Source organism: Hyperoodon ampullatus, assembly GCF_949752795.1.
Source record: "Hyperoodon ampullatus genome assembly, chromosome: 4".
NCBI lineage: Eukaryota > Metazoa > Chordata > Mammalia > Artiodactyla > Ziphiidae > Hyperoodon > Hyperoodon ampullatus.
The window spans coordinates 86,441,046-86,585,224 of NC_136917.1; the positions used below are offsets into that span (position 1 = coordinate 86,441,046).

At 36.9% G+C, this 144,179-nt stretch overlaps 1 protein-coding gene across 2 annotated transcripts; it reads left to right on the forward strand.

Annotated features, from left to right (window-relative positions):
• Positions 1 to 51,706: 51,706 nt before the first annotated feature.
• Positions 51,707 to 103,743, forward strand: PJA2 (praja ring finger ubiquitin ligase 2; the record flags this gene model as incomplete). 2 transcript variants are annotated; one of them, XM_079702358.1, is made up of 9 exons in its annotated part: positions 51,707 to 51,737; positions 53,065 to 53,265; positions 54,709 to 55,759; positions 68,054 to 68,239; positions 80,545 to 80,730; positions 86,468 to 86,579; positions 100,434 to 100,548; positions 100,922 to 101,043; positions 103,618 to 103,743. In XM_079702358.1, 9 exons carry the CDS (start codon positions 51,707 to 51,709, stop codon positions 103,741 to 103,743), a joined length of 2,130 nt encoding a protein of 709 aa, XP_079558484.1. The 2 variants fall into 2 exon arrangements, with proteins under 2 accessions (XP_079558484.1, XP_079558485.1); XM_079702359.1 differs by lacking the exon at positions 68,054 to 68,239.
• Between the last annotated feature and the right edge of the window lie 40,436 nt (positions 103,744 to 144,179).

Below are 144,179 nucleotides of genomic sequence, written 5' to 3' on the forward strand. Positions count from 1 at the left end.
AATCCTGGAAGCAATATGAAACTCAAGCTGTGAATCTGAAAAGGAATGTAAAGTATTAACAAGTACTATCAATGTACCATCATCATTGACTAGAAATATTTTCCCCTTGCTTCTGAAACATCATCCATTTTTATCTGGATTATAACAGCTCCTCTTCTGTCTCCCTTGTTTTGTTGGCCAGTGGAATAGATGAGTCATTTCACCATCTGGGCTAGAGGAAAAGGAGCTGTATTGCTGAATAAAGCTGAATATTATCTGCATAATGATGGCCCTGCAGTCCAAAATATCTCTCTTTCTCAGTGTCCTCATCTACACTTAGTCTTTCTTCAAAACAAAATTAAGGGGTATTCTACAAAAGCAATTTCTGGCTACTTCTTCCCATCTCTAAGTCAACATTTCCAAACTTTTGGCAATATAAACTCCAGGCAGCATTGACTTTTCAAAGGCTTAGTAATGGCTGAAAAGCCTGGATTAAATTAATTTAGCAAAACAAATACACCATATTTTTTGAGGTGCCATTCAAATTTCTTCATAACAACATTCCTCAAAAGCAAAGTCAGAACTTGAAGAGATAAATGTCAGTTTTTGCTTAAAGGTAGAATTAGGGTTGCCCAAATGTTGCAGGTTTTCAGTTCATCGTGTGTGTGTGTGTGTGTGTGTGTGTATGTGTACATTCATGTATACTTTGCTAAATGCCAGGATAGAGCAGAGAAAAGGAAAGACATATATCTTGTCTTCATAGAGTTTATAGAGGAGTGTGATCAAAGATACAGACTATCTACAGAATATATATATATTTCTAGGAATATAAGACCTGTGTTTAAAACACAGGTAATCATATTTTGTTTGTGTAAGATTACTTTCTTTTCATGAGTTAATGCAAGCCATATGGTTCATAGCTTTATATTGTTATATATATACATATATATGTTATGCTCTATTTTCAATTTTTAAAATACGACTAAGAATTTCAGTTATCAGAAGAAACAAGCCTACTAATAAAATAATAGCTTGAGTACTGACAAGCATTGCTGAGGAAATGTGACAAATGCTGTGAAGAGTCTGTTAAGTTATACAAGGTACAGTTGAGGGAACTGGTAATTTTCAGTATGAAAAACAGATGACATGTGTATACAGAATCTCAGAAATTTAGAGATAAAGGGGCTTTATTAAGATAATTTAATCCAAATATTTCATTTTGCAGAAAGAATGATATGGTAACTTCTTTTAGACTATGGAATTAGTCAGTGGTAGAATCAGGATTGCAACCGAAATCTCACAACAGTTCAGTGTTCTTTCTTCAGTTTCATTCTACATTTCCATGGCAGCTGACTTTCAGTTTCGGAAATGCTGTTATCATCATCATCATCAGTCAGTCAATCATTATCATCACTAATATTTGTTGAATGCTCAATCTGTGTTGGTTACTGATCTAAGCACTAAATTACTACCTTATACCTCATAATAACTCTCTAGGGTAGGTGCTGTTATAATCCTTATTTTTCAGATGAAGAAAATAAGAATTAGAGAGGTCACCCAGCTAGTAAGAAACAGAGTCAGGAATCAAATATTGGTCTGACTCCAGTAGTTAAAATAAAACTTTTAAGTATTGCACTCTATTCTGAATAACTAGAGTCATCAGATCTAGGACTCATGGGTGGATGTTATAAGAGAGAAAAGTTCATCTTACATGAGGAGGAAATTTCTAACATCACACTACTAACAAGTGCATTGGAATGAAACCCCATTTCAATGAGCTCCCTAAATACTGCAAGTGTTCAAATGGATCTTGGGGAAGGATTTCTGCATTGAGTAAGAAGCTGAACCATTGATATCAACTCTTTCTTTTAAATCTTCAGATTTTTTATCTTTCAGAAATCATTTGATACAGCATTGTAGATCTCACAGCCTATTTATCTCTGCATTTTGCTGTTACTATAATTAGAAGAATCTATTTTCTAAACATATTTAAGCATTCACATTTCTAAAAGTTATGCCGAATATTGGTTCTAAATATCAGCTATGTGCTCTGAGGAGACCATTTATTACTTCTTTTGGTTACCTGGAAACCAAACTTCTTTGCTGTTTGAGGAATTTCTTACTATACAAATCCTAAGGGGAGGCAGAGCTTCCCATTATAGTAGCAGAAAATGCCAGATACCTGATTTCCTACTCTCTACTGGCACATGGCTTAGGCTCTGGTAATCAGATGCCCCCTCCAGTGACTTTGACTCAGGAGCTGGTGATGTAAAGAGGCATGGTCAGGGAAGAATTCTTTTGGCAATAACAGCAACCAATTTTCAGAGGCAGAGTTGCCAATAGCAAAATCCAGCACTGGTGCAGGCTGTATCATCCAGTGCTCAATAGGGTGGCAGCAGTGTACTGATAGCACGGTTATGTGGCATATCTCAGGCTATGATTCTGCATGCCCAACCTCTATTTGTCCCTGCCATTTTCCCAAGCTTACTTCTCCAGTCTTCTATACATTTCTGGGAACTACCCAATATATATTTTTAATTGAAGTATAGTTGATTTATAATATTATATTAGTTTCAGGTGAACAACTTAGTGATTCTAATTTTTAAAGATTATACTGTATTTCAAGTTATTATAAAATATTGGCTATGTTCCCTGTGTTGTACAATATTTCCTTGTAGCTTATTTATTTTATGCATAGTAGTTTGTACCTCTTAATCCCCTACCCTGATCTTGCCCCTTAATCCTCCTCACTCCCCACTGGTAACCACTAATTTGTTCTCTATAACTGTGAGTCTGTTTCTGTTTCTTATATTCATTTGTTTGTTATATTTTTTAGATTCTACTTATGTGATAACATACAGTATTTGTCTTTCTCTGTCTGACTTATTTCACTAAGAATACTATGCTCTAGGTCCAACCATATTGTTGGAATGGCAGAAATTCATTCTTCTTTGTGGCAGAAATTCATTCTTTTTTGTGGCTAATATTCTATTGTATATATTTTAAAAACACATCTTCTTTATCCATTCATCTGTTGATGGACACTTAGGTTGCTTCCACATCTTGGCTACTGTAAATAATGCAGATCTGAACATTGGTTTGCATGTATTTTTTGGAATTTGTGTTTTCATTTTCTTTGGATATATACCCAGGAGTGGATTTGCTGGATCATATGGTAGTTCCATTTTTAGTTTGTTGAGAAACCTCCGTACTGTTTTCCACAGTGACTGCACCAATTTACATTCCCACCAAGAGTATACTAGGGTTACCTTTAATCCACATCCTCACCAACATTTGTTATTTGTAGTCTTTTGATGATAGCCATACTGACAGGTGTGAATTAATATCGCATTGTGGTTTTGCTTTGCATTTCTCGGATGATTAGTGACATTGAGCATCTTTTCATGTGCCTGTTGGCCCTATGTGTGTCTTCTTTGGAAAAACGTCTATTCTTGTCTTCTGCCCATTTTCCAATTGGGTTACCTTGGAGTTTTTTTTGATATTGTGTTATATGAACTGTTTATATGTTTGGATAGTAACCCGTTATTGGTCATATCATTTGCAAATATTTTCTCCCTTATAGTAGGTTAGCTTTTCAGTTTGTCAGTGGTTTCCTTTCCTGTGCAAAATCTCTTAAGTTTAATTAGGTCCCATTTGTTTATTTTTGCCTTTGTTTCCTTTGCTTTAGGAGACTGATCCAAAAAAAATATTGCTATGATTTATGATAAAGAATGTTCTGCCTATGTTTTCTTCTAGAAGTTTTATGGTTTATGGTCTTACATTTATATCTTTAATACATACTGTTTATTTTTGTAAATGGTATGAGAAAATGTTGTAATCTCATTCTTTTACATGTAGCTGTCCAGTTTGCCCAGCACCACTTATTAAAGAAACTGTCTTTTCTCCACTGTAATTCTTGCCTCCTTTGTCATAGACTAATAGAGTAAGCGCATGGGCTTACTTCTGAGCTGTCTATTCTATTCCATTGATCTGTATATCTGTTTTGTGCCAGTACCATGCTGTTTTGATTTCTGTAGTTTTGTAGTATAGTCTGAAGTCAGGAAGTATGATACATCCAGCTTTGTTCTTTTTTCTCAAGATTGCTTTGGCTATTCAGGGTCTTTTGTGGTCCAATATAAATTTTAGGATTATTTGGTCTAGTTCTGTGAAAAATGTCATGGGTGTTCTGATAGGGATTGCATTAAATCTGTAGATTGCTTTGAATAGTATGTACCTTTTAATAAAATTAATTCTTCCAATCCATGAACATGGGATATCTTTCCACTTATTTGTATACTCTTCAATTTCGTTCATCAGTGTCTTATAGTTTACAGAGTATAGGTCTTTCACCTCTTCGGTTAAATTTATTCCTAGATATTTTATTATTTTGGGGGCAGTTGTAGATAGGATTGGTTTTTTAAATTCTCTTTGTGATAGTCCATTATAGTGCATAGAAAAGCAACAGATTTCTGTATATTAGTCTTATATCCTGCAAATTTACTGAATTCAGTTAGTAGTTCTAATAGTCTTCTGGTGGAAACTTTAGGGTTTTCCATATATAGTATCATGTCATCTGCAAAGAGTGACAGTTTTATTTCTATGTTTCAAATTTGGATGCCTCATATTTCTTTTCCGTGTCTGATTGTTGTGGCTAGGGCTTCCAGTACTATGTTAAATGGAAGTAGCAAGAGTGGTCATTCTTGTCTTGTTCTGATTTTAGAAAAAAAGCTTTCTGTTTTCACCATTTTGATTTTAGCTGTGGGTTTTTCGTATATGACCTTTATTATGTTGAGATATGTTCCCTCTATACCAACTTTGATGAGTTTTTATCATGAATGGACATTGAATTTTGTCAAAAGCTTTTTATTCAACTATTGAGATGATCATATGGTTTTTATCCTTCACTTTGTTAATGTGGTGTATTGATTGATTTGCAGATGTTGAACCATCCTTGCATCCCTGGAATAAATCCCACTTGATGTTGGTGTGTGATCCTTTTTATATATTGTTGAATTCAGTTCAGTAATAGTTTGTTGAGGATTTTGCATCTATATTCATAGAGATATTGGCCTACAATTTTTTTGTATGTGATGTCTTTGTTTATAGTATCAAGGTAATTGTGGCCTCATAGATGAATTTGGGAGTGTTCCATCCTCTTCAATTTTTTGGAATCATTTGAGAAGGATAGTATTAGATCTTCTTTATATGTTTGGTAGAATTCCTCTGTGAAGCTGTTTGGTCCTGGACCTGTGATTACTGGGAGTTTTTAAAATTACAAATTCAATTTTACTACTGGTGATTGTTTTGTTCAGATTGTCTATTTCTTCCTGATTCAGTCTTGGAAGATTGTGTGTTTCTAGAAATTTATCTATTTCTTCTATGTTGTCCAATTTGTTGCCATATAACTGTTCATAGTATTCTCCTATTATTTTTTTTTATATTTCTGTGGTATTGGTTACTTCTCCTCTTCAATTTCTTATTTTGTTTGTGAGCTTGGCTAAAAGTTTATCATTTTGTTTATCTTTTCAAAAAAACAGCTCTTTGTTTCATTGGTATTTATATTGCTTTTTGGTCTCTATTTTATTTATTTCGTCTCTGATCTTTATTATTTCCTTCTTACAGCTGATTTTGAGCTTTGTTTTTTCTTCTTTTTCTAACTCTTTAAGATGGTAGGTTAGGGTGTTTATTTGAGACTTTTCTTGTTTCTTGAGGTATACTTGTATCACTATAAACTTCCCTCTTACAATTGCTTTTGCTGTGTGCCTTAGATTTTGGAAGGCTGTGGTTTTATTTTCATTTTTCTCAAGGTATTTTCTGATTTCCTCTTTGATTTCTTCATTGACCATTTGTTTTTTAGTAGCATGACGTTTAGTCTCCACATGTTTCTGTTCTTCTCATTTTTCTCTCAGTAATTGAATTCTAGCTTCATAATGTTGTGGTCAGAAAACATGCTTGACATAATTTTTAGCCTCTTAAATGCATTGAGACTTGTTTTGTGGCCTAGCGTGTGATCTATCCCAGAGAACATTTCTTATGTTCTTGAAAACAATGTGTATTCTGCTGTTTGCGGATGGAATGCCCTGTAGATATCTGTTAAGTCCAACTGATCTATTGTATTAATTAAGACCACTGTTGCCTTAATGATTTTATGTCTGGATGATCTGTCCACTGGTGTAAGTGGAGTGTTAAAGTCCCCTACTATTATTATATTATTGGCGATTTCTCCCTTTATGACCAATAATATTTGCTTTATATATTTAGTTGCTCCTGTACATATATGTTAACAAATATAAAATCCTCTTCTTGTACTGATCCCTTTATCATGATATAATGTGCTTCTTTGTCGTTTGTTATAGATTTTGTTTTAAAGCCTATTTTGTCTGATATGAGTACTGCTACTCCCACTTTCTAGTCATATGTTTGCATGAAATATCTTTTTCCATCTCCTCACTTTTAGTCTCTGTGTGTCTTTAGCTCTGAATTGAGTCACTTATAAGCAACATACAGGTGAGTTTGTTTTTTTTTTAATCCAGTCAGTAACCATATGTCCTTTGATTGGAGCATTTAGTCCATTGACATTTAAATTGATTATTGATAGTGCTTAATGTCATTTTTTAACTTGTTTTCTGATTATTTTTATAGTTCTATGTCCATTTCTTTTTGTTTTAGTTTCTTGCCTTGTGGTTTGATGTTTTCTTTAGTGGTACACTTGTTCCTTTCTCTATGGTTTTTATGTATCTACTGTAGGTGTTTGATTTGTGGTTACCATGGGGTTCATATATGTTGACCTAGAACTATATTTACTTGTTTTAAACTGGTAGTCATTTAGGTTCAAAAAGAATCTAAAGCATCTAAAATATCTACATTTTTTACTCCCCTCCCCTACATTTTGTGTTTTTGATGTCATATTCTACATCTTCAAGTTTATCCCTTCACTGTTTATTGTAGTTATTGTTGATTTACATTTTTTGTCTTTTAATCTTTGTACTATTTTATTTAAGTGGTTCATCCACAGCCTTCAGTATTCATTTGCTTTTACTGGTGGGATTTTTCCTTTCCTATAGATTCTTAATTCTTGTTGTAGCCATTTTTTTCTACTTAGAGAAGACCCCTTATATCTTTTAAGATAGGTTTAGTATTGATGAACTCCTTTAGTTTGTAATTGTCTGAGAAGTTCATTACCTCTTCTTCAATTCTAAATGATAATCTTGTTGGGTAGAATATCGTGGATTGTATGTCTTTCCCTATAGCACTTTGAATGTATCATGCCACTACCTTCTGGCCTGCAAAGTTTCTGCAGAAAAATCAGTTGATAGCCTTATTGTGGGGCGGGGGGGGGGGGGGAACGTCTCTTGTATATGACTCTTTTTTTTTCTTTTGCTGCATTTAGACTTCTTTCTTTAACTTTTGCCATTTTAATTATGATATGTCTTGGTGTGGGTTTGTTTGGGTTCATCTCTTTTGAGACCCTCTGTGCTTCTTGTACCTGGACATCTGTTTCTTTTTTCAGGTTCAGGAAGTTTTCTGTGATAATGTCATCAAATCCATTGTCTACAACTTTTTCTCTCTCTTCTCCTGGGGACCCCTACAATGCAAATATTTATACCCTTCATGTTGTCCTAGAGGTCCCTTAAACTGTAAAGTTTTTGTTGTTCTTTTTGCTGTTCTGAATGTGTGATTTCCATCATTGTATCTTCCAGATCACTTCTGCATTTTCCCGTATCACCCAGTCTGCTATTAATACCTTCTGATGTATTTTTTATTGCAGTTATAGTATTTTTCAGTTCTGACTGGTTCTTCTTTCTTTAGTTCTGACTGCTTCTTCTTCATATTTTCTAGTCCCTTGCTAAAATTCTCACTGTGTTCACCTATTCTTTTCCCTAATTCACTTAGTATTCTTATACTAATGCTTTGAACTCTTTATCTGAAAAATTATTTGTGTTTCATTAGCTGTTTTTTCAGGGGTTCTGTTGTTCTTTCATTTGAAATAAATACCGTTGTCCTCTCATGTTGACAAAGTTTCTCTTTCTCTATGAAGTTAGGTGAAATAGTTACCTATTGCAGTCTTGAAGAGGTTTTCTTATGTGGGAGTGTCCCTATACAGTCTTTGTGTGCCCAGTGACTTTGGTGGGAGAATTGGATCTGATGTGAGCATGAGTCATGCCCTCCCCCAGAGTGTGCTGATGGCAATCTCCTTGGTAGAAAGTGATGCCGGATCTGGAGGGACTAAAGCCAGAGGCAGGTGTGAGCCAGGGCTTCTCCTCTGCTCAGTGGCCAACACCACCCATCACCTTATGGGGGCAGGGTTGGGTCCCAAGTTGCTGGAACAGAAGTCTTGATGGTTGGTTCCAAGCTGGCTCTGTTCTCTGTAAGAGTGTGCTTTCCCCCATTGCAGCACTGACACTTTTGGCCCAGAGGGGAGCAATTCTGGAGCAAGAGCATCTGGAGCAGGTGCTCATTGTGGAACGGGGTGCAGACTGTGTCAGAGTCCTGGACTGCTCCTGATCTACTGCCTTTATAGGCACCAGCAATGGCCACCCTTACCCCATTCGGATGCCATTCTGGGTCCAGGCTTGTACTGTGCCTTACAATTCCACACTACCATCAGCTCTATCGGCCCTTACCTTAATGTGGAGCTGTGCCACAGAGCAAGTGTGGCCAGAGCAGGAGCTTGGCTCAGACTGGGGGCGGGGGGGGGCACACAGTGGCAGTCACAGGAAAATGGCCAAAGTCCTGGGCAATTTCCATCTGCTTCCTCCACCTTGTTTGGGGAGTAAGCAAGTGTTGGCTCACCCTTCACAAGAAGAGTCTAGGTTTCTAACAGCCCTTCCGCTAGTCTCACTGGTTTTCAAACCAGCTAAGCAAACCCATCTTCCAGGTTTGGATCTGAGGGCTGTGGTGCCCAATATGGGGCTCAAACCACTCATTCCCCAGGGAGGGTTCCCCTCTTCTTCTGTGTTCCCTGCCAAGTGTACAGGTCCTGACCTTTCTACCTATTACATGTGGATTTTTTCTTACGGCCTTGATTGTGCAAGAATCTTTCTGCCAGTCTCCACTTTGTTTTCAGTGAGCATTGCTGTACATATAGATGTATTTTTGATGTGTTCATGGGGGGAAGGTAACACCATGTCCTCCTACTCCACTATTTTGATCTCCACCCCAGTTTCTTTTTCAGTACTTTCACTTACCTCTTTAATTAACCACTTTGGGTTAATTACAGCCTTAACTGGTACAGTCCCCAACATAAGGAAACAGAATTCATCACTTTCAGTTTAAATATATACTCTCTTTCTCTTACAAGTATGGATTCATAAGAAATTAAATGAATCCCTAATGTTTTTAGTGCTCCTTGCCAGTCAATGCTGAGACATATCCGAGTATAAGATCCAGAGAAAGACTTCTAGGCTTGAATAATCTATTAGATCAAAGAGTATTTTTGAAACAACATGTTATCTCCTCTTCCTCTTGAATCTACATGAAAATAATATTTTTAAAAATTTATAAGTATAAACCCTAAATTATAAAGGTAATAAGAGGAAGGACATCAACACATGAGAGACTTCAATTAATTTATAGGAAATAGAAATCAAATGGAAAATGTAACTGATGGAACCAGTCAGAAAAAAGCTAAAATCTCAAGGATACTTAGAAGGAGTTATAGCTGATGTGGGAAATTAGCAAACTTAAAAGAGCTTCAGGTATACTTGGTATTCAGCAAGCTAGATATTAGAAGTACGAAAAGCATAAGTAAGATATGGAACTGAAAAAAGATCATTGAAAGCTCTATATAAATGCTAAGCAATAGAAATATACTTTGAGCCACATATATAATTTTAAATATTATAGTGCCCAAAGTAAAAAGAAACAGTGAAGTTAATTTTGATATATTTAAATTAACCCAACACATATCTGAAATACTAATATTTCAATAAGTAATAAATATACAAATTTTAATGAGTTTTCTTTTTTGTACTAAATCTTTACAATCTGGTGTATATTTTATACTTACAGCCATCTTAATTCAGACTAGCTACATTTCATGTGCTCAGTAGCCACATGTAGCTAATGGCTACTATATTGCACAATGTAGCTCTATATGAAATTCCATGGGGAAAAGTAAAACAGTCAAGTGTCCATCTCCAAGACAGAATAGTTAAATATGCTTTCACTCCCCTGAAAAAACTGAATGGCCCTGGAGCAATATTTTGGCATTTTAATATCTGTGATTCTTGCAGAAAAAGAGCTTCCTTCGCTTAAAGACAAATAAAAGGCTGTCTTCCAGTCAACAAGCTCCATTCATATTCACAGAACTTACAATTTACTTATTATTTTCAAATCAGAACACAAATCAAGGGTCATCATATATGTAAAGAAAGCTTGTAATAAAAGGGAGAGGAATATTGAGATTAAAAAATACTATAAATAACATTGAAGGAAACATAACAGAAGGGAGCTTTAAAAAAATAAAAGAAACCTTTAATTAGAATTTTTGGGGTCAGCAAGATGGCAGCATAGGAGTTTTCTATCATCATTTCCCCCACAGAACATTGATTCTGACAACCACCCATGGATAAGAGCACCTTTGTGGGAGTCCAGGAGTCCAGCGGAGAAGTTTCAGCACACCACTGGAACAAAAAAGTCCAAGAATAGATGCATTGAAGAAGGTACGAAGAATAGTTTCACTTTACCCATGATACCCCTTCCCCAAGGCAGCACAGCTCAGTGCTGAGAGAGGTCCCTTTAACCAACAATTTCTCCCACAGGGGAAAGTGAGAGCGTAGTGAATAAGTACCCACAGAAATGAGACAGATAGATGTATCTATCTATGGAATACTATTCTGCCTTTTAAAAACTTGCCATTTATACATGTGTGAACCTGGAGGACATTATTCTAAGTGAACTAAACTACACACAGAAAGACAAATACTGCATGATCTCATTTACTTGTGGAATTTCAAGAAGTCAACTCATAGTAACAGAAAGTAGGATGGTGGCTACCAGGGTGAGAGAATAGGGGAGATGTTGATCATAGGTACAAACCTTCATTTATAATATAAAAAAGTTCTAGAGGCCTGATAAATAGGCCTAGTATAATATATGGTGACTATAGTTAATAATGATGTATTGTATACTTGAAATTTGCTAAGAGGGTATATTACAAGTGTTCACACACGCACGCACACACACATAAAGTAACTGTATGATGTGATTACTATGCTAATTAGCTTGATTGTGGTAATCACTCCAAAATGTATATGTATAGCAAGACATCAGATTGTATACCTTAAATATATACAATTTTTATTTGTCAATCATACTTCAGTAAAGCTGAGTGGGGTGGAATTAATCTTTGGAAAAATTCAAGAAAAGATTACATCCAAAAAATAAGAGCAGTATTGCATAAAAAAAGAAGAAATCTTAGAAATAAAAAATATGATGGCTGAAAAAATAATTCAATAGGAGGAATTAACATTTACAAACTCTTAGAAAGCTGAAGAAGATTTTAGAGGATGAAAGAGTGAGAGCAAAGAATTGAAAGATATGTAGAGAGAGAGCAAAGAAAAGAGAGTGAAGGAAATTATCTATTATAATAATATTAAAAAAAATTTCCCTGTGCTCAGATTTGTCTTCATACCAAAACTTACCCAGTGCCTAGCACGTGAATCAAAATAGACCCACAATTTAGAACAACTTGTTGTAAAAGTTTAGAACACAAAAGATAAGGGAAATGTGCTAAAAGCTTCCAGAGGGGATAAACTACAGGTCACCTACTATATCATTTAAAAACAGTTTCAGAAAACTGAAATCCACTCTAGTAAAATTTCTTATATGATAAAGAATGGCTGGGAGGAAGGGCTGATGAAATAGGCTCTGATTTGCACATCCAAGAACTATCCACAAAGTCGCACTGAAAAGCTGGACCACCAAAAGAATTTCTGCCTTTACCATGAACAGAAAAAAGAGTATCAGGAGCTGTTTGGCAATTCAAAGAAATGATCACTTTAGTTCCCAGCTCCAGAACTGCCTCGTCTCCACCACAATTGACACCAACAAAATGGATATCTCACCTCCTAACTCTGGACTGCCACAAAACTTAAGAGCAGACACCAGGCCACAGCTGCTAGAGATAATTCCAATTCTTACAATCTGGGCTTATAGCAGAAATAAACAGAACAGTAGAAGGGTAGCATTGACTTGTGAGATTCACTTTCACCTTACAAATCTCACATGAGTGCATGTAATTGGCAGAACCTAAATCATATCTGGAAACTTAGCAGCAATAGAATCTAAGAAAGAGAGTTCTTAACTTTCCAGTTTTCAGATATCTCAGAAGGTTGTAAGGAAAGGTGAAGAGATCAATAATCATTGTCTGTCATACTACAGCCCCCACTTTCTTCTTTTCATACTTAAACTTTCACACAAAAACAGCTACCATATAACTGCATTTAGTCTTTCTAGGAAAGAGAACGAAAGTCATATCAGTCACTGCACCCACTTCTCAAACCAATATTGATGTTTTGAAACCCAGTGATTCTCAAATCCTAGCCTGCATTTGATTCACCTAGAGGGCTCATTAAGCACACAGTGCTGAACCTCACCCCCAATGTTTCTGATTCAGTAAGTGTGGGATACAGCTTGAAATTTTGCATTTTCAACAAGTTCCTAGGTGATGCTGTTGCACTTGTGCAGGTTCAATAGGTTGAGAACCACAGGTGTAAGATTTTTTTTTTTAGGTCTTAGAGCAACATTCATATTTGCTCCTCATAGTTTTTTTTTTAATTTTTTAATTTTACTTTATTTACTTTTTTATACAGTAGGTTCTTATTAGTCATCAATTTTATACACATCAGTGTATACAGGTCAATCCCAATCACCCAATTCATCACACCACCATCCCCACCCCGCCACGGCTTTCCCCCCTTGATGTCTATACGTTTGTTCTCTACACCTGTGTCTCAATTTCTGCCCTGCAAACCGGTTCATCTGTACCATTTTTCTAGGTTCCAAATACATACATTAATATACGATATTTGTTTTTCTCTTTCTGACTTACTTCACTCTGTATGACAGTCTCTAGATCCATACATGTCTCAACAAATGACCCAATTTAGTTCCTTTTTATGGCTGAGTAATAGTCCATTGTATATATGTACCACATCTTCTTTATCCATTCATCTGTCGATGGGCATTTAGGCTGCTTCCATAACCTGGCTATTGTAAATACTGCTGCAGTGAACATTGGGGTGCATGTGTCTTTTTGAATTATGGTTTTCTCTGGGTATATGCCCAGTAATGGGATTGCTGGATCATATGGCAATTCTATTTTTAGTTTTTTAAGAAACCTCCATACTGTTCTTCATAGTGTCTGTATCCATTTACATTCCCACCAACAGTGCAAGAGGGTTCCCTTTTCTCCACACCCTCTCCAGCATTTGTTGTTTGTAGATTTTCTAATGATGCCCATTCTAACTGGTGTGAGGTGATACCTCATTGTAGTTTTGATTTGCATTTCTCTAATAATTAGTGATGTTGAGCAGCTTTTCATGTGCTTCTTGGCCATCTGTATGTCTTCTTTGGAGAAATGTCTAAATAGGTCTTCTGCTCATTTTTGGATTGGGTTGTTTGTTTCTTTAATATTGAGATGCATGAGCTGTTTATATATTTTGGAGATTAATCCTTTGATGATTCGTTTGCAAATATTTTCTCCCATTCTGAGGGTTGTCTTTTCGTCTTTTTTATGGTTTCGTTTGCTGTGCAAAAGCTTTGAAGTGCCATTAGGTCCCATTTGTTTATTTTTGTGTTTATTTCCATTACTCTAGGAGGTGGATCAAAAAAGATCTTGCTGTGATTTATGTCAAAGAGTGTTCTTCCTATGGTTTCCTCTAAGAGTTTTATAGTGTCTGGTCTTACATTTAGGTCTCTAATCCATTTTGAGTTTATTTCTGTGTTTGGTGTTAGGGAGTGTTCTAATTTCATTCTTTTACATGTAGCTGCCCAGTTTTACCAGCACCACTTATTGAAGAGACTGTCTTTTCTCTGTTGTATATCCTTGCCTCCTGTGTCATAGATTAGTTGACCATAGGTGCGTGGGTTTATCTCTGGGCTTTCTGTCTTGTTCCATTGATCTATGTTTCTGTTTTTGTGCCAGTACCATATTGTCTTGATTACTGTAGCTTTGTAGTATAGTCTGAAGTCACGGTGTCTGATTCCTCCAGTTCTTTTTTTCCCCTCAAGACTGCTTTGGCTATTCGGGGTCTATTGTGTCTCCATACAAATTTTAAGATATTTTGTTCTAGTTCCGTAAAAAATGCCATTGGTAATTTGATAGGGATTGCTTTGAATCTGTAGATTGCTTTGGGTACTATAGTCATTTTCACAATATTGATTCTTCCAATCCAAGAACATGGTATATCTCTACATCTGTTGGTATCATCTTTACTTTCTTTCATCAGTGTCTTATAGTTTTCTGCATACAGGTCTTTCATCTCCTTAGGTAGGTTTATTCCTAGGTATTTTATTCTTTTTGTTGCAATGGTAAATGGGAGTGTTTTGTTAATTTTTCTAGCAGATTTTTCATCATTAGTGTTTAGGAATGCAAGAGATTTCTGTGCATTAATTTTGTATCCTGCAACTTTACCAAATTCATTGATTAGCCCTAGTAGTTTTCTGGTGGCATTTTTAGGATTCTCTATGTATAGTATCATGTCATCTGCAAACAGTGACAGTTTTACTTCTTCTTTTCAAAGTTGTATTCTTTTTATTTCTTTTTCTTCCCTGATTGCCATGGCTAGGACTTCCAAAACTATGTTGAATAATAGTGGTGAGAGTGGACATCCTTGTCTCATTCCTGATCTTAAAGGAAATGCTTTCAGTTTTTCACCATTGAGAAGGATGTTTGCTGTTGGTTTGTCTTATATGGCCTTTATTATGTTGAGGTAGTTTCCCTCTGTGCCCACTTTCTGGAGAGTTTTTATCATATATTGGTGTTGAATTTTGTCAAAAGCTTTTTCTGCATCTATTGAGACGATCATATGGTTTTTATCTTCAATTTGGTAATATGGTGTATCACATTGATAGATTTGCATATAGTGAAGAATTCTTGCATCCCTGGGATAAATCCCACTTGATCGTGGTGTATGATCCTTTTAATGTGTTGTTGGATTCTGTTTGCTAGTATTTTCTTGAGGATTTTTGCATCTATATTCATCACTGATATTGGTCTGTAATTTTCCTTTTTGTAGTATCTTTGTCTGGTTTTGGTATCAGGGTGATGGTGGCCTCATAGAATGAGTTGGGGAGTGTTCCTTCCTCTGCAATTTTTTGGAAGAGTTTGAGAAGGATGGGTGTTAGCTCTTCTCTAGATGTTTGATAGAATTAACCTGTGAAGCCATCTGGTCCTGGACTTTTGTTTGTTGGAAGATTTTTAATCACAGTTTCAATTTCATTACTTGTGATTTGTCTGTTCATATTTTCCAGTTCTTCCTGGTTCACTCTTGGAAGGTTATACCTTTCTAAGAATTTGTCCATTTCTTCCAGGATGTCCATTTTATTGGCATAGAGTTGCTTGTAGTAGTTTTCTTAGGATGCTTTGTATTTCTGCGGTGTCTGTTGTAACTTCTCCTTTTTCATTTCTAATTTTATTGATTTGAGTCCTCTGCCTGTTTTTCTTGATGAGTCTGGCTAAAGTTTTATCAATTTTGTTTATCTTCTCAAAGAACCAGCTTTTAGTTTTATTGATATTTGCTATTGTTTTCTTTCTTTCTATTTCATTTATTTCTGCTCTGGTCTTCATGATTTCTTTCTTTCTGCTAACTTTGGGTTTTGTTTGTTCTTCTTTCTCTACTTCCTTTAGGTGTAAGCTTAAATTGTTTATTTGAGATTTTTCTTGATTCTTGAGGTAGGTTTGTATAGCTATAAACTTACCTCTTAGAACTGCTTTTGCTGCATACCATAGGTTTTGGATCATCATGTTTTCATTGTCCTTTGTCTCTAGGTATTTTTTGATTTCCTCTTTGATTTCTTCAGTGATCTCTTGGTTATTTAGTAACGTATTGTTTAGCCTCCATGTGTTTGTGTTTTTTACGTTTTTTCCCCTGTAATTCATTTCTAATCTCATAGTATTGTGGTCAGAAAAGATGCTTGATATGATTTCAATTTTCTTAAGTTTACTGAGGCTTGCTTTGTGACCCAAGATGTGATCTATCCTGGAGAATGTTCTGTGCACACTTGAGAAGAAAGTGTAATCTGCTGTTTTGGGATGGAATGTCCTATAAATATCAATTAAATCTCTGGCCTATTGTGTCATTTAAAGCTTCTGTTTCCTTATTTATTTTCATTTTGGATGATCTGTCCATTGGTGTAAGTGAGGTGTTAAAGTCCCCCACAGTTATTGTGTTACTATCGATTTCCTGTTTTATAGCTGTTCGCAGTGGCCTTATATATTGAGGTGCTGTTGGGTGCATATATATTTACAATTGTTATATCTTCTTCTTGGATTGTTCCCTTGATCATTATTTAGTGTCCTTCTTTGTCTCTTGTAACATTCTTTATTTTAAAGTCTTTTTATCTGGTATGAGTATAGCTACTCCAGCTTTCTTTTGATTTCCATTTGCATGGAATATCATTTTCCATCCCCTCACTTTCAGTCTGTATGTGTCCCTAGGTCTGAAGTGGGGCTCTTGTAGACAGCATATAGATGGGTCTTGTTTTTGTATCCATTCAGCAAGCCTGTGTCTTTTGGTTGGAGCGTTTAATCCATTCACATTTTAGGTAATTATCACTATGTATGTTCCTATGACCATTTTCTTAATTGTTTTGGGTTTGTTTTTTTAGGTCCTTTTCTTCTCTTGTGTTTCCTACTTAGAGAAGTTCCTTTAGCATTTGTTGTAGAGCTGGTTTGGTGGTGCTGAACTCTCTTAGCTTTTGCTTGTCTGTAAAGCTTTTGATTTCTCCATCGAATCTGAATGAGATCCTTGCTGGGTAGAGAAATCTTGGTTGTAGGTTCTTCCCTTTCATCACTTTAAGTATATCATGCCACTCCCTTCCGGCTTGCAGAGTTTCTGCTGAGAAATCAGCTGTTAACCTTATGGGAGTTCCCTTGTATATTATTTGTCGTTTTTCCCTTGCTGCTTTCAATAATTTTTCTTTGTCTTTAATTTTTGCCAATTTGATTACTATGTGTCATGGCATGTTTCTCCTTGGGTTTATCCTGTGTGGGACTCTGTGAGCTTCCTGGACTTGGGTGGCTATTTCCTTTCCCATGTTAGGGAAGTTTTCCACTATAATCTCTTCAAATATTTTCTCTGGTCCTTTCTCTCTCTCTTCTCCTTCGAGACCCCTATAATGCTAATGTTGTTGCATTTAATGTTGTCCCAGAAGTCTCTTAGGCTGTCTGCTTTTCTTTTCATTCTTTTTTCTTTATTCTGTTCTGCAGCAGTGAATTCCGCCATTCTGTCTTCCATGTCCCTTATCCGTTCTTCTGCCTCAGTTATTCTGCTATTGATTCCTTCTAGTGTAGCTTTCTTTCAGTTATTGTATTGTTCATCTCTGTTTGTTTGTTCTTAAATTCTTCTAGGTCTTTGTTAAACATTTCTTGCATTGTCTCGATCTTTGTCTCCATTCTTTTTCCGAGGTCCTGGATCATCTTCACTGTCATTATTCTGAATTCTTTTTTTTTGGAAGGTTGCGTATCTCCACTTCATTTAGTTGTTTTTCTGGGGTTTTGTCTTGTTCCTTTATCTGGTACATAGCCCTCTGCCTTTTCATCTTGACTATCTTTCTGTGAATGTGTTTTTTTTTCCACAGGCTGCAGGACTGTAGTTGTTCTTGCTTCTGCTGTCTGCCCTCTCCAGGTGTAAGATTTAGAATAAATTGTGTCACAGTCTGTAATTGGTATATTATTTGTAGCCTCTTTTTCAACTACCTATTTCATTTTTCTTTTGCCCTCTGGGTGGTCAAAGTTCTTTTTCACTATTCAGCGGGGAGTCTCAAAACAAACTTGGAACACATGGTTGTAGATGACTCCGGCTCTTCCAGGATCGGTGATTGAAGTACAGTATAAAGAGGTACTTCTCCCCCATCCCCTTTCTCTCCCACCAGTAGGTGGTCCTTATGTCTACAGCAAATATCACTAGACTTCTCTTGACTTTCTCCATAACATTTTAGGCTTTATCTGTTACATTATCTAGTTTTGCTTAATTAATACAAGATTTCTTATAACAAAATATTGTAAATACATGGCACTGACCTAGCAGTTGGTCTGCAGATGGTAAAGTATCTGATAGTAGATGCTAGAAAAATGGAGATCCATGCTATGCAGTCTGAAAGCATTTGGTTAAAAAAGAGCTATCGGGCTTCCCTGGTGGCGCAGTGGTTGAGAGTCTGCCTGCCAATGCGGGGGACACGGGTTCGATTCCTGGTCTGGGAAGATCCCACATGCCGCAGAGCAGCTGGCCCCGTTGAGCCACAATTACTGAGCCTGCGCGTCTGGAGCCTGTGCTCCGCAACAAGAGAGGATTCGATAGTGAGAGGCCCGCGCACCGCGATGAGGAGTGGCCCCCACTTGCCGCAACTAGAGAAAGCCCTCGCACAGAAATGAAGACCCAACACAGCCATAAATTAAAAAAAAAAAAAAAAAAAAAAAAAAAAAAAAAAAAAAGAGCTATCACTGTGGTAATTTGGGAGGCAGATAAGGTGCCTGCAGAGTCTACAAAATTTTGAAAACAGAATGTTAGAGGTGTGTGCTGTTTCCACTGACAGTTTATCAAAGTATAAGATGAAAGAGATGAGCTCAGTCAAGAAATGGTTGTATGCAAATAGAAATAGAGAAGTTCCCAAAGTTTGGAGCTGCAAATTACTGGAAAAGTGGACTTCCACTCTAAGCTGTGAGATAAAAAGACTGAGAAGGGTTTTGATCAATACAGGCCAATTAAGACTAATCTTTAGTCTTTCCCACCCAAGCCTGATGGCCTCAACGTAATCACCATTAAATGGAAATAGAGAGGCATGGAGTTTAGAAAGCAAAGAATTAAACAAGGCTTGGGAATAAAATCTGGGAAAGAAGTCTTGATATGGCTAATATCACCTAAGACTGCATGGAAGAAAAAATGTCAAAAGTTTAATATTTGAAATGAATTTTATTGATAAAGAACCATGATTCTAAATGATGGTTCATGACTAAAAATGTGTTTCCTTGTTCAAACTTTAAAACAATCATCTCGTGTACTTCTGGTTGCAACCACAATTGATAAACATCCATCAGACTAACCTTCCCACTGAAAGTAATTATAAAAATGAGGAAAATATATAAAACAATGTTTGAAGGCATTGAAGAGGTACCAATACAGGTAGGAGTTAAGAACCTATGATTCTTGAGAGAAGTGAAACATATGGGAAGCTTCACATTCATCCTGGATTTTTCCTTGAGAGCATTTATCATATTGTGGTTCCAAGTACTAGAGTTCAAGCCAAAAGTGGCATTCTTAGTACACAAGGAGACAAGAAGTCAGAAGACAGAGGGCTGTACATAAATGATATTATTACCAATGGTTTACACAATCCAGAATCAGCATTCCAGGAAAATAAGATGGGTTATAAGAAAAAAAAAAAGGTGTGAAGAATGGAAATGCATTTTGTTAAAGGGAAAAAGGGTAGTTTTGTTATAGAGCTGGTTGTTTCTGAATGGAAAAGAAAATAGGGGACGGATTAATATGGTTACAGAAAGTTATGGAAGGTTTGTGGAAGAGGAACACTGAGGGAGTTTTGTGCTTGGTCAGGATTGGCTAAGATAATATTGAATTTAATTAAGAAACTGGATTTTAAGGTAAAGTGGTACTAAACCTGAATTTGGTTTTTCTCTAAGAGGACAAAGTTTTCTTAAAATATTGAACTGCTTTTGATAATAGGTTGTGTGAGTTTCTTTGTATTTAAGTGATTTAATACAACCTTTGAGATCTTTTATTGTCACTTTGGTTGAGTGAATGGATATTGTTTCACATTGATTTATGATCCTATTTGACCAGGTGTTTTAAAACGTTTTGATATTTTTGACAAAATTCCCAAACATCAAATTTTAAATAAAGTTCATTTGACTTCTAGCTAACTTTGAGGTTTTCCAAAGGGTCCCTGAAACACCTGAAAATATTTGTTTTTTTTCTATCTCAGAGAGAAATATTAAAGTAATTAAGCTTATTTGGTATGTTGAATTACATAGGAAACATTATTGAATGAGTGATGATAAAACTTCTTTGGTTGTATCATGTGGGTAAATGTTATTAACATAGATATTCTAGAAATTATATGGAACTCCTAAAATTCTGGTATGTCCTGGTAAAATGTTCTCAGTCATATTTCTAGTAATTATCTTAAATTGCTATATGTCATAGCAGTAGCCAAGTTTCTTTTCAATTGCATTGTAATCAGTTCTTTAACCTTGACTTTTTAAGTCTTTTGACATTTATTGTTCTACTCTGATGCTGTTGCAAAAATGCTTTATCTTCAAGAAGATTCATAGAAATGACTTTTTGACAAGTACAGGTTTCTGATAACTTTCAGATCATACCCCTGAACTGGGTAAGGAATTAAAGAATTCTAATGGAAAACCTGATGACTTCAAAAAAACTATTAACAGAAGATTAAGATCAAGGATAAGTTACATAGGACTGAACAAACTTATGAGTATGATTATAATTTTTCTTTCTGTCTGAAATATCACTGTTTTTTAACCTGTGTTTTCCAGATATAAGGAAAGCTTTAAATTATACCTCAATAAGTTGAATTGAAACATTTATCTTTCCTCTCTACCTGATCCCTCCAGAATTTGGAAACTCTTAAGTTCCCACAAGCTTTCTCAGGCATAAGGAAGGCTAATTTCTAAAAGGTGCCAGAATCTCAAGGTATTTGGCAACCTCCAGAAGAGAAGAATTCACCCAAATCCATCACCCAAATCTATAGATATCACAAGTGGAATCTATGACACACCCCTGGTGTGGCTTTCCTGGCCTTGAGAGTTTTTGTTTTTTGCTTTTTTAAAGTTCAATCTGAGATTACTTATGAAAAGTTCCAGCACAGCCAGTTTGAAAAAGCCTATGTCATCAATTAACCAGACTTATTTTACAAACAGATTAGTCTTAATTTGGCTATATTTGGTAGAAATGAGGATAATTTTAGGGAGAAAAAGATTATGTTTTAGTGAATATTAAATTCTAGTTTTGTTAATTGAGGCCTGTATTTACTGGCTAAGACCCACTTTCTAGATAGCTCCTTGTAAGTTTAGTTATTAAAAAGGACACTCTAAGTTTGTTTCTGAAGCTTATCACGGTGATCTAACTTTGGCTGAAGGTCAGATTCACCATGACCTGCAACCAGGAGATTATGCATACTGGAAGAGATTTCACATAAAGGACTCTCTACAGCCACCTTGGAAGAAACCATCTCAGGCCTCTTCTGGATGAACTGCAACTCCTGTTTTTGACACTTGACTACAACTAAGACCAGCACTACCAGGGGTGAGAAGAAGATGACATCTGAAGTATACAGCTAACCCAGGACATTGGACTAGGCCTGTATACCGATTACTTTGACAATTGCTCATGCTTTTGCTTATAAACCAAATGTATTTCTTCTTTGTACTCAATCTTATGCAAGTTTCAGAAACTAATCAAATTGCTGGGTTTATGGCCAATTACCTATGTCCATTACTCCCTGTTTGCCTTGGTGGATTTCTCCTCTCCAGGGCTCTCACTGGATGGCTCTTAGAAATTTTTATTTTAAAGGAAAGAACTCTAGCACCACTCAAGCTAATGTTACCACCAATATCACTGAGACCCTCTTACCTAGCCAATTAATAATGCCTATTCTGAACTTGGCCATAAATACTCATTTTCATTAGATATTGAGTATTGGGTGGCTCCTAACAGGACCTAATGGATTTCTGGAACAAGTTTATGATCTTGGCTCTCCCCAGGTTGCTTAGGAAGTTATATAATTGGTGAAACAGCCCCTGCCAATCTGCCAATCTGCCTTTAATGCAGGCACATGGGGCTTGATCAGTTTTCCAACAGTATGATCATTTGATCTCAATATTTGTTCCTTCACTTGGAATAGAAGATATCATTATTCATATAAAGGCTTTAACAAAATTCACTCAGCAAGATTTGAACGATAGTAATCAAACCATTAGCTGCTCAATTTGGAAGTCTCCATGATGAAAAAAGCAATCTTACAGAATTGCATAGCCCTCAATATTTTAGCTACTTCCCAAGGGGGAACTTGTGCTGTAATATGTACTGAATACTGCATCTTTATACCTGACAAGTCTTCAAATGTAACCAGTCTTATGACCCATATGAAGTGTCACATTTCTACTCTGAACAATCCTCTTCCCAGTTTAGGGGAAACATTAGGAAAATGGTTTGATTCAGGAGGATCTTGGCTTAAATCTTTGCTAATGATGTTGTTGATCCTACTGGCAATTTTAGTTACAGTTTGTGGAACTTACAAGGTAAGAGTTTCTTGCCTTTCACGCTATGTGTCACTTGCTTATACTAAGATAATGATGTCTAAATGACTTGAAACTATAGATTACACCAATAGTTCTCTATAAAATAATGGACATACACAATGCATATGTGAGAAAAATTGGCTTAAGTCCTACTGGACAACCTAGAATTGACTGTCAGTCCTTGCCAAACATTCTGCTATTATAATTCCCCAAAAAACAGAGAAACAGGCCATTAAGACTTGGCATCGGGACTTCCCTGGTGGCGCAGTAGTTAAGAATCCGCCTGTCAGTGCAGGGGACATGGGTTCAAGCCCTGGTCCGGGAAGATCCCATATGCCGCAGAGCAGCTAAGCCCATGCACCACAACTACTGAGCCTGCGCTCTACAGCCCGCAAGCCACAACTACTGAGCCTGCATGCCACAACTACTGAGCCTGCGTGCCACAACTACTGAAGCCTGCACACCTAGAGCCCATGCTCCACAGCAAGAGAAGCCACCGCAATGAGAAGCTCATGCAGTGCAACCAAGAGTAGCCCCTGCTCTCCACAACTAAAGAAAGCCCATGCACAGCAACCAAGACCCAATGCAGCCAAAAATAAATAAATAAATAAATAAATGTATTTAAAAAAAAAAGACTTGGCATCAAGGGACATGATGACGCAGTGCAGGCAAGCAACCACCCCAGAAAATATTTGCTCACCTACTGCTTTCTATCAAAAGGTTAATGATCAAAAGGGGGAAATTGTGAAATAAAATTCATATTTTATGACAAGACAAGAAACAGTTAACCATAAAAACATTTTTTTTCTTCTCCCTTTGGCTTCCTTTCTCCCCTCTACTGTGCATTATATATTGACCAAACCTCCCCCATCAGCAGAAATATCTGCTCACCCATAAAGAGCAACATTTTCCTGGCATCAACAAGACAACTCCTTAAAAGATAACATTGCCTCTTGATCTTGTAAGGGACCACGATGATACTTAGATATGGATTATGTAAACTGTCAATAACACATCATTTAATGCACAGCCCTGTCTCAAAAAGCTTATATAACTGTGCCTTGAATTCTAATGGGCAGATTATTCTCAGAGCTTTCTGAGTTGCTGTTCCCGGGGTTATAATCCTCAATTTGTCTTGAATAAAATTCTCTATTTCTTTCTTATATTGACTGATTAAGTTTTCATCAGCAGTGGTGTGTGGCCATTGATGATTCCATTTGGTTAGCTTCATGCTCATCTAATGATTAGACAGAGATTTCCTTAGATGCCTTGAATCAGTATGTCTCCCAGGGTTTGTTGAGGGTATGTGTGTGTGTGTGTGTGTGTTTTGGGCAGGGCTTCAACACCAAGCCAGGCAGTTGACAGTTCTCCCTTAACCTTCACTTCTTGCTTATGCAAAGCCTCAAGGTCAGCCTTGGGTGGATGTTTAGGGCCTTCTCAGGTCTTTCCTGAGCTTACGCACTGCTTAGCACAGCCCTGGGCATGTGTATGAGTTTCTGGATTCTCATGAATATGTTGGAGCTTACAAAGTTCCTACAGGCAAATCTCCAGCTTTCCTTTTAAGCTTTTTGGTTAACCTATTGTCTGCCCCAACCTGTTTCCACTGCCTAAGGTGTGGCAAAGTTAATCAATTCCCTTTCATTGTGTTTTTTTGTTTGTTTGCTTGTGTTTTTTTGGTGTTTGTTTGTTTTGTTTTGTTTTTTACAAACACTTCTGGGGAAAAGGCTTTTCCCCAGAAAACCATTGGTTTGGCTCTGAATCAAATCAAATCAAGATAGGCTTGCAAGTGAGATCTTCTGGGGAACCACCAGGTAGGTTAAATGATGACTCTTCTCTTGGAATTAGGCTTTGGAGGAGTTCCAGCCTCATTCTGCCTTGTCTGGTAATTGCCAGGCTGCTCCTTTTCACCATGATTGTTAACTATTGTTTTTCAGTGCTATAGTGGAGTTGGAGATGATGGGATTAGATTAGAACAAGCCAAAACATTACAAACCTTGCTCTTCTTACTGAGATTCAGCTATTTTCTTGAATAAATGCTTCCTGGGTTGCTGCAAGCCCTTGGTTGATTTCCACAGTTCTGAAAAAGTTGACTGACAATTTTGCCAGTTTTCTCATTGCTTTTACAGAGAAAATAATTTTCAGAGGTGCTTACATCTCCATTTTTGCTGATGTCACTCTAAGGATATAATTTGAATTTAGGTCCTCTCACTCCTTTACCAATCCTCCGTTACATCTGTGGTTCTCCAACTTTGCGTGCATCAGAATCACCTCAAAGGCTTGCTAAGATACAGGTCGCTTGGCTCCACACCTAGAGTTTCCAATTCAGGTCTGAGTTTGGACCTACCTGAGAATTTGCATTTTAAAAAAATTCCCAGGTAATGCTGATGCTGTTGGTATGGGGATCACTGTTTAAGAACTGCTGCATTACATCCTGTGGTACTTTCAACTCATTGCCTTAGGGAGTGTTTCCCACCTCTGAAATCAATAATAATACATATGTCATTAATATATATCTCTCTCTATATATGTAATAATATAATACATAAGCCAATATAAATATTTATTTAGTACATGCTAGGTATGACATGTTTCACATTTATTAGGTTATTTAGTCTATAGTACAACAGGTCATGAGTAGGCTTTATTACTTTCCACATATTTAAACTGGAAATTGAGGCCAGAGATGTAAGAGTCCAGAGGCACTCAGCAATAAATGTGGGAGCTAGTATGAGAGTATAGTCTTTTGATTATGGAATACATGCAATAAGCCTCCACAAGAGTGTTTCTCAAAGAATAACATAGATCACTTCTGGTGCCTTGGATAACTTTAGTTGGGACATGCATGCAGGATTAAAAACAATGACTATTTTTCTATCCTTTGATTACGTCATGATAAAAATGCCATTTGCCTACCTGCTTTTTAAATGTTTCTAGTGCTTAGTAACGCTCCCTTTTTACAGGGAGTAGTCTTTAGGCTGAGAGACCTTAGTAGAAAAAATACTCTCTATTCCCAGAATTTAAAGACATTGTTTTATGTTCACTTTTCTTTCAGTTACTTTCAGCTTAGGAGAGGTGACACAGGTTTTCCATTAACAGTAATTTATAAAGGTTTTACTCTTAAAGAAATTGAAGGAAAGACACATTTATTTAAAGAAAATAATAAATACTACTGCGAGTGGTATACACAGATATGGTATGAAAGAGATTGAAATTTGGGGAAACCCTGCCCCAACAAACTGGTTAGTGTACCCAATTGAATCAATATGCAACAACCTAAAAGGAGATCAAGGAAATGTGATTAAAGTATCAATTCCCTTTCAAAGAAGGGGAGACTTGGATGGAGAAAGAGCCACAACTTCTAGAGCAACATGTGTAAAGCAGAGAAATATCAAGTGGGAAATGGTTTCTGGGTAAGAAATGTACTACAGGAGTGGGCTGAGAGTTAGTTTGGCTTCACAAAATGCCAAGCAAATTCTCATAGTCCAAGTTTTATAGGAAATCTGGGATAATTTGTTTTCATCAAAAGCAAAAAAATGAGTCTTGGTTCACTGGCAGGAGATTTCGCAGTTGCCAGGGACAGCACAAGAAATGGGGTTCTTAACTCTTGGCGGAGGGGATGCGATAAATATAACTTGGACATTGGGCATGTGTGCGGAGGGGGTGAAGAGGTGAAGAGAGTTGGGGGTAAGATGGGAGGAGACTGGTACTGTAATCAGAGAAGCGGACACGTTCAGGATGAAAAAAGAGGACATATGCAGGACGAAGAAACAATTTAGCACCAGTGACATGACTGACTAAACTGTTACCCTTGTTTAAATTAAGCAAGGTGTCCAGGGACTACAGCTGTTGTTATTTATTTTGGTTGCATGTGATGTTACTTCCCGGCTTGACAACCCATCAGCCCCAAGGTGCAACTGGAAGGCTCTGGTCAGGCCATGGCTATACAGAGGAAACGCAGGCATCCCCTATAACCCGACCCCACCCCCAAAAGAATCAGAAAAGAAGGGGCAGGCGACTGACTGGGAAACTGCGGAGTGGGAGGGGAGAAGGCTATATAGTGCGCAGGCAAGGTGGGCAGGGAGGAAGACCTGCCCTTCCTCCGTCTGCTATTTTCTCTTGGCCCACCCATATCTGAACTGCAAAGGTTTGAACTTTATGCCAGGAGACCCTAATCTTGTTAGTTAGGTCTCCAGTCAAATTAGGATTGATTTTAACGCCTCCATGTTGATTGTTGCTGTTGGAATTTCTGAAAGCCTAGCTGCGCCAGTTCTTCCTTTAGCTCTCCGCACCCGCTTCCCTTTCCCTGAGACCCCGCCCTTTTCTCCCAGCCCAAACCACAAAAGGCCTGCTGTTCCAGCTCTAGCATGGTGCCCCGCCCCCGCCCCCCAACGTCGCAGTGCTGCAGGGAAAGGAGGCGGGGCCAGGCAGGGGTGGGTTTCGTCCTTCCGCTCTACGGCCAATCGGTGAACTTGCCCCTGGGCGAGAAAGGGGGACCAGGGTGTAAAGACAGTCTAAGTATATTTCCCTTTTTCTGCCACGTCCCAACCATTGACGTGAGCCCACTCCTCAGGTTCCGATTGGGTATGTGGATTTTTCCCGCAGAGGTCCTTTAAGCCTATTGGTCGACTCTGTTTTGGGGGCTTGGCTTGCGTTCCCTCCTCCTTCTCCTCTACCGCGGCGCAAGGGGCGGGACGCGCCACGGCCGCTTCTGCTTCCGCCGCCGGCGCCGCCGCCGCCGCTGCCGCCGCAGCCGCCGCCGCCGCCGCGAGCCGTTGCGCGTTCGGCGGGGGAGGAGTCGGAGGCGGAGAAGAAGGCGGTGGTGGCGGGTGGAGGATCGAGCGCTGTTCTCGCTCCGGAGCCGCTGCACAGTTCGGTGAGGGTTTTTTTTTTTTTTTAATCTGGCTTGTTCTCATGTTGGGAAGGTGAGGGACAAGGCGAGGAAATTGCTGCCTTCACCTCCGTTTCTTAATTTCTGTCCTCGAGAAGGAGTGGGGCCTGTCCCTGGCCCGCCGCGCCGGCCATGGTGGGTGGGGTTGATGGCTGGGAGAGGCCTTCTTCGCCTTCTGGGCCCTGTCCAGCCCGAACCTGGGGCCACGCTCTTGTCGGTGGCCGCAGCGCCCGCTGCCTCCGGCGATGGCATAGACTGGTATCGGGGTCTTCACCGGCCGCTCTTTCTTGCTGCCTCTTCTGCTGTCCTTGGTGCCTTGGCCAAGGACCCCGCTGCCTTTCTCCCTACAATCGCGACTGTGTTAGAAGAGTGTGTCCCCTACTAACACCTCTCACCCGCCCTCTCTGCCCATTTCCAGTCACCCTGTGTAGAGCTGATCCATATTACGCCACAGGCCTGCATCAACACCTCTTCCCCGAAAAACCTTCCGTTGCCGTCGCTCTGCTGACTGTATTTGCATTTTTCCCGATTGTCACCGAGGCTCTGTCACCCAGACACCCTGTACAGACCATAACAATCATTCTTCTCCCGATATTAGCACCATTCCATCAATGCTTCTCCCAGTTAGCGCTGTCAGGTCAGAGCACGCCTCTGGCGGATGCACCTTCAGTTTCGGCCTCCCTGAGATTACTGCTTGTTAATCATTTTGCGCACATTCAAAATGGTGAGTTTAAAGCCGCTCAGACCAAGTTGAAGAAGAGGGGAGGAGGTAGTCTTTTTTACTGAGAGGAAGAATCTATTTAGGAGACTTAACCTCTCCAGTCATTTTTTTTCTTCTTCTTCTTCTTTTTTAACATACGCATAGGCACTGCTTTGAGTCTGCTTTGGTTCGGGGAAGTTTATGATTTTTTTAAAGGCTTAATATGATTTTTTTAAAGGCTTAATATGTTGTTTTTATCATAACTGGTAAGTTAGATTTCTTTACATTGGTAGCCACCTCTGGTGAAGACTATAGATCATTTGCAGAGTATGTAAATAAACATGAAGATAAACGTTTTAAAGATTTTTATAAACGTTTAAACTATTTTTTCCCATGTCCTCTGGAATTTATCATTTTTATATGAAATAACTTTAATTTTAAAAAATTAATTAACAGACATACGAACTAGATGTAAAATTGAGCAATACAGAAAATGAACTATTAAGTAAAATGTGAACATTTCCTTTCATCCCCCAGTCTCATTCCACTGTCTAGAGTTAACAGTATTGTACTTCTTTCTCATGTACACTTTTAAACGCATATGCATACATGTAAAGTTGGGGGAGTTTGGTGGGGTGTACCAAACACATTATATCACTTGCTTTTTTCACTAAGTTACACATCTTGGCCATCTTTACTTGTTAAACCTGTCTCCCTGATACCTTTTAAAAGCTAAATGATATTTCAATAGCTTCAATGGGCTGTAATTTACTTAACCATTCCCTTACTGAAAGACATTTGAATTAATTAGTTTCTTTTTCCTATCACAAATAATGCTTTATTTGAAGCCAACTTTTACATTTATTTGTTTTTAATTACAAACTTTAAATCTTAAATTTTAAAACTTCAGACAGTATGGAAGACTGTAAGGTAAAACGTATACCTCCCACTTCCCCTTCTAGTTCTACCTTCATCCTAAGAGCTGTTCAGGAAACTTCCTCTTTATGTGATTATTTCTGGAGCATGGATTCCTAGAAATGGAATTGCTGGGTTAAAAAGAGAATGTGTATTTAAAATTTTGATAACCATTTCTCCCTCCGTATTACTCTTTTTGAAGTTATTCTTGACTCTTATGCATTTCTTCTCCAAGTGAAGTTTAGACTTGTAAATTAAATTAAAAAATCCTCAGGTATTTTGAATGAGGTTATATTGAAATTTTAGATTAATATGGGGCAAACTGACCTTCATGATACTGAGTCTCTCCCCTCAGAAATATGTGTATGTATGGTATGTCTCTACATTTTATTCACACCTTGCTTAGGGAAAGTTTTATAGTTTTATTCCCATATGTATGACATTCCTTCTTAGTATTCCTAGCTATTTTATGATTTGACAGCTCTGGTGGATGGAAACTTTCTAGTAACATTTTTTCTCTTTTTTTCCCCCTCCAGTTACATGAAAACTTTTGAATTTTTTTCTGTTTATCATGTATCTAATCACTTTATTGAGTTGATTATCTGAAAATAGTTTTGTGGCTTTCTTTTAAGTTTTATAATTTGTGTGTTTTCCTCATTGCTTTTGCTATTATACGTTTTATATAATGTTAAATAATAGCAGTGATAGTTCAACTTGGTGTTGTTTCAGACTTTAAGGGGATTGTTTCTGATGTTTTAGCCATCAATTATGATGTTTGCTGAAGCTTTCTGATAAATGGAGAGTGTAATAGGTTAAAATGTGTTCTTGTATTCTTAGCTTTCCAAGATGATTTTATTGTTGTTTTTCATTTCTGATGACATTTTAAAAAACCATAAGTGGGTATTGAATTTTATTGATGTTTTTGATATCTTTTGAGTGGTTGTATAGGGGCATCACCAGTATTCCCTGGTTAATATTTTCCCAAGAGAGCTTTTTTTTAAAGAATCAACTTTATTGAGGATAATTTACATACAATAAAATGTACAGCTCAGTGTGTTTTGTTTGTTTGTTTGTTTTTTTGCGGTACGCAGGCCTCTCACTGTTGTGGCCTCTCCCGCTGTGGAGCACAGGCTCCGGATGCGCAGGCCCAGCGGCCATGGCTCACGGGCCCAGCCGCTCCACGGCACGTGGGATCTTCCCGGACCGGGGCACGAACCCGTGTCCCCTGCATTGGCAGGCGGACTCTCAACCACTGTGCCACCAGGGAAGCCCTCTTTTGCCCATTTTAAAACATTGAGTTGTTTGTCTTATTGAGTTGGAGGAATTCTTCAAACATTTTTCTATACAAGTCCTTTGACCCACACAGGTGCATATACAGAGAGTGCAGTCTGAAGCTTACCTTTTCATTTTCCTAACTGTTTAAAATAGAGGGGCTTTTAATTTTGACTAAATTCAGTTTTTCCTTTTATGATTTGTGTTTCTGTGTTCTGTTTGCTCAGTGCAAAGTTACGCATATTTCCTCTTATGTTTTCTTCTACAAATGTTATAGTTTTTATGTCAAGGTGTATCATCTATTTTGAGTTAATTTTTGTATATGGTGTGAGATAAGGGTCAAGTTTATTTTCCCAATTCTAGCACCATTTTTGGGGAACACTTTCCTTTCCAACATTGAATTAATAACTTACTCAAAAATCAGTTGACTGTGTATGTGAGTCTGTTTCTGGACTGTCCCCATGATCTTTGTATCTATCATTTTGCCAATGCCACATTGTCATGATTATTGTTGCTTTATAGTAAGTTTTAAAATCAGGTAATGTAAGTTCTTCAGCTTTATTTTTTTCCAAAATCATTCTGGATATTCTAGTTATTTTGCTTTTCCATACAATTTTTTAGAAATGACTTGTTGGTTTCTATAAAAAGTACTGAGGGGATGTTAATTTAGATTATATTGAATGCATGGATCCATTTGGGAAGAATTGACATCTTAATATTGAGTCTTTCAATCAATGAACACAGGATATCTCCATCTATTTTGTTTTAATCAAAGATCTTCATTTTCCATCATTAGCATTTTATAGTTTCAACATACAGATGTTGTTCATATTTTGTCAGATTTATATCCAAGTATTTCATCACTTCTGATAGTATTATAAATATAATTTTCCTAAATTTCCATGTCCAGTTGTTCACTGACAGTATTTAGAAATACAGTTTTGTATACTGACTTTGAACCTGGCAACCTTGCTAAACTCACCTATTCTAGTAACTTTTTTTTTTTGTAGATTCTTTCGGATTTTCTCATGTAGATAGTTGTATCATTTGTGGATATAGAACAGTTTTGTTTCTTTTGTTTTCAGTTTATGTGTAACCACCTCCCCTACCACCCTTTCTTTTTCCTTATTGCGCTAAGCCCTCCAGTATGATGTTGAACAGGAGTGGTGAGAGCAGATATCCTTGTCTTGTTCCTGATATTAAGAGAAAAGCTTTCAGTCTTTCATTATTAAGTATACTAGGGCCTTTTATCAGGTTTTATTATATACTACATATTATTATATTAAGTATAATAATCCTTTTATCAAGTTAATGATGTCCCCATTCTGTTTCTAGACTGATGAGAGTTTTTTAATCATGATTGTACATTGTGCTCAAATGTTTTAACTGTACTTATTGAGATAATCTTATGGTTTATCTTCTTTGGTGTGTTAATAAGACGGATTACATTGATTTATTTTCAGATGTTGAATCAACCTTGCATTCTCTAGATATGCTTCACTTAGTTGTGATGTATTATCATTTTCATAAATTGGTGGATTAGATTTGCTAATAAATTGTTGGGTATTTTTTGGTATCTGTGTACATGAAGAATACCTTTTTGTGTAATATTTTTGTATCAGAATAATGCTGGCCTCATAGGCTTAAAGTGTTTATTCCTCTTATCTTTCCCGAAAAATCTTGGATAAGATTAGTATTATTTTATAAATGTTTATCAGAGTTTGCAAGCTAACTCATCTGGGCCTAGTTTTCTTTGTTGAAAGGCTTTAAAGAATAAATTTAATTACTTTAATAGGTATAGGATGGTTAGGGTTATCTAATTTTTTCTTAAAATCTTTCAGTCTTTGACTATGTGAGTCACCTACTATATGAGCTTTAGTAGTTTGTATCTTTCAATGAATTTGTCTCTTTCATCTATTAATTGCCATGAAGTTGTTTCTTTATTGTCCTTTTAATGTCTATAGCATCTATAGTGGTGTCTTTTCTTTCATTCCTGATATTGGCAATGTGTCCCCTCTTTTGTCTTTATTAGTTTGTTTCCACGTTTATCAATTTTGTTAATTTTTCCAAAGATCCAGCTTCTTATTTTATTACTCAAAAATCAAATGTTTTCAATTTCATTGATTTCTGCTCTTTACTATTTCTTCTTGTGTGCTTTGGATTTAAATCCACTCTGTTACAATTTTTTAAGGTATAAGCTTAGGCTATTGATTTGAGACCTTTCTTCTTTTCCTTCTAAGCACCACATTAGATGGTCCCACAATATTTTTTTAAATTATTATTTATTTATTTATTATTTTTGGCTGTGTTGGGTCTTCGTTGCTGCGCGCGGGCTCTTTCTAGTTGTGGCGAGCGGGGGCTACTCTTCTTTGTGGTGCGCAGGCCTCTCATTGCAGTGGCTTCTCTTGTGGAGCACGGGCTCTAGGCGCGTGGGCTTCAGTAGTTGTGGCTTGCAGGCTCTAGAGCACAGGCTCAGTAGTTGTGGCGCATGGGCTTAGTTGCTCCGTGGCATGTGGGATCTTCCGGGACCAGGGCTCGAACCCATGTCCCCTGCATTGGCAGGATTCTTAACCACTGTGCCACCAGGGAAGCCGTGGTCCCACAAATTTTTATGTTGATATTTTCTGAGTTCTTATGTCACTTTCACATTGACCCATGGGTTGTTTAGAAGTATGTTGTTTAATTTCCAATTATTTGTTGATTTTGCATATCTCTTTCTATAATTGATTTCTATGCTTAATTTTGTTTTAGATGGGAAGCATACTTTGTATACTTTTGTTTGAATTCTTTGAAGTTTTATTACTCAGAATATGGTAAGTCTTGGTAAATGTTCCATGTGCAATTCAAAATAATGTATATTATGCTGCTTTGGGGTGGAATATTCTATAAATTCTACATTCCGTATTAAAAACTAAATTATATATTTATATGAAATATTCTGTAAGTGTCAGTTGACTGGTGGTGCTTGTTAGGTTTTCTATTTCCTAACTGAGGTTTTGTCTACTTGTTTAGTTGGTCACTGAGAAGAATTGAAGTCTCCAAGTATAGTTGTGGATTTGTCTATTTCTCCTCTTTGTTCTAACACTTTTTGCTTCATGAATTTTGAACCTCTGTTGTCAGATGCATATATGTTTAGGATTGTTATGTCTTCTTGGTGAATTGACCCCTTTATCATTATATAGTATCCTTCTTTGTCTCTGATAATATTTCTTCTTCTGCAGTCTACTTTATCTGATATTAATGCTGCCACTCCATCTTTCTTTTGACTTGTGTTTGCATGATTAAAAAAAAAAACCTTTAGAAGTATTTATTTTTTTTTAAAAAAGCACTTTAAAGGCACACATAATATGAAAGTAAAAAGATTGGATAAATATTGTTTGCAAACACTCACCAAAAGAGAGCTGATGTGCCTATATTAATATTGTACAAAATAGACATAAAGGAAGAAGTATAAGCAATAACAGGAAAGTATCATAATAAGTAGGTCAATTCATCAAGACGATATAATAATCCTAAGTGTGTGTTTACCTAATAACATAGCTTCTGAATATAGAAGTTAATATAATTAGCAGTAAAGATAGGTATGCTTTCATAGCTGGAGATTTTACATATACATTTGATGTAACTGATAGAACAATTATATAAAAATATCAGTATGGGAATAGAAAATTTGAATGACATGATTAATCAACTTGATATAATTGACATTCATAGAACATTTTATCTAAAGACTGAAGACTACTTTTTTTTTCAAGTGCACTTGGGACATTTGCCAAAATATTCTGGTCCTTGAAGTATGATCAAATTTCACAGAATTGAAATTATACAGTACATGTTTTCTGATCACTGTGGAATTAATTACAACTCAGTAACAGAAAATAGCTAGCAAAGCTCCAAATGTTTGAGAATTAATCAAGACATTTCTAAATAGCCCAAGAATCAAAATGAAGTCACGATGGAAATTAGAAAATATTTTGATCTGAAAAACAACAGAAGTATTACATCAGAGCTTGTTGAGTGTAACTGAAGCAGTGCTTTGAGAGGACTTTATTGCTTTTTATAGGCACGCTTCGTTTTTATTGTGCTTTGTTTCATTGCACTTCACAGATACTCTGTTTCTCTACAAACTGAGGTTTGTGGCAACCCTGCAATGAGCAAGTTTATCGGTGCCATTTGTCCAACAGCATTTTCTCACTGATAGTTAGCACTTTTTTGGCAGTAAAATACTTTTTAATTAAGTTGTGTCCATTGGGTTTTTTTTAACCACAATGCTATTGCATGCTTAATAGACTACAGTATAGCAAAAATGTAACTTTTATACACACCGTGAAACCAAAAAAAAATTTTCTTCCTTTGTTGCACTGTTCACTTTATTTTGGTGGTTTGAAACTGAACCCACAATATCTCTGAGGTATGCCTGTATGCATATATTAGTAAGGAAGAAAAGTTCAAAATCAGTGGTGTAAGCTCACAACTGAAGGGAGCAACAAATCAAACCCAAAGAAAGCAGAAAGAAGGAAGTAGTAAATATAAAAGTAGAAATCAATGAAACAAAAATTTACAGTTTGTTGAGAAGACTTTTAAAAAATAATAAACCTGTAGTGACTGATCAAGAAAAAATTGGGGAACAACAGACAGTACCAATACTAAGAATGAAAAAGTGAAGCATCACTACAAATTGTATAGATATTAAATTGTTAAGGAAAATTATGAACAATTTTATGTTAGTACATTTGATAACTTGAATGAAAGGTCATAATCTTTGAAAAACAAATTGAATTTATTAAAAACTTTTCCATCAAGAAAACCCCAGGCCCAGATGGCTTCACTGGTAAACCTCTCAAACATTTAAATAAGATATAATGCTAATTTTATACAGACTTTTTCGAGAGCTGAAAAAGAAAACATTTCCCTGAACATTTTATGATTTTCGCATAATCTTGGTAGGAAAAACCTAACAAGAACATGAGAAAGAAGAGATAAGTACAGACCAATATTTCTCAAGAACATAGATACGGAGATAATCCAGTGATATGTAAAAAAGATATCACAGATTTGTTCCAGGAATACAAGGTTGGTTTGTTTTACAATTAATCAATGTAGTCCATCTCTTTAACAGTGTAGAAGACTCATACAATCATCTCTGTAGATAGAGCAATCATTTGACAAAAGTCACCATCTGTCATGTTAAAAAATTCTCATCAAATTAGGAATAGAAGAAAATATTGTTAATTTTCTGGAGTATCAACAACAAAAAAACCCCTACAGCTAATATCATACTCAATGAAAAACCTTGTTTCATGTCCCATATCTTTTTTTCTATTTAACATTTTGCTGGAATTCTAACCAGTGCCCTCAGGATAAAAAAAAGTTAATTTTAAAAAATGGAAAAAAATTTTGAAAGTGTTTACCAGCAAAGTTTTAGAAAAAATGAATTTAGCAAGGTGACTGGATACAAGGACAACATGCAAAAATTAATTGTAAGTTGTGTGCTAGCAACCAAAAAGTATGAAATAAAATTAGAAAAGTCATTTAGAATAGCATCAAAATATGTAAGATACCTAAGAATAAATATAATAAAAACTTGGGCAAAACTTCTACACTGAAAAATATAAAACAGTGCTGAGACATTTAAAAATACTTAAATAAGTGGAGAAATATTCCATCTTTATATGGTAGGAACTCAATATTGTTAAAATGTCAATTTCCCCCAGGTTGAGTTATAGGTTCAATAAAATTTCAATTAAAATCCCAGAATTTAAAAATTTTCATCAAATGGATTCCAAAATTTATATCAAAATGTAAATGTCTCAGGACTTGCTATAAAGTTACAGTAATTAAGACAGTGTTATATTAGAACCAGGTAGACAAAAAGACCAATGGAAGAATATGAGTGTCTAGAAATAGACCTTCACATATGTCGTTTCTTGGTTTATGACAAAAGCTCCACTGAAGTTAAGAAAACATTTACTTTTAATAGTGTTAGATAAATTGGATATTGGATATTTGGGAAAAAATGAACCTTGATTTTTACCTGATACTATATTCAAAAGCTCATTTGAGTTGGATCATGGAACTAAATGTAAAAGCTAAAATTATCAAGGTTCTAGAAGAAAACCTAGAAGTATATCTTCATCACCTTGGGGTAGGCAAAAATTTCTTAAATAGAACATAAAATTGATAAATTAGACTACAATCAGTTATGAATTTCTATTCATGAAGACATCATTAAAGAAAAGAGGCAAGCCACAGACTGCAAGAATATACTCACATTAAGTAAATCTGGTGAAAGACTTGTATCCAGAAAAATATAGGTAACTCTTAAAAATCAAAAAGAAAAAGGCAAACAACACACTTTTTAAAATATGCAAAACAGGCAGATCTTCACAAAAGAAGTTATCCAAAAGGCCAATGTGCATAGGTAAAGGTGCTCTACATCAGCGGTCCCCAACCTTTTTGGCACCAGGGACTGGTTTCGTGGAAGACAGTTTTTCCATGGACCCGCGAGAGGGGATGGTTCAGGCGGTAATGCGAGCAATGGGGAGAGATGGGGAGTGGCAGATGAAGCTTCCCTCTCCCGCCGCTCATCTTCTTCTGTGCGGCCTGGTTCCTAACAGGCTGTGGACTGGTAGTGGTCCACGGCCTGGGGTTTGGGGACCCCTCCTCTACATTATTACTCATCAGGGAAATATCACAATGAGGCACCATCACTCCCCTGCCAGAATGGCTGAAATTAGAGACTGACAATATCAAGTGTTGCCAAGGATGTGAAACAATATCAAGTGTTGCCAAGGATATGAAACAACTGATACTCTTATATATTGCTGGTGGGAATGTCAAGTTGTTTCAGCCACTTTACAAAACTGTTAGTATGTGTTATAGCTAAACATAGCTCTGTACTGTGACCCAGTAATTTCAGGTTAGATGTACCCAAGAAAGGTAAACAAAACAAAACAAAACATGTACAAGGATGTTCATAACGGCAATGAATCCCAGAAACATTGTGTCAAGCAAAAGTAGACAGACACAAAAGAGTTCATGATGTATGATTCCACTTGTATGAAGTTTAAAATAGGAAAAACTAAACTGGGGTAATAGAGGTCAGGAGAGTGGTTGCCTTTGGTTTGTGAGGAGTCAGTGTCTTGGAAGGAGAGAGAGAGAGAGAACCCTCTGAAGTGATGGTCTATGATTTACATCTTGACGTAGGTGGTAGTTTTTCAGATATATACCTATGTAAAAATTCATTGAATTGTAATGTATACTTGAGTTTTATACTTTATTATATGTAAACAATTCTTCAACGAATGATTGCAGAGAAAAAGAAAATAATTTAAAAGTTTTTATCTTGAAAATTTCCAAACAAATTTCAATAGAGTACAAGGAACCCCCATGTACATATCATCTTGCTTCAACATTTTGCCATGCTTGTTTCTGTATCTCCCCACCCCCATTCACATATGTTCCTTTTCTGTTGTTTTTTGGTAGTGCTCACATCTAAATGTCTGTCACAGATACATTAATTTATTCTGAGCATATTTTGTATTTTTTAACATCAGATGAAATTTGCTACCTTTTCGTATGCATAACATTTTATTTTTTATTTTCCTTATTTCCTGTTCCCTTGTTCTTTCTTTTCGTGGCTCACTGACATGAAAGTAAATCTCTGCAGCTTTGTTTTTTTTTTAAATTGAAGTATAGTTGATTTACAATGTTGTGTTAGTTCTCTGCAGCTTTTTTATTCTGAGCTGATTGACTTGCACATCTCAAAAGAGAGTAGGTTGAGCAGCATCCTTATTTGTGACACATTTGAATCAGAGATCTTCCTATCTAAATGAGAGGTAAATTTGAGGAATGTTCTTCATCTTGTTTTTTAGTGAATTGATACTATATTTTTTCATCTTACTTTTCTTTTGTTAATCTTTTTCCCCCTTAGCCAATTACGCTTCCAGTAAAACAGAGAAAATATTGTTCTAGTGTGTTGGGTATTGGGTGTATGCTCATTCAAGTCTTTCTTCAAAGATTGCTGTTAATAGTCTTTAAAAAATACAGTATTTTGTTAACACTTTTTTTTTTTAACAGAATGACAAGTTTATAAACACTTGGTGAAATAGAGGGTTTACCAGAACAGAATTTGAAAATACAGTTTTTTACCTACTTAAATATAACATTTTTGGATTATTTGTTTCTGATTATGTATATTTTACATTTGAGTTATGTTTTGTAATGTAATTTTCACTGTACCAATGCTGAGTTTACTGTTCCTCTTTTACAGTGGTTTACAAAAAAGTTTTCAGAGAAGAGTAGTAGTTAGTTAATCAAGTATAGCCTTCTATCAGGTTACCTCTTGTAACTAGGGATAGCAAACCCATTTCATCTTAGAAGTTTAACAGTTGTACCTTAAAATTTCTCTCTGATTTAGGTATTATCATTTCTACAGCTGTTCCTTGCAGAATTTGCCAGTCATAGCCTGGAAGTTTGCTTGTGTAGCAGCTTGTAACTTTCAAGTCTTGTGGTTGATAATAGATTACTTGATTTACTGCAGTTACTTTTAGTAATGTGTCCAGTTGCTTACAGTGATATATGGGAGTAATGTCACCTCAATCCTTATTTATTGTTTACTAGTTAGATGTACTGAATATTTTGCAGTTGTATATATGTATAAGCAACCATTTGTGCTTGTGGATAGAAGACAGGAAAAATCTAGAGATATATTAAAAATAATATGTAAGTGCGAAATAGAATCAAGTGCAAGCTTACATTGTTCAAAATAGATACTTTATTAATCTCTTGGGATATTTACTTTGCCTTAGCAGCTGAAAGTGGAACGACGAGATAATGTTAGGAAGCTAGGTTTCAATGTAATTGGTTCCAACATATATGAAACAGCTTTCTAGTGGCATTTGTCAGAGTTTGTCATAAACTCATTTTGTCATGAAGTGTTTATTTCTGAATATATAGCTCAAGTGTGGTAATAATTACAAAATTTTGTATGACTAAAGAATTATCTTACTAAAAGGAAATGCAGGCTAGATAATTATAAAAGTTTGTTTTAAGAGGAATTTTAAGAAACGTTTCTAGGGCACTTTGGAAGCATATATGTAAAGCTAAATACGGGAGAATATAAAATAAATATTCCAGTGGGCTTGGAAGAGTAATCAAGACTTCCCTCTTCAAATAGTTGGATCAAATTGTATTTGTTTCTGAACTAACTTGTTGTTTTGTTCTGTTTTCTATATAATAGTATCTGAGTTTTCGGTGTCCAACATTATGATTCAACATCTGTGTTCATTACAAAGTGATCATTACCAAAAGTCTGGTTACCATTCATTACCATATATTGTTGGTGGGAATATAAATTGGTGCAGCCACTATGGAAAACAATATGGAGGTCCCTCAAAAAATTAAAAATGGAACTATCATCTGATCCAGAATTCCATTTATGGGTATTTATTTGAAGAAAATGAAAACACTAACTTGAAAAGATATATGCACCCCATGTTCACTGAAGCATCATTTACAACAGCCAAGATATGGGAACAGCCTAAGTGCCCATCAGTGGATAAATAGATAAAGAAGATGTGGTGTGTGTGTGTGTGTGTGTGTGTGTGTGTGTGTGTGTGTGTATATAAATGGGATATTAGCCATTAAAAAGAATGCAATCTTGGTATTGTGACAATATGGGTGGACCTTGAGGGCATTTTGCTAAGAAATCAAACAGAGAAAGACGAATACCATGTGATCTCACATGTGGAGTCTTAAAAAACCAAAAAACCCAAACTCATACATACAGAGAACAGATTGGTAGTTGCCAGAGGTGGGGTTAGGAGCAGGCAAAATGGATGAAGGGGGTCGGAAAGTGCAAATTTCCAGTTATAAAATATGTAAGTTATGGGCATGTAATGTACAGCATGTTGACTAATAGTTAATAGTTAATAGTACTATGTGGCATATTTGCAAGTTGCTAAGAGAGTAGATTTCAAAAGTTCTTTTCACAAGAAAAAAATTTCATAACTCTGTATAGTGACACATATTAACTAGACTTGTGATTATTTCACAATATATATAAATATTGAATCATTATGTTGTACACCTAATACAATGTTATATGTCATTAACATCTCTTTTTTTTTTTCCAAGTGAGTTTTTTTCTGGCTCCCAGCAAATGGATCACAGTGGTATAGATACAGGCTTTCAGCTGAAACTTTTCCTCTGGAAGTTCAACTGATTTCTCTCTCCTTCTGCCTAAAACTTCATTTAAATTATTTAGATGTAAATTCTAAAAGTAAGTGTTCCTGATCCAGTAGCTTTTCAGTGAGTATCTACTAGGTGATAGGTGGAGTGTAAGTGCTAAGCAGCAGTTCTGACACTGTCAACAAGCAAAAGACCAGTATAATTCATTTTGGTACTGTTATCCCTAACATGGCATTTTCCAAGCTGAGAATAAGTAGATATTTTAAAGGGAGAAAATGTACTTTCATGAGATGGTATTAGAAAATCTTCGTTCTGGTGATAGGTGGAAATATAAGAAAATTCAGAATCTAAGTACCCATAATTGAAATTGCTTGTATTTATCTAATACAGGATAATTTGTTATGCAGCAATAGACCTAGCAGCTCAGAACATTTATTATCTCATAGTTTCTATGGGTCAGAAATTTAAGAGTAACCTGGCTGGGTGGTTTTGGATCAAGGTCTCATGAGGCTACAATCAAGGTGTAGGCTGGAACTGCAGTCATCTGAAGCCTTGACTGGAGCTGGAGGATCTGCGTCCTAGGTGGTTCATTCACATGGCTATTGCCAGAAGACCTCAGTTTCTTCTGGCTTTTGGCAGAAACTGCCAGTTCCTCATCACGTGGACCTTTCCATAGGACTACTTGAGTGATCTTATGGTGTAGCACTCTGGCTTCTCCCAGAGAGAGTAAGCCAAGAGAGAGTAAGGAGGAAGCTACAATGTCTTCTGTGTCTGAATCTTGTACATCACACACTGTTACTTCTATCATTTTATCTTCATTAGAAAAAAGTCACTAATTATAGCCTACACTTAAAGGGAACAAAGTAGGTTCTGCTTTTTGAAGGGAGAGGTATCAAAGAATTTGTGGACATATTATAAAACCAGCACATTATTCTAACAGAGGTATGGTGATGTTACTGAAGTGAGTGGGCTACATCGCAAAAATAATGACAATAAATGTGTAAGTTTTAAGTATTATACAAGCTGGTCTATTAGTTGACTACTCAGTGGTGTAGGAGAACTATGATTCTGAAGGCAATTCAAGGTGTAGGCTTAGTATGTATCAACTTCAGTGTATATTGTGTTCACTTAGATATATGAACATTCATTATTCTGTTTGCTTAAGTCTTTTGCTTTATTACTATTTTATTTAATTTATTTTTTAACATATTTATTAAAGTATAATTGCTTTACATTGTTGTGTTAGTTTCTGCTGTACAACAAAGTGAATCAGCTATATGTATACATATATCCCCATATCCCCTCCCTCTTGCGTCTCCCTCCCACCATCCCTATCCCATCCCTCTAGGTGGTCACAAAGCACCCAGCTGATCTCCCTGTGCTATGCGGGTGCTTCCCACTAGCTATCTATTTTACATTTGGTAGTGTATATATGTCAGTGCCACTCTCTCACTTCGTCCCGCCTTACCCTTCCCTGCCCTGTGTCCTTAAGTCCATTCTCTACATCTGCATCTTTATTCCTGTCCTGCCCCTAGGTTCTTCAGAACCGTTTTTTTTTTTTTTTTTTAGATTCCATATACATGTGTTAGCATACAATATTTGTTTTTCTCTTTCTGACTTGCTTTACTCTGTATGACAGACTCTAGATCCATCCACCTCACTACAAATAACTCAATTTTGTTTCTTTTTATGGCTGAGTAATATTCCATTTTATGAATGTGCCACATCTTCTTTCTCCATTCATCTGTAGATGGACACTTAGGTTGCTTCCATGTCCTGGCTATTGTAAATAGTGCTGCAATGAACATTCTGGTACATGACTCTTTTTGCATTATGGTCTTCTCAGGGTATATGCCTAATAGTGGGATTACTGGGTCATATGGTAGGTTTTTTTATTTTTAGATTTTAAGGAACATCCATACTGTTCTCCATAGTGGCTGTATCAATTTACATTCCCACCAAAAGTGTAGGAGGGTTCCCTTTTCTCCACACCCTTTCCAGCATTTCTTGTTTGTAGATTTTTTAATGATGGCCATTCTGACCGGTGTGAGGTAATACCTCATTGTAGTTTTAATTTGCCTTTCTCTAACATTAGTGATGTTGAGCATCCTTTCATGTGTTTGTTGGCAATCTGTATATCTTTGGAGAAATGTCTATTTAGGTCTTCTGCCCATTTTTGGATTGGGTGGGTTTTTTTTTTTTTTTTGATATTGAGCTGCATGAGCTGCTTGTGTATTTTGGAGATGAATCCTTTGTCAGTTGCTTCATTTGCAAATATTTTCTCCCATTCTGAGGGTTGTCTTTTCATCTTGTTTATGGTTTCCTTTGCTGTGCAAAAGTTTTTAAGTTTCATTAGGTCCCATTTGTTTATTTTTGTTTTTATTTCCATCTCTCTAGGAGGTGGGTCAAAAAGGATCTTGCTGTGATTTATGTCATAGAGTGTTGTGCCTGTGTTTTCCTCTAAGAGTTTTATAGTGTCTAGCCTTACATTTAGGTCTTTAATCCATTTTGAGTTTATTTTTGTGTATGGTGTTAGTGAATGTTCTAATTTCATTCTTTTACATGTAGCTGTCCAGTTTTCCCAGGACCACTAATTGAAGAGGCTGTCTTTTCTCCATTGTATATGCTTGTCTCATTTATCAAAGATAAGGTGACCATATGTGTGTGGGTTTATCTCTGGGCTTTTCATCCTGTTCCATTGATCTATATTTCTGTTTTTGTGCCAGTACTGTACTGTATTTATTACTGTAGCTTTGTAGTATAGTTTGAAGTCAGGAAGCCAGATTCCTCCAGCTCCATTTTTCTTTCTCAGGATTGCTTTGGCTATCCAGGGTCTTTTGTGTTTCCATACAAAGTGTGAAATTTTTTGTTCTAGTTCTGTGAAAAATGTCATTGGTACTTTGATAGCGATTGCATTGAATCTGTAGATTGCTTTGGGTAGTAGAGTTATTGTCACAATGTTGATTCTTTCAATCCAAGAACATGGTATATCTCTCCATCTGTTTGTATCATCTTTAATTTTTTTCATCAGTGTCTTATAGTTTTCTGCATACAGGTCTTTTGTCTCCTTAGGTAGGTTTATTCCTAGGTATTTTATTCTTTTTGTTGCAGTGGTGAATGGGAGTGTTTCCTTAATTTCTCTTTCAGATTTTTCATCATTAGTGTATAGGAATGCCAGAGATTTCTGTGCATTAATTTTGTATCCTGCTACTTTACCAAATTCATTGATTAGCTCTAGTAGTTTTCTGGTTGCATCTTTAGGATTCTCTATGTATAGTATCATGACATCAGCAAACAGTGATAGCTTTACTTCTTCTTTTCTGATTTGGATTCCTTTTATTTCTTTTTCTTCTCTGATTGCTGTGGCTGAAACTTCCAAAACTATGTTGAATACTAGTGGTGAGAGTGGGCATCCTTGTCTTGTTCCTGATCTTAGAGGAAATCATTTCAGTTTTTCACCATTGAGTACTATTTTGTCTGTGAGTTTGTCATATATGACCTTTGTTAATGTTGAGTTAGGTTCCCTCTATGCCCAGTTTCTGGAGAGTTTTTTTAATCATAAATGGTGTTGAATTTTGTCGAAAGCTTTTTCTGCATCTACTGAGATTATCATATGGTTTTTATCCTTCAATTTGTTAATATGGTGTATCACATTGATTTACAAATATTGAAGAATCCTTGCATTCCTGGGATAAACCCCACTTGGTCATGGTGTATGATCCTTTTAATGTGCTGTTGGATTCTGTTTGCTAGTATTTTGTTGAGGATTTTTGCATCTGTGTTCATCAATGATATTGGCCTGTAGTTTGAGAAGGATAGGTGTTAGCTCTTCTCTAAATGTTTGATAGAATTCGCCTGTGAAACCATTTGGTCCCTGGGCTTTTGTTTGTTGGAAGATTTTTAATCACCATTTCAATTTCAGTGCTTGTGATTGATCTGTTTATATTTTCTATTTTTTCCTGGTTCAGTCTTGGAAGGCTGTACTTTTGTAAGAATTTGTCCATTTCTTCCATGTTGTCCATCTTATTGGCATATAGTTGCTTGTAGTAATCTCTCATGATCCTTTGTATTTCTGCAGTGTCACTTGTTACTTCTCCTTTTTCATTTCTAATTCTATTGATTTCAGTCTTCTCCCTTTTTTTCTTGATGAGCCTGGCTAATGGTTTATCAACTTTTATCAATTGTTTATCTTCTCAAAGAACCAGCTTTTAGTTTTATTGATCTTTGCTATCATTTCCTACATTTCTTTTTCATTTATTTCTGATCTGATCTTTATGATTTCTTTCCTTCGGCTAACGTTGGGTTTTTTTTTTCTTTCTCTAATTGCTTTAGGTGTAAGGTTAGGTTGTTTATTTGAGATGTTTCTTGTTTCTTGAGGTAGGATCATATTGCTATAAACTTCCCTTTTAGAACTGCTTTTGCTGCATCCCATATGTTTTGGGTCATCGTGTTTCTAGGTATTTTTTGAATTCCTCTTTGATTTCTTTGGTGATCTCTTGGTTATTTAGTAGCATATTGTTTAGCCTCCATGTGTTTGTATTTTTTACAGTTTTTTTCCCCTGTAATTGATATCTAGTCTCATAGTGTTGTGGTTGGAAAGGATACTTGATATGATTTCAGTTTTCTTAAATTTATCAAGGCTTGATTTGTGACCCAAGGTATAATCTATCCTGGAGAATGTTCCATGAACACTTGAGGAGAAAGTGTATTCTGTTGTTTCTGAATGGAATGTCCTATAAATATCAATTAATTCCATCTTGTTTAATGTGTCATTTAAAGCTTGTGTTTCCTTATTTTCATTTTGGATGATCTGTCCATTGGTGAAAGTGGGTGGTAAAGTCCCCTACTATTACTGTGTTACCATTGATTTCCCCTTTTATGGCTGTTAGCATTTGCCTTATGTATTGAGGTGCTCCTATGTTGGTTGCATAAATATTTAAATTGTTATATCTTCTTCTTGGATTGATCCCTTGATCATTATGTACTGTCCTTCTTTGTCTCTTGTAATAGTCTTTATTTTAAAGTCTATTTTTCTGATATGAGAATTGCTACTCCAGCTTTCTTTTGATTTCCATTTGCATGGAATATTTTTTTCCTTCCTCTCATTTTCAGTCTGTATGTGTCCCTAGGTCTGAAGTGGGTCTCTTGTAGACAGCATATATACGGGTCTTGTTTTTGTATCCATTCAGCCCCTCTATGTCTTTTGATTGGAGCATTTAATCCATTTACATTTCAGGTAATTATCGATATGTATGTTCCTATTACGATTTTCTTAATTGTTTTGGGTTTGTTATTGTAGACCTTTTCCTTCTCTTGTGTTTCCTGCCTTGAGAAGTTCCTTTAGTATTTGCTGTAAAGCTTTTTTGTTGGTGCTGAATTCTCTTAGCTTTTACTTGTGTGTAAAGGTTTTAATTTCTCCATCAAATCTGAATGAGATCTTTGCTGGGTAGAGTAATCTTTGTTGTAGGTTTTTCACTTTCATCACTTTAAATATGTCCTGGCACTCCCTTCTGGCTTGCAAAGTTTCTACTGATAGATCAGCTGTTAACCTTATGGGGATTCCCTTGTATGTTATTTGTTGCTTTTCCCTTGCTGCTTTCAATATTTTTTCTTTGTATTTAATTTTTTATAGTTTACTTAATATGTGTCTTGGAGTGTTTCTTCTTGGATTTATCCTTTATTGGACTCTCTGCATTTCCTGGACTCGATTGACTATTTCCTCTCCCATGTTATGGAAGTTTTCAACTATAATCTCTTCAAATATATTCTCAGTCCTTTATTTTTCTTTTCTTCTTCTGGGACCCCTAAAATTCGAATGTTGATGTGTTTAATGTTGTCCCAGAAGTCTCTGAGACTGTCCTCAATTTTTTTCATTATTTTTTCTTTATTCAGCTCTGCAGTAGTTATTTCCACTATTTTATCTTCCAGGTCACTTATCCGTTTTTCTGCCTCAGTTAATCTGCTGTTGATTCCTTTTAGAGAATTTTTAATTTCATTTATTGTGTTGTTCATCATTGTTTGTTTGCTCTTTAATTTTTCCACGTCCTTGTTAAATGGTTCTTGTATTTTCTTCTATTTCCAAGATTTTGGATTATCTTTACTATCATTATTCTGAATTCTCTTTCACATAGATTGCTTATCTCCTCTTTATTTGTTTGGTCTGGTTGGTTTTTACCTTGCTCCTTCATCTGCTGTGTATTTCTCTTCTTCTTTTGCTTACCTTACTTTGTTTGGGGTCTCCTTTTTGCAGGCTGCAGGTTCATAGTTCCCATTGTTTTTGGTGTCTGCCCCCATTGGGTAAGGCTGGTTCAGTGCGTTATGTAGGCTTCCTAGTGGAGGGGACTGGTGCCTGTGTTCTGTTGAATGAGGCTGGATCTTTTCTTTCTGGTGGGCAGGACTGTGTCAGGTGGTGTGTTTTGTGGTGTCTGTTAACTTATGATTTTAGGCAGCCTCTCTGCTAATGGGTGGGGCTGTGTTCCTGTCTTGCTGGTTGTTTGGCATGGGGTGTCTAGCACTGGAGCTGGCTGGTCGTTGAGTCAAGCTGGGTCTTAGCATTGAGACGGAGATCTCTGGGAGAGCTCTCGCGGATTGATATTACGTGGGGCCCGGAGGTTTCTGGTGGTCCAGTGTCCTGAACTCAGCTCTCCCACCTCAGAGGCTTATGCCTGACACCTGGCTGGAACACCAAGACCTTGGCAGCCACACGGCCAGGTATGTGGGGAGTTTCTTGCCTTTTGGGAAGTCTGAGATCTTCTGCCAGCGTTTAGTAGGTGTTCTGTAGGAGTTGTTCCACATGTAGATGTATTTTTGATGTATTTGTGCGGAGGAAGGTGATCTCGCATCTTAACTCCTCTACCATCTTGAAGGTCTTCTTTTATTACTATTTTAGATTTTTAGTTTTCTGAATTAGTTCTACTACCACTAGCTTTCATTTAATGTGTGTAAGTATAAGAGTTGGAGTTAGAATATAAGTATTCCCAACTCTTCGTCTCTTTTCATTATATTTTCATATTTCCATCAGAGAAAGGAGCACAGAATTGCCATTCATTCATTCATCCCTTTTTTCACGACTGTTTAAATTCGTATGTTGTAGAGAATGTAAAGACAGTGCATTTAATAGACATAACGCACTTAAAGCAAGGTCTTTATCTTTAAATTCACCACAGTCTTTCAATTCTGCTGTGGGAGGTGTACACCCCATACCCATGCCTTTCCTTGTATTCTTTTGAAGGTTGTTTCCATTGCCTATCTAGAGCTGCTGGTGTACTATACTAGTTAAAATGATAAATGATGATATCTAGGTAAATAACTGGAAGATCTAGAATTAATACTTCCCTGATTAACTCCTTTAATTCTTAGACAGCATATTTATGGAGTTTTTTTGTTTTTTGGTTATTTTTTTTCGTTTTTACAATTAGGAAGACGTATATGAAGATTCCAAAGCATTTGAGATGAATAATCGTCACAAGTAGAGAGAAATCATATGTTACTTATTAAGTGAATAGTACTAACAAAGGAAATGTTTCTTTAGAGAAAACTCAGAATCCAAATGTTCCCAATAAACTTTAGATACAAATTTGGCACTGATGAATTAATCATTTTAATCTTGACACTTTAATCTTTAATCTTAAAGGTCTTTATTCTTTATTATTTATCGTCTCCTCCCTGTTTTGCTTTGTTTTCTCTTTTATACTTCAGAGATAGGAATGAGTTACATTTGTCTACATAGCTGGCCTCAGGTAAAATAGAGATAATTAGTGTCTACAGAGAGATTCTAGTCTACATTTTATTCGTAAGACGAGCCACTATTGAAAATTATGATGATGATGATAGAAGAAGAAGGGAATAAGAAAGTGCAAGAAATTTTAAAAATTATTGTAGAGAATATTGGAAGGCTGGAATTTAAAGCAGATGAAAGCTACTGTTCCGTAAATTGAAAATGAGAAAGAAAAGTTTAGAGACAAAGGATTAAGCTACGTGGGCCAAATACAGTGAGAATAGGAAGGAAAAGAAAAAAGGACATCTTTGAGACAATCTAATGAAAGCCTTTAAATTAAAGCAGCCCTACTAGGGCTATGCCATAGAAATTTTTTAAATGGCCTAAGAAAGTCCTTGCGAAATTATAGAATACTGTTTATTAAGAGAACATCCTAATTATTCCGAAGAGAAAAATTGGTTTACCTAGAAAAGGATGAGAAATAAACTGGCAGAACAGTTTCTTAACAGCAACATGGGATGCTTAGAAAACATTGCCTTTTAGAGTTTGTAAAAAATGATTTTGTTTTGACCTATATCCAAAGTGTAAGGGAAAGATGAAAACATTTTGACATGCAAAGACTCAGTGTTTGCCTCCTTACATAAAATTCCTGAAATAATTACTTGAAGATCTTCTAGTAAAGACAAAACAAACAAATGCACACCCCTTCCCAAAACAAACAAACAAAAGAAAGGAAAACATGGGTTTCAAATCAGGGGACCTAACTCAGAAGTACCATCAAAAGTTAGCACAGAAGTAGTTGGATCTTGAAAACAAGTAGACTAAATTTATATCAGGATGTTGGAGGGCTCCAAAAAGAATCTTTTAGAAGGAAGTGGATTCATGTTGAAGAAAAGTATGATTAAGAAACAGCGATTTTCATGATTTTGTACTCTTAACAGCACTCTCTCTTAACAGCACATTCTGATCAGGCATTTATACCCACTGTTCTACCAAAGGTGCCCCGTCTCAAGAACTCCAGTAATCTTCCATGTTGCTAAGTCTAGTGGTCAATTATAGATCCTTGTCGTACTTTACCTTTTAGCAGCATTGGCACAGTGGATCAATTCTTTGGTCTAAAGCACTGTCTTCATTTGACATCCACACTCCTGGATTTTTTCTTTTCTCTCACAAGCCCCTCTCATTGGTCGGTTTTCCTGATACTTCTTTTTCCCTGGCCTCTTAATTTTGGATCATCTCAGGGTTCAGCCCGTGAACTTCTTTCCTTCTCCAAGCCTACTTAGACATCTCTTCCAAGTTCAAGCCCTTTTGAATATTGTCTATATCCTGATAACTCCCAAATTATACTGGCAGTTCAGAATTGTCCAGTGAACTCCAGCATCCTATTTAACATTTCTACTTGAATATCTAATAGATATCTCAAATTTAACACATCCAGAACTAAACTCAAGATGCTTTCTCCAAACCTATGTCTTCCACAAATTTTCCTGTCAGTTAATGGCAACTCTGTTTTTCTAGTTGCCCAGGCTATAAAACTTAGAGTCAACCTCAAATCCTTACCTTCTTTCATAACCTATATCAGAAAACTTTGTTGGCTCTACTTTCACAGTATAGCCAGAATCTGACCATTTCTCACCACCTGTTTTTACTCTGGTCCAAACCACTGTGATCTCTTGTCAATATTTCCATAGCTTTCTAGCCAGTCTCCCTGCCTTTGACCTTGTTCCCCTTCATCTAAACACAGTAGCCAGAGTGTTCCTTTTAAAACAGAAGTTCTCTTCTCAGAACTGTTTGGTGGTTTTCCCTCTCACTCAAAATAAAACCTACATTTCTTCTATTATCCTGTAAAGACCTATGTAGTCTGTTCCACCTTACTCCCTTCTCCCTAATTAACTTTCTAACCTCATCTGTTACTTTCTCTCTTCCTCATTCCATCCCAGACTTCTTGCTAAGGTAAATTCTGGAAATTCTTACTTCAGGATCTTCTTTTTATTCTGCTGAGAATGTTCTTTCCCTAGGTTTACACGTGGCTCTCTCCTCACAGGTGTTTGCTCAAATGATCCCTTCTCAGTGAGGCCTTCCCTAACCACACTACTTTAAACTGCACACCCCTAGCAGCTCTTTATTCTCTGCTCTATTTTGCTCCATAGTATTTATTGTCTAACATATCTTTATTTTTTACTTATTTGTTTAATGTCTATACCCCATACTGCAGTTTTAGGAGGGCAGGAATATTTGTCTATTTTGTTCATTGTTATATCCTCAGCACTGAAAATAGTGCCTGGAATATTGCCTTATTTCAAAGAAAAGACTTTGGGTAAAATACTCATGAACTTAAATCCATGGCCAACCTTTGAGTCTGCCATGTATTATACTGTGAATCTGTGAAGATTCAAGTTAATTGTGGATTATTTTTCTTACTATTAAAACAATATTAATCAGAGCTTGTGTTTTTGCCAGTATGGTAGAATTATTTTCTTGATATTCCTTTACCCTTTAGCTATTGTTAACCATCTGACTTGATTTAGCTATATTAGAACATTACTGTACAACCTGTTGCTGAATTTATAATTTATATGGGAGAATGTGTGTACTTTTATGTATGTTAATTTATAGCTATACATAGCTAGATAGATAACATATACAGTTAAACTAATTTTCAGAACTATCATCTTGTAACAACTTTAAGTTGGTGGTAGGCAGTTTAGCAATAGCTTGTGTTTAAGTAATTAAAGTATTTAATTAAAAAGCTAAGCTCTTGACAAACTTTAAAAAAAGCACAGGTTGCAACTTTTAAAATAGTAAATAAATGGATTAATTTCAAAACAGATGAAGTCATTTTATACTTTGCACGGTAAATTTTAGTTCTTCTAATTTAGAATGGGTTTTTCTTTGGGATTAAAATATCTGAATGGTCAACTGACTTATTGTAAAGAACAAGTGTATCATTTTTATACACATTAATTATTAATTGTCATAAGCCACTATAGTATACCATGTATACTATAGTATACCACTATACATTTTTAAAATGAAGTTTGTATTCTTAGGGTTAACTTCTTTTAACAATGCCAGGGCTAAAGGAACTTTAGTGCTTGATGGAGAAGCAGATAGTGTGTAGTAGACCCCCAAGCAGTTTGGTCACATACCCCAATCAACACTTCTCCCAGTATATTTGCTTATTTACTTATAAATTATTTGTGTGTTATTATCATTGTCAATCTTAAGGATGATATATACTTAAGGCAAGGTTTTTCAAGAGGAGGTCTAAATCTCTTTCAAATAGCCATGTTCATAGTTTTGAGGTTTTTTGATTGACTTGACAGATCCAATTGTGTTTTTCTCTGTTATTATGGGCTAGCTAAGAACTTCACTAGGAGAAGTAGTATTAGTTTTGCTATTTTTGTTTTGTGCCTGTATTATTAATATTTTGTTTAATCCATGGTTTCTTTGTAGGAATCTCCTGCAGCTTATCCATTGTGTGAGTAAAAACTAAATCACATCCATAATTCCACTGAACTGGGCACACAAAAACTGCCATATATGTCACAGTATACTGAAAAAGAGCCAGCAGGTAAGCAAGGTGTCTCTCTCAGTTCCTCTACATTGAGAACTTCATATTTTTCCTTCCAGATTCCTTAAGTACCATACGTGATGTGTGATCATGGTCTTACTTAAGGCTAGTTTCAATCCATGTGTTGAATATTTATAAAGCTTAATTTCTAATTTTTGATACAAAAATGAGTATAAATAGAGACTCATATTTTCTTTCCATACCCCCTTGGCATCTATTGTGCTTTTCACTTTGGAGACTATTCTTTTGGAGGTGTTGTTAAGGGTACTGGTCTGGAGTCAAAATATTGGGTTATTGGACAAGTTTCTTAAATAATTCATTTTAACCCTAGTTTTTTATTCTTTAAAATAAAATACGGTATCCACCTCAACAGGTTTGTGAGGGGATGAAGTAACAATGTAACACTTGGTATCATATATTATAATGTTATAAATACAGGTTTGTTTTTGTGCTTAAAAGCAATTATATTTCTTATTCTAATGCAATAAAACAAAAATGTGTAACTTTTTCATTTATTGACTATTCCGTAAACTGTGAGAAAATATTTTGTTTAGTTCCTGAATAATATATGTAAAACTCAATTGACTAAGCAAACTTTTGCTATATGTATATATGAGATAATGTCCTACTCAGTAAAAGATGCTACTGTTGCTACTATATATCCCTCAGGCATCAGAACTTAGTATTCGAATTGTTCAAATGTTGATGGCTTTTTCTTTTCATACATACCATATGTATACCATTGGTAGTTTTGAAAAGTTTGACTTGGCTCACCACTATTTTCTTTTGGAGAATTTTACCTGACCCTGATCTTTGGGATATATTTTATTGTGGTCCCGTTAGTTCTTTATAATAGTACAGATACCATTTAAAGAAATTACTTGTTACCTTTGACTGGAATTTATTCACTTTTAATGTAATTGAAACCATCGTATCATGTACGTGTGAATAATTCACTCAACAAATATGTATTGAGCACTTATACATAAGGTACTTTGATAACTTGGAGAATCATTCTCCAATCCTTAAGGAGCTTTTACAGTATAGTAATTTGGCAAGTGGAAAAAATTTGGAGTAAGTAACCTTATAAAAATCTGAAATACCTTAAAGGAACCAAACTTTAAAAGATATTTTGGGGGATAAGGGGGTCACGTAACTCTCATAATGTAGTATTTCATGTTTTCTTTTCAAGTATGTTTTATATTACTAGTAAGGGGCATTCGATGTTCAGTAGCATATGATTTGGCAATATATGTTGAAACATCACCCCAAATGTCAGAATAAGAGTCATTGCTGTGCCTCTTTTATTTTTAACTCTGTTCTTCAGCAATGGATCAAGAATCCAGCAAGGCGGCCTGGCCCAAACCAGCAGGAGGATACCAGACAATCACAGGCAGGCGATATGGCAGAAGACATGCATATGTCAGTTTCAAACCGTGTATGACCAGGCATGAAAGAAGCTTAGGTAGGGCTGGTGATGACTATGAAGTGTTGGAACTAGATGATGTTCCAAAAGAAAATTCCTCAGGTATGCAACATGGGATTATTTAAAAGCTATTAATAACCATGTAAAAATTGATCTTGTAATATTTGAAATAGTGAGTGGGTTTTATGTGTGTCTCTGAGTATAAATGCTATACATTTCCCATCAAGAAATTAATTTCAAAATTTTCTATTAACTTAATAGTGTATACACTTAAACATAGAAAAAGATAGAATGTGGCCAATCATTAAACTATAACTACATTGTCATGGCAGTGATTACGTGTTGTCACATCCTTCAGCCAGAGGAAATCTTCATCTTTCAATCCAAAAAAATTTTTAATGTGAACTGAGTATATTTTTCTCTGCATATTACATTTAAATAGCTTTTTGTTGTTTTATTTGTATCTCAATAATTTAACTTGGTTAAGTTGATTCTTTTAGAATCATATAAAATATAAATGTCAAGTAATATATAGTTATTTAATTAAAATTTCCTAATTATTCATTAGTTTGAAAAAGTATTTTGCAGGTATCCATGTACTATAACTACACATTTTTGGACTGGAATGTCATCTTCCTCTTGTCCTGAGCAAACTTGATAATTCTAGGTTATTGTTTTTACTGTCATTTATATACAAGAATCTGAATTATTAGCTAAGGTCATTCTGTTAAAGCAGCCTTTTTGTGATATGACAAGACTTCCCTTCAGTTATTTATAAATTTTTGTTCCAACAGGTCTTAGCATCTTCATTTTTTGTTATTACATTAGTGGTGGTAAAAGATACTCATGTTTAAAGTAATTTGTAGAGTAGATAGGATTTTACTCTTGTCTCAGAATTCTGACAAACTCTGACAAAGAGAATCAACATATTGACTCTTTTGTTGTTTTTCACTGATAGCTGTAACATAGTTAAAGTTAACTCATTCTAGATATATTTTAACAATTCATTTTGGGGATAGAAATCTAATATTATGTGTCTAGGGACTGAGAGATAATCTTCTGAACTGACATAAAACACAGTAGAGTCTCATTTCTGTTAGATCTATATATAGCCTGTTCTTATATCTATTATAACCACCTTTTAAAAAATCTACATGTAATAAAGTAATTTAAGTCTGAATTGCACAGTCCAACAACTGGGAAGGCAGATTGGTTACCCTGTGACTTCACTTATGCCTCTCATTGTTAGTCTCTCATTAGGTCTTTTACAGAATGTTTTAGGTATTAGGATTTAGGTGAAAAACCTACAGAAGACATCTGAGGGAGAGGATATTAAGAGGCTACACAGTGGCATAAATGAACTCATAGGGTAACCAGTCTGCCCTCCCAGTTAAGTTAGGGAGCCTAGAAGCACCTGTCAGAGAAATTCACTCATATTCTCAAATAAGTAATAATTGGTATGATTTCTAGTTAAAGAGTCATTATTAAATAAAACATTATCTAAATTAATCCCTCTAAATATGTTTTCTTTTGTTCCCTATGAAGGTTCCTGTCCATTGGATCAAGTTCATTCTTCTTTACCCAATTATCCTTTATTTGAAAAAACTGAAGCAGAAATTCCCATTTGTGATACAGCATTGAATCAAACCATTGAGAGCAGTCCATCCTTTGCTGCAGTACATCATAGCAAGGAAGGCAGGGAGACCTTAGGAAGCAGTACAGATCTTCACAATCATTCTGAGGGAGAATATACTTCAGGAGTTTGTAATGCTTCAAGTGTCCAAAATGGAATTACATTGGTTCATACTGACTCTTATGATCCAGATGGCAGACACGGAGAGGATAATGACCGTCATCAGCTCTCTGCAGACGTTGTGGAAGGTGGTAGATATCAGGAAGCATTGGGCAATACAGTGTTTGAGTTGGAAAATGGAGAGGTAGAGGCATACACTGGTCTTTCACCAACAGTTCCCTCTTTTAACTGTGAATTAAGAGATGAGTTTGAAGAGGTAGATTCAGCACCTTTAGTGAAAAGTTCAACTGGTGATACTGAGTTTGTCAATCAGAACAATCAGGAATTTCAGAGGTCCTCTTCTGAGGATGAAGTGGTTAGAAAGAAACAACAAAATAATACTAGCCAGGAGAGACAAATAGAAAATTCAGTTGAAGATTCAGCCTGTGCTCCCAGGCATATTTGCAGTGAGCAAAATACCAGTGATAGGGGCAAAAACCAGGGAAGTTCTCCTGAACAGGTAGTGAGGCCCAAAGTTAGGAAACTGATAAGTTCAAGCCAGGTGGACCAAGAAACAGGTTTTAATAGGCATGAGGCTAAACAAAGAAGTGTTCAGAGGTGGAGAGAGGCTTTGGAAGTTGAGGAAAATGGCTCAGATGACCTCTTAATAAAATGTGATGACTATGATGGAGAACATGATTGTATGTTCTTGGATCTGCCTTTCGCAAGAGTTACACAGAGGGAAACAGAAGATAACCAAATAACACCAGAAAATGGAGCCACAGGAAGGCAAGAAGTTGTGGATAACACGTTTTGGAATGGCTGTGGAGATTATTACCAACTGTATGACAAAGATGAAGATAGGTAAGGTTTCGTGCTGTGCTTTGTGAGATGGTTTAGTGAGCAAAGTGGTTTATTTCTAGTACCATGATACGTGGTGGATGGGCTGTCTGACATGGTCAGGGAATTAGATATTTTGACTTATCAAATCTTATTTACTGAGTGGTAACCATACATGTAAACTGGTTAGTTTTTCACAGAAACTCTCTTTGAGGGATTTCAGGAGTTTACAGAAATTATAAGTTCAGGTAATGGTTATTCATTATAATAAAAAGATAGAGCTACTAATTATTTCAGTTCATGGTATTTCAGTTAATAAAATGCAAGGTAAACATTGTATTGTATTTTAAAAAATTTCTAAGCCAGTCTGGGTTTAAAAAGTGATTAAAACCACAGAAAATTTTGATTGGTAATATTGCATTAACTTTGCCAGTATTTACTAATATCACCTGTTCATTCTTCCTGTTGCTGTTCCTGTCACTGTTTATTTTTTACTTATTTTTGTTTAGCATTTAATTTTCATTAACAACTTTATGTGGTACATTCTATTATTTTCTGCATTTGTAGATGAAACTGAGGCATAAGGGCACTTACTAACTTCCTAAGGTCACAAAGCTAGTAAAAGGTGGAGCTGGAATTTGATTATCTACTTACTGACTAACTCCAGGCTCTGTGTTCTTCACTATAATTTACTATTTTCAAGAGAACATATAACTTTTCTTATAATAAGCATTCTGATTCCTCTTACATAGATTCCTTTTTTTCCAAACTGTAGGACAACAGAAAGAACAGAGAAATGGAGAATTTCTTTGTCCAACTGCTGACTTTTCATTACCTCAGAGTCACTTTCACCTATCCTTTTAAGCTAGTGGGAACCCTTGCCATGCTCCATTACAGTTCAATTTCAAGATTTTATTAATTTAAATAAATAGTTGTTTTTGTTTGTTTGTTTGTTTTTGCGGTACCCGGGCCTCTCACTGTTGTGGCCTCTCCCGTTACGGAGCACAGGCTCCGGACGCGCAGGCTCAGTGGCCATGGCTCACGGACCCAGCCGCTCTGCGGCACGTGGGATCCTCCCGGACCGGGGCACGAACCCATGTCCCCTGCATCGGCAGGCGGACCCTCAACCACTGTGCCACCAGGGAAGCCCCAGAAATAGTTTTTTTTAACTAGAAAGTACTATAAAGGAAGAAATTTATCCTTTTGAGTATGAATGCATTTTATATATTTTATTTCATATCATAAAGTTAATAAAATCTTTGATTTTCATTGGATGTATGAATTAAGCTTCCGTAGTATAGTATAAGTAACTTGTAGAAACAATTTAAAATACTTCTACTGCTATCTTGAAGTTTGTAAACTTCAAGGGTTAGCAGACAATATTTATGTAACCTACTATTTTCTAAGCTAAGAATAAAGTTAGTTAAGAACTTTTGCCTGGGACTTCCCTGGCAATCCAGTGATTAGGATGCTGCACTTCCACTGTAGGGGGCACAGGTTCTATCCCTGGCTGGGGAACTAAGATTTTGTATGCCATGTGGTGCGGCCAATTAAAAAAAAGAAAAAAAAAAGAACTTGTGCCTGATTTATTTTTGTTTTTCAGTTTAGGTCCACAGTCTTCTATCCAAAATCCTCAAAGTTCTAAAAACAGAAATTGACAACAAAACTTGACCTAATATTAACTTACTTGATGGTAGATCTAGATCTAAATTAAAACGAGGACTATTTTCAAGTATTCATACTTTTTGCTACAGAAATATGAAAGTGTTTGATTTCTGGGTGCTCGCTTAGACCCTAGTGAGAATTGTTAAATAGTATTTCTAAGCATTTTTTACTACATTTTGCTTTTTTGAAGAAAATCATTTAATTTGGCTGTGCTTTCTCCATTATAGACACTAATCAAAAATAAAAGCTTCTTTTGTTTGCTTTTAATAGTTAGGCCTGATGTCATCTAATGAAGTTGATGAAATATTTACACTGTTTTCCAACCTCACGAAAAAGGGTAGTTTTCTTGGCTCTTGGTTTTTTAAATTTTATTTAATTAATTAATTAATTAATTTTTCTTTAACATCTTTATTGGAGTATAATTGCTTTACAATGGTATGTTAGTTTCTGCTTTGTAACAAAATGAATCAGTTATACATATATACATATCCCCATATCTCTTCCCTCTTGTGTCTCCCTCCCACCCTCCCTATCCCACCCCCTAGGTGGTCACAAAGCACCGAGCTGATCTACCTGTGCTATGCAGCTGCTTCCCACTAGTTATCTGTTTTCCATTTGGTAGTGTATATATGTCCATGCCACTCTCTCACTTCGTCCCAGTTTACCCTTCCCCCTCCCCGTATCCTCAAGTCCATTCTCTAGTAGGTCTGCGTCTTTATTCCCGTCTTGCCCCTAGGTTCTTCATGACCATTTTTATTTGTTTTTTAGATTCCATATATATGTGTTAGCATACGGTATTTGTTTTTTTCTTTCTGACTTCACTCCGTATGACAGACTCTAGGTCCATCCACCTCACTACAAATAACTCAATTTCGTTTCTTTTTATGGCTGAGTAATATTCCATTGTATATATGTGCCACATCTTCTTTATCCATTCATCTGTCGATGGACACTTAGGTTGCTTCCATGTCCTGGCTATTGTAAATAGAGCTGCAGTGAACATTGTGGTACATGACTCTTCTTGAATCATGGTTTTCTCAGGGTATATGCCCAGTAGTGGGATTGCTGGGTCATATGGTAGTTCTATTTTTAGTTTTTTAAGGAACCTCCATACTGTTCTCCATAGTGGTTGTGTCAATTTACATTCCCATCAACAGTGCAACAGGGTTCCCTTTTCTCCACACCCTCTCCAGCATAATATTGTTTGTAGATTTTTTTATGATGGCCATTCTGACTGGTGTGAGATGATATCTCATTATAGTTTTGATTTGCATTTCTCTAATGATTAATGATGTTGAGCTTTCTTTCATGTGTTTGTTGGCAATCTGTATATCTTCTTTGGAGAAATGTCTATTTAGGTCTTCTGCCCATTTTTGGATTGGGTTCTTTGTTTTTTTAATATTGAGATGCATGAGCTGCTTGTAAATTTTGGAGATTAACCCTTTGTCAGTTGCTTCATTTGCAAATATTTTCTCCCATTCTGAGGGTTGTCTTTTCATCTTGTTTATGGTTTCCTTTGCTGTGCAAAAGCTTTGAAGTTTCATTAGGTCCCATTTGTTTATTTTTGTTTTTATTTCCATTTCTCTAGGAGGTGGGTCAAAAAGGATCTTGCTGTGATTTATGTCACAGAGTGTTGTGCCTGTGTTTTCCTCTAAGAGTTTGATAGGGTCTGGCCTTACATTTAGGTCTTTAATCCATTTTGAGTTTATTTTTGTGTATGGTGTTAGGGAGTGTTCTAATTTCATTCTTTTACATATAGCTGTCCAGTTTTCCCAACACCACTTATTGAAGAGGCTGTCTTTTCTCCATTGTATATTCTTGCCTCCTTTATCAAAGATAAGGTGACCATATGTGCTTGGGTTTATCTCTCGGCTTTCTATCCTGTTCCATTGATCTATATTTCTGTTTTTGTGCCACTACCATACTGTCTTGATGACTGTAGCTTTGTAGTGTAGTCTGAAGTCAGGGAGCCTGATTCCTCCAGCTCCGTTTTTCTTTCTCAAGATTGCTTTGGCTATTCGGGGTCTTTTGTGTTTCCGTACAAATTGTGAAATTTTTTTTCTAGTTCTGTGAAAAATTCCAGTGGTAGACTGCTTTGGGTAGTAGAGTCATTTTCACAATGTTGATTCTTCGAATCCAAGAGCATGGGATATCTCTCTATCTGTTTGTATCATCTTTAATTTCTTTCATCAGTGTCTTATAATTTTCTGCATACAGGTCTTTTGTCTCCTTAGGTAGGTTTATTCCTAGATATTTTATTCTTTTTGTTGCAGTGGTAAATGGTAGTGTTTTCAGCTCTTGGTTTTTAAATTGATTTTTGTTGTTGTTGTCGTTAATAGTAGTGTTGTTTTGTTTGCCTAGAATGATTCTGGACTTTTAAGGGTTATAGGGTATTGTCTTAGTATATTTCTTTGTAAGTTTTTTCCTTGAGTGATAATGTCAGTACTCTGAAAAATGACAGATTTTTATAAACAGAATATACAGATGAGAAAAACACTTACAGTTAATAGAAACTTTTTTTTCTTTTGACTTTTTAGTAATATATTGACTTATAGAACCTGTGGTTGGGTGTACTTAAATGATGGAACTAGTTTTAGAGTATTCTTTAAGACACATTGAAATGCCAGAAACACTTACTGTTTTGTTTTTGTTTTTTTGTTTTTTAAGGCTCTCATCAAGGATAATGATTCTACCTAGGATTCTGCTTATATATGCATCTGTAAGCCTTAAGATATATTTTAGGACCTCATATCAATAGTCTGTACAATCTTGGGGAGTAATTCTATTTCTGTGCTACTGTTTCCAGTTCCTCTACCCTTACTCTCTGCAAAAGATCACCGTTCCAGAATGCCTTTTAATATGGCGCCATATAAATGTTGAAATTTCGTAGCTGTACACTCCTGTTTAGTTTCATTTTTGCCACTTGTTCATCTTCCTAATGTTTTACTGTAGTTCTGCTAGGTTCTGGTATTTGCAGATTGGAGAAATGGGGAAACACAGTGACTCTCCCACCAGTACCTTGAGAAGGAAAGTATAAATAGCTTCTGCTTTGAGTCTGTGAGGGATTTTTGCATTTTCTCTGCTTTGTAAAACTTGAAAATGATATACTTGAAGAGTTTTCTTGTCATGTTAGTATTATAATAGCTACAAATAGAACTGTCTTATAAAGAACATAAACAAAAATTTACTGTGACATTTCAAGGTATAGGAATTTTTGGCCACTTAAAAAGTATATAGTTTATTCTTTACAAGTGGAAAAATATTTTAATGAATGTATGGCCTGATCCCCTGAAAAATTTTAAATGATCACTTAATCATATCTGAAACATTACACTTTATGGGATAAGCATTGTAGCTGGTTGCATTGCTCTGAGCTGTTTGACGAGAACTGAACGCCACCTTATTAAATTACAACTGCAAGGGGAATTTTAACAGGCAGCATATAATTACTAGACTTGGAATTAGACCGGAGAGTTAGGTTAATACCCTGCTCTTTTGAAATATACCCTGAGAACTTTAATAACTGTTTGAGGACAAGATCTTGAGTTTAAAAGAACCTTTCAGCCATGCCAGCACATTTTAACCTTAGGCCTAATTGTTCTGAAGAGAGGTGTGCTATCTCTTGACCACTTCTTATAGTACTTGAGGTTTTTTGGCAGAGTTTTTGTCCCCTAGGCCTTAACCTTGCTTAAAAGATAAAAAACCTTACCAAAGATAAAAATGTCAGGACAACTTTTTTGTTGTTGGTGATGAATTTGGGAGAATAAAAGGAATATTGGTTATTTAGTTGATTACGATTTGATATACTTAAAAAGGATTTATTGAAATCCTCCCAGGGGTCACATTTTGTTTCAGGTACTCCGTAAATACAAATAATAATGATTTCTGTTGCCTTGGTGTTCACCAGCCTTATGAGGAAGACAGAATATACAGATAATTATCATGAGGCTAAATTAAGCTCCTTTCCTCTCCTGTATGTTTGCAGAAAGCCATGAAGAAAGCTCTTCTGATCTCACTATTTCCCAACAAGTAAAACATCTATGAACAGCCAAAACAAAGATCTTTAAGCACATGCTCTAATATTTTAGGAAAACTTTATATCTGTTTCCAAGTTCATAGAAGTTTAAAAGGAGTAAATTGGGGATAAATAACTTTTCCTCAGGCATGCTAGGGAGTCATAGATTACAATATTTTGATATTAGGGGAAAAGATCAGAAAGTTGTAAAAGGCAGGCACAATTCAAAAAGAAAAACCAGGGGCTTTCCCGGTGGCGCAGTGGTTGAGAGTCTGCCTGCCGATGCAGGGGACATGGGTTCGTGCCCCAGTCTGGGAAGATCCCACATGCCGCGGAGCGGCTGGGCCCGTGAGCCATGGCCGCTGAGCCTGCGTGTCCGGAGCCTGTGCTCTGCAACGAGAGAGGCCACAACAGTGAGAGGCCCGCATACCGCAAAAAAAATAAAGAAAAAGAAAAACCAGGGACTTCCCTGGAATTCCCATGGTACTGCCAAGGGCTCAGGTCCGATCCCTGGTCAGGGAACTAAGGTCCCACAACCTGCGTGGCACAGCCAAAAAAAACAAACCATTTGGGCCTTATTTACAAAATTAAGTAGACATAGATTTGAACAGCTTCCATTTGTATTATTTTATTACAACATAGTTCGGTGTTAGTACTAGTAAAAAGTCCCAAACTGTTAGATTATGTTTAGTATACTATTTTGGAAAATGCAGAGAATTATATAATATGTTTTAATATAATTTCCTTCCAGAGTATTTTCAATAAAATTCAAAAAGTGTTTTTGATCCACAGCTGGTCAGATAAGAAAATTATCTAAAATTTCACTCTTCCCTAGCTCCTATATAGTTGAGTTTTTGTGGATGTGATAAATATCAAAGAAGACAAACCAATTCCTTGGGGGACTTAGGGAATAAGAGGTTGCTTTCGGCTGGTTTTACTTCTGTATCTTATTTCTACCTAGATTTGTACATAAAATGTTTTGTCTAGAAACCACATATAATCTTATTTACGTGAAAAAGGTTTTTCAATTCACAGTTGGATCTGTAAAGAGTGTAATACTTGAGTTCAAGTTATAGTTTTTTGCTCTTGCATATAGCTCTAAATGTTAATGGGAGACAGTACTAATGAAAGACCATATAAAAGTCACAGTGGTATTTTAGTTTTTACTTTGAAAAATTTTAAATGTTTAACTCATACGCTTTTATAATGAAGAACAAATGTGTCCTCGCTAGTCCATGACCATTTTGTGTCCTGGTTGTTCTGTTGCTTGTTCTCCTTGAAAAGTTACTTTAAAATCTTTTCTCTTTTTGCTTTTAGTTCCTTATATTCCTGTCATTCTTAGTGGATAACTTTGTCTCTGCTTCCCTGGAGATACTGAAATAATCAAATGTGAACTTTCTTGTTTTCCTCTCCTCCATCAGAATACATATTAACATACTAACATGTTAGAATATGTTGGTATTGGTTCCTGTTTTAAATTTCTTCTTCAATGAAGAGAGCTGACTTTTCTCATTCTGTGCCTGCAGTCATATCTGACACCTTACATATCTGTTACCTTTACTCCTGGGTTCCTTCTCTAAATTTTCTAAATCCTGGGGGCAGCCTTCATTGATCTTGCTCCCTCTTTTAACTACTTGCCTGTTTATATTTTCTCTTCCACTGCTGAATTTTCAGAATAAATGTTCCACATCCACTGCTTCTGTTCCTTCACGTTCCACTATTATTAAATGCCTCAAAATCTAACTCCCTGTATTATTTCTATATTCTCCCATGTTAACAGTGACCTCCCAATTTCCATAGCCAATTGATTTTTTTCTCTACCCATTTTCTTTGACTTCCGTGGTACCATTGAGCTGTTTGCTCACCCTTTTCTGCTCCATGGTTTCTCTTCCATTGACCTATGTTCGATGCTTCTTTGCTGCATCTTCTTTGGGGTCTGCAAACTTTTTTTAAAAGGTTGACCAGATAGTAAATATTTTAGGCTTTGTGGACTAAAGGGCAACATTGAGGATATTATGTGGATACTTGTATGACCATTTTAAAACGAGAAAAACATCCTTAGCTTCCGGTCCACTAAATAACAGACAGGTGGCCGGATTTGGCTTCTGCTCCAGGGCATAATTTGCTGACCTCTTGTATAAAGCTGTTGGGTGACCAGGAGGCTGATACTGCTATTCAGTAAGACAGACCAGAGGATGTCAAGTAGATTTTCTTTGGTAGAGAAAAGAGGAAAATGGTGGTGTGCTGGTAGGAAATCCAAATGAAATTTCTAAGCAAACAGCTTATATAATGAAAGAAGTAACTACCTTTATTAAATGTTTACCATTTTCCAAAAATTGTGCAAAACATTTTATCTGTGGTATTCATTTAAACAGTACTGTAGACCTGAAAAGTAAATATTAATATCCTCATTTTACAGATGAGGAAAAGTCAGCTCAGGGAACTTCATTCATTGCCCAGGCTTGTACTAGTAAGTATTGAGCAGATCCTAACCTAAACTCTTATCAGACTTCAAAGCTTGCTCTTGCCATTGTGGTGTTCCACTGCCACGGTGAAAAAGGCGATCATATGTTGTAGATGGAACTTTCACCTGGTGTTAAATGTAGTATTTTGTTTCTTCAGTAAAGAAATTGCCTGTGGTAGGTTTTTTGTTTTTCATAGTAAAAAATCTTAGCCATCGATTCATAGTTTCCTCTGACTAGCCCTCTGAGCCAGTTTGGACTTTTAGAGCTACAAATTATTAATAGACATTAAGTTTGAAATTTGTTATAGATAATAACGTTCAGAATGAAATATTAATAAGAAATTATTGATATATTACTTTCTATCACTTATATCACAAATGTGTATTAATTTCTGGGGAACATACTTTAAAGATGATTAATTGTTGGCCCTTTTTTTTTTTTTTTTTTTTTTTTTTTTTTTTGCGGTACGCGGGCCTCTCACTGTTGTGGCCTCTCCCGTTGCGGAGCACAGGCTCCGGATGCGCAGGCTCAGCGGCCATGGCTCACGGGCCCAGCCGCTCCGCGGCATATGGGATCCTCCCAGACCGGGGCACGAACCCGTATCCCCTGCATCGGCAGGCGGACTCTCAACCACTGCGCCACCAGGGAGGCCCGTTGGCCCTTTTTAAATAAACTGATATCACTGAAAGTTGTCTATGTAAAGTCGTTTGATAGCACAGTCTTAGTTAACTTCCAAGAGCTTACAGGTACTTCACAATTCAGACAGACCTCCTTAGATGCTTTGCTGGGAAAAGGAACTGTGATTTTGCACTTAGAAAAATACCTTTAAATGCAGTGTTAAAGAAGCAGCTGCACTTTAGTGGTTTAGACTGAACGAATAAGAAGGCTAGTCCATGAATTAATTGAAAAACAAAAGAAGCAGTGTTGTAGAGGAAGGTATTGAAAGAGTGATCTGGTCCTGAAATGGGAAAAAAGGTGAAGTGATTGTGAAGACATTCTTGGTGGTGGGAGGAATAGTTGTGATGAAAGTTCGTATTTGGGGGACAGCATTTGGAACAGAGCATATTGGAAGGAAAGAGTTGGATGTAAGGATGTACTCATAACGGGGATCAGATGTAGTAAATCATAAGTGCCATTCGAAGTTCAAACTTTTTTTTTTCGGTAGGCCAGTGTTTTTTAAAGAGGGTAAAATATATTAAGTGGCGCACAGACAAGTGTTTTTAATTTTTATCATTATATATTTATATTAGTGTGAATCAAAAAAAATATAGCTAGCACATCAAATTTGGAACTTTATGGATATTGCTTAAGAGATAACTAAAATGTATTTGAGTGAAAAAAAAACTGTTGTTAAAAAAAAAGATTTGATAATAGTTGCTGATGACATTATTTACTAAGCACTGTTAGAATGTTTTCTATATATTAACTCATTTATTCCTCAAATGAACTCAATGAGATAGTGGATACTGTTATATTTACCTGATAGGTGAGGCAATAAAGGTACAGATTGGTTAAGTAACTTTTTCACTGCTAATAACTGGTGCATTCAAATCCAGGCCAGCTGACTCCAGAACCTGTGTCCTCAACTGCTGTACCTTAAGACACAGTGTTAATGTACAACTGTAGCCAAAAATTGTGAGGACTGTAGGCAAATGGCTTAAGTTTATGAAATGCAGCTTTAGTAGAGAGGAACTGTTGAAAATTTTTGGAGTAATGTTATAAATGTACTGTTTGATATAAATGGAAGTGATAGGGATATTCAGAATGCGTTCTTTAAGTGAGTTGAGGGATTTGGGATTAAGTTTAGGGACACCAGTTAATAATTGATTGTCTCAATCTAGGTTTGGAGAAAAGCACTTGAACCAAGGGTTTTTAGGGGAAATGGAGAAAAAGGAGCTAGGACATAAGAGCCATTGAACAGAAAGAATGGAAAGTAAAAAAGGACTTAAATGTGGGGAGTTTGTGAAGAGTCAAAGATATGTGGTTTCCAGCTTAAGGGCAGCATAATACCATTAGATAGAAAATCAAGAAAGGGACTTAAATGGCAGGTGAATTTTGTTATAATTTTTAAAAGGAGGCTGAAAATCTAAAAATGTTTGGTGGGCAGTTAGTGGTTATGAAAGCTTAGTATGGTGATCAGGGCTGGGGATATATATTTAAAAGTTATCTACTTCGAGGTGAGTGTTATGTGTAATGAGTAATAATGATGTAGGCCAGGGGTCTGCAAACTTTCTTAAGGGGCCAGATAGTAAATATTTTAGGTTTTGCTAACCAAGAGGCAAAATCTAATATAGATAGGGAAAAAAAAAACATTTTTAGCTCACATACCATAAAACAAACAAAACAGGCAACAGGGCCAGATTTGGCTAAAAGGCTATAGTTTGCCAGTCCTTGACATAACCTTCTTAAATATGTTGACTGTTTATCATAGACATTCTTTTTCTATTGAAATTTGGAGATATTCCATCAGTTATTTCATTAATTCAGAAAAGTTCAGAAGTTTCTATGTTATCTTTCTGGACAGGATCAATCTCTGAGAGAAATGTTTAAAAAATGAAATTCGCTTTTAAGTAGATGTTAAAAATTGCCAGAAATTAATCTAGAAATCCAACCCTACTTCTTAAAAACATTTCAAAACTGGAGTTGGTAATTTAGCTGTGAATTTGAGAAGCTTCATAGTCAAGGAAAGTTAGCTCAGTAAGCTCCTTTAAAACTATTTTCTGTGTTTAGATTTTGACACTGATACAAGTCTGGAAATGATTTACTTGATCTTAGATTATTCTTTGGGTCACAGAAAATTTTACAGAGTATAAGCAGTTTTGGCTCATACCCAGTGAAGGAACACCTTTTATTTGCTATGCCAGGGCTATGTTCTGTTTCTTCTCCAGGATGTTTGGGCCCTGAAAATTGGAAGTTGATTTTATTTTTTCTACTTCTGCTAACTTCTCGGAGCTCAGATTAATGCTGCTCTTTGTTAATTGCATCTTGATCTCTTGGGTTTATCTGCCTGTAGAAGGAGACAATACCAATTATCACTTCCTTTCAAAAAAGTAAATTAAATTTTGTTATTTCTGGGTTTCTTAAAGGTCAGTGCACAAAGGGTAATATCTTTAAGAGAATTCTTGACCAGAATGGTTGATATGGTTAGAAAAAGCATTTAAGATTTATTTTCAACACTGTTAAGTAATATTTTAGCTTCTGGTAATATAAGATGTCTGATGCTTTGCAAGTTGTTGAATGTAACCAAATTAACCAAAGTTAAATACGTATACTATCTCAAAGTAATTCTTTGGAGATTTTTTTATTAACCCTTTTATCACACTTTTTCATTCCTTATCTAAATATTCTCTTGAGTTGAAATTTATTTTGTGTTCACAGTCCTACCAAAGGACTTCAGTAAAGATTTGTCAGTGCTGCTTTTTATGAATTGAATCTCTCTCCATTGTAAAGTGTTTTTTGTAAAAGGAAGAAAAAAGTAAGCTTTTAAAACATGGTAATAGTGAAAATTTATTCATAGAGGATATGATATCAGTTGTCAGTATGTAATTAGAAAGTTGTTGTAAGTCAGGTGAGTAATAACTCTATTATTTATTCCAGATAGCATTTAATCTGGCATTACCGAATAAATTACTTGTGTAGAAGTATGTCTAAAATATAAAGAACCTGTGTCTAAGCACCATGGAATTAGTTACTTTAATGAAGAAAATAATAAATTGATAATTTCATAACTTGCCATATGCTATATTCATTTGAAAAAGTTACATTCTGCTGAATATTTATCTCTGTATTTACTTATTTATTTATTTATTTTTTAATTTTTCTATTTTTTTGCGGTACACGGGCCTCTTACTGTTGTGGCCTCTCCTGTTGCGGAGCACAGGCTCCAGACGCGCAGGCTCAGCGGCCATGGCTCACGGGCCCAGCCACTCCACGGCATGTGGGATCTTCCTGGACTGGGGCACAAACCCGTGTCCCCTGCATCGGCAGGCGGACTCTCAACCACTGCGCCACCAGGGAAGCCCCGTATTTATTTTTAAAATATGTTAAAATTTAATTGGCACCTGATGAAACATGTAGAGCATCAGTACTCCACTGTCTACCATGATGCCTGGTTAACACTCCAAATGATAAATGCACTTGTAATGACAGTATATTTCTGTTCTAAATTTGCAGCTCAGAATGCAGTGATGGAGAATGGTCTGCCTCTTTGCCTCATCGATTTTCTGGTACGGAAAAAGATCAGTCCTCAAGTGATGAAAGCTGGGAGACGCTGCCAGGAAAAGATGAGAATGAACCTGAACTACAAAGTGATAGCAGTGGTCCTGAAGAGGAAAACCAAGAATTATCTCTTCAGGAAGGGTATGTTAACAGTAAGATTTGTTATTTTTATGCATACTGCACAAGAGTGTTGTACATCACATTCAGATGTTGGATATGCTATTAATTGCATTTACAAGCCCTATGTAGGACCAGTAGATCCTGCTGAATTTTGTTATGCTTTCGGTATTTTCCAAAGAACAATTAAATTGAAAATAATGGTAATTACAGTGTCTTGTCTTAGATACAGTATGTGTTTCCATTTTGCTTTATTGAAGAAACCTTGGACATTTAAAAGATCATTTTGGTAAGTCAGGTATGAGTGAATCAGAGCTGCCATTGCTATTCAGTGAAGATAATAGCAAGGGAGAATGGGAGCCCTCAGAGGGAAATCAGTGATTTTTTCATGGAAATGCAGGCAGTAAGAAAAGTTGAAGTTTTAATATTTCTCTCTAATTGCATTGGATTGTATCTCCAGAAATTAGTGGTTGATGATATATATCTTTGTCTTTTCCTAACTTTAATGGGAATGCTCTAGTGCAGGGCTTGTCAAATTTATATTACAAAGGGCCAAATAGTAAATATTTCCAGCTTTGTGTGTCAGTCTCTGTTGGAGGTACTCAGTTCTACTGTTACAGTGTAAAAGTAGCCATAGACAATATGTAAATGAATGGGTGTAACTGTCTTCCAACAAAATTTTATTTATAAAACCAGGTGGCAAGCTGGAAATAACCTGTGGGCCATAGTTAACCAGCCCTTGCTCCGCTAGTATTTCCCTAGTAAGAATGATTCTGGGTTTTAGGTTGATTTCATACATATACACACACACATACACAATTTTTTTTGTCTTAAATCACACTAAGGAAATTAAAAAAAAATTTTTTTTTAATTTGGGGTATCGTTGCTTTACAATGTTGTGTTAGTTTCTGCTGTACAGCAAAGTGAATCAGCTATATGTACACATATATCCCCTCTTTTTCTGGATTTTCTTCCCATTTAGGTCACCACAGAGCATTGAGTAGAGTTCCCTATGCTATACAGCAGGTTCTCATTAGTTATCTATTTTATACATATTAGTGTATATATGTCAATCCCAATCACACTAAGGAAATTTTACCCTGTTTGTATTTTATAGGTTTCTGGCAAGAATGTTCATTGAATTTTTTTTTTTTTTTTGTCAACAGTAGCTTCACCAGCCTCAGAATCCAATTTGTTTTTTTTATTTATTTTATTTTTTTATTAGTTTCTGCTTTATAACAAAGTGAATCAGTCATACATATACATCTGTTCCCACATCCCTTCCCTCTTGCGTCTCCCTCCCTCCCACCCTCCCTATCCCACCCCTCCAGGCGGTCACAAAGCACCGAGCTGATCTCCCTGTGCTATGCGGCTGCTTCCCACTATCTATCTACCTTACGTTTGGTACTGTATATATGTCCATGCCTCTCTTTCGCTTTGTCACAGCTTACCCTTCCCCCTCCCCATATCCTCAAGTCCATTCTCAAGTAGGTCTGTGTCTTTATTCCTGTTTTACCCCTAGGTTCTTCATGACTTTTTTTTTTTTCTTAAATTCCATATATATGTGTTAGCATACGGTATTTGTCTTTCTCTTTCTGAGTTACTTCACTCTGTATGACAGACTCTAGGTCTATCCACCTCATTACAAATAGCTCAGTTTCGTTTCTTTTTATGGCTGAGTAATATTCCATTGTATATATGTGCCACATCTTCTTGAATTTTTTATTAAAGTCTTGTTAGCCAATGGAAATAATATAAAGATTTTTTACTTTTGGCCTAATGATCATGAGCAATTATTCTGTTACTAGATTTCCTAACATTCAGCTACCCTTACTTCTATTTAATTAACCCAACATGATCACATAGCCATGGTTTATTATTGTTTTAATGAGCTGCTAGATTCTGTTTGCTAATATTTTACATAGGATTTTTATATTGAGACCTGTAAATATGAATTGTCTCTAGCTGTGTTCTGGTTGGGTTTTGTGTTTTTTTAAATTTTTTTCTTGATAAGTTTGATACTCGCTTTGCTAAAAGGCCATATATATATATATATATTTATATGTGTGTGTGTGTGTGTGTGTGTGTGTGTGTGTATCTTTTGGTGTTTAAATAGCTATTTATTCCTTTAAAGACTGTTAGTATTTGCTTGTGAAACCTTCTAAGCTTGGTGTTTTGTTGTGAGGGAGTATTTCTTTGATAATTAATTTTTTTTTCTATGATAATTGGTTGGTTCTAATTTAGTCTCTCAAGGGACCTATTTTGGTAAATATGTTTTCTTAGGAAAAACCTATTTCAACTTGGACATTAAAATTTTTACTTCTCAAAAAGTATAAATTTCCAGTTTGGGATTACTTCTGTGAGAAACTCTGGAAATAAAGCATATTAGAAAATTTGTAAAGAAAGAAATGTAAGAACATAATTGGTTTTGATAGTGGTAGGTTGAGGTGGCATGTTTTTCCTCTTCCTAACTTTATGTTTGATCATCTCTAATCACTATTAGTTAGTTTACTAAGTTTTATTCATTTTTTCATATGTAATTTGTGATAGTAACTATTCATGCAACAAATATTTATTGAGCATATAGTATGTGCCAAGCATGGTACTGGATCCTGGGATTATATCAGTGAAGAAGATAAATAAGATTCTCCCATGAAGTTTACATTATGGTGGGAGAGGCAGGTAATAAACAAGATACAAATATGATAAATTACAAACTGATAATTACTGTGAAGGGAATAAAACACTAATGTGATAAAGTGACTGACGGGCTTACATTAATTAGAGTGATCAGGGAGGACTTCTTAGGAATTGACTTTTGAGCTGAGCTCTAAAAGATGAGAATTAGCAGTTAGTTGAAGGAGAGCTTTCTAGGCAAAAAGAAAGATGAGAGCAGAGGTACTGAAAAGGAAAGAGTTGGCACGTAAGATGGTAGTGGGGCTGAAGCAGATGAGTGGAAAGAATAGTAATATGAGATGAAGTTGGCAGGAACCAGACTATGCAGGACATGTAGCATCTGGAATTTATTCAGAGAGCAGTGAGATTTGAAGTGGGGAATTAACTGATTTGACACACATTTTTAAAGGATCACTCTAACAGCTTTGTGGAGATCGAATTGGAAAGGGACTAAAGTAAAAAAGAGGATGAGAGTGGATTAGGCTGTGAGGGGATGGTAGTGAGAATTTAAAAAGGTGAACAGGTTTGAGAATATTTTTGAGTTATAAGTATTAGGAAGGATTGGGTGTGAGATAAGGGAGAAATCAGTCAGTTATGCCTAGGTTTTTTGGTTGGGGCATTGGGTAGATGTTAATGTCGTTGACTGAGATGAGGAAGCCTGAGGAGAGGACTGGGAAGTAGGAACTCCTTTTTGGAATTTTAAGTGCCAGTGAGGCATGCATTGTAGATGGCAGGAGGCACTTGGATATTTAACTTACAAGTTTAAGGAAAGTATCCTGAATTGTAGGTAGGTGTACAGGTATATGTATAAACAGAAACACATTTGAAAATCATCAGCTAATTGCATTGATATCCTACAATAATAAAACTGGTAGTTTGATTTAAAAAAAAATAGAAGTCAAGTGGTGAGGGGGGACAGAACTAAAATGCTGGACAGCAGTAGTATTTCAGTTGATGGGGGAAGATCAGAGTTGAAGTGTATAGTTTGGGAGAGGTCTGAAAGTTAACTGTTGACATAGTTAAATTTGTATGGTAAAATTTCAAGGGTAACAACTACAAGAATAAATACAGAGTATATGTATTGGAAACCAGTAGAAGAAGGAAAAAGGAATTTAAGACATGGAAAAATAACAGTTAAAGTCAATCCAAATAACAGTAAAAAAAAAAAAAAAAAGGGAAGGAAGAAAAAGCATAAAAAAGGGAAGAAAAATAGAGATGCAAGAAAAAGTCCTGTAATAAATGTAAATTGCTTACTCTCTGCTTGTGAAAGAAAAGCTTCAAATCAGTTGGATTTTTTTAAAGTTAAATGCTGTTTACAAAAGACACACTTAAAGCATTAATATACAGAAAGATTGAAAGTAAAAGGGCAGAAAATGATATTTCAGGGAAATACTAAAAGAAATGGACTAATTATACTAACATTAGCAATTTAAACTTAAAGACAGAAAAAGCATTAATGGGGAGAGTGGAGGTCACTATCTAGTAAGTCCAATTTACTAGTAAAATGTAGCAGTTTTAAACTTGAATGCACAGACTTAAAATATATACAGCAAAATTTCACCAAATTAGAGAATATTGACAGATTTTCTGTCATATTAGAAAATTTTTAAATACCTTTCTCAATAATTCATGGATATAAAAAATTAATTGCAGATTTGAACAACTTACTTAAGCATGCTTTAATGAACACTGCATGCTGTGGCATACACAAACACACAAAACTGAACATGTACTAGACTGCAAAGTACAGGTTAGTACATTTCAAAGAATCAATATCCTGGAGACCATTTTCTCTGACCATAGTGTAATTAATTTAGAAATAATACAAATATAAATTCTTAATATATAAATATACTTTATATGTATATAAAACCCTCCATGCATTTTAAATTATCCATCCTTTTTAAAAAGCAGTAGGACAAAGAAGAAATCATACTAGAAGTTTAAAATGCTCACCAACTCAATGATAATGGAAATACCACCAATCAAAATCTGTGGAATTGCAATGAAATTGATATTTAAAGGGAAATTTATCTTTATAAATCCTTATGTTAGAAAAGAACAAAAGCTGAAAATGGAGTAGCTATGCATTTAACTTAAAAAACAGAAAAGAAATATTAGAATAACAAAGAAACTAAGGAGATAAGAATTAGAATTAGGGAAGGTAAGAACAAAAATCAATAAATCAGAAAACAGTTACGATAGAGAGAATCAAAGAAATCAGAAGCTGATACTTTGAAAAGATTAAGAAAAAGAGACATTCTACTTGCTAGTGAACAGGAAAATAAAGATGACACAAATAAATAATACTGAAATACAAAAGTGGACACAGCTGCAAACACAAAGTTTGTATAGACTTTTAAAAAAGAGTACTATGAACTTTATACCAGTAAATTTGAAAACTTAGAAGTTGACAAATTCCTAGAAAAATAGAATTCACCAAAACTCACTCAAGAAGAAATAGGAAACCTAAATAATATGATAACTATTACAGATACATAATCAGTGGTTTAAAATCTTCCCATGGAGAAAACAACTGATCCAGGTGATTTTAGAGCTGAATTCTCTTAAACTAAACTTTCAAGGATCATATCACACTACCCTTCGAGAGAATGGAAAAAGAACTATTTCTCCAAGTCATTCAAATAAGGCCAATATAACCCTAATACCAAAAGAGTTTGTGAAGAAAATTATAAACCAATTTCATTCATTAAAATACTCATCAAAATCTTAAACAGAATTATTGGAAATCTGAATTTGTGTGTTTTTTTTAACAGATAAAACTCAGTTACCAATCTGAGTTTATTCCAGATATGCAAAAGTAGTTTCACATTGAATACCTGTAATGTCATCACCAAATCATTAGCAAAATACAGGAGAAAATTCATATGATAAATTCTATAGATGCAAGGGGAAAAAATCACTTAGTAATGTTCAGTGCCTCCTTATGATAAAAATTCAGAAACTAAAATCAGAACAGAATTTCCTTGCCCTCATAAAAACTATCTAAAAAAATAGAAATCGTTTCAATAAGGAAGCATTAAAAAAAATTTCCCCTTAAGATCAGGAGCAAGACAAGTTGCACCATTTCTGTAGCCATTGTGGGGGGAAGTATTAGCATGGCAGGATGGGAGAATAATAAAAGACAGAAAAATAAAAGAAGATGTAAAGGAAGAGACACCAAAAAGGAAAGAACCAAACTAGGAAAATACATTTATAGTATAAAGTCTTAATGTGCAGAATGTATAAAGAACTCCTAGGGCTTCCCTGGTGGTGCAGCGGTTGAGAGTCCGCCTGCCGATGCAGGGGACGCGGGTTCATGCCCCGGTCTGGGAAGATCCCACATGCCACGGAGCAGCTGGGCCCGTGAGCCATGGCTGCTGAGCCTGCACGTCTGGAGCCTGTGCTCCTCAACAGGAGAGGCCACAACAGTGAGAAGCCCGCGTACCGCAAAAAAAAAAAAATAACAAGAAAGAACTCCTAGACATCAGTAAGAAAAACTGACAGTCTGATTGCAAAATCATCAAAACATTGAGCAGATAATTCAATGAAGAAGAAATATTAATGGTGAATAAAAATATCAAAAGATGCTTACTTAGATCATTAGTATTCAGGGGAGTGTACATTAAGATTACAAGGAGGTATCATCTTTTACCCACCCATCGGATTAGCAAATATTAAGAAATATGACAATGTCAGGTGTTTTGGAGGATATAAATCAATTCTTACACACTGCTTGTTGAGGTGGATATTACCCAAATATTAATTAATAAGAGAAAAATTAGTGGCATATTCGTACATGGAGTATTACACAGCAGTGGTAATGAATGAGGCACAGCTATGTGCAAAAACATGGATGAACCTTAAAGATAGAATGTTGAGTGAGAACAACCATTCCTGGGAAAATGTGTATGATACCTATTTCATAAAGCTTAAAAACAAGCAGTAGTAAATATCTTGTTTAAGTATGCAAAAATAGTGAAAACATCTTTCAAAAAACGATGGAAGTGGGGCTTCCCTGGTGGCACAGTGGTTAAGAATTCGCCTCCCAGTGCAGGGGACATGGGTTCAATCCCTGGTCCAGGAGGATCCCACGAACTGTGGAGCAGCTGGGCCCGTGTGCTGCAACTGCTAAGCCTGCGCTCTAGAGCCAGCGAGCCACAACTACTAAGCCCGCGTGCCACAACTGTTGAGGCCCACACGCCTGAAGCCCCTGCTCCGCAACAAGAGAAGCCACCATAATGAGAAGCCCGTGCACTGCAATGAAGAGTGGCCCCTGCTCGCTGCAACTAGAGAAAGCCCGCGTGCATAGCAACGAAGACCGAACGCAGGCAAAAATTTAAAAAATAATAATAATAAATTTTTTTTAAATTAAAAAAAAAAAAAGCAATAGAAGGACTTCCCTGGTGGTCCAGTGGTTAAGAATCCTCCTTGCAATGCAGGGGACGCCATTTCAATCCCTGGTCGGGGAACTAGGATCCCACATGCCACAGGGCAGCTAAGCCTGCACACCACAACTAGAGAGCCCAAAAGATCCTGCGTGCTGCAACCAAGACCCGACACAGCCAAAAAAAATGAATAAATAAATAAATATTTAAAAAAAGAAAAATGCAGTGGAATGATAACAGCATCAACAAGATAGTACTTTGCTCTGTGGTCAGGCCAAGGGGATTGGAAAAGTGTAGAAAACAAGGTATATGCTAGTCAGTGGTAATATTCTAGTTCCTGGCTTAGGTGGTGGGTTTATGAATGTTCAGTATAATATGCTTTATAACTAAAATAGATTGTATATATTTTTTATTTAAAAAAAAGAAATTAAAAAATAAAGGGAATTGAAGGTGAGAAAATGGAGATACCCAATTCTTTACTAAAGGGAAGAGATTACAGGTGGATTTGGGGCCTAGAAAAGTGTTGTTCTCACCCCTAAAAACCTAAAAGCATGATTGTTTGCTTGTAAAATGTTCAAGAAGAAAGTAATTAACTGATAATTATAGCAAAGATAAGGTGAAGTTCTTGAGAAGATGAGACGAAGATGAAAAGGGATCCAGAGCTCAGGGAGAGGGTCTATAGGAGCAGAGACTCCTCCATTGTAACTCGTGGGAAGGTAACAGGTAGGTACAAGTGTAGGTGAGTCTGTAGATTTGCTGCTGGGAAGAAAAGATGAGTCTCGAGTGACTTCAGTATTCTCATTGTTACTAGATGTTGAGAGATGGGGAGGATAGGAAGGTGAAATTTAAGAAGAAAAAGGTGGGAAATGGGCTTTCAGAGAACTAGACAACAGACTTGCTAGGTAGACACTTAGTAATTGCTGGACAGTATTAAGTGTCCATTTGAGATTTATGTTTTTGAATTTAAAGTTAAATTAGAGACATCACACTTTTGTATTTTTCTTTAGGCTTTTCCAGCTGTTCTGGTGACTTTACAAACTTTTAATGTAAATACTCAACATTTTTTAGTAAAAATTTAATAATAAAATTTTTCTATTAATCAATGCTAAATATATTAGAATAAAGAAACAATTCTTCAAATTAAGTGCTGGGAATCCATCTTTGCAACTGGATGCCATGGAATCCATGCAAAGGATTTGCAACAGGGTACCCTTGATTTTGTAAGCTGTAATTCCCTTTAGGCTTTTTTGACTCTTAAGTCAAATTTCATTTACTTTCCTCTGTACTTTACCTCCACGATAGGGATTAGAAATCTTAAACATTTGCTATACAATTAGAATTATTAAAAATGAGCTTATATCTAAAGCTTAGCAAGTACTTAAATGTATGTGTGTTTTGAGTTATAAAATGAAAACCGGTTAGTTAAATACCATTTAACTAAGAATGTTTATTATGCTCTCTAGAATTTTATAAAATAAATTTCTTATAATATAGCTATATTATTTTATGAAAGCCTTAGCCCTTTAAAATGTTGGTATTAACCTGAAGATTTAATAGTCTGTGCTGTTTTTAATGAATACTCAAATTGCTGATTTTATTAGCTAAAGGAAGCCACTCAGATTTGTAAAATCAGAGTAGTTAGTGTTTTCAGGGATTTAATTTGATTTGTCTACCTTTCATTTTCTTCATTTCTCAGGAAATTCTATGATGCATGATTATATAATAGCATATTTTAAAACTTTTTAATGAAAATTTCTTTAAGATACCCAATAGTATTAGTTTATTGGTATATCTTAATACTTTTAATATTGCTATTCCAGTAATATTATTAAATTTAGTTTCTGTTATTGAAGAATAGAGATCTTTAATCATGAAGCATAAATCATAAAGGGATCAACAGTCTATTTATCTGAAGCTTTGAAGTAACAGTATAGCCTGTAATTAGGAGAATATCATGTGGGTGGTCTTCTAGGATTTTCACTGGAGGTAGGTTGTGCAGATACCTGATGGGGCATTTTTGGCTTCCTGTTACGGCAGCAGCATTCATTTCCTCCAAACTGTGCTGAAATTGCTCAAAAGGAAAGAACAGCTTGGCAATTTCCCTTCACAGGTGAAATACTTGTGACATTGGTAGTAGTGGCGGTAGGGCTTCTGCATCTTCCATCTACTGGGTTACTTTTTTAGACTTGACCATTTGGAGGTATGATTAGATAATATGTCTTTTTAAGTCTCATAAATTACTGTGTAACATTGTAATGACGTTTTGTTGATTTTTGAATTACCAAAATGAAGAAAGGGCCTTGAGGTCTAAATTTTTGTGAATGTGTTACCTATGGTGTGTGTATGTTATGGGCATATGTGTATATATATAGGGAGGAAGAAAACAGAGATTGCTGAAATGTTTTCAAGATTTTTTTTGTTTTTGTTTTTCCGGTACGCGGGCCTCTCACTGTTGTGGCCTCTCCCATTGCGGAGCACAGGCTCCGGACGCGCAGGCTCAGCGGCCATGGCTCACGGGCCCAGCCGCTCCGCGGCACGTGGGATCTTCCCAGACCGGGTCACGAACCCGTGTCCCCTGCATTGGCAGGCAGACTCTCAACCACTGGGCCACCAGGAAAGCCCCAAGTTTTTTTAAGCATCTAAACTTACATTATATACTTACATTCCCATGGGGATATTTGTTTCTCTTGTTAGCTACACAAAGTGAAAGATACTTTTGACCCTATTGTTCAGCATCTCTTTTTTTTTTTTTTTTTAAGATCAAAATTCCTTTTGTTATACTATCAAGCCAACTCTGGCCCAGCACATGGCTCCTCTTCTAGCCTGATAAGTTTTGTGTTAAATGGTGAATGAACTTTATGTAACATGTTGAAAGCATATGCTACACAGCACTTATTTTGTTTCTGTAACTGTGTTATAATGAGTCATGAAAGACAATCAAATGTTTAAGCAAAATATGTAGCCAAGAATTGTTTATATAGTAAAAGAGTATTAATGACATTTTTGTTTATTGATTCAGAATTATTTCTTATTTTAGTTTCCTTCTTTGAATTTAAAAAAACTCATAAATTAATGTTTATTTCTTATACTGAATCATTTTCACCAGTGTATTTGAGTTTTATGTTATGTATCTGAAGTACAGAGTAACAGAGTCATTTTGATGGCTGTATAATAGGAAACAGAAATGTATTTAGAAATAACATTAGAAATAACAGACATTTCCAAGGACTATTCTGGGCTTAATCTCTAAATTATTCGACTTTTAAAAGATTATTTTTCAAGGATTTATTATTACATTTGCAACACAGAGAGAGAGAGAGTACCTATGATGTGTCAAGCACTTGTTACAGGAAGTAAGGCTACAATGATGAGAGACAACATTGTATGCCCTTGAGAAGTTCCCAGTCTAGGAGAAGACAAATGAGTCAGCAGAAGAGTTACAGTACAATGTGGCAAGTACTCTCATAAAGGTGTGAAGAGAGATGTGCTGGTTAGGAATTTTTAGTTTGATTTTGTATTTTAAAACCATTTGAGGCTTAATTTTTCATTGGACCTAATTATTATGCATGAAACGAAAACATCTACTGTCTTATGTATTAGACATTAAAAATTTAACAAAATAAGCACATTTTGTTATGCTAATTTCTCTGATTTTACGAGACAGTCTTATAAATGTGTTATTCTGAAGTGTAGTTTAGGATCTGAAATTAAGGAAACATTTATGAATTTAGCTATACAAAGAGATACTGTTTCTTTGTATTTAAAATGTGTTGATTCTTGTATGTGGGCATTATCTGCATCTCTTTCATAAATATTTTTATCCCTCAAGTTAAATTTGCACATTAGAATGAATAGAATTCTAATTAGAGTTGTTCTTCAAGTTGAAATACATACATTGTTGTATAACATTATTTCTCATCTTAAAACCCAAACTAAAATTAAACTTTGCCAAGACTATATTTAGCCTCCTTTTGATATAGTAAAAGGTATTTTTTGTTAAATAAAATGAAAAAATCCTACCAGTATAATTTATTTATAAATGGTCATTGCAGCCTTGAAATACCTTTTTTTCTTATATATTATAATTATTAATATTTCTCAATTTGGTCTTTGTGTCCAGATTTTTGGTGTTTTGACTTTTCTGTAAGTGTTTTCTTTAATGTGTATGTTGTGAAATTTAACAATCGGTTTATCTTTGGCTTCAAGGTTTTGCATAATGTTTAAAATGACACTGAGATTTTTGTAAAAATGTCTCTCCTGATTCTTCTAGTACTTTTTTTGTTTAGTGGTGTTGAGGATGGACCTGCATTTTTTAAAAGTAGATCTGGAATTTATTTAAGGCTAAATAATGACATAGAGATTTAACTCCCTCCCTCCAGGTGGATACCCAGTTGTCTCAATATCATTTATCGAGTGATCCTTTTCCTTATAGTTTTGAAATACTTCTTTCATCTTTCTTATTTTCTTTATTAATTTCTCTATCCCTGTTTCTGTGAGCTTATTTTCTAGTGGGAGAATGACTAACAGTAAACAAATAAGAAAATGATAAGTAAAAGTAAGTTCTGTAATGAAAACAAGAAGAATGACATATAGTCAGTGACTGGTGATCTACTTAAAAAGAGTGGTCAAGACAGGCTTCCCTGAAAGAAGTGACATTTACTCTGAAAACCAAGGAAGGAGGCTGTGCAAAACTCTGGTGAAAGTACATTTCAGGTAGAGGAAATGGCCCCAAGGTGAATGACCTCCATTGCTCCAAGAGAAGAGAGAATAATAGGAGTATAGTAAATGAGGGATGGGGGAAGAGTGGTGAGGAACATAGGAAGAGTTGGAAAAGAGGGCTGAGGGGAAAGCATGTATTATGTAGAGATTCGTAGGACGGGCTGAGCACTTGGGTTTTATTTTAACTGTGAAGGGAAACTACTCAAGATCAGGGCTTAAAGATTCAGATTGTCTAGGATGAGTTTTTCTTATTTTTCTCCTGCAAAAGAGGAAATATAGGAACATAGACAGTATGTATATCAAATAAATAGGTTATTATGTAATTAGGAGGTATTTCTATATACATATGACTCTATAACAAATTTGCTTCCCTTTTAAATAATTTTACATTTTAAAGAAAACAGATTGTTAGAATCACCTAAGTACCAAGAATTTAGAACTCAAAGAATAAAGTATCTACTTGCACTAAATAGAACTCTTTAAAGAAAAAATTTATGATGTGTTTTAAAAATAATATTTTTTCTTCCATTAAAATGTTTGTATTAGGGAACAGACATCCTTGGAAGAAGGAGAAATTCCTTGGTTACAGTACAATGAAGTCAATGAAAGCAGCAGTGATGAAGGAAATGAGCCTGCCAACGAATTTGCACAGCCAGAAGCTTTCATGTTGGATGGTAACAATAACCTTGAGGATGACTCCAGTGTGAGTGAAGACTTGGATGTGGACTGGAGGTATGTAGCGCAGTGTGATTACCATCCTTAATTGATCGTTGAGTAGAATTTGTTTTTGATTCTGAATTATGAAAACTGAATCTCTGATAATCAGCTAAGAAATATCTCAATTTTCTCATCTGTCAGTCTTCCTCTCCCTCAAAGCTCATTTCAGATGTCACTTCATACGTGAACTTCTTTCTTACTCCAGTCATTGACCTCTTCCTTCTTTGACCGTTAGCTCTATGGAAGCTCACTTTATATACTAGTTATTTATACACTTAAAGGTTTGAGGTTTCCGACTTTTAAATTTGGCTTTTTAAAAAAAATTTTTTTATACAACAAATGCATGTCATGTATCCCAATCTCCTTAGTATAACACTTAGTATAATCCTTTAAAAATAAAAAGTCCATGACGAATACTACCTGAAGAATTTCAAAACCTGTGATTGAATCATAAGACTATAGTTTTCCTTCTCCATATGCAAAATATGGAAAATATAATTGTACCTTCTCAGAGATGTTGAGTGTATTAAATTTACTTTATGCTGACAAAGAGCAGTGAGCTTCAAATAAAAGTAACATATAAATTAAATGGATTATAGAATTGTTATGGCTCATGATACAATCATCAGAATTTAACTGTTTTGGTTTATAAACTTATTTTTCAAGTGTGCAGTAACCCTCTGGAAGCAGCTAATTATTGAGATGTAGAGGGAATGTTCCAACTAATCCCTTTTTGTTACTTTTTCTGGAAAAATCATGACTTGGTACTACCCTCGTTTTCATCTCTGCACAGATATATTTTTAAGAATTTGTCTTGTTTTTCCTGTTAAAATTCCATTACAGAAAATTTAGAAAAACAAAGGTAAGAAAAACTCATTCATACCCCAGGTAACCCTGCAGGTTTCTAGAACTTATGTTTTTAAGGCCTGCTTTGTGTCTTCAGTTTCTCTTTCTGAGTGTTTAGTTACTTCTTTGTACTTCTCCAAATTGTTCCAGACATGAAACTCAACATCTCCATGAATTCCTCCTTACTGTTTCCTTTTCTCACTCCCCAGGGGAAGAAAAAAATTATATGTTCAGAGCAGACTCTTACTGACCATGTTGTGGAAGTAGAAGTGGGGTTTCCTCACAGCCACACAAACAATTTGTCATTCCATCCTAAATATTCTCCTCCAAAGCCTATTTTCTGTCTTCCCAAACATTGTGGAAAATCAGTGGCTTCACCTAGTCCTAGTCTTGGTGATCTTGACACCCCCTTCATTTCTTGCCTCTTTTATGTCTGCCCATTCCCGTTACTGAACTCCTTGTTAATTCTGATGTCTTCTCTGATGACATTATACGAAGTCATTACAGTGCTCGGCAGGGACAGAATTGCCTATTTAGTGTCATCTATGTGGGTTGGGAGGCAGTTATGGTTTTATATGAGGAATTTTGTTCTTTTGCACATTTTTGAAATTTTATAAATACAATTTTTACAGCTCCATTATATAGGTGCTCCATCCTATAGATGCACTAAAATTTAATTATTTCCCCATTGAAATAGTGCAGTAAACTTCCCCCCCCCCCATAAAACTTGATCTGTACTTCAGTTTATTTCTTCAGGACAGATTAACAAGAGGTGACATTACTGAGATGTGTGATATTTTTTAAGATCTCGATGCATTGGATATATTTCTAAATAACTTTCAAAACAGGTTTCACATAAAAAATTTTTTTCTCCACTTGTTTTTGCAGTCCATTGGTCCCATCAGCTTTTTTTTCTTTTTAATTTATTTATTTTATTTATTTATTCTTGGCTGCGTTGGGTCTTCATTGCTGCGCGCAGGCTTTTCTCTAGTTGCGGCGAGCGGGGACCGCAACTAGAGAAAACTTCGTTGTGGTGCGCAGGCTTCTCATTGCAGTGGCTTCTCTAGTTGCGGAGCACAGGCTCTAGGCATGCAGAGAGTGCAGGCTCAGTAGTTGTGGCGCACGGGCTTAGTTGCTCCGCGGCATGTGGGATCTTCCCGGACCAGGGCTCGAACCCGTGTCCCCTGCATTGGCAGGCGGATTCTTAACCACTGTGCCACCAGGGAAGCCCTCACATAAAAATTTGAAGGTATAATCGAGGTCTGTATTGAACAAAATTTAGCTTAAATTTGAAAACTTCTAATTCATTGATGATCTTTCTGGATATGGCTGTTGTATTAAGATTTTAGAGACGTTGCTGATCGTTCTAAAATTGGGGAGCTTCAAAGTACTTTTTTTTTTAATATGGAAAACAATTTAGCATTGATTTTAAGACAAAATTTTTGAAGGTTACTGTTCTGATTTTGTCTAGATATGGCAACACCTCCTTATTTGCTTTTGTGGTACTCTATTCAATTTATATGGTAGTAGCTAAATGTTGATAAGGTGAAAATGTGATTTGATTTTCATATTAAAATAGCATGTCAGGGGCTTCCCTGGTGGTGCAGTGGTTGAGAGTCCGCCTGCCAATGCAGGGGACACGAGTTCGTGCCCCGGTCCGGGAAGATCCCACATGCCACGGAGCGGCTGGGCCCGTGAGCCATGGCCGCTGAGCCTGCGCATCCGGAGCCTGTGCTCCGCAACGGGAGAGGCCACAACAGTGAGAGGCCCGCATACCACAAAAATAAATAAATAAATAAATAAAATAGCATGTCATTTTGACAACTAAAAGGAAAAGCCATGACAAACAGCAGCAATTCTTATCTAAAGCCCAAATTTGAGACACTTTCTTTTCAGTTTTGCCACTGCTTAGGAAAAAAATTAAAGCCCTTTGGCTTTTTTATTTTAGCTTAAAGGAAAATGGAAAAAGTCCTCTATCAAAAGTTTGTTTGTTTATTTGTTTTGATTAAGTCACAGAAATATTGTAGAATAACCAGAGAATATTTCATAGATTAGTATGGTAGGAGTTGATGTGGAGAAAACATAGATTTTGGATTTAGACATATCCCAAATGTACCATTTATTTATTCTTTGATAACAACTTAAGCTTTCTCTTGGTTAGAAATTGGAGTTATAATTATTACTTTTTAATAATTATTAACCTAATAAGAAATCAGGGTTGTAATAATTAACCTAATAAGATTGTGAGAAATTAATTCTTTGTGGATATAACCATGCTTTAATAATAGAATTTTTAAACTCTTTTGAAATTATTTCAGACTTACAGAAAAATGGCAAAAGTAGTACAGAAAATTCCCATATATCTCTAAGATTCCCTGAATGTTAACATTTACCACATTCATGTTACCATTCTTTCTTTCCTTTCATTATATTCATATTTTTTTCTGACGCATTTATGTGTAAGTTGCAAACATGATGCCTCTTCGCTCATAAATAGCCTAGAATGAATTTCATAAAAACAAGGATATTTTCTTATATAGCATAATAAAATTGTCAAAATGAGGAAATTAATATTGATACAGTACCATTATCTAATCTACAGACCTATTCAAATGTCTATAATTGTCCCAGTAATGCCATTTTTGGTCCAATCCAAGACCACCATGTTAGTTAACATGTTTCTTTAGTTTCTTTTAATCTGGAATATTTCCTCAGTCTTCTTTGTCTTTTATAACTTTGACATTTTTGAAAGTACAGGCCAGTTATTTTGTAGAATGTCCTTCAGGTTGGTTTTGTCCAATGTCATAATTAGATTCGAGTTACACATTTTTAGCAGGAATACCATAGAAACAATGTTCTGTTCTCAGTTCATATGTTCTGTTCTCAGTTCATATCAGAAGGCACATGGTGTCGAATTGTCCCATTACTGATGATGTTAATTCTGATCACTTGGTAAAGGTTTTATCTTTCAGATTTCATCACTGTACAGTTGCCATTTTTAACTTTATATAAGCGTCTAGTGGGAAGATAACCTGTTTCCTTTCAAACTATCAAGCTTCCATCTACTAGTTTTAGTGTCCTTGGTGATTGTTGTCTGAGACAGTTATGACCATGGTGTTTACCAAATGAATGATACTAGAATTTTTAATATTAGCTGATTATTCTTAAGTTACCAAATTACAACCATGCTCTGAGTGTCTAGATTTGTTTAGCCTAGAGAAGAAAAGAATTATTGTGGGATAGTTGACTCCAATCATTTGAAGGAGTTTTCTGCAAAGGGAAAGTGGGCATAGTTTGTGTTGCTTCAGCAGGCAGAACTAGAGCACTTACTTCACATAAGTTTCAAACTTCTATTAGGGCTCTCCCATACAGCATGCACCTGCTTAGAAAGCGGTATGTTTTCCACATGGAGGAAATGGTTCTACTGTTTCTTGAATGCCTGCTCTGGTGCCATCTCTGTGCAAGGCACCTGTGTGCATCTACTTATTTAATTTGTTTTACAGATAAAGAAACAGTAACAGTTAAATAATATTTTCATACTGTTTAACTATGACTCAGTTAAATGTGACATTAAATTCTTGTCTGACTCCAAGACTCTTCCTCTTTGCACTACATTTCACTGATAGATGAATGAGTTCTAGTATTGCTGAGGAGGTTTATTCAGTAACCTTAGTTTTAGTTCTAATTCTAAAATCTGTGATTATATGAAAATGTCTGTTCCTTTGTACCATGTGATGTCTGCTGATTTCTAGATACTACTAAGCTTTAATATATTCTTCATAGGAGTACTTCTGTATCTCTGGGCAATAGATTTGTAATTTTAATGGTGGCAGAAAGATTGACATCATAACTGTTTTGAGCTAGCATGTGTAACTGGATTTTTCTGACTATGATATTCAGTTTCTGATAGAAATGTGGAAGCCAACAGAAGTTTTCCTTTAGGTAGACAAAATAAGCTCAGTTTTGGAGATCTTGGATTTGAGGTGGTAGGAGTTCATTGAGGTAAAGTGCCCCACAGAAAACTAAAAATGTAGGTCAAGTACTCAAGAGGGATTTTGGAATTAGAGGTTTAGGAATTATCTGTAGAAAGGATAATTGAAGGGGTGGACTTGAATGTAATTGCCAAGGGATCAAGATTTAGAAAGAAGAGGACTGAGGAAATACTTACGTTTTCTGAATCTTGAAATACTTAGTATTTCTAAGACTAGAGAAAAAGGAGGAATCCATATATATGTAGGCATGGAGGAAGCAGATAAGGACCAGATTAAGACATAATATTTTTCTTCAAGGGGCTTACAACCCTTCAGAAAAAAATAATAATAATAAAAATGAGCAGTTAGGAGCTAAATCTTTTTCAAACTGAATAATAAGGGAGGAGCCCTAGTTTTTAGAAGAATAGAAGAGAGATTAATGAGATAAACTTGAGAAAATAAAATTTTCTTAAGCCTGAAGTAATTAAGCAGTACAAGGTAAGAGAAGAAAAAGTGGCTTTGACCAATGATAGAATTAAAATAAATGCAATATTCTTAACATGTTCTCACCTAAATTTAGATTGGAAACTAAAATAAAGGGGAAAGATATGGTAAAGAATTAGGAGGGAAAAAGTACTACCTTTATCCCAGCCATAAACAGTTCCCAGAGCTAGAACTAGAAACAGAGAATTTTCTTACAAACTTTGTGCAGTGAGTGTGGCAGCCTATTGGGACTGGGAATGGTATCTTACCTCCTTATGCTTAGCATTTAACTCTTCTGTTGGGTTCTTCCTGCCCCTCACCCCACGAGATTTATATTAAAATATTTTAAGGTTTTCTGCTTGTAGCATCTTTATTGGCTTGTCAGTATGCTAATATAATTATGTCTTCACTATAAAGGTTTCCCAAGTCACGGTTGTACTTTTTTTTTCCAGCCTGTTTGACGGCTTTGCAGATGGACTAGGAGTTGCTGAAGCTATTTCTTATGTGGACCCTCAGTTCCTCACTTACATGGCACTAGAAGAACGCTTAGCCCAGGCTATGGAGGTATTTTAGTGCTTATTTTAGTGCTCTGGTACCCATATATAGGTTGGTGGGATGCCAAGTGATAAAAATTAAAGGTTTCTTTAACTGCTTTTAAGAAAAGGTGAATAATTTTCTTATCAATTTAATAAGAATTACTGAATAGTGATTTAGTATGTGTATAGAAATTGTACTTGACATCCTGCCAATTTGCCTAAAATTACAATATTTTCCAGTTTTTACTACAGAATGTAAAGTGTTTGTTTTCCTTGCATTTAGAAAATGTTCTTCCTCTATAGAATTACTGTATACAGGTCTGTGAATCTGAATATTTTATACACACACACACACAGGTATATTTGTTAAATGCAATTAAAGATCTCTAAAGATATATTACAAATCACTTCCCTTTTTTGGTTCTTAAGGCTTCTAAATCTATCTAGCTGCTTACTGTAGTTAGAAAAGTTATTCCCTCTCATCCCCATACACATACACAGGTTAATAAATGTGGCGCATTTGGTGCCTGTTTGTCTTGCCTTCTTTGCTTTATTTGACCAAAACACAAAAACTTGTTCATAATTGTATTTGCCTGTGGTCAAAAGCCCAAGCATTTTCATGTTTGGGAACTTCCACTGCACTAGTGGATTTTGTTGTAAGAAGTCTTCCTTTAAATCACTATTTCCACAGTGATTTCCAAAGTAGAGGAACAGTAATAACGTGAATGAGTCAAAAGTGAGAGAACAAAAATGAAAGAGGGAACTTTCAGGAACAGTGTAATACCATTTTATCTTGAAATGTTATGAGATTAGAAAGCCCAGTTTAGATTTATAAATTAGGTATTAGGTAGATAGAGAGATCCAGACCTATTTATCTACACACACATACGCATGCACAGGTACACACACAAGTTAGCTCTGCATTGGCATCACTTTTTTAAGTGTGTGTAATCTTCCATGGAGATCATTGCTGTCAATTATGCATTATAGTGTATGTTTTTCTCAAAGTGACCATAGCAGAAATACTATGTGTCATGGTGATCATTTTGAAATGTATAGAAATATCAAATCACTATGTAGTATAACGAACTAATACAGTGGGGTAAGTCAATTATACTTCAAAAACAAACTCAGGAAAAGAGATCAGATTTGTGGTTACTAGAGGCAGGGGGTTGGGGAGAGGGGGAATTGGATGAATGTAGTCAAAAGGCATAAACTTTCAGTTATAAGATAAATAAGTACTAGGGATGTAATGTGCAACATGATAAATGTAATTAACACTGCTGTATATTATATATGAAAATTGTTGAGAGAGTAAATCCTAAGAGTTCTCATCACAATGAAATAACTTGTTTTCTATTTCTTTAATTTTGCATCTATATTGAGATGATGGGTGCTCACTAAGCTTATTGGGATAATCATTTCATGGTGTATGTAAGTCACATCATTATGCTATATATGTTAAACTTACATGGTGCTGTATGTCAATTATATCTCAATAAAACTGGGAGAAGAAAAAGAAAAATACCATGTACTAGATGAAAAGTCAGAATATCGTGAGACAGGATAATACACTTAGGACTTTTCCCAGATTATATAACTTGCCTTGCCAAATTCGGACACATGAGAAACAGTGGCACAGCATGATAACCTGCATCAGGAATAGAATATATAAAGATTAAGGATCACTAACTTCCTTGAGTTAAAGACATTTTAAGTGACCACATGGAATATACATCAATATTAGAGTCTGGTTTCACAGTGGTTAAATAGTTTGTTTCCATTATTACGCTCATGGTTTATGATTCCTACAATATGGAGATGCCTTTATAAAGAAGTTTTGAAAATTAGAAGTTTTATCATTTATTACTAATGGGAACTGTGACATTTGATTGGCATCTTGAAAGAAGAGTGAGAGAGACTGGTCATGAGAGGTCATGCTAGATGAAGGCATTAGCAGAGTAGACAAAGACAAGAGGAAGGAAAGAATGTAGTATATCCAGGGGACATAGAGTCTCCACGTTGTTGCCTCCTGCTCTCAGGAACCCAGTGGCACTGCCACTTTCAGTTGTTCTTAGCCATCTATCCTTCTGTTTCAGATTAGTAGCATTAAATGTCTCCCTTTCTCTGCAGCATAACAGCTTCTTCAGATTTAGTGCTCAGCTTTATTTTATTTGAATTTGATTGAGACATGCTTCTCTCCTAGAGAATCAATACAGTTCCTTCTTCCTATCACTCTCTAGAAATCTTTATTTTTCTAGCATTCACTTACTCATTTTGAAAAATGAAACTGAAATAATTTATAATTTAGGATTTTTCCTTTTAAATTTAACACTAACATTCTTTAAATAAAGCAAAAACAAGTAATAAGACAAACTGAGTGCTCTGATTTGTTTTTTTTCTCAGCAGCCCTATCTCTTTCTGTCAGTGGTTGTTTTCATTTCTGTTATTTTTCCAGTACTAGGCTGTTCTTTCTTTTCAGGTAATAGATACTGGTGAATATATTGACAATAAACATTTGCCTCATATCTCTGTCTCAGATATGAGGGCAAAATATTTAAGATATTTAACTGTTTGAAAAAATGATTTTAAAGCTTTGTACTCACTCCCAAAGAAATCTTGGAAAAAAAAAAAGTATTCCTTTGCACATCTTTATGTTGACATCTAAAATTTTTTGGCATAAATCCTAAGTAATATTATTTACCCTATTATATCACTTTTGCAATAAAAATATGTTCAGGAATTTAAATGTAAAAAAAGTTGGTTTAGATTGAGTATAAAATTGTTTGTTGTGTCTGTTGATCAAAAACTAACTGTTGGGCTTCCCTGGTGGCGCAGTGGTTGACAGTCCACCTGCCGATTCAGGGGACACGGGTTCATGCCCCGGTCCGGGAAGATCCCACGGACCGCGGAGCGGCTGGGCCCGTGAGCCATGGCCGCTGAGCCTGCGCGTCCGGAGCCTGTGCTCTGCAACGGGAGAGGCCACAACAGTGAGAGGCCCATGTGTACCAAAAAAAAAAAAAAAAAACCGAACTGTTATAAAATTTGATAAATAACTACTTAAACGTAAAGTAAAATTTTACTAGAAATGCATCTCTTAATGAGATAGAAGCTTTTTTCCCTTGCTGATTACTTTGTGAGTGAATTTTATTCCTAGAATGAGGCATAATTCAGCATGAACTTTATTTCTGTTTTTTATCTTTATGAATGTAGATTGAAAAACCTTATTCAAATAAGTAAATTGGTAGGGATGGAAGGAGTTTATCATAGCATTGTCACTGAATTCTTCTCGTATATTTACCAAAATCATAAAAACTTGGCAAGTTGTTTAGATACTCCTTCTATTTTTTTTTTAAAGTAGAAAATTGGAAGCCATCTACAAAGATTTGTTATCAGTCATTATAGTTCAGTTTGACCCCAGTATTTCAGATTGCCCCTTTGAATGGGGAAGAAGTATGCTTTTATTTATAAAGTGGAAAAACGGTGAGTATAAAAATGAATGTGGGAACAGGAGAGCCAGCTGGATACTGTGACTGCAGGTGCATTGTTAGGCAGATTCCTTTGAGGAAAGATTACATAAGAAAGTTAATTGAAATTGAGTCTCTTAAGACTTTCCATGCCCCGTGGACCCCTAGGAAAGTCTTTACATATTTACAGAGTATTTCATTTACACTAAGGTGTAGGCCTTAGGAAGATAGTACGTGAGGTAAGCGCATAGGCTTTTGAGTTAGATTGATTCTTTTAGACTATGTGACCTTGGATAGTTCACTTAACCTCTTTAAGCGTCAGGTCCTCATCTACGAAATGGGAATAACAAAATTTACCTCATGGGTTATTGTGAGATTGTGTTAAATCACTTAGCAAAATACTTGGTGCCATGGTAAGCTCTCAGTAAATGGATATATTCAAAGATACATTCAAGTTAGCAGTCAACCAAGTGGTAATCATCTAGCAAATCTGGATTCAGTGGTCATTCAAAATCAGTATTAAATCATTTGTTGTAAGTGTTCATTCTTTAAAAACTAAATTATGTTTTATTCTTTAGAAACTAGATTTTGTGCTGACAAAATCTTTAAAACTAGATGTATTTAAAACTAGATGTATTCCAATTGGGCTGTTTAGGCCATCTAGTTGTCTTCCTGACACTTGGACTAACATTTGAATAAATATTGTACTAAGTTATAGACAGATTTTTATGGATTGTCATAGCAGTGGCTATAAAATTGTCTCTCTTGCTCTTGTTGCTTATAAGTGATCCCAGATCACCTTAAATATATGTCAGTACCAAGGCAATAAATTATTTTTACATATATTGAAATTTCAGGTATTTATTAGCACTGCAAATATGCAGATAGTCTTCAGAAAGGAATAAGGAACCCATTGACACAAACATGTATTAAAGCATAGTTAGCCTGGAATAACCTACCCAAGTGGATCTTCCTGTAAATAGTATCCCTTCTTTTTGTTTATGTGTAGCCAGATCAGTTCTTGCAGAGTCTACCTTGAGAAGTACATAAGGAATTAGAGGAGATTCATGATTATAACTACAGTTATTCATGAGACAGAAGGGACAAATAATAGGCTCTTACTTTCCATTTCCTATCTCCTGATGGGAAAGTTTAATATAAAGAGTTATTAACTGTACCAGGGGATTAGAGTAAAAAGTGATCATTTAATAACAAATAAAGATCATTCTAAAGAATATAGAAAAAGTACACATAAGGAACAGCTACCACCCAGGATCACCTAAGGAGGAGTTCACACTCTACTCCAGGGCTGGGATCCATACCTTGATGGAGATGGCATAGCTGTGGCTCACCGAATAGCTGAGAAGTCACTGTGATACTGGGGTGGCAGAACTTGCTGAAAAATCAGCCCTGTAGGGTGATGTCTAACTTGAAACCCTCTACTAAAGAACTGTCCAAGGTGGGTGCTGGAGGAAGCTACTGGCCACGTGCATTGCAAGAGCTAGATGCTGGAGAAGCTGTGCACATTGCAGGAGTCTGGTGCTGGAGAAAGCTATGCATGCCGCAGAAGCCTGTCAAGGCTTCTCACCAGGATCAGAAGCAAAGCCCTTTTCCTCCTTCACTGTCTCTTCAGCATCCTCTATGAACAAAGCTTAACATCATGACAACTGTCAGAGGGGAATATATTTAAATGGCCCAAATCCATTTTCACAGAGCTTACAAAAACAGTGAATTTAGATCTGAGAAGCAATAATTGATTATTGGAACAGTCCGTATTTTTGACTACTTGGATTCTGTATACACCTTTCTACACACATTTCAACTGCCATCCAACAACAGTACAGCTATATTTCTACCTAACAAGATACAGCTATTCTAACAAAAGAAGAAGTTTTCACCTTTTCCCCAGAATGAACAGATGAACAGTCCCAAGAGTCATTGTATTCATCGCTGGCTATATTAATTACTTCATAAATTGTCAGTCATACTGAATATACTCTTATATAAAGATTAAATTGTAAAGTTGACTGCTGTATAAAATGGGAAGGACAGAAAAAAAGAAAATTGTTAGTAGATACAGATAAATATATACATATAACAAGCAAATAGAAAATATGCAAAGCTACTAGTCCTTGTTTCTGTATTTGGTCACCGGCTGTAATTCATAGCTATAGTGTCTTTCGTCCTTATTTTCTCTGTCATCAGCAAGAATCTCACCTGGTTGGGATTCTTTACTTGGTGGTGTGACCCAAACCTACATTTCTCAAGAGTCTGTGTCCTCAATCATCCTGCCTTTTTTGGCTGCTGTAGTTTTCTGGTAACTTTATACTATTGGGCATAGAAGTACTAAGAGATGTATACTCTATACTTGAAATTATCACAGGATTTTCAAGTAGAGGAAGGCTGGTTTTTGGAGGGTAAGCTACTCCTACTGGTACAAGGAGGCTCAGAGTGACATGGGGATTCAAAATAGTCAGTTTCATCTGAGTTCAACCAGATGTGCCCATTCTAAGTCTCAGAATCCTTTTTTTTAATCAATTAGTGATATAACTTTTGAGAAACTTGACTGAGAATTAATTTAATTTAACATGTATGTTTGATTTTCAGAAGTAAGAGATTTTTTTAAAGGCTATCATGGACATGCTCTGGTTCTCATACCGTGCTTCACTTTGAGAGTTAAGGGCCCAAGTCTGTCACTTTCTCTTTGTAAGTGTGCAGGAGCACTCAGAAGGATCCATCCCACATCACAGTTTTTATAGTCATCATTTTTGCCATTAGATCAGGTGCAGCAGCCACCTGGGTTCCCAAGACGTGCTTTAGTTAGCACTTCATTGTGTTCACCCACAGTGATAGTTTAATTTTGATGCCACTGAAGACCATAGATTGATAGCATCCCTCTTCAGTTGGTAAAGAGCTCAGCAGTGAGCTCAAGCCCAAAAGCTCAACCAAACCAATCCCATTCTTACTTCATGGAATCATGCCTGATACCAGTTCTGTATCAGTCTGAGCTCAGTCACAGGGAGAAAACAATTAATTTGAACGGAGTAAGTTTAGTATAAAGAATTACTAACTATAGTTAGGCTACTAGGAAGTAAAGTGAATTCTAAAGAATATAGGAATAGCAGATTTAAGGAATAGCCTTAGGGCTGGGATGAAGCACTCTACCTCCCCACCCCCCAGGGCTGAGATCTAGGCTGTGTTGAAGAGGACACAACCATGGCTCTTAGAGAAGTGTTAATGCTATTATGCTGGCAGAACTTGCTGGAAATCTGCCCTCTGGATCTTGGCAAAAACCTACCTTTGGAGTGCTAAAGAAACTATTCACAGGGAAGAGACTAACTGGAAGCGCTCCTGCTACAAAACCACCCAAGATGCGTGCCAGGGGAAGCTGCTGGCCACCTTATACTGCAGCTGTCAGGCACTGAGGAAACTGCATGTGCTACCGGATCCAGGTGCTGGAGAAACCTTTCATCATGCTGGAGGAACCTGCTGCAGAAGTCATCTGTGCTCCAGAAGCCCACAACAGGGAAGCCTCACATACTGCTCCCAACAAGCGCACTAGAACTAAACAGCCCATTCCTCCTGTGATGTCTCTCCCAGCACCCTCTCCTGCAGAGCCTAAGATCATGGTAGCTGACAAAGGAAAAATATTTAAAGGGCCCAGATCTATTTTCACAGGATGGAAATGAAAGGTGACTTTGTCAGAGGCAATAATTCTATTACTGGCACACTGTTTTTCTTTTTGCAATATCTATCTACAAATCCAGAGTCAAATTTGGTGTTCAATGTTATTAACTATGTTTATTAACTTTTATTACAGTGAATTTTTTTTGCTCGCTCTTTTTTTAGTCCTGACTTTGCTTTGCCCTTGGCCCTATCCTTTATTGTAAGTCATCTCAAATCCTTTTTGGAAAGACAGTTGCTAAAATATCTTGGCTAGATCTTGAGGAGTATACAAAAGATTATGTTTGCCATCCAAGAGAACACAATGTTAGCCATCAGGCAGAATCCTATTCCTACCTAGGAAGCCTAGTTTGTTTATTTTTTATTGTGGTCACAGACACATAATGTAAAATTTACTATTCTGACTACTTTTAAGTATATAGTTAAATGTCATTATACATAAACAATTAACCACATTCCCTCCTTTCCTGATCCTGTGGCAACCATCATTCTACTGTTTATCTTATGAATTTTACTACCTTAGGTACCTCATATCAGGCATACAATATTTATCCTAATGTAGCTGGCCTATTTCACTTAGCATAATGCCTTCAGTGTTCATCCTTGTTTTAGCATGTGTCAGAATTCCCTTCTTTTTCAAGGCTGAATTCTACTCCATTGCATGTGTATACCACATTTTTCCAGCTTTATTGGGATGTATTTGACATGTAACATTGTGTAAGTTTAAGGTGTACAGTGTGTTGATTTGATACACATTTATTGTGAAATTATTATCACAGTAGGGTTGTTAACCTCCATCACCTCACATAATTACCATTTTTTTCTGGTGGTTGAGAACATTTAAGATTTACTCTCTTACCAACTTTCAAGTATATAATACAATTTGTTATCTATAATCACTTTGCTACCTTGGATCCCCAGAACTTACTCATCTTATAACTGGAAGTTTGTACCCTTTGACCCGTAACTGCCCATTTCCCCCAACTCCCAGTCTCTGGCAACCACCATTCTACTCTCTGTTTCTATGAGTTCACCTTTTTTAGATTCCACGTATAAGTTATATTATACAGTATTTGTGTTTCTCTCTCTGACTTATTTAACTTAGCATAATGCCCTCAAGTTTCATCCATGTTGTCACAAATGGCAGGATTTCCTTTTTTCTCATGGCTAAATAATATTCCATTTTATAGATAGATAGATAGATAGACAGATCTATACACACACACACACCACACCTTCTTTATCCATTCATTCATAAGTGGATGCTTAGGTTGTTTCTATATCTTAGCTATTGTGAATAATACTGCAGTGAAGATCCTGATTTTATTTCCTTTAGATAACTATCAAGAAGTGGGGTTGTTGGATCATATGGTAGTTCTATTTTTAATTTTTTGGGGGGAACTTTCTGCTGTTTTCCATAGTGGCTGCATCAATTAACATTCCCACCAACAGTGCATGAGGGTTCCCTTATCTCCACAGCTTTACCAACACTTTGATTTCTTGTCTTTTTCATGATAGCCATTCTAACAGGTGTGAGGTGGTATCTCATTGTGGTTTTGATTTGCATTTCCCTGATGATTAGTGATATCGAGCATCTGTTAATGTACCTGTTGGCCTTTTGTATGTCTTCCTTGAAAAAATGTCTATTCAGTTCCTCTGCTCATTTTTTTATTGTTTGTTTTTTAGCTCCTTTGTTTTTAGTTCCTTACATGTTTTGAATATTGATCCCTTATCAGATACATGATTTGTAAATATTTTGTCCCACTTTGTAGCTAGGCTTTTCATTTTGTTGATTGGGTTTTTTTCCAATGCAGAAGCTTTTGAGTTTATTGTAGTCCACTTATTTATTTTTGCTTTTGTTGCTTATGCTTTAGTTGTCACATTCAGAAAATCATTGCCAAAACCAATGTCAAGGAACTTTTTCTCAGTATTTTCTTCTAGGAGTTTTATAGTTTCAGGTCTTATGTGTAAGTCTTTATTCCATTTCAAGTTAATTTTTGTGAGTGGTGTAAGGTAGGGGTTCAGCTTTATGCATGTGATTATCCAGTTTTCCCAGTACCATTTATTGAAGAGATTATCCTTTCCCCATTGAGTATTCCTGGCTCCCTTATCAGTTGTTCGTATTTGCCAGGGTTTATTTCTGGTCTCTCGATTCTGTTATTTGATCTATATGTCTGTTTTTATGACAGTACCATACTGGTTTAATTACTATAGTTTTGTATACAGTTTGAAATCAGGAAATGTGATGCCTTCAGCTTTGTTGTTTGCTCTGGCTATTCAGGATCAGGATCTTTTGTGGTTCTGTACAAATTTTAAGATTTTTTTCTATTTCCGTGAAAAATGCCATTGGAATTTTGATAGGGATTGCATTAAACCTGTATATTGCTTTAGGTAGTATGGACATTTTAACATATATTTTAATTCTTCCAATCCATGAACATGGGATGTCTTTGCATTATTCATGTCTTCTTTCAGTAAAGTGGTATAGTTTTCAGTTTAAAGATCTTTCACCTCTTTGCTTGAGTTTATTCCTAAGTATTTTATTAAATTTTTTATGCTGTCATGAATGGGATTTTTTAAAATTTCTTTTTCAGATATTTTATTATTAATGTATAGAAACACAAGTGATTCCTATATGTTGATCTTGTATCCTGCAACTTTACTGAATTTGTTGATTAGTTCTAACCTTTTTTGTGTGTGTGTGGAGTCTAGGAATTTCTATATATATAAGATCTTATCTGCAAACAAAGACACTTTTACTTCTTCCTTTCCAATTTGATGCCTTTTGTTTATTTTTCTTGCCTGATTGCTTTGGCTAGGATTTCTGTACTATGTTTAATAGGAGTGGTGAGAGTGGGCACCCTTGTCTTGTTCTTGATTTTAGGGGGAAAACTTTCCACCTTTCACTGTTGATTATGATGTTAGCTGTGGGCTTTGTGTGCCTTTATTATGTTGAGGTATGTTCCTTCTATACCCATCTGTGAAAAGTTTTTATCATGAAAGGATGCTGTGTTTTGTCAAATGAGTGTTTTCTTTTTTCTTTTTCTTTTCTTTTTTTTTTTTGCATCTATTGGGATTATCATATGCTTTTTATTTTTTCATTTTACAAATGTGCTGTATCATATTTATTGATTCATATGTGTTGAACCATCCTTGCATCCCAGGGATAAATATCACTTGATCATGGTGTGTGATCCATTTATGTGCTGTTGAATATGGTCTGTTACTATTTTGTTGAGGATTTTTGCATCTATGTTCATCAGGATTATTGGGCTGTAACTTTCTTTTCTTGTACAGGCATACCTTGGAGATATTGCGGGTTTGGCTCCAGACCACCGCAGTAAAGTGAATATCACAATAAAGCAAGTCAACAATTTTTTTCATTTCCCAGTGCATATAAAAAGTTATGTTTACACTATACTTACTCTATTAAGTAGGCAATAGCATTATGTCTAGAAAAACAATGTATATACCTTAATTTTTAAATACTTCATTGCTAAAAAAGCTAACCATCATCTGACAATGCAAGGTTGCCACAAACCTTGAATTTGTAAATAACACAGTATCTGTGAAGCGCAATGAAGCAGAACTCAATGAAGCAAGGTATGCCTCTTGTGTCCTGAACTGGCTTTGCTATCACAGTAATGCTGGACTCATAAAATGAGTTTGGGAGTGTTCCCTCCTCCTCTTGATAGAGTTTAAGAAGGTTTGGCATTAATTCTTTAAATGTTTGGTAGAATTTCCCAGGGAAACCATCTGCTCCTGGGCTTTTCTTTTGGGGGAGATTTTTGATTACTGATTCATTCTCCCTACTTGTATTGGTCTGTTCAGTATTTCTGTTTCTTTATGATTCATTCTTGGTAGGTTTTATGTTTCTCTTCTAATATATCCAATTTTTTGGTGTACAGTTATTCATGATAGTCTCCTCTGATACTTTGTATTTCTGTGTTATCAGTTGTAATGTCTCCTCTTTCATTTATTATTTTACTTGGGTCTTCTGTCTTTTTTTCTTAGTATAATTAAAGGCTTGTCAATGTTATTTTTTCAAAAAAAACAGGTGTTAGTTGGTATTTTCTATTTTTCTGGTCTCTACACTTATTTCTGCTCTGATCTTTGTTACTTCCTTCCTCCTGATAACTTTCAGCTTAGTTTATTTTTCAGATATTTTGAAAAAATTTTTCAAACTATTTTCTACTTCCTTGAGGTGTAAAGTTAGGTTGTTTGGTATATTTCCTTTTTCTTAATGTAGGCACTTTTTTTGCTATAAACTTCCCTCTTAGAACTGCTTTTGTTTTGTCGTGTAAGTTTTGACATATTGTATTTCCATTATTGTTTGTTTCAAGATATCTTCTGATTTCTTCTTTGCCTCATTGGTTGTTCAGGAGTGTGTTGTTTAATTTCCACATATTTGTGAATTTTCCAGTTTTCTTCCTATTGTTGATTTTTCATTTCTTGCCATTTTGGTCAGAAAAGATAATTGGTGTGATTTCAGTCTTCTCAAATTTGCCAAGACTTGTTTTGTGACATATATGATCTAAGCTGGATAATGTTTCATGTGCATTCAAGAAGAATGTGTCTTCCGCTGCTGTTGTGTGGAATGTTCTGTAAATATCTGTTAAGTCCATTTCACCTAAAGTATAGTTCAAGTCCAATATTTCCTTTTTGTTTTCTGTCCAGATGATATCTCCATTATTGAAAGTGAAATATTGAACTCCCCTAATATCATATTGTTGTCTAATCTCACTTCAGATCTGTTTTTATTTGCTTAATATATTTAGGTGCTCTTTTTTGGGGTACATATTCATTTATGATTGTTGTATTCTCGATGAGTTGATTCTGTATCATTGTATAATAATCTTCTTTGCCTCTTTTTACTATTTTTGGCTCAAAGACTCTTTTGTCTGATGTAAGTATAGCTGCCCCTGCTTTCTTTGGTTTCCACTTGAAAGGAGCGTCTTTTTTCATCCCTTCACTTTTGAGCCTATGTGTTTCCTTAAAGCTGAAGTGAGTCTCTTACAGGCAGCATGTAGTTGGGTCTTGTTTTTTTTTTTCCATTCACCACTGTATGCCTTTTGATTGGAGAATTTAGTCCATTTATATTAGAGTAATTATTGATAGATAAGAACTTACTAATGCCTTCTTATTATGTTGTCTGGCTGTTTTGTAGTTCCCTTGTTACTTTCTCCCTCTCTTATTGTCTTCTTTTGTGACTTGGTGATTTTTTTACCTTTTGTGAATCTAATGTAGACTTTTGAGGTTTACATAAAACATCTTAACAGCCTACTTTATGCTGATAACTTCAATTGCCTACAAAAACTCTACCCTTTTATTTCCCCACTCTTATGTTTTTGATGTCACAGTTTACCTTTTCTTATATTGAGTATTCATTAACAAGTTATTGTAGTATAATTATTTTTAATACTCTTGTCCTTTAACATTAATTCTTAGTAAAGTGGTTAATATACTACCATATTACGATATCAAAATATTCTGAATTTGACTATATATTGAATATTTATCTTTACCAACCACATTTTGTTCATCCATTCATCTGTGGATACTCGGTGTGTTTCTACCTTTTAGATCCTGTGATTATAGGTCCTATCTGCAGTTCTAACCTAATTGTAGCCATAAGGGCTAATCAAGCCACTAAAGAATGAGGGTGACTCATACTAGATGGTCATATGATTTGCTGTTCTTTCCATTCCTGTTAGTGACTTTCTCCAGACATTTGAACTCCTAAATAAAGTTCACAATCCAGATAACCTAGGAATACAGGCATACCTCAGAGATACTCCAGGTTCAGTTCAAGAGCACTACAATAAAGCGAGTCACACAGATTTTTGGTTTCTCAGTGCATATAAAAGTTATGTTTACACTATACTGTAGTCAATTAAGTGTGCAATAGCAGTATGTCCAAAAAAATGTACATACCTGAATTAAAAAACACTTTATTGCTAAAAAATGCTAACCATCATCTTAGCCTTCAGTGAGTCATAGTAGTAACATCAAAGATCACTGATCACAGATCACCATAACAATTATAATAATATTGAAAAAGTTTTAAATATTGTGAGAATTACCAGAATGTGACACAGAGACATGAAGTGAGAAATGCTGTTGGAAAAAGTGGCACTGATAGATTTGTTTGAGCCAGGGCTGCCAGAAACCTTCAATTTGTAAAAACATGCAGTATCTGCAAAGTGCAATAAAATGAGTTGTGCCAGTACTGGTGAACCAGTAATGTGGGTGTGCTGACTCTATACTAGTAGTAGATACAGCCGTTCAGGAGTGCATTATTTGCTTCCCTACTTTGAACGTCTTATCTTGAACATCTTGTAACCTTGGCCACATTTTATCTCTCATGAGTTGAACCTGTCCAAAGTATTTATTTTCTTTCATGTTATTGATCTCACACATAAGCTCATAAGTTGGAAGAGGTAACCACTCTTGAAAATATAAGTATGATGGGCAAGTAAATGGTTATTGAGACAAGATAGATTTTTGTTGTACTTGTGAAAACTAGGGATTTTTTTTTCCTGTGTTTTTTGATTTTTTGGTTTGGTGATGGTTCCTTTTGGAAGGAGGCAAAAAGGTTAGGGACTGAAGCAAAAGAAACCAGTAGGAAGAGGATAATGGTGGATATAATTTTGGAAGATACCTTTAGAAATAGTTTTTCGTTACTGTTTTAAAAAGTGTTTCCTAACAAAGAAATGCGACTTTATTTTCAGACTGCCCTGGCACATTTAGAGTCTCTTGCAGTGGATGTTGAGGTGGCCAATCCACCAGCCAGTAAGGAGAGCATTGATGGTCTTCCAGAGACCCTTGTTCTTGAAGATCACACTGGTAAGGGCAAAGTTGATCTCTAATGTTGAACGACACTTTGCATATTCAAGTATATTACCAATGCACCTAGAAGATAAAATAGTGACTGCCAGAAACTTTCATTAGATTTTGTATGAAACCTAATTCAGACAAACTTTTACCTAGTGGAATTTTTTAATTTATCAAGTGATAGGCTGGGACAACTTTTCTACAAAAGCAATGTTTATTAAATTCCAAATTGTCATGTATTAAGCTGAAACACTTTTGCCAATTAATTCACCAAAGTCTGGTTCTTTTGTCTTTCATAGGTATTGTCTATGAGTTAATATGTTGGTTTTCAATTTTATTAAAATTGAACTTCATGGGATTGATAAATCAAATTATTTGTTTTCAGCTATTGGTCAGGAGCAATGCTGTCCAATCTGTTGCAGTGAGTATATTAAGGATGATATAGCAACAGAGTTACCCTGTCATCATTTCTTTCACAAACCTTGTGTCTCAATTTGGCTGCAGAAGGTGAGTTGCAGATTTACTTTTTTAAAGTTAATAGTTTCTCCTACAAGTTAATGATGATAGTAGTGTCTTTTAAGCCTATTTTATTTAGCTACATACTCGTAGTAATTTTTAATTCAGTGTTTAAAATTGGTTACCTTTTAATGATTACAGATTAATGATATATCAAACTATTTTACCTTACTAACATTGTCTAAAAACAATATAGGCAAATGATTTTAGGATAAAGCTAATTAGATCTTTGATTATATCCCTGAAATCTGATGTTTTCAAGAATATCTTAAGCAAAGAAGCCTTTAGGACTACTCAGAGTACTATAACAGTGTACAGATATTCTGCTAATATGAGATGGTATCTTTAAAAATGTATATGAGGAAAAGCAACAAGATCCTACCATATAGCACAGGGAACTATATTTAATATCCTGGGATAAACCGTAGTGGCAAAGAATATGAAAAAGAATATATATATGTATAACTGAATCACTTTGCTATATAGCAAAAATTAACACAACATTGTAAATCAACTATACTACAAGAAAATATTTTAAAAATTAAAATGTATATGATAAATATTTAATAACCTACCAAGTACCTCCTATTCAAATTTTTATATACTGTTTTTCAATGTTTACCCAATAATTTTTAAGTATATTTGAATTACTTAAGAAAAAAAAAGTTTTACTTACATCTTCTCAGTAAATTCCATTCTTGCATAAAGGATATTTACATGCAGTTCAGTAGAAATTCCCAAATCACATTCCCAGCTTAATTACTTATGGATATGGCTCCCTTTCTTCTCTATAACCACTCCCTTCCTTCTCTCCTCTCTTACTTCCTACCCTCTCCTTTCTCCCTTCTTTTCTTTCCTTTCTCTTTCTTTGCTGTTGCTCCCCCTCTACTGCTACTTCATCTTTGTCAAAACTCTAGTTGATATCTGAAATCCAGTGCAGAAGTGTTCATGATTCCTTTATAAAATCTAAAGTTTTGGGCTTCCCTGGTGGCTCAGTGGTTGAGAGTCCACCTGCCGATGCAGGGGACACGGGTTCGTGCCCCATCTGGGAAGATCCCACATGCCGCGGAGCGGCTAGACCCGTGAGCCATGGCCGCTGAGCCTGCGCGTCCGGAGCCTGTGCTCCGCAACGGGAGAGGCCCCAACAGTGAGAGGCCTGCGTACTGAAAAAAAAAAAAAAAAAAAAATCTAAAGATTCTGTCTAGGCTTTCCAGGCCTTCTGTGATCTAGTCTATCTCGTCAGATTTACTCCTCTGTACATTTACTCATGTTTGCTTAGCCTGGTGTGATCTTCCCCTTACTGTAAGAATAGATGATCTAGGTAGGTCCACTTAAATTCGACCTTTTCTATCCTTAATATCCTCTTTTATGAACTCCCACAATAGTATCAGAGCCTTACGAAGGATCTGGTGTTGTCCATGCCTGCTCTGTGTCAGGTATCGCTGGATGATTGATGTGTGTTTTCCCATTTAATCCTAACAGTAACTCTGGGACAACTCTGGACAACTCTGGTATCCTTATTCTCATTTTCCAATCATTGTTATTCATCCAAGGTTACACAGCTAGTGTGTGGTTGATTGAGACTGTACTCATATACTTGACTCTAAAATGTTGCTCTTTTGGCCCCATCTGTAAGGGAAGTGCACAATAAATGTTTGCTGAATTAAATTCTTGAATTGTAAATATTATGTATGTTGTACAGTCTTGAATTGTCATTGATTTTGCTTTAACCCAAGGTAATAATCTCTTTAGTCTGTCTCCCGTCAGGAAGCAGCTTATTGTGAAGACTTTCCTCTAGGGAGAAGGTTTCCAAGTTCTAAATCTTTGTCACCTTCAGCAGCCTGATTTCTTCAACCTTGTTTCTATCAGGGAGATCTCTGGGAAAAAGACAAGATTTGTGAGGGGATAACATATCGCCAGATGACACATCTCTATAACCTTCCATTGGTCCTAAAATAATGTACTCCCAGTCTAACTGCTTCCCCTGTTCCACCTTCCCTCATTGATTTGTTTTATCATTTAGAAGGCACCTAACTCTCCATATCTTTTTGAAAAGGAAGTATATGGCTTATAAAGAAGGTCTGTGGTCCATCTGCTTTGACATATCTGTGCTACACTAAAGTGAGGCTTTAGTATATATGAGGAAGATCCTAGGGGGATAATTTGGTGTAATAAATATGTGAATTAATTAGGTCTCTGGTTTCTCTGACATGCATTCAGTTCAGGTGAAGACATGCCCTGTGACTCCTTGCTCACCCTTGTAGCACCAGTGCCAAGTGGAGCATGTAGTAGACTCTTAATTAATACTCACTACATGAAAGATGAGTGACCTAAAAGATACAAACATGATTAGGAGACACTGTTTACCCTCAGAGAAGTTGAGTCTGATTGGGATGAAGAGGAAATAGCATCAAAATTTCACCGCTCTGTACTGTGTGGATTTGAAGTTTATTTGGTTTTGTTTTTAAGTTATTTGACTTGTTTTGAGGATAATGATACTGTTTGATACTTTGTAGCAGTTAAGATCTTTCCATTGGCTATGAACTTGTTTTTTTCTCCCCCCAGTCAGGGACGTGCCCTGTGTGCCGCCGTCATTTCCCACCTGCTGTGATGGAAACACCTGCAGCTGCTTCCTCTGAGCCTGATCATGATGCCCCACTTGCAAACGACAGTACTGCAGAAGCCCCCTAAGCCTGAACACTTGAATGAGATCGGTCTATCAAAGTAAATCTGCAGATCCTTCTAAAATATGATGTGCAAATAATTATATATAAATATATTTAAAATGCTATATATAGTCTATGCCATAGTTTAGAAAGAGAATATTAACCTTTCTAAACTAAATTTAGGTTTGCAGAAAGTACTAAACATTTTCAAGCTGAATGTTGAAGTAGTGCATTCATTTTCTTTAGTTTAATATGTTATTAATTGTAATGTCAAGCTTATCGATTAACTTTATCCAGAAGAAATAATCATCTGTGTGGCACACATTATTGGTTTTGTCTCAAGTACTGCCACTAAGTGATTATAATTAAGCTTTCCTATTTGCATCAAATGTGAAGATTGTGATCACAACAGTAGTAAAATTTCGGTTTCGTTGGAAATAAAAAAGAATTCTAAAGCATGCGTTTTCATTGGTCCCTTTGCTTTTGCTTCATCAAAACCTCTTGGTTCATAATACTGAGTGGTTTTATAAGAAGATAACCTACTCTTTCATCTTTGTTTAAAATTAGGACTTTTTAGAATGCCAAACAAAACTTCTGGCTAGAGCATCACAGAATTTTAAAATCTTAAAGGTAATCTCCTTGAAATGGTTAGGCAGTAAAATAAGTTATTATATTTGAAATGTTGGATGCGCTTAAAGTAAGGTTAGTAAAGCATATAAACAATCTCATGTGCTCAGTGCTTGGTACAGTGAGATGAATTAGATGGCCTTATGAAGTCCTTTCTATTTGGTTAAAATTATACTTGAAGGTCCAGAACACTCATGGCACATTTGTGTAATAAATACTGGATATAGTTAAAGGTAATTTTGGCTCTGAAATATTTTGGAAAGTCTGAAAACAAGCATAAAGTGTTTTAAAACACTCATTCTGTTGTATCCCGAAGGAAAATCTGAATCCTTAAAAAACTAGAAGATTAATTGTGCTGTCTTGTATAAAGCATAAAACTGATGGGGTCCAGGACAGATTTGGCCATACCTTTTTACAACATATCTAAACCTTACTATGTTATAATTTATTATTTTAAAATATTGTTGAACAAGGATTAGTCATATTACATTATCAGCCTTTGTTTCTTTATTTACACTAATTTATTTTGGGAAAATTATTCACCTGGAACTAAAATAAAAACAAGTAGTTTCAAATTAAGCCATGGGTGAAAAAGGAATAGATTGTATGATTGCCTAGTGACTGTATGAACAGAACTGAACAGGTAACACAGTTCCGTTCTTAATTTCCTTTCTCTAAAAGAGAAAAGATGCTGACCTCACATTTATCCTCTGAAAGAGATCTGTTCACAAGCTTTTACAAAAGTGAGGAAATCAGCTTTCCTTACTTTACTTTTTCTTTAATGGGAAATTTGACCCACAGGGTCATCTTTGTAATTATGTAACCAAACTAAGAGTGGGCAGCTTTCTGTTTAGGTGATCACACCCAGTAGGCAAGTATGTATCAATATGGACATAATATTTAACTTACAGATGTGTTAGGTATCAACACCAGAGAATGATGGGTGTTAGAATGCCACATTTGAGCAAGTAAAATAGTAAAACACATAGTGAGTGTACATCCATCCAAGTAGTACAATGATAATTTAGTTTAGACACATAAAAAGAATGTTTATATGGCTTCCCAAATGCAAAATTACATTTTATTTGTGTAATTTCTCTGCATATTTATATTCCATCTCTTTTCTTCATTCTTAAAAATAAATGAATTTTCACTGTTGGCACATTTGAGGCTTAAATATAAGGAACATAACACTTGCATTCTAATTTTTGCATATATTGTAAATGTGTCTGGTACTTACAGCAAAATACTGTGTATCCTTTATTGGGTAAAACAAAACTGAACATTGCATGCATGTAATGTGGTGACTTTGTAATTTAGGGGTTCTTTGGGGCTTCTGTGACTTTGGAAATGCTTACATTTAAGCCTTAATGTTGCATTAGGTAGCATGTTTTCCTTCTGATGTATATAGTCACTGTTGTATAAACTAATCTTTGCTTGTTTTCTACTCTGTGATCTTTCCATACCATATTTCATTGATGATCAGTTAGTGTCAAGGAGTCAAATCAAATTAAAATTAATTCTCATGTGTATATTGTGGAAATTGTGGCTAGTGTGATTTTTTTTTTTTTTTTTTTTTTTTTTTTTTTTTGCGGTACGCAGGCCTCTCACTGTTGTGGCCTCTCCCGCTGCGGAGCACAGGCTCCGGACGCGCAGGCTCGGCGGCCATGGCTCACGGGCTCAGCTGCTCTGCGGCATGCGGGATCCTCCCGGACCGGGGCACGAACCCGTGTCCCCTGCATCGGCAGGCGGACTCTCAACCACTGCGCCACCAGGGAAGCCCCGCTAGTGTGATTTTTATTGTTGTTGTTTGTTTCCTTTAAATAATAATGATCAGTTGTGACACTTAGTGGTTAAACTGACATTGTTACAGATTCCTCTGTAATAAGCCACACATTATATTTAGGCAGTGTAAAGGGACCTTGGTTTTCTTCTCCGAGATAGCAGCTGTCCCAAAGAAAATATTTCTTCTTTGGCTGTTAAGATTTAGCTTTTATCTGCCAGTTGTTAAGAGGTTTTGGTTCCAAACTCAACCAGCAGTGTTGAGAGCTGAACGTAAGAGAGCTGTTGTACTTTTTGCTTTCCATCTGTTTCTGCCCTTCATTCTTGGCTCCCTACTATCTGTAAACAGCTGCTATGAAGGAGAAAAGTTGAATAAGAGTTGGCTTAAAAATTCTTTTAAAAAGAAAATTGAGGTTTTAGAATTTTCATTGTAACAAGTTGATATAAGCTGAGGCTGACAAGTTAGGACACCTAAATATTGTTTGATCACGTCTTGGCTCCTTTTGAAAAAGTAAAGAATATATGAAGGTAAATTAGAAATATAAATAGTAATAAAAGTATTGTTTCTCTTATTTCTCTATTATATGTTAAGTGACTTGACCTAATAATTTTATTTTTTTAAACGTCTTCTTCTTTCTTGTAATTTGAATGCTGATATTTAAAGGTAGATCTATGTGGTTTTCTTTCGTGTTTCTTAATTGTTTTCTCTAAGCTAACTAACTCTTATTTGTGATCTGCATTTATATATAAACTGTTAAATATATGTGAACTGTTAAAATGGAATGCAAGTTTTTCAAAAGCCCAGGTCTAAACGTAATGATTTGGTTTATTGTTCTACAACTCCAATCCATCATTTTTCGTGTAAATCATAAACAATAAACAGGATATACTCAGTGGTCATTTCTAATATTTAATTGTGTAGTCTTATCACTTCTATAATGTAACCCCCTGGAGGATTTAGTGTTTATAGCAAAGTACACAGCTACTAAGGAAGTCTGGAATAGGCTCCTGAGCACATGATTTTATACTCCTTTAACTGTGATCTAAGAAGGAAAACCCTAAAAGAGACCTCAGCTGTACAGAAGTGGTTGATGGACTTCCAGAGTTGGAGCCACTCAGCACCCCTACAAGGGTTGGATTTCGTTAGAAAAGTATCACCCAAATGTTCCTATAAAGAGCACATATGTGAAGCTAGGCAGAAAGGTCCTGTCTCTTCTGTGTGGCCACCTCTTCCTGTCTTCCCTCAGGCTTCACACTTTTCTCAGATCTTGCATGATATCTATTCTAGACCAGCCTGGCATTGGCTATTTCCATCCCTCACTTAAAATGTGTTGCTCAGAACTAAACACAGTTCCTCTGTTGTCTGACTAGAGCAAGGTCCAGAAGCATTATTGCCAACATCAAAGTGATTCTCATATGACTGTTATGACTCGTATATGTTGATATTATTATCATTACCATCATTATTAGGCAAGCGTATCACATTGTTGTCTCTTGCTAAACTTCAAGATATTGCTGGTAAGCCAAGTCTGTTCCTAATAATTACTTACACAATTTCTTCTTAACCTAATTGGACTACATTCATCCTTACTAAATTTAACTTGTAAGGGTCCATATGAATTCTGATTCTTAACCTGTATCAGTCCCAATTTTGATGAAGCATGCCTTTGGTGTTTAGTGGCTTTGTCCAAGTTACTGATAAATACTGAATAGAACAGGATGAAATACAGACCCTCTTCAGAATGCCACTGTAGACTGCCCTCTAGATGACTTTGATCCACCAGTCAGTACTCTGGGTACAGTTGTTGAAGCAACTACCAGTCACTTAAGTGCTTTTGTTTCTTCATGGTTCCTAAAAGGACACCGTAAGAAATTTTGTCCTGTTTGGTCGGCAAGCACTATGGAAGTAGCCTAATCTGCTAGTATATTAAATCAAGAAAACAAATGAAGTTAGCTGGAAATGCTTCACTCTTAGTGAAACCATACAACCTCCTTTTCTAACTGCTCACATGCCATCTGTTAATCTTCTCTAGAATTTGATAAGTGATCAATGTCAACCTCATTTTTCTAATTTTTGGAATCTACTTTTTTTCCTCTCAAAAATTAATGATATTTGAAGTAACATGACCTTGACAAGTCACTTAATCACTCTGCTTCTGTTTTCTCTATAAAGACTGTGAATTAAAGGTTCAGTACTCCTGTTTGTGCATGGGTAAAGGTTTGAAAAAAATGTTCTTTGTTGATGTGCAAAGTCATGGGGAATAACGAAGCATCTTAATCACCTCTCAGGAGCGGAAAGAATTTGACATGGAAACTTTATTAAATCAAAAGAAAATTTAATTAATGTCAGTTTTACTAAAAGGCTACATGCCTGGATCTGGCAGTTTATTCCATTTTGTATTCTTAGTTTATAATCAATGTGCAGTTTTTTAGTAAATATTAGAGAGGGGAGGTCTTTATCTTATTTTTTTTAAAGATAATACCTCTTAGCCATTCACTGTCAGTAAGAAAAATTATGCAAGCCACCATTATTTCTTTTCCTTTGATTATAAAACAGCAGTTCTTCTTAATAAGATTCACTGAGAAAAATGCATTTTTACATTATAAGAATAGTTGCCATTTATGAAGTGCTAAATATTAGACATTGTGTTAGGCTTTCTGTTTTAGCTAATCTTCATAATCTGCAGCGTAGTTTATATTGTCCCAACTTTTACAAATGAAAAAATTGAGTCCTGGTTCTTAAACAAGAGCCTGAGGGTTCTGGGTAGTTCATGCCACCTTCCTGGGTAGGAACAACCTATATGATCAATGTTAATATTTACTAAGTTGTTTGAAATGTAGTCTGAGTTTTAAAAATGGGAAAAGTGGGGGGGGTCTTTAAAATTCTGAAAAATATTTTGTTAGTTTTTCCTTTTTGTATTATTTTGCTAAATTGTTATAGAGAGACATTTTTGCCTTCAGTAATATACTGCTGACCAAAGTTATAATGTCCTACTTAGTGAAGTTTCTTAGTCACCATTAAGATCTGATGAGAACTTCCTACCTTTGCAGTACTATTTGGGATCCTTAAATTATTCTGCAGAAGCTCTCTCTGGCCTGAGAGCTGTGTGGCATCCTCTTGTCTCTTCAACCAATGAGACCTTACTAATGCAGATGTCTGTCTATAAGCAACTAGCCCTACCCTTTCCAAAAGTCTCTGGATTTCCTTCAGAAGCCATGGACATTTGCCCTCACAGTTGCAATCACTCAGAGTGGAGAACTTACCCCCTGACTGTTTCATCATTAGGAACAAACATTTGACACAGGGTTTCCTTTTGATTTCAGTCCTTAAATGGTATTTTAAATTCTTTCCAGGCATTTAAGCTATGACCTAGTTCTCTTGTCTATCTATTTCCATTTTCTTGTTAAAAGACCTCAGGTGTTACAAATATTATAAGGGGCTTCACTATGTACCACCATTGTGATCGGCCTTTGGCCTCCACAAACAATTCCTCCTCCTGACCTGGAGCAAGGATCCTTCAACCCTGGTATTGCAGTACCCTAGGTTTGGTGCCACTAAAGAATGTCAGAGTTTTTAGTTTAAATTCACATTTAAGGCAGATGAGGATAGGAATTGGGGAGCTTACAAAATCAACCTTGTCTGGAAAGCAAGCTCTAGCCTAGGTTGAATGGTGATGACTCACAGGTGAACCGCGGTTATAGCCCATCTAACTGAGTAAATAGCACCTGAAAGAAGATGTTTAAATTTTTTAATAAAAATTAGTTGGCTTATAAAATAATATATTAAACATACCAGGCTGGCGTCCTCCTTGAATCTGTGGAAACAACACTTTCATCAAATCCAACAAATTAACTCCATATGCTGAGCTGCTATCTGTTTAACAAATGTTTATCAAGTGCCTAATCTAGCACAACTGTTAACAAGGTCATCAAACCCCCTGGCTTCCTGGAGTGTTCCTGTATTGAGGAGACTCTATTACACGTTTTTTCCCAAAGCAGCTGGATTCACTGTATGGGAAGGAGTTCATCTTGGCCTGGAGGATGCCTGTGATTATCCAAACAAGAAACAACCAAAGCAGGAAGAAAGAATAACACGTCCCGAGCCCCCCAAGGTAAGTAGCTACCGGCAGCTACCCTCATTCCCCAATGATCTATAGCTGTGTTACTGTATTTATAGGTTGAAGATCTCTTAGGAGGTTATATGCCCTATGGCCCCCAGCAGGTCATGATATCTCACAACCAGAGAATTTGGAAAGATTTTTTTTTTTCTCAGAGATGGGGCTGGCCATAATGGAGAGAAACAAAACTTAAAAGTGTTTCACCTTATTTGTGTTGTATTATTACCTTTGCTTCCTACTCCCTGTGCTCTAAGGCATTTACACATAAGCATCCAGTGTGTTTTTCCCCAGAAAATGGAACATAAAGCAGGCAATTCTGAGACATTGCTTTTCTGCTGGCTTTTGTAACCATGCTGGAGAACCAGGGCTAACATACCCTGAAAACTCTTACTAAGGGCTGGACAAGGAGTAAGCTCCACTGTCAAGTTTGCTACACTGTGATTACCATAGAAGCTGAATGAACTGGGCAGCAAGGGCACTAAACGCTATGCAGATGCACAGTCGTGTTAGGGCACCCCCTGCCTGACTCAGCAGCAGCACCATGGTACACAGAGTTGCCACACCTATGCATGCCAAGGCTCACTCAGGGAGGGCAGAAATGCTGCACAATCCTTTGGGTTCTTGTCCCCTCGCCACCCCCACTGCTGTATAATGCATTTTTCTCCACCAAATCAGGTCCTGGAGAAGCCCCTAGAGCTTAGTTAATCCTTCTGTAGGTGACACTTTATAAAGAGGAAGCAGAGTAGAAGGCTGCATTAGATGGTGCCTGCCATGGCCACCCTACTTGAAGCATCCCTTCTCATTGTCCAGAGCTGCAGAGGGTCTGAGAGTTTACCCTGCTTGTAAGCTAACACATTTCATAGATTCTGGCTGAATCTATGGGACCCCTGGATCAGAGACAAAGGGTTTTATTTCTCATGGTACAGTGGGCAGCATGAGCTGCATAATCGCCTAAGCAGTTCCTGTTGCCCCCATGTCCCTCACGGACGATGCAGAGCTTGGCCCAGGTGGACGCTGCACACACAGTGAGTCTGTACAGATGAGAAAACTCGAGCTTAGGAAACCCTAGTCTTATAAAGGGACTGCTGGTAAGCCTGCCTAACCTTGCCCTGGAGAAAGACATTATATGTTATCTTGGTCAGGAAACAAATCTGTCCTCTGACCTGGGGGGATGAGGGAGGAATAATATATCTGTTTTCTAGGATTTTTCTATACAGACTCCAGTACAGAACAAAGCTGTCAATGCCTCTTGCTCAGAAGACATGAGAAACACAAGAAACCCATGAATTGTCTCCCAATACCTGTAGACCCTGCTAAAGGGATGGGATACTGCAGGTCAAGAAATCCCACTCACCCCAGCCACAGCTGATTTGACTGATGGGGGCATCAGACTCAAAGCCCATCCATTCAGAGGCTGGCCAGTGGCCAGGGGCTAAAGGTTAGGCAGGCCAGCAGGTCCTCTCACTAATTTGCCCATTTTGGTTGGGAAATAGGCAATTCCCAGTAGGAAATGGGAGATGAATTCAGCAAAAGAGTTGTACAAGGAGGTATTAAAGTTGTGAGTAGCCACGATCATGCTGAAGCGATGAGGCAGCAGAAAGTAAGAGCAACTAGAAACTACGAGTGGGAAAAGATATGCGAGAGTGGATTGGGAAGGAAGGCAACTGCAGTGGAGGGCAGGAAGTGGAGCCTCGTTACTGTGGACACTAGAACAGAGAAGCAGTCATAGCTCCTTACTTTTCATCCCCATCTGCTCCCCACACCAAAATGGGCATACAGTAACACATACGCAAGCCATTACTGCAGAGAATTTGAGTGAGTCTTTAGTTGAAAAAGAACTCAGGTTATAAGGAACAGAAGAGGCACAGAAAGATGTCGTAGGTCAGTAAATTGGCTAACATTTATTGAGTGCATACTATATGCCAGGAACGTTTGGAGGTAGTTTTACATGCATTACCTTAGTTAATCCTAACAAAAATTTTTAGATGTAGACTTCTAATCTCCAAAGGGCATCGAAGGGTTAAGTAGCTGCCAAGGGTCACACAGCTAGTAAGTAGGGGAGTCAGGATTCCAATCCAGTGCTCTTCACTGCTTTGTTCTATTGCATCCTGCATAGGCAAGTGAGTTAACACTCAAGGTAAGAATAAATGAAGTAAATTTCAGCTTCAGTACTGATAGTTCTCACAGACTGACCTGCAAGTTCAATAGCCTAACCTAACATTTGGACCAAAAACTACTCTGAAGTTGGTAATTACCTTTATCAATCAGCCCAAAGAGGCTGAGAGGAGCCTAAACATATTAAATTGCTTTAGTCTCCTACCTGAAGAAAGCAAAAGATCTCAGCAGCTGCAGAAGTTTATGTTACTTTCCAGCCCACTGCAGAGAGAATTCTGCCTCAATCATTCTTCTCTTGTCAGTCCCTGTGGTACCCACAGTACCAGTGACCATTACCCACAGCTCTAAGTAAGCAAGAACAATAATGTGGTCAAGGAAGCCTGTTATTTGTCACACTGGTAAGGCCTGGGTAGAAAGCAGGTTGTGATTGAATGGAGATAAGTGTCAAGTCCCTACTATTCTTCACCCTAAATGCACTCCACATGCTCTTGTTCTGTCCTAATTAGTCTCTGCCCCAGAGAGCTAATCCTTTTGGTTAATGAGTACCCATGGCCTCATCATCTCCAGTTACAGATACCAAGGGAAGCTGGGAGAGCATTGCCCAAGCAACTTGGCAGAAGGTGCTTTACTATTCATAGACTGCTGTGCTTAGAATCAATGAAAACTTAACAAGTAAATCACCAACATATTACCTCGCCTAAGGAGGAAGCAGCAGCTTGCCCATGATCGTACAACCAGAAAATGCTGGAGCTAGGACTTGAAGGCACGTCTCCTGACCATGCCCCGAACTTCTCTTGCTTTCTGGCCCAGTGTCATCCTCTGGTGAGTCAGGGCAGCAGCAAGATTAGATCAGAAATAGGTTGTATTTACCTCCAAACCTACTCCGTGAGTAGGTCCTCACCTGCCAGCAGACAAAGTGAGAAAATTATGACAAATAAGCAGATGAAGACTTTTGCTTGTGAATTCCTGTTTTTATTCTTCCATTTTTGGACCTTTTTAAGTTAGGAAAGACTTGGGGTGAGGAGGTAGGGGGAGATAGAGAGAGAAAAAATAGTGTCAGAGCAGGGAACTAGCATGAGACAAAAAATAAAAGCAATGTCAGTGGTTCTCTGGCTTCCAGCACCTGAGGGAATTTCTCAACAGGTGTTCCGCGCTCTTGCAGAGCACAAACGTTAAACTTCTAAGGGGTTTTAAAATACAAATGTCACGAGTTTAAAAAATAAGTTTTACTAACATTGCAAAAATACCCGAGAAATTAAAAGAACATACAGCAAATCCCTATATACCCATCATCTGTCTGCAGTGGATTTGACAACTTAAGAACTATTAACATTTTACCACATTGACAAAAAAAATGCTCATATGTATATTTATGTATAACAGTCGTTCCTTTTCCTCAAAAAAGGGCCGTGTCCCTGGGAAAGTTGTTTTGACCTTAACCTCCACTACCTGATTCATTCTCAGAGGCCCTTCTAAAACCACATATGTCTCCCACCATCAAGGATCATAAATAGGCTTTGCCTAACTTGTCAACTCTGCTCAGTTTGCTGGAGGGAGTACAGCTGAATCCAGGCTCAGAGAGAGAGAGTGCCACGATTGGGAAGGTATGTCCAGCTCCAGTGTGGGAGGGGTGGCTTGGGGGCTGAGAGCCGTGCTTGCTCCCAGCTCTACCTCACTACGCCCTGCGCCCCCCGCCCCCACCGCCCAAACCTCTCTGTTCACTGTGGGATGTGCCACAGCTGTTCAGCCCAACAGCTAGATAAGCTTCCTACCCTGCGAGCTTTAAGAGACTACACCGTTGTAATGCTCTGCTCCAAAATCACTGTAAAAGCTGAACTGCACTGCATTCAGGAAGACATGTCTTAAAGGAATTAACTTATCCTTCTCTGGTTGGACTCCCTCTGCAGAAAATTCTACCTCTAACCTCTGGCCTCTTTTCCACCGTAGTTCCTCCCTGGAAAGTCTATGGAAGGCCTCATGGGAAGCAGTGGTGTTTCTTCAGCTCCAGGCAGGAGGTGAGGTGCATTTCATCTCTTCTAGACTGCAGCCTAGCCTGCCTTTGCGTTTCTGACAGCTTGCTTTGCAGGAGGCCTTTTATTACAATGAAAGTACAGGGTGAAATTTTGAGCTTTTTAAGGATAACACTGATTAATCATCCCTAGGAGCTGGTGATTGCTTCGTGGTCCTGAAGTAGGAAACCTGCTGGGTAAAAAAAAAAAATCACATTGAAGGGAACACTCTGTCTTGTAAATTGAGTAATAGCATTCTCTGGTGTTAAAAGTAAGAGATGATGTACACAAAAGTGAGGATAAGCTTCATTGCACCCAAGGAGAATATTTTTTCTTTTCAAATGGAAATACAAATTTCAGGTTGTTCTGTGCAGACTTTCTTGAGCCTGAGAAGAGGGAAGATGAGGCAATATTTACACAATCCAAGTTACAAGGGAAGAGAAAAACACCTCAATCCTGCTTGTTACTCCAGAGGTGAGAGGCACTAGCCTTTTCTACTCTTTTCTCTCCCTCCCTCCCTCCTCCCCTTCCTTCTTTTACTTCTTTCCTACATCAGCCAGATTGGTTCCATTGAAATCCTAAATCCAACCATTTACCAGCTGTGAAATCTTGGGCAGTTTACTTGACCTCCATGTGTGTTGCCTCATCTATACATCAGGGATAGATAGTATTTCTCTTGTAGGGTGGTCATGAGAGTTGACTGAGTCAGTACAGTGATACTTGGGTCTGGTCAGGCCCCTAGTAACTTGTAGGGGGGAACACTTCTTCCTCACTCCCCATGTTTCCCTCCACGGGGCGGGAACTCTGCTGCTGGGACACTCCCGACCTCTCTCGCTCTCACTTGCTGGGCAGTGGCTTAATCCGGTTAGAATTAGGGCGAGTAAACCGGCGTGCTTGTCTCAGCTTCTCTTCATCTCTTGGAAGTGAGTAGTCCCCTCTGCCCTTCCGAGGGCAGTCCTCATACGAGACTGGCTCTGGCCCAGCGCTGTAACGGTGGCGCCATCAGGCTAATCCCAGATTCCCTACTGAGACGAGCAGCGCTGCGCTTTGCCGCAAGTGAGGGTCCTGCGCCTTGGTGTTGCTTCCTCGAGGCGTTCCTGGTCCCCCTCCAGGGCCTGGGGCTGGCTGGACAGGCCGTGATGTCTGGGCAGGTATCCCTGTGGGCCCCAGACCCGGCATTTGCTCCCCCACCCTCTACCATGCAAGTGGGCACAATGACCCGTGGCCCGGCTCTGGCCCCAGGAGGATGACCTGGCCAGCAACTTTCTCCCGCTGACTGACAATATTTCTTTTGAAAAGTGGACAAGATTAGGCCGCCAGAATCATGCTGATCCTCAGTGCCTCTCACTCACGTCAGAAAGGGAGCAAGTTCAAGTCTTGGCTTGAGCTGCATGTGTGGGCCTGTGTCACTGAAGCCGCCTGTTCTATGGCACTTAAGGTGGGGGCCAGCAGGTGTCCTTCACCCTGTTCCACTCCCACCGCTGGCACCCAGGGAAGTCACCCACCCCCAGCAGGTCGTCTCTGGGGTGGCAGTGCCATCTCCTCTGAGGACACTGGAGACCATTGCCCCACCACACCAGTGGGACCCTTTCCACCCGTGTCTCCTGCCTCCAGTCGTGGTGACATTGTGGTGCTCTCACAGGTTGGTCTTAAACTGTGCTGGATGAGGGAGGGATCGGCATTTCTTGTGCGGAACGAACTGCTCTCTCCCGCCATCTGACACCCCTTCTCCCTGTTGATGGTGTGGAAGAGGTCTACATGGAAAGAGATCACATTCGAGGAATGAAGTGATTGCAGCCTAAGGAGTTCAAGAGAGGATGTAGTTGGAAGATACGCTGTTCTGTTGATGCCATAAAATTCAGAACAGTACATTTAACGTATCTAGAAGATGAATTATTGTTCCCACTTTCCTGCCTACTCTGGATAAGACTTGCATATGTGGTCATCATCAATGAAGCACAATAACAACCTTTGATGGAGTCTTTGGAAGCTGGTATCCACAGGCCACACTTTGAGCAATACAGTGGCATCAGGAGTAATGATATAACCAGCATTAAATAATGGAAGGAGGAACCTGCAGAGGCAAGAAGACCCATGTTTCAATACAAACAGGTTCTGAAAGCCATAGCCTCATGAGTAATAATGCTATTGCTGTCATTTCCTCCTTATGGGCGATATGAAATTAGCCAGGAACGTTGCATATGATAAGAAAGAACATGAATAAATGGTTCCTGAACCTGGACGGGAAGAGATGGTGCCTGCATAGTATGAAAAATATTCACATGCACTGATGGATAATAAACAAATATGTAAGTACATCTTCTTTTCTCATTATTGGTTCTAAATCAGTTTTTGTGTGTTTTTTTTAAGAAGATGTTTGGGGTAGGAGTTTATTAATTTATTTATTTTTGGCTGTGTTGGGTCTTTGTTTCTGTGCGAGGGCTTTCTCTAGTTGTGGCGAACGGGGGCCACTCTTCATCGCGGTGCGCAGGCCTCTCACTGTTGCGGCCTCTCTTGTTGCAGAGCACAGGCTCCAGACGCGCAGGCTCAGTAGTTGTGGCTCACGAGCCTAGTTGCTCCGCGGCATGTGGGATCCTCCCAGAGCAGGGCTCGAACCCGTGTCCCCTGCATTAGCAGGCAGACTCCCAACCACTGAGCCACCAGGGAAGCCCCTGGTTCTAAATCTTGATTGATGAATCACAGCACCTCACATGGGTCCATGAGTTTTATAATATATTTTTAATCAAATTATTTATCTAGACAAGGGCCCAACAGAAATATTTTTGGAGCCTTGCACACCTTAGAGGTTGTCCTGGAGAAAAGCATTTGCTCATAGAAAAAAACTATTCCCCCGTCTTACCTTTATCGGTAACAGAGGTGCTATTTTGGCCACTAACTGCAACCCTTCTGTCTTATTCCTCAGTTTGTTTAGAATTTGGTCAGGAAAGAGGGGTGCTACTTATTCCAGACCTCTCAAAGTCCTCAATAGTAAGCACTCCAAGTTAGTTATTATCATTTTTTAAGCATTCAGGTTACATTTTTTTAATATTGAGGTAAAACTGACGTATAACATTATGTTAGTTTCAGGTATACAACATAATGATTCAGTATATATATGTATTACAAAATGATCACCACTATAAATCTAGTTAACATCCATCATCACACAGTTACAAATTTTTTTCCTTGTGATGAGGACTCTTAATGTTTGCAAATATTTTCTCCCATTCAGTACATTATCTTTTCATTTTGTTGATGCAAAGGCTTTTTTTTTTTTTTTGCAGCGGCTTTTTGATTTGATGTAGTCCCACTTGTTTATTTTTGCTTTGTTGCTTTTGCTTTTGGAGTCAGATCTAAAAAATCATTGCTAAAACTGAGTCAAGGAGCTTACCGCTTATGTTTCTTCCAGGAGTTTTATGGTTCCAGTTGTTACACTCAAGTCTTTAATCCGTTTTGAGTTAATTTTTGTGTACAGTGTAAGATAATGGTCTAGTTTCATTATTTTGCATGTGGCTATCCAGTGTTCCCAACACCATTTATTGAAGAGACTGTCCTTTCCCATTTGTATATTTTTGGCTCTTTTATCATAAATTAATTGACCATGTATGCGTGAGTTTATTTCTGGGCTCTCTATTCTGTTCATTGATCTATTCATGTGTTTTTGTGCCAATAAAATACAGTTTTGATTACTTTAGCTTTGTAATATTGTTTGAAGTTAGGGAGCATTATGCTGCCTCCTTTGCTTTTCTTTCTCAAGATTGCTTTAGCTATTCAGGGTCTTTTGTGGTTCCATAAAAATCTTAGGATTGTTTGTTCTATTTCTATGGAAAATGCCATTGGAATTTTGATAGGGATTACATTGAATCTCTAGATTTCTTTGAGTAGTGTGGACATTTTAACACTATTAATTCTTTTTTTAACATCTTTATTGGAGTATAATTGCTTTACATTGTTGTGTTAGTTTCTGCTATATAACAAAGTGAATCAGCTATACATATACTTATATCCCCATATCCCCTCCCTCTTGCATCTCCCTCCCACCCTCCCTATCCCACCCCTCTAGGTGGTTACAAAGCACTGAACTGATCTCCCTGTGCTATGTGGCTGCTTTCCACTAGCTATCTGTTTTACATTTGATAGTGTATATATGTCAGTGCCACTCTCTCACTTCGTCCCAGTTTACCCTTCCCCTCCCCGTGTCCTTAAGTCCATTCTATACGTCTGCGTCTTTATTCCTGTCCTGCCCCTATGTTCTTCAGAACCATTTTTTTTTTAGATTCCATATATATAACACTATTAATTCTTACAATTCATGATCATGGATGTCTTTTCATTTATTTGTGTGTTCTTCAACTTTTTTCATCAATGTTTATAGTTTTTAGTGTACACCTCCTTGGTTAAATTTATTCCCAGCTATTTTATTCTTTTCAATGCAATTCTAGATGGGATTATTTTCCTAATTTTTCCTCCTGATAGTTTGTTATTAGAGTATAGAAACACAACAGATTTTTGTATCTTGCAACTTTATGTATCGTTGATTAATTCTAACAATTTTTGGTGAAGTCTATAAGGTTTTCTATATGTATTATTATGTAATCTGTAAATAATGACAGTTTTACTTTTTCCTTTCTGATTTGGATGCCTTTTATATCTTTTTTTGCCTAATTGCTCTGGCTAGGACTTTCAGTACTATGTTGAGTAAACGTAGCGAGAGTGGGCATCCTTGTCTTATTTCTGATTTTAGCAGAAAAGCTTGCAGCTTTTTACCATTGAGTAAGGTGTTAGCTGTGGGCTTGTCAAAAATGGCCTTTATTATGTTGAGATACATTCCCTCTATAACTACCTTACTGAAAGTTTTTATCATAAGTGAATATTGAATTTTGTCAAATGCTTTTTCTGCATCAATTGAGATGATTATATGGGTTTTAAGCCTTCATTTTGTTAATGTGGTGTGTCATGTTGATTGATTTATGAATGTTGAACCATCCTTGTATCCCTGGAATAAATCTCATTTGATCATGGTGTATGATTCTTTTAATGTACTGTTAAATTTGGTTTGCTAATATTTTGTTGAGAATTTTGGTGTCTGTATTCATTTGGGATATTGGCCTATAATTGTCTTTTCTTGTATTTTTTTCTGGTTTTGGTATCAGGATAATGCTGGCTTCATTAAACGAGTTTGGAAGTGTTTTCTTTTCTCTCTTTTTTTTTTTTCTTGGAAGAGTTTGAGAAGGTTTGGTATTAATTCTACTTTGAATGTTTGGTAGAATCCCCCAGTGAAGCCATCAGGTTCTGGACTTTTGTTTGTTGAGAGATTTTTGTTTATCAATTCAGTTTCCTTTCTAGTAATCATTCTATTTAGCTTTTCCATTTCCTTATAATTCAGTCTTGGAAAGTTGTATGTTTCTAGGAATTTATCCATTTCTTCCAGGTTGTCCAATTTGTTGGCATATAATTATTTATAGAAGTCTCTTATGATTCCTTGTATTTCTGTGTATCAGTTGTAACATCTCCTGTTTCTTATGTGATTTTTACTTATTTGAGTCCTCTGCCTTTTTCTCTTGATGAGTCTAGCTAAAGGTTTGTCAATTTTGTTTATCATTAAAAGAACCAGTTCTTAGTTTCATTGATCTTTTCTCTTGTCTTTTTAGTCCCTATTTCATTTATTTTCACTCTGTTATATCCTTCCTTCTACTAATTTAGGTCTTTGTTCTTTTTTTTTCTAGTTACCTGAGATGTAAACTTCATTTATTTGGGGTTATTTTTATTTCTTTTTTTTTTTTTTTTTTTTTTGCGGTACAACGGGCTTCTCACTGCTGTGGCCTCTCCCGTTGCGGAGCACAGGCTCCGGACGCGCAGGCTCAGCGGCCATGGCCCACGGGCCCAGCCGCTCCGCGGCATGTGGGATCCTCCCAGACCGGGGCACGAACCCGTGTCCCCTGCATCGGCAGGCGGACTCTCAACCACTGCGCCACCAGGGAAGCCCTATTTTTATTTCTTAAGGTAGGTACTTACCACTGTGAACTCTCTTAGAACTGCTTTTGCTGCATCCCACCAATTTTGGTATGTTGTATTTCCATTTTCATTTGTCTAGAGGTATTTTTTAATTTCTCCATTGACCCATTAGTTGCTCAGTAGCATGTTGTTTAATCGCCACATATTTGTGAAATTTCCAGTTTTTTCTTGTAATTGATTTCTTGTTTCATATCACTGTGATCAGAAAAGATGCTTGATATAATTTCAGTCTTCTTAAATATATTAAGACTTGTTTTGTGGCCAAACATATGACCTATCCTGGAGAATATTCCATGTGCACTTGAGAATATGTAATCTGCTTCTTTTGGTTGAAATGTTCTGTATATATCTATTAAGTTTAATGTGTCGTTTAAGGCTGATATCTATTCATTGATGTAAGTGGGGTATTAAAGTCCCTTACTATTATTGTATCGCTGTCCATTTCTTCCTTTAGGTCTATTAATATTTGCTTTATATATTTAAGCACTCATATATTGAGTGCATAAATATTTGCAAATGTTATATCCTCTTGTTGGATTGACCCCTTTATCATATGTAATGCCCTCCTTTGTCTGTGATTACAGTCTTTGTTTTAAAGTCTGTTTTATTAGATGTAAGTATAGCCACCCACTCTTCTGGCTTCCATTTTCATGGAATATCCTTTTCCATCTCTTTGCTTTTAGTCTGTGTGTGTCCTTACATCTGATATAAGACTCTTATAGGCAGCATATGGATGGGTCTTATTTTTTAAATCCATTCAGCCACTCTATGTCTTTTGATTGAAGAATTCAATCCATTTTTAAAATGTAATTATTGATAGATATATACTTATCCATGTTTAAAATTGTTTTCTGTTTTTTTATTCTTCTCTTGCTCTCGTCCCCTGTGGTTTGATGACTTTCTTTGGTGGTATGCTTAGATTCCTTTCTCATTATCTTTTGTGCATCTAGTATAAATTTTTGCTTTGTGGTTACCATGAGGCTTACATATAACAACGTATATTTATAACAGTATATTTTAAATTGATAACAGCTTAAGTCTGAACACATTCCAAATCTCTACATTTTTTTCTCCCCTACCACATTTGATGTTTTTGATGTCAGATTTTACATCTTTTTATCTCGTGTATCCCTTAATTATTATAGTTATTTTTACTACTTTGTCTTTTAATTTTCATACTAGTTTTATAAGTGATTAATCCACTACGGTCACTATATATTTATTTTTACCAGTCAGATTTATACTTTCATATGTTTTCTTGTTATTAATTAGTGCCCTTTCTTTTCATCTTAGAGAAGTACTTTAACATTTCTTTTCAGGTAGGTTTAGTGGTGATGAACTCCTTTAGCTTTTGATGGTCTGAAAACTCTTTATCTGTCCTTCAATTCTGAATAATAATTTTGCCAGCTAGAGTATTCTTGGTTGGAAGTGTTCTTCTTTCAGCACTTTAAATATATCATGCTTTCTGGTCTGCAAAGTTTCTGCTGAAAAATCTGTTAATAGTCTTATGGGGGTCCCCTTGCACATAACAAGTTGCTTTCCTCTTGCAGCTTTTAAGATTCTCTTCTTGTCTTTATTTGAAATTTTAATTATAATTTGTCTTGGGTCTCTTTGGATTCATCTTATTTGGACCTCTATGGGCTTTCTGGATCTGGATATGTTTCCTTCCCCAGGTTAGGGAATGTTTCAGCTATTGTTTCTTCAGATAAGTTTTCTGCCCCTTTCTCTCTTCTGCTGGGAGCCCTATAAAGCAGATATTAATCTGCTTGATGTTGTTCCATAAGTCCCTTAAGCTATCTTCACTTTTTAAAATTCTTTTAATTTTTTGCTGCTCTGATTGGGTGAGTTCCATTGCCCTGTCTTCAAGCTGACTGATCCTTTATTCTGCTTTATCTAGTCTTCCACTGAACCCCTCTAGTGTGTTTTTCAGCTCAGTTATTGTATTCTTCAGGTCTGTGACTTCTATTTAGTACTTTCATATATTTTCTGTCTCTTAGTTGAAATTCTCACTGTGTTCATCCATTCTTCTTTCAAGTTCAGGAAACAACTTTATGACCATTACTTAGAACCCCTTATCAGGTAGATTACTTATCTCCTTTTCACCAACGTTTTTTTCTGAGGTTTTATCTTGTTCTTTCGTTGGAACATATTCCTCTGTTTTATCATTATGCTTGACTCTCTGTGTTTGTTTCTATGTAGTAGATAAAACAGCCACCTTTCCCAGTCATGAAGGAGTAACCTCATGCAGGAGATGAACCTTGTTCAACCTTGTCCTAGCTCTTTGTTGTCCCTTGAACCTGTGAGGTTGTCCAAGTAGTCTGTTTTATTTTTAATAGCTCTCAATTTTTGAGAGTGTTCCAAGACCTGTCAGTGTCCCAGAGGGGTGGAATCTCAGCACCTAGATTCAGGCTGATTGGAAGCCACAGCTTCAGGTAGAAATTTTAAAGTATGCAATTATATACAGTCCTGTGTAATTGCAACTGTAAGCCCTACCAGCCACCAGAGCAGGCAATCTGGAGTGTCCCCTGGATGATAATCACAGAAATCAGGGCTTTACGTGATCTATGGGCTCCTTTCTGGGAGGTACCAGCAAGGTGTAGTGAGGCAGAGGGAAAGCACAAAGATGGTGTCCTCTGGCCTATGTTCCCTGAGAGCACTTCCCTAGGCCCCTAGATGTGTGCCAAACCTGAAGCCTGCCCTTCAGGCTGACGCTCCAGTGTAAGCAAATAGGTCTCTTTCCTAGAGAGGCTGGGGGTGTATTTCAGTCAGCTATCTGTGTAGTACCTTGGAGGTGGTAGACTGCCAAGAACTGTCTTTCTGATTGTTACGGTCCCCTTGGACACAGGAATGCAAGATCCCCTGACCTCCAGAGCCTGGTGATGAAAGGGCATCCCCTGGGCTGCAGCTGTAAAAACTGAGGCACCAGATGTAAGAACTGGGGCATCAGACATGTGTGAAATCTCCCCTTTGGGAGATGCAGACAGAGAGTGCAAAGATGACGCCTGTCAGTTGGAGGATAAAGAAGGCACTTGCTGAGAACAAAACAAAGATCTAGAGTAAAATAAAAATAGTAATGTCTGCTGGCTTTAGCAAGGCAGAGGGAGAGTATAAAAATGGCACCTGCCAACTCCTCCATCCCCAGAGAATATCCCAACAAGCCTCTGCTCCTCTGGCTAACACTTTAAGATTAGCAAATGAATCTCTTTCACATGAAGTCTGGGCACATTTCAAATGGCTGCTTCTGCCCTGGGACCTGGGGTGGGTGACATCATGCATGAGCCCTTTAGGAGGTGTTTCTCAGTTCATTACAGCCCTTTGGTTCTCATGGAAATGAGCCCCATTGGTCAGCTGTTTTAGGGGCTTGTCGGTCGGGTACATGTCTTAAAAATTGAGGTGTCTGGTGTGAGGTATGAACCTTTCACTTCTCAAGGAGAAGCTCAGGGTTTGTGAGTTCCCTCCTGATTGTGGGTCCCTACACTGGGAGTGTGGTTCACGGTGAGACTGTGTCTCAGCCTCTCTGACCGACTTCAATGTGACCTTTATCTCATTTGCCACATGTGTAGGAGTTGCTCAGCTAGTTTTCAGACCTTTATCTGAGGAAATTGTTCCATGTGCGGCTGTAGATACAGTATGTCTGTGGGAGGAGGTGAGTTCAGGATACACTTCCTCAGTTTGCATTTTATGTTTCATTTTTCTCCTTCCCTTCCATTCTCAAAAGCTTATAAACTCTTCTCTGAGCTCTGCAAGATCCCTGGATTTTTTGTTGATGTTGTTTGTTTTTATGATTATTCCAGAGACCTGGACAATAGCACAGAAAGAAATCCCCTTCTTTCTTAATATCCTTCAGTAGTTTGGACTGAATGAAAATTCTTTGCTTCCTAGCCCTCAACTGCAGTGTTCTTGAGGCCCATAGACTGTACCTGGGCCCTGACTTGAGGGAAAGATGACAAGAGAGGTGTATTCATGGGTTAAAAAACTAGATGCCCGGAAAGAAGTGTATCTACCTTAGCATTTAATTCAAAAGGTCAAGGGTTATAGGAATGAAGGTATTCAACATAGCAAAATTGGAAGCAAACTAAATGTTCACTAAATGTAGGAAGGACATGATAAAGTAAGTCATTGCTGAACCAATCAATAAGCCAATATGGAGTGCTTTGCCATTATGTTAGGGAGGCCAGGGAGAGACAGGGAATAAGACTTCTGTGAAATAAAATAAAGAGGAAAGGAGGCAGTGCAATTTTATAAATGTATATCTTGTGATTATAACTAAGGAAAATTTAACATCTGAAAAAAGGATGGGAATAAAGTGATAATAGAGAATATGTTAGAGTAATTGGATTCTATTTCTTACTGCTTTAAAAAAGTGTAATATAGTTATATTACTTTAATATAATTTAATAAATGCCTTCTTTCTAAGGGAGGGTCAGCCATTGCCTTTCTCCCAGCAATCTGTAGCCCCAGGGTCCCCATGCCTGAGTCACACTAAGCAGTCTTGTCTCCTATGGCAAGACTTGCTCTTTTCTCTCTAATTTGTTGTTTCTCAAAGTATGCTCTTTGTATCATTTAAAACAGTCTTTGGGGATGGAACTTAGGAATCTGCCTTGTAAACGGATTCCTGGGTGATCCTCATGCTCACTAAAGTTTAGAGCAAAATTTCTTTTTTTTAGGTAAAAGCCCTCAAGGAAAAGCACACAGGGATTTCTGTGATCTATATTATTTCTTAAAGCAAACTGAATCCTGTGAAATTATGCCATGTGTGTGTGTTTAGTTAAAAACTCAGTGAACAGAGTTATTTATCCTCAAAGACTTTTCTTTAGGAATTTTTATTTATAATTTAATAATTTCTGCTTAGAATATTATTTTTTAAGCAAGCTGTCCTGTCATAGGTTTGTTATTTGCTTTCCCTCCACTTTGAAGCCTGCCTGCCATAGTTAGGACTGATTGACTATTCAGGACACACTTCCCTTGGTTCTTGATCACAACAAAACGGAAAGCATAGGACTCTGGAGTCCTAAGACTGGCCAAAGTGTTTCAGTTTGCCTTAATTCTCTATTATTATAGTGCCATGAAATACCCAGTCATGATCCCACTGCTTCCAGCCCTCAAACTAAGGGTGGGATCCTCCACTGTCCCAACAGTCCTGGGCCTCCAGGCAGTGAGGTGCCAAGAGGAGAGGGCCTGTCCCCTGTCACCACAGAGCCTCCGCTGCACTACAGAGAGGAAACCCTGCTGAAGTGGGGCATGTTCTCACACTTTAGAGACTTCACTCAGACAGTGAATTTCACTCAAGGCAGAAATTGAGAGCCCAATGTTTCACCCAATCAAAATTGTATTTTATCTTTTTTTTTTTTTTTTTTTTTTTTGTGGTACGCGGGCCTCTCATTGCTGTGGCCTCTCCCATTGCGGAACACAGGCTCCGGACGCGCAGGCTCAGCGGCCCTGGCTCACGGGCCCAGCCGCTCCGCGGCATGTGGGATCTTCCCGGACCGGGGCACGAACCCATGTCCCCTGCATCGGCAGGCGGACTCTCAACCACTGCGCCACCAGGGAAGCCCTGTATTTTATCTTTTTAAGAAGGGTAAGACACCTTCTGTAGGGGCAAGAATTTCCCTAATCTTTTTCAGAAACATAAAAAGTAAGCAAGCATGTTTTCTAAGGCTTTTTCCTGGTGATTTATGGCTCTAGCATGAACTCCTTCCTCACTGCTATTTCTTGGGTGGGCTCCATAGGCCTCGAGGGCTCTGCTCATGGAGAAAGGCCAGGCGCACAGGCTGGGGTCCAGCCATTTGGTGCCACGTGGCATTGTCAGGAGGTCCCTGTGCTCATCTTGCCAAGTTCTGCTAAACTAGAGCTCCCAACACGCAAATTCAAACTTCCCTCACCTCCTGTGTGTGTAAATAAGCCTACTGAGTTATTAAAAAACTCATGCTTTCCTTTATAATCATTCGTAATTTCTGTCCAGGATAAAATGATCATCCAGATTTTCACAGAATTCATGAATAATAATCAAATCCACTAATAACCCACTCTCCTAAATAGCAAGGTTTCCATTAAGTAGTGTGCTGAATAAAAGGCCCAAATTTATTTTCAAAACTTTGAAGATAAATTATGAAGCCTCCCAGGACATGAGCTTTTCTATAGCAAAAGCAAAATATATTTGAGGATCAAGTTGCTAGGGCAGCTCAGGAGGCCAGACCCATGGGCCAGGAGGCCCTCTGAAGTATGCATGCAGTTATCCTCTATAGGGTACAATTAGTGTTGAAGAACCCAGCTGAGGTGGCCCCAAGGCTGGGCCAGTGGTAGTGGTTCCCTAGGCCTGTTGTCTCTCTTAGCCATTAAGGGGAAAAGCACTTTCTCTGTGCTGGACCTACTTCTATAAAGACATTCATAATCCCTTCATCCATTACTCTCAGCAAAAAGCTTAAGCGAGGACCAGACTACCACTGGAAACCCTTAAAACTTCCTTCTCTTTCTTTCTTTCCAATTAAAAAGAATGGTTCACTTTTCAGTACCAAAGCTATTCTTTAAAGCACAAAAAATTTCCTTAAAAAAATCCAAAGCTTCCCTCTTCCTCTTTCCTTCCTGAACAATTGCAGTCCTAAAGCCATTAAGTAGAGCAGAGTGAGGGAGGTATAGGCACAGGGGTGAGGGGAGCCATGTGGCCCAGAGTAGGTGCCCAAGTCTGAGAAGGGGGAGGAGACGCCTCCATAGCAGCTCATCGTGGTGTGTCCAAGTGCCACAGGGTGGGGTATTGGAGCCCAACAGGTGTGGAGAGAGTCCCCGCCGAGAAGGGCCCAGCAGGGTAATCAGATCCCAAGCAGTAGTGGGGTGGCTGCCAGAGAGAGTCAAGGCCAAGCTGGGTGAGGTGGGCATCCATGCAGAGGTAGCCCTGTGTAGAGAGCCAGAGCCCGTGAGGTGAGTGCAGGCTGTACATGGTGGTGGCAGAGACAGGAGATTGGTTACATCCAGGGAGATTGATAAAATAAATAAATATACTAATGATACGGAATCCAGAGTTTTTACTGTCAGTGAAGGGAGTTACAAATGTGGAGAGGGAGAAAATGAACCCTCTGGTATTGATTGGAATTGGATATGCCAGTGTGAATTCATGGTTTTCAGTATACACAGATATAGAAATAGAGATGTAAATGCTTGTATGTGTGTGTGCATACAAATGTGCATTGCTTACCTCTGTCCACTGAGATGCCAGGAGTAGTGATAATCCTAATACCCAGATCTTGGTCTCTAAAAACCATCTTCCACTAAAAGGGACCATGGCTTATTGGAGAAATAGCTAATTCTAGGGCTGGGCTAGGAGAAGTACAAGGTGAGCCTAAAACACCTTGAGTCAGAAAAGGAAGTGATCAGAGAATGGAGACAGTTCACAAAGTCTCAAAAGGTGCTAGAAGTAGCTCCCACTGGCCAAATAGGGGACAATTTGTGCATCGAATTAAATAATGATCGTGAAAGACTATAACCCATTAACCAAAATAGGAAACTATGAATCCGTTCAGGTAATAAACAAATAAGTGAAAGTTTGATTTAAAAATAGTATAATTACATAATTTCAAAGTACTTTTCCATAAAACACTTTGCAAAAAGATAACTTTGCAGTGGAAACATCTGGCAGACACCATGTTATCCAAGTTGTCAAAGTGAAGAAACATCATCAGTAATGAGACAAATTGAGATCCTGTGTCACCTGATAGGTGGCCTTCAGAAGAAGTTCTGTGATATTCCTGCTAAAGATGCATAACCGGAGTCTAACTATGAAGGAACATCAGAAAAACCCAAGTTGAGAAACACTCCAAAGACAACTGGCCTGTCATTTTCAAAAGGTTCAAGGTCAGGAAAGTCAGAAAAGCTGAGAAACTGTTCCAGACTAAAAAGGACCTCAGAGACATGATCATTAAATGCAATGCGTGGTACAGAGCTGGACCTTTTTGCGTAAACCAGAGTGAGGTCTGGGGCTTAGATGGTAGCAGTACGTCGTTCTCAGGCTCCTCAGCATGGTGCCTGACAAAGTCGCTATGGCATCTACAGCCTCACATCCTCCTACATTTGAGTCTAAATCAAGAGAGGTCTTTTCAGTAGCCTCCCCAACAGCCTGGAAGTGCAATATGATTGCAGCCACGTTGGTCATACCCATTACTCTTCAAATCACTGTGACCAGAAGGAAGTGGTGCTGTAATTGGTCAGGCCTGAGTCATGTATTTCAGCACAAGACCACCACTGGAGCCTTGGATGGAGTTGCACAGACCTATAGACTGATAGTGGGGAAGGGGTTGATGCCAATGGAAAACAGGGGCAACTGCAAGAAAGAAGGGGTGATGAATGCTGGGAAGGCAAATGTCCACAAATGTCCAAAATGTCACCCACTATGTGGTCATAAAAACCTACAAATCTCTTCTGAAACTGTTAATTGACTTTCATCATTGTGCAAGTTTTGAGAATCCGTGATTTAAATAAGTGCTTGGCAGTTTGGCAATAGAAAATAATTCCTTCTTATTGTCAGTTACCCAATACTTCTATCTAATTTCAATATAAATCCTGGCATATACTTGAATTAGCAAGCTACGCTCTCTGTTTCTCCATACAGTTTCAATCATTTTGTTCATATGTCTTTCCATATCTGTAAGGAAGCATGGTCTGATCAGGAGTCCAACATATTTGTTCTCTCAGAGCCCTTTAAAAATCAAAATTTTTCTGTAGTTGAGAAAGTAGATAGTAAATCGCTTTAACAATTTCTGTGTCCTACCTTCTCATTATATTTGAATTAAGTCAGTCTCTATAACCTGTTTCTCCATAAATTTCTCAACCCCACACTTACAAAGGGATAGGCTCTATTTGCCTATGAATGCTAAATAGAAATATATAGGCTATTTTCCTAAAGTCTTGGGCCTTAGCCCTTCCACTATTGAATATTGTCGTTTAAGATTTCATGAGTTATAGTGTAATAGTGCGATAGTGTCATACCAGACTTCCCCATCTTGAGTCCCTTCGATTTCTGATGAATAGATAAGTAAATGAGACTCAGATCCTTTGAGTCCAACAAAGGAGATTCTAAAGAACTTTAAAAGTGAAACTGATGTCATCAAAGCAGTTTCCTTGTTTTCCTTTTGTATTTGCTGTTACAAGAATATCATATTGAGATCATCTTTAGAGTTTTAAATATAAATTTAGCATTTAGTATTTAATAAACTTATAGCTATGATGATGTCAAGGTTTGGAATAACTGTATTAAAGTCCAGCTCAGAAAACCTACTTGCTCTGCCCACATCAGATATTATGTATTATTTTCTATCTTTCTGGTTTTGATATTTGCAATGATTTTAGTCATAATTAATTACTAATACAGGATGGTGGTTATTAGTGATGTTTCAGATCCTTAGAAATAGACTCAGCTGAGTGCCCAGTATTTCTCTAACAATTTGTGCAAGCATTATTAAATCATCTATATAGCGTTCTGCCTCTACTGAAACAACAAACTTGAAAATCTTTAGTTTCTCAAAACAAGTTTCAAGAGGTTGCTGGGAAGCAGATTGTTGGTTAGAACAGATGGGTTACCTACCTATGTTTCAACACTGATTACAGGTTCACAAATATTTTTCCCCTGGCCTAATCCAATCTTCCACTTGTATTCCCTATAGATAGTTTGACCCAGAGAAAGTCAGAAATCGAGAATGTGAATGCCAGAAGCAACTTTAGAGATCATGTGAGAAAGTTCATGATTGATGGTTTGACTTTTTTTGAGAATTTGAGGAAACACATGAGCAAACTCCCTGAGAACATGCACATTAAAACATATATGCAGAACTCCTTGGATCCCAGAAGATGAATCTGGGTTTCTTGGGCTTGGACTGTCATTGAAATAAAGTGACTTGCTCAAGACCATAGAACAAGTTGATGGGGTTGGGACTTGAGCCTGAAATACTAGGGAGTCCTGACTACCCAAGAGTTCACACAGTTGGCAAGGGGGGCTTAAAAGAAAAATATTATCTAATGGGCCAAACAGTCATAAAGTTATTCCCCATTCAAACATTCTGCTCCATTTAGGGTTGATTCCCACCGATCACATCAGTGTCTTTGTTTTTCAGACTCCAGGATTATTGGTTGTTTGGAATATCCAACAATGCATTTTTAATATTGTACAATGCACGTTGATTGCAAAGTGAAAATGCACATCTTGTGAAAGATGCAGGGTTTCTTGAGGTTGATGGAAGTGAAAACTGCTCAAAGGCACATATGCTAAGACTTTGATAAATGAAGCCCTGTTAGAGTCAGACTAATTGACAGCTGAGAGGAGAAGAGGACAAGGAGGCCAACTAGCTAAGCACCCAAGTAAATATTTGGATATGAAAGGGTTAAAGGAATCCCCTGGGGAGACCAAGGAAGCCCTCACATGTTTTTGTTAAATGATCCTCTTTGTGGTCATGTTGTGAAAATCAAGCATCAAATGAAATATGGCATATGCTGAAGTACAATTTTGTTGGAAAGTTACAGCAAAATCTGCACAGTTCTTAATTTCATTGACTTCTATGGAAACTTGTTTTGTTTTCATTATTTACTGTGAAATGTTGGTCCCTATTTTATGTGAGTTCAATTTAAATTGCTGTTTTCTTTCTCTTATCCATTATCCTTAGATAATGAACATGTCCTATAGTTCAAGGACATGTTTCAAGAAGGAGAAACTTCTGTTATGCCTTGATCTTTACATTTTCCTGATTCCAAATCACAAAGTTCCTTGAGGACTGTCATTTTGCAATTCTCCTTCCAGGATTTTTTGGTCAGGTTCATAGATATGGAGTGTCAATGATGACCTGTAGGGAATAAAATTGTTGTGCTACAAGTTGAGTAAATTTTGATTAACTGGGAAGAACTTTTCTGAAACTCCATGTGCAGCGTAACTCAATATTGTTTTGAAAAATGAGAATGTCATTGAAACCAAAGGGCATGGACATGAAATAGATGAATTCTGGGTTATTTATTGAATGCCTTTCCTAGATAGAATTTTATAAAGTCCTATGTGGTTTGAATAATTTGTAACTATTCATGCTTCTGTTCCCAGACATTTTAATCATTAATGATTCTGCAGCATAAAACATCCTTCAAGACATTTTTACTCTGTTCAGTAATCTAAGTATGAATTATAAAATTAACCTTTATAATTAGATTGTTCAGGTTTATCCAGCAGGGCGGAATTACTGTTAATTTGAACAGCTGATCAATTTCTTATTGGGACTTAACAATGGCAATTAAATTTAGGACTCATATTTAGGCATCTCTCCAAGCTGTTAAGATCTCCATAGTTTTTACCCTGACATTTTCAAGGCTGAGTACCAGTGGTAGCATAGGGCTGTTGGTAGGGTAACCATATAATTTATCCAAACTGGGGCACTTTTTAGAGGGGTACTTTTAATAAATACACTGGGACAACAGCTGTGCACAAGGATTATCTCAGTTCACAAGGACATATGGCCACCATACCTACTGATGGCTTACTGTTTGCTATTGTTGCTTAAGAGTCAGGGACCCCGGCCTTTCATTATTTACAAAGTTCCCAGTGCTCATTCAGTCCCCTCCACCTGAGACCCAGGTCCTGACTCATCAGTACATGCTGCCCCCAGAGGCAGCTTCCCCAGAAGGCAAGCTTTGCTGTCAGAGGGTCAGGGTCCTGGCCCTCCGGACACTCACCTCTACTTCCTTCCTTGTCCTCGTTGGTTGAATTCTTTCTAAGAGGTCAAGGATAAATGACATTCCAAGCATGAAAATGGGATAAATCCCATCTAAGCACAGAACACTGAGCTCTTTGTGTGTGTGTGTGTGTTTTGTGTGTGTGTGTGTGTGTGTATGTGTGTGTGAGAGACAGACAGACAAAAATGTTGAACAGCGAACTAAAATGTAATCTTGTTATGAGTCCTGCCTTTTTACTGACTAACGGTGTGATCTCTGACCTCTTTAAGCCCCAGTTTCTCCATATGTAAAATGGAAATGATACTAATCTCTATCTAATGTGATTGTTATAAGGCCTAAAGGTCTGCTTATTGTCCCCACATCTAGTTTCCCCTTCTTCCTCTTAGTAATAGAATTCACCAAGCGTTAATTGGACACATATTCTCCAAACCAGCCATTATATCTACCAGGTTCTCATGCAGCTCTGGTGAAGGTGAAGTGTGCAACTTCCCCGTCGTGTCTTCACAAGGCACTGCGGGCCCTCCTCTCCCCTCCTCTCCCTCTTTCCCCCTTTCTACGGGCTAGGAAATGGCAACAACTGGAACAGCCAGCCTAGACCCATAGAGGGAGGCTATACCTTCCACCTGGCAGAGACACTGACTTCTACACTTACATGGAGAAAAATCAGTTTATCTTAGTTAAGCCACTGTACATGGGGGCCTCATAATCACAGCCGTAACTTATTAAGCAGCAGTAGTGGGTTTGAAAGCTCAATAGGCTTGGGGTCAGAAGGTGTGTGTTGTGGTCCTGCTCTGTTGTTTGCATGTCTTGAGCATCCCTAAACTTTACTTTTCTCATCATGAAATATAAGGAGAAATAATGCAAAGGTAGGTGACTATTAAATAATAAATAAACACAACATGCTGATTACTTTTCTTTCTGAACCAGGGTTCATCTCCATGAATTCATTCATTCATTTGGCAAACTGTTAAGGAGTTCAGCACTATCCAAGACACGGGTTATCTAGCATTGCATAAGATGCTGAAAGTATGTAGTCTTCTTGTGGACGGAGAGTAAATAGACCAACAGGAAACATTATGTAGTGATGAGTGTTACGTAAGACAAGGTGATGTTTTATTTATTTAAAATTTTTTTTTAAATATTACAGATGTTTATTTTTTTCTTGTTTCTTTTAAAAAATTTTATTTTGTATTGGAGTATAGTTGATTTACAATGTTGTGTTAGTTTCAGGTGTACAGTAAAGTGATTCAGTTATACATATACATATATCTATTCTTTTTTGAATTCTATTCCCATTTAGGTTATTACAGAGTATTGAATAGAGTTCCCTGTGCTCTACAGTAGGTCCTTATTGTTATCTATTTTATACATAGTCGTGTGTACATGTTAATCCCAAACTCCCAATTTATCCCTCCCCCCCCCTTTCCCCTTTGGTAACCATATGTATGTCTTCTAAGTCTGTGAGTCTGTTTTGTAAATAAGTTCATTTGTATTATTTTTTTTAGATTCAGCATATAAGCAATATCCTATGGTATTTGTCTTTCTCTGTCTGACATACTTCGCTTAGTATGATAATCTCTACGTCCATCCATGTTGCTACAAATGACAATATTTCATTCTTTTTATGGATGCTTAATATTTCTTTGTGTATATGGACCACATCTTCTGTATCCATTCCTCTGTCGATGGACATTTAGTTTGCTTCCATGTCCTGGCTATTGTAAATAGTGCTGCAGTGAACATTAGGGTACATGTATCTTTTTTTTTTTTTTTTTTTTGAATTATGGTTTTCTCTGGATATATGCCCAGTAGTGGGATTGCTGGATCGTATGGTAGCTCTATTTTTAGTTTTTTAAGGAACTTCCGTACTGTTCTCCATAGTGGCTGTACCAATTTACATTCCTCCAAACAGTATGTGAGGGTTCCCTGGTTTTCTTCTCTCCACACCCTCTCCAGCGTTTATTGCTTGTAGACTTTTTAATGATGGCCATTCTAACTGGTGTGAGGTGATATCTCATTGTGGTTTTGATTTGCATTTCTCTAAATAATTAGCAATGTTGAGCTAATTATTCATGTGCTAATTATTTCATGTTCCTCTTGGTCATCTGTATGTCTTCTTTGGAGAAATGTCTCCTTATGTCTTCTGCCCATTTTTTGATTGGGTTGTTTTTATTATATTGAGCCACATGAGCTGTTTGTATATTTTGGAGATTAATCCCTTGTCAGTCTCATCATTTGCAAATATTTTCTCGCATTCTGTGGGCTATCTTTTCATTTTGTTTATGGTTTCCTTTGCTGTGCAAAAGCTTTTGAGTTTAATTAGGTCCCATTTGTTTATTTTTGTTTTTATTTCCATTACTCTAGGAGAAAGGTAATGTTTTAGAAATTGATTGGGGCACCATTATGGGACATGGTCAGAAAGGGCTCTCTTACATTTCTGTTGAGACTGAATAACAAAAGAAGCCTGTTTGTGAAGACTTGGTGGACAAGGATTCTAGACAGAGGGAACATGTAGAGCAACAACCATAGTGGGAAGAGCATAACTTATTCAAAAACTAGAAAGAAAGCCACTGTGGCTAGAGCAGAGTGAGAAAATGGCGGTTAGTAAGAGAACAAGTCAGAGGTAGGAGAGGCTAGATCATTTGTCCATACAGCTCATGGAATTAATTCCAAGCACAATGAAATGTCATTAGAGGGCTTTAAATAGGGGTGATACAAAGATAGCAGCACCTCAGACTTCCTCAGATGCCAATGCTACAACTAAATGCAGGCAGCTAATACCTATTTTACACATCAAGCAGCTTCTTAAAATAGGGGAATAGCTAGTTCTAGCTACTAGTCATCGGAGAACACATGGAGGTGTTATCAAGAGAAATGTTTAAACCCAAGTCAGGCACCATTGCTAAGTCCTTTACTGTCATTATTATTTACAGTTAATAGCTTAGACTTTGATGTCAGAAACACTTGGCTTTGAATCACATCTTTTCTACCACTAGATAGGTTATCTTAGATAAGACACACTACCTCTTGGAGTTTCATTTATCCTCATCCATAAAATGTGGAAAATAACATCCATCTCAGTAATGTCATCATAAGGCTTTAGTGAGATATTGTGTGTAAAATGCCTGATACATTGTAAGTACTCAATAAAAAGCAGTATATATATTTAGTTTTTGTATGTTCCTAGGATTCATTGAGAAATCACTAGGTTAGCTTGTCACTCCAGAGGTGCTGAGGTGGGGACTGAAGCCTTCAGGACTCCTCTCCCCAACCCGACCCCACTCCGTAAATCCTGTTAAAATTCTCTTATTCTTCTACCCACGCCCTTCCCTCAGGGGTCATGCTGACTACCCCCTCCTCTGACTCTCTACCATGCTACTACTTTGAGCTGAGCTTTTGTTTTACGACATTCCACGTGGTTATGCCTTCTTTCCCCTGTTCAATTAAGAGCTCCTTGAGAGAAGGAACTATTGATCATTCTTCACCAGTGTTTTCCAAGGTGCTTAACAATATATAGAACGTGCCTAACAAATACATGTTTGATGAGTAAATGAATGAACAAAGAGCTGAATTTGAGCATTTGGTTAGTCACCTCTGCTTCTCTAAATCCCCATTTACTGCATATCTTCCACTTGCCCTGGGATCCATCGTCCATCTTTCTCCATCCTCCCTGTGGCCTAGGAGGCTAAATCAACAGGCTCCCTTGTCATCTGCCTTCCGACAGGTTTAGCTGATGGGGACCACTGGCAGGAGACTGGAGGATAGGCAGAGTGAGGTCTGAACTAGGAAGTGCTTTTTGTACAGCTACTGTTTCTGGGGTCCTATAACTGCTCCATCCATCTAAGGCCTAGAGGTGGTGACTCCCTGCTCTTTCTAGTCCTGCAAATTTCCTTACCACTTCCCATCACCCTGCCCACACCATTGCAAGTAGTCCATTAAAAAAAAAATCCCCTCAAATTATCTGCTTTGGATCAGCCATTTTTTCCCCAAGGACTCTGATATAGCTCATATATATCATGTCAGGTAGATCTAAATGTATTCTATTCTGGATTAGGACTTGGACATTTTTGGTTTTGGGAGAGCAGATCCTACTACTTCCCTTGGTAAACTTCTATTGTTTCGCAATCACACCAAATTGCTCTGAGCCTGCTGTAACTTGGGCAAACAAGTTATGATGAAGCTGTCCATTGTCTTGAGGAACTAAGCAAGTTGTTCAGAGAAATTGCAGAACTTAGCAGACATGAGCCATTGCTGACAGTTAAATGTTTTTAAGAAGAGTAAGATAAAATGTCACTTCATGGAAAAAACTAAAAATACTTTTAAAGTGTATATTGTGCGTGACTTTTTCCTATTCTGAGTTGCCAGGCTGTGGGTGTTGAAAACTCTTCAGAAGATTTGGTCTGTCATGTTTAGATGGTGGGTGGCAAAAGAAATTCTAGGTTAAAAAAGAATACAAGACATTCACTACATTATCTCTTGTTTAAGTGTGAATTGTAGAATGTTGGATCCAAAAATAATATGAGCTGGCACAGTCAAGGCTAGTTGGCAGCTCCCACGGAGGACAGGTTACCTGTGGAATGGCATGTCCAAACCATCCCCCTCCTGGCTTTCAGGCCACCACCTTGATCACTCTTGCACTAATTCACATGAAGACAGGGTGTTCTCTATCAAACACAATCTTAGAAGTGGCCAAAGTAGGCTCAATAAATTGGAATTTCTATAAGAAAAAAGCAGTAAAATATTTTTCATTTGCAACATTGACGTATCCAAAGAGGAGGATGTTTACCAATAAAGTTAAATGAAAAAGCAAAATGAGGAGATGAAAAGATTTCTGATTGGTTGACCTGGGATATTGCTTTCCATTGACACCAGCTCAGGATACTTCTATCCTCAGTTCCTTGATTTCACAACATGGAGCTTCTTGGACACTCCCATGGAGCACCTAGATATTCTGCACAGTGAACAGCCCTTCTGCACTTTGCACACCACTCATGCTTCCCTACCACCTTCCCAGCTTCCTGCAGGATGGTATTCAGTGGTCTGTGGCTAATGACCTCCACCAAGTGACCTCTCCCCAAGGCAAGCACAGCTCATAGACCACAAACTCTCTTTGGCCCTCATCACTCCAGGAGTACCCTGGCCAGGGTTTCACTCTGCAGAGGGGAGGGGACCTTGTGTTTGGTCAGGTGGACCAAGTGCATGCAAAGTCTGCAAAGAAAGTAAGAAGCACCTATAAGTTGGCCACTGATCTCCCAGCTTCCAAACGAATTATTTTTCTGATTAATTCATTCAACAGAGTTCTAGGCATTGGTGATAACATCCTTGAGCCAATCAAACAAATTTAATTCTCTCATTATGAAAAGGAGAGTTAGATAATAAATGAATAGACAAAACAACTACAAAAGTCCAATCACCTTCTTGTGCCCTGGTTTCAAAGAGAAACAATGAAAATAAAGTTTGTGAAAATTAAAGCCAGACCCTGGGCCACACCACTACTACAACCCCTGCCACCAGATGCAGACATACCTTCTCCCCAAGAGACACTGAAGCTACACCTGAGAAAGCAGTCAAAATTGCAGATGCATTTGGGGGCTGAAAGTTAATACAGAATTTAGGGCTGCAAGAGCCTCTGACCTGTAGATAGAACTCAGTCCTCTTGGGCACATAGGAGCCCATGTAATTTCCAGAGATTCCTACAAGAAATGCATGTACTATCAGTAACATATTCCAGGTGTGATGACCTTCAATGAAAGGTGCTTGTCTTCGTGTCTAAACCAAACTCGTTTTGTCTTGCACTATTCTCAAGAGGAATTGAGACCAGCGGTTCACCTTCTATAAGAAAATAAACTTTCCAGATCACCTGAGGACCAGACACTGGGGAGGAGGTGCACCAGCCACGAGGGACAGGCAGAGACCTGACAACATTGGAACAGCCCTGGGGCTGAGTGGATGTACTTCCTCCACTGAAGTCTTGAACCCCTCAAAGTCATCCAGGAGGATTGGAATCAACTTCTTCCAAACATCCATTAATATTGGTGAGAAACAAGCTCGGGGAGATTTGGGCTGTACCTGGGCTCCACAACCAGCAAGTGAGTGAGGCATCACTTCATCCAGTTCTTCTGACTTTAAACCCTTCTGCTCTTTCAAATGTCAGGTGCCTGCCACAGGAATAGAAATTGAGATGGAGATAGGATTGCAAGAGGGGGAAGCAAGCCGTGTGGCTAACAGGGTCTTGGTGCTCCGGCCAGGTGACAGGCCTGTGCTCTGAGGTGGGAGAGCCGAGTTCAGGACACTGGTCCACCAGAGACCTCCCAGCTCCATGTAATATTAAACGGCAAAAGCTCTCCCAGAGATCTCCATCTCAATGCTAAGACCCAGCTCCCCTCAACAACCAGCAAGCTACAGTGCTGGACACCCTATGCCAAACAACTAGCAAGACAGGAACACAACTCCACCCATTAGCAGAGAGGCTGCCTAAAATCATAATAAGGTCACAGATACCCCAAAACACACAACCGGATGCGGTCCTGCCCACCAGAAAGACAAGATCCAGCCTCATCCTCCAGAACACAGGCACCAGTCCCCTCCACCAAGAAGCCTACACAACCTACTGAACCAACATTAGCCACTGGGGGCAGACAACAAAAACAATGGGAACTACGAACCTACAGCCTGCGAAAAGGAGACCCCAAACACAGTAAGTTAAGCAAAATGAGAAGGCAAAGAAACACACAGCAGATGAAGGAGCAAGGTAAAAACCCACCAACCCAAAATATGAAGAAGGAATAGGCAGTCTGCCTGAAAAAGAATTCAGAGTAATGATAGTAGAGATGATCCAAAATCTTGGAACAAGAATGGAGAAAATACAGGAAACGTTTAACAAGGACCTAAAAGAACTAAAGAGCAAACAAGCAGTGATGAACAGCACAATAAATGAAATTAAAAATTCTCTAGAAGGAATCAACAGCTGAATAACTGAGGCAAAGAACGGATAAGTGACCTGGAAGATAAAATAGTGGAAATAATTACTGCAGAGCAGAATAAAGAAAAAAGAATAAAAAGAATTGAGGACAATCTCAGAGACTTCTGGGACAACATTAAATGTACCAACATTCGAATTATAGGGGTCCCAGAAGGAGAAGAGAAAAAGAAAGGGACTGAGAAAATATTTGAAGAGATTATAGATGAAAAATTCCCTAATATGGGAAAGGAAATAGTTAATCAAGTCCAGGAAGCACAGAGAGTCCCATACAGGATAAATCCAAGGAGAAACATGCCAAGAAAGATACTAATCAAACTGTCAAAAATTAAATGCAAAGAAAAAAGTTTAAAAGCAGCAAGGGAAAAATAACATACAAGGGAATCCCGGTAGGGTTAACAGCTGATCTATCAGCAGAAACTCTGCAAGCCAGAAGGGAATGACAGGACATATTTAAAGTGATGAAAGGGAAGAACCTACAAACAAGATTACCCTAACAGCAAGGATCTCATTCAGATTCGACAGAGAAATTAAAACCTTTACAGACAAGCAAAAGCTAAGAGAATTCAGCACCACCAAACCAGCTTTACAACAAATGCTAAAGGAACTTCTCTAGGCAGGAAACACAAGAGAAGGAAAACCCCTACAATAACAAACCCAAAACAATTAAGAAAATGGTAATAGGAACGTACATATCGATAATTACCTGAAATGTAAATGGGTTAAATGCTCCAACCAAAAGACATAGACTGGCTGAACGGATATGAAAACAAGACCCATATATATGCTGTCTACAAGAGAGCCACTTCACATCTAGGGACACATACAGACTGAAAGTGAGGGGATGGAAAAAGATATCCCATGCAAATAGAAATCAAAAGAAAGCTGGAGTAGCAATTCTCATATCAGACAAAATAGACTTTAAAATAAAGACTATTAGAAGAGACAAAGAAGGACACTACATAATGATCAAGGGATCGATCCAAGAAGAAGATATAACAATTGTAAATATTTATGCACCCAACATAGGAGCATCGCAATACATAAGGCAAATGCTAACAGCCATAAAAGGGGAAATCAACAGTGACACAATCATAGTGGGGGACTTTAACAGCCCACTTTCACCAATGGACAGATCATCCAAAATGAAATAAGGAAACACAAGCTTTAAATGACACATAAACAACATGGACTTAATTGATATTTATAGGACATTCCATCCAAAAACAACAGAATACTCTTTCTTCTCAAGTGCTCATGGAATATTCTCCAGGATAGATCATATCTTGGGTCACAAATCAAGCCTTGGTAAATTTAAGAAAATTGAAATCATATCAAGTATCTTTTCTGACCACAACGCTATGAGACTAGATATCAATTACAGGAAAAAATCTGTAAAAATACAAATACACGGAGGCTAAACAATATGCTACTGAATAACCAAGAGATCACTGAAGAAATCAATGAGGAAATCAAAAAATACCTAGAAACAAATGACAGTGAAAACACGATGACCCAAAACCTATGGGATGAAGCAAAAGCAGTTCTAAGAAGGAAGTGTATATAAATACAATCCTACCTCAAGAAACAAGAAGCATCTCAAACAAAAAACCTAACCTTACACCTAAAACAATTAGAGAAAGAAGAACAAAATAACCCCAAAGTTAGCAGAAGGAAAGAAATCATAAAGATCAGACCAGAAATAAATAAAAAAGAAATGAAAGAAACAATAGCAGACATCAATAAAACTAAAACCTGGTTCTTTGAGAAGATAAACAAAATTGATAAACCATTAGCCAGACTCATCAAGAAAAAAAGGGAGAAGATTCAAATCAATAGAATTAGAAATGAAAAAGGAGAAGTAACAGATGACACTGCAGAAATACAAACGATCATGAGAGATTACTATAAGCAATTACATGCTAAGAAAATGGACAACCAGGAAGAAATGGACACATTCTTAGAAAAGCACAACCTTGTGACACTGAACCAGAAAGAAATAGGAAATATAAACAGATCAATCACAAGCACTGAAATTGAGACTGTGATTAAAAATCTTCCAACAAACAAAAGCCCAGGACCAGATGGCTTCACAGATGAATTCTATCAAACGTTTAGAGAAGAGCTAACACTTTTCCTTCTCAAACTCTTCCAAAATATAGCAGAGGGAGGAACACTCCCCAACTCATTCTACGAGGCCACCATCACCCTGATACCAAAACCAAAGATGTCACAAAGAAAGAAAACTACAGGCCAATATGACTGATGAACATAGATGCAAAAATCCTCAACATAATACTAGCAAACAGAATCCAACAGCACATTAAAAGGATCACACACCATGATCAAGTGGGGTTTATCCAGGAATGCAAGGATTCTTCAATATATGCAAATCAAGTGATACACCACATTAACAAAAGGAAGGATAAAAACCATATGATCATCTCAATAGATGCAGAAAAAGCTTTTGACAAAATTCAACATCCATTTATTATAAAAAACCTCCAGAAAGTAAGCATAGAGGGAACTTACCTCAACATAATAAAAGCCATATATGATAAACCCACAGCCAACATTGTTCTCAATGGTAAAAAACTGAAACCATTTCCACTAAGATCAGGAACAAGACAAGGTTGCCCACTCTCACCACTCTTATTCAACATTGTTTTGGAAGTTTCAGCCACAGCAATCAGAGAAGAAAAAGAAATAAAAGGAATTCAAATCAGAAAGCAGAAATAAAGCTGTCACTGTTTGCAGATGACATGATACTATACATAGAGAATCCTAAAGATGCCACCAGAAAATGACTAGAGCTAATCAATGAATTTGGTAAGTAGCAGGATACAAAATTAATGCACAGAAATCTCTTGCATTCCTATACACCAATGATGAAAAATCTGAAACAGAAATGAAGGAAACACTCCCATTTACCACTGCAACAAAAAGAATAAAATACCTAGGAATAAACCTACCTAAGGAGAGAAAAGACCTATATGCAGAAAACTATAAGACACTGATGAAAGAGATTAAAGATGATACCAACAGATGGAGAGATATACCATGTTCTTGGATTGGAAGAATCAACATTGTGAAAATGACTCTACTACCCAAAGCAATCTACAGATTCAAAGCTATCCCTATCAAACTACCTATGGCAGTTTTCACAGAACTAGAACAAAAAATTTCACAATTTGTATGGAAACACAACATAACCCAAATAGCCAAAGCATTCTTGAGAAAGAAAAATGGAGCTGGAGGAATCAGGCTCCCTGACTTCAGACTATACTACAAAGCTAGTCATCAAGACAGTATGGTACTGGCACAAAAACAGAAATATAGGTCAATGGAACAGGACAGAAAGCCCATATAAACCCATGCACATATCACCTTATTTTTGATAAAGGAGGCAAGAATATACAATGGAGAAAAGACAGCCTCTTCAATAAGTGGTGCTGGGAAAACTGGACAGCTACATGTAAAAGAATGAAATTAGAACACTCCCTAACACCATACACAAAAATAAACTCAAAATGGATTAAAGACCTAAATGTAAGGCCAGACACTATAAAACTCTTAGAGGAAAACGTAGGCAGAGCACTATATAATGTAAATCACAGCAAGATCCTTTTTGACCCACTTCCTAGAGAAATGGAAATAAAAACAAAAATAAACACATGGGACCTAATGAAACTTAAAAGCTTTTGCACAGCAAAGGAAACCATAAACAAGATGAAAGACCACTCTCAGAATGAGAGAAAATATTTGCAAATGAAGCAGCTGACAAAGGACTAATCTCCAAAATTTACAAGCAGCTCATGCAGCTTAATATCAGAAAAACAAACAACCCAATGTAAAAATGGGCGGAAGCCCTAAATAGACATTTCTCCAAAGAAGACAGACAGCCAACAAACACATGAAAGAATGCTCAACATCACTAATAATTAAAGAAATGCAAATCAAAACTACAATGAGGTATTCCCTCACACCAGTCAGAATGGCCATCATCAAAAACTCTACAAACAATAAATGCTGGAGAGGGTGTGGAGAAAAGGGAACCCACTTGCACTGTGGATGGGAATGTAAAGTGATACAGCCATTGTGGAGAACAGTATGGAGGTTCCTTAAAAAACTAAAAATAGAACTACCAAATGACCCAGCAATCCCACTCCTGGGCATATACCCTGAGAAAACCATAATTCAAAAAGAGTCATGTACCACAATGTTCATTGCAGCTCTATTTACAATAGCCAGTACATGGAAGCAACCTAAGTGTCCATCGATAGATGAATGGGTAAAGAAGGTGTGACACATATATACAATGGAATATTACTCAGCCATAAAAAGAAACAAAATTGAGTTATTTGTAGTGAGGTGGATGGACCTAGAGTCTGTCATACAGAATGAAGTAAGTCAGGAAGAGAAAACCAAATACCGTGTGCTAACACATAGATATGAAATCTAAAAGAAAAAAAAGTGGTTCTGAAGAACCTAGGGTCAGGACAGGAATAATGATGCAGATGTAGAGAATGGACTTGAGGACACAGGGAGGGGAAGAGTAAGCTGGGACGAAGTGAGAGAGTGGCATAGACATATATACACTACCAAATATAAAATAGATAGCTAGTGGGAAGCAGCTGCATAGCAAGGGGAGATCAGCTCGGTGCTTTGTGACCACCTAGAGGGGTGGGATAGGGAGGGTGGGAGGGAGACGCAAGAGGGAGGAAATATGGGGATATATGTATGTGTATAGCTGATTCACTTTGTTACAAAGTAGAAACTAACACACCATTGTAAAGCAATTATACGCCAATAAAGATGTTTAAAAATAAATAAATAAATAAAATGGAAAAAAAATAACCTTTCATATGAGTGTAGGTTAACAGCACACAATTCCTTAAAAATTCCTTCCTGCTTCATTTCATGCCTCTATACATATTAGGGGAAATATAAGATTTTTGGCAAATACGTATTACTTGGAAGGGAGGATGTGAAAGTTGTCAAGTTTACCACCCCTTGGAGAGATCCTGGCTGATACAAGGCCAAGGAAAGCAAAATTTAGGCATGGAAAGAGAAGCAGATATCTGATGCCAAAGTGTTAGTATTGTTACTGCTATCATATTGT